This window comes from Lytechinus variegatus, chromosome 8, assembly GCF_018143015.1.
Source record: "Lytechinus variegatus isolate NC3 chromosome 8, Lvar_3.0, whole genome shotgun sequence".
NCBI classification, from domain to species: Eukaryota; Metazoa; Echinodermata; class Echinoidea; order Temnopleuroida; family Toxopneustidae; genus Lytechinus; species Lytechinus variegatus.
The window spans coordinates 40,437,892-40,559,094 of record NC_054747.1 but is presented as its reverse complement, the minus strand read 5'-3'; the positions used below and the strand labels follow the sequence as shown (position 1 = coordinate 40,559,094).

At 36.1% G+C, this 121,203-nt stretch overlaps 7 protein-coding genes, 1 long non-coding RNA gene and 1 pseudogene across 9 annotated transcripts; 6 read left to right on the top strand and 3 right to left on the bottom strand.

Annotated features, from left to right (window-relative positions):
* Positions 1-9,947: 9,947 nt before the first annotated feature.
* On the top strand, positions 9,948-11,018 carry LOC121420831 (integumentary mucin C.1-like; the record flags this gene model as incomplete). The annotated part of the gene is made up of 1 exon (XM_041615460.1): positions 9,948-11,018. A coding segment is annotated over one exon (1,071 nt), but the record flags the coding sequence as incomplete, so codon positions are not given.
* Positions 11,019-12,087: 1,069 nt separating this feature from the next.
* On the top strand, positions 12,088-14,361 carry LOC121419492 (CD209 antigen-like protein D). The gene is made up of 2 exons (XM_041613947.1): positions 12,088-12,708; positions 13,964-14,361. Exons 1-2 carry the CDS (start codon positions 12,459-12,461, stop codon positions 14,332-14,334), a joined length of 621 nt encoding a protein of 206 aa, XP_041469881.1. The 5' UTR covers positions 12,088-12,458; the 3' UTR covers positions 14,335-14,361.
* Positions 14,362-14,814: 453 nt separating this feature from the next.
* LOC121419742 (collectin-12-like) lies at positions 14,815-16,132 on the top strand. Its single transcript, XM_041614199.1, has 2 exons — positions 14,815-15,182; positions 15,765-16,132. Exons 1-2 carry the CDS (start codon positions 14,984-14,986, stop codon positions 16,130-16,132), a joined length of 567 nt encoding a protein of 188 aa, XP_041470133.1. The 5' UTR covers positions 14,815-14,983.
* A 6,943-nt stretch (positions 16,133-23,075) lies between these two features.
* On the top strand, positions 23,076-41,791 carry LOC121419741 (macrophage mannose receptor 1-like). The gene is made up of 9 exons (XM_041614198.1): positions 23,076-23,325; positions 27,901-28,275; positions 29,129-29,494; positions 30,970-31,026; positions 32,256-32,447; positions 36,583-36,954; positions 38,651-39,037; positions 41,232-41,320; positions 41,786-41,791. Exons 1-9 carry the CDS (start codon positions 23,076-23,078, stop codon positions 41,789-41,791), a joined length of 2,094 nt encoding a protein of 697 aa, XP_041470132.1.
* Positions 41,792-52,211: 10,420 nt separating this feature from the next.
* Positions 52,212-66,176, top strand: LOC121419491 (homeobox protein H2.0-like). Its single transcript, XM_041613946.1, has 4 exons — positions 52,212-52,971; positions 63,025-63,340; positions 64,354-64,474; positions 64,963-66,176. Exons 1-4 carry the CDS (start codon positions 52,410-52,412, stop codon positions 65,242-65,244), a joined length of 1,281 nt encoding a protein of 426 aa, XP_041469880.1. The 5' UTR covers positions 52,212-52,409; the 3' UTR covers positions 65,245-66,176.
* A 4,596-nt stretch (positions 66,177-70,772) lies between these two features.
* Positions 70,773-73,980, bottom strand: LOC121419490. The gene is made up of 4 exons (XR_005970607.1): positions 73,891-73,980; positions 72,505-72,713; positions 71,549-71,614; positions 70,773-70,939 (listed from the first exon to the last, which is right to left on the bottom strand). It is a non-coding gene; the product is annotated as an uncharacterized LOC121419490 (long non-coding RNA).
* A 3,315-nt stretch (positions 73,981-77,295) lies between these two features.
* Positions 77,296-88,363, bottom strand: LOC121419489 (protein PXR1-like). 2 transcript variants are annotated; one of them, XM_041613945.1, is made up of 4 exons: positions 88,234-88,363; positions 83,481-83,694; positions 79,494-79,571; positions 77,296-77,864 (listed from the first exon to the last, which is right to left on the bottom strand). In XM_041613945.1, exons 2-4 carry the CDS (start codon positions 83,686-83,688, stop codon positions 77,845-77,847), a joined length of 306 nt encoding a protein of 101 aa, XP_041469879.1. In that variant the 5' UTR covers positions 83,689-83,694; positions 88,234-88,363; the 3' UTR covers positions 77,296-77,844. The 2 variants fall into 2 exon arrangements, with proteins under 2 accessions (XP_041469879.1, XP_041469878.1); XM_041613944.1 differs by lacking the exons at positions 83,481-83,694; positions 88,234-88,363 and adding an exon at positions 82,146-82,317.
* A 3,101-nt stretch (positions 88,364-91,464) lies between these two features.
* On the bottom strand, positions 91,465-104,874 carry LOC121419740. The gene is made up of 5 exons (XM_041614197.1): positions 104,614-104,874; positions 98,177-98,287; positions 96,963-97,024; positions 92,473-92,619; positions 91,465-91,974 (listed from the first exon to the last, which is right to left on the bottom strand). The coding sequence occupies exons 1-5, from the start codon at positions 104,666-104,668 to the stop codon at positions 91,465-91,467; spliced, it is 885 nt and encodes a 294-aa protein (XP_041470131.1). The 5' UTR covers positions 104,669-104,874.
* A 6,696-nt stretch (positions 104,875-111,570) lies between these two features.
* LOC121420497 overlaps positions 111,571-121,203 on the top strand; it is a 34,204-nt pseudogene continuing 24,571 nt past the window's right edge.

Below are 121,203 nucleotides of genomic sequence, written 5' to 3'. Positions count from 1 at the left end.
AAATAGTGAGTGAGTGACGTCATCGACTCTCATTTGGATGTAACTGGCTCGTTCACATAACTATTTTGTTAAAAATAAGCGAAACTTTGAAATGTCATAACTTTCTTATTTTACATCCGATTTTGATGAAATTTTCAGCATTGTGATTGTCTGATTTTTCTCTATTGATTCCAATAAACATTTTTCTGAGATGGACTTGACCTTTAAACTCTGGTTTAAAGTTGTATGGAATAGCCAATAGTGGCATAAATCTCTAACAGTATCACTTCAATATATCAACTCATTTTCTCTGATAGCATTCTTAACTGTTTGGGAAGGACAAATAAGACAGCGCTCTTCACCATTCACAAGTTAGGAAAGAGCATAGTAGACATAAGAAACATGCAATGTAAATAAAATTTTGACATTTTTGGCTTTCCATAATTTTAGCACAGAGCTAGATCATGGTCTAACTTTAACCTGACTTCAGAATACGGGCCCTAATGAACAAATTTTTACAATCGATTATGTAGTTGGTTGTAACTAAGTCTATTACATACTATCAACAAAAAATGATAATCCATTATAAGCGTGAGTCTATTTTACAATGTGAACAAAAATTTACAATCAATAATGATTCATCGTAGCTGTAAGTCTATGTTGTAATGTGAACAAAAAAATTAAGATCCGTTGTAAGTATCAATCGTACCTCTGTTTATTGTGCTCCGAGGATCTTCATGTATTGATTATTGTGAGCAGATCGTTCTGATGATTTTGATATTTTTGTAGCTTAACGATTTGCTGCTTGCTGTACAAATTTCGTCTTCCAGCCTTTTGATCGGATTTTCATTGCCTTGCTCAGTTATCCTTATCGGATATGGCCGATACTCTGTGACAAAGCTCACAGATATCAACTATCAATATCAAAATCTCCTTCCACGTACCCCAATGTTCCATGAGAGGGTATTTCCAGTGCAACCAGCTCGTCATCATTTTCCAGCATTAAGAACAAATAACTGTTCATAAATACATGTACTCTCAATTATAAAACTTCAACAGCTGAAATCAATAAAGCATTATGCACACAAAAAAAAAAATCTGTAGAGCGAGAGAAATAGTTAAATTCTAATTTTCACACTCAGCTGAGCTAACTAGCTCTAAATGGTAGCGTAGATCAGCTGTTGCCTAACCGCTACCAGAAGTGCATGTCCAAACAAATTAACGGGAATGTTGATATTGATGATTGACATCGCTGAGTATAAGCTATATGCGATTAGGAAAATTTAGAAAGAAATCCTCTTAGCTGCTAACCTTAATGTATGTGATGTACGTGGACGAATCCAAACAACCGTACTCATCCTCTCTTCTCTGTACAAACTCAATAATATAGAATATGAGGCATCAAAGAAATATTGTAGAAACAAGGAGCAGTTCTATTGTCGGTCGGAAGAAAAAAATGAAGTGTGCAAATCAAATCATTTAAAAATATTATTGCGAATAAAACTCATAACTTCATCCAAAAAATAATTTAATTAAATCATGCATGGCATCACAAGTTTTTCCTCGACAGTTTGGAGATGAGTTTTGTAAACTTCAGAAAAGTGATTTTTGTTTTCTTAACCCCATGTAGAATATCACTCTGTGTTATTGAACCATATCTAAATGAGACTCTAGGCTCAAATCACTGAGGTGGTTCTGGAACCATGAGTTAAGAAAGAAATGCAGATTTTGTGATTAAGTTACGGTGTGAAGAGCAACTGTGTCGATGAACGTCTTTACTGCATTTTTTCAGAGGGAGCTAAATTAATTCTTGTTTCTCTGGTTTTGGGAGTACCAAAATATGTTTATATTTACTGTTGATAATTTTGTTTAACATGGTGCATGTATTTTATAAGGTCCTGAATAGTTGCTACTACCAGTGTTTAGAGCCATTGCAATATCGCCTTAACTTGCCTTGTATGTAAGGGTTCACATATACAGCGATGTACTTAACTTGTATAGGAAAGGAGAGATAGGTTGAAATTTATTTAAAAGATAAACTAATAACTAATAAAGTTGGTTAAGGATAATTTGCCCTGGAAAAGAAAATTATAAAATTCTAAACAAATCTGCAAATATTGTGTGTATAGAGTCTGATTAATTAGAATAAAATATAATACAAAATGGCACTTTGACAGGAAACTGGTAGAGTCCGTAATATGGTCACTGTCAACAAAATCATGATTTTTTTTATGATGGATTTATAATTAATATCATTGTTCTTGCGATGCATGTGTTTGCACAACTCTACGCACAACTCAACTTTAAAGAACAAGCTGAGATTTGCTTTTAGATCTTTAATAATGTTATGATATGTTTTCTCAAATATGTATACCTGTGACAGACTCAAAGGCTTCAGTAATCATAAGTAACAGTTTATCTATAATATAATACTGAGAATTAAGATAATTTTTATTTATTCCTTGATCAGCGCACAAAACTTAACTGTTCAGATTTACCAAGAGGCTTGATGGTATGGAGTAATAGTAACAAACACTGCAGAACTGAAATTGCGATTTTAATTTTAATTGTACTTACCCTCTGTAATGTCATTTTTGTTACAACTAGCCAGAAAATTACAATATTTTGCCATTCAATTTTCTATATTTTCCTGCTTCCATTGCAAATTTGTGTAATTTCCAAGTTTAGATTTCCTTCATTGTTTCTAATCAACGATGTTGGTTTTTTTTTTGTTAAAATATCACTGACAGTGCTTCGTTGACCATATGATGACCTTAGACTTTTTGAACCAAAGAGTTTTAACCTGTGAAATTACAAATATGGTTGTGTATTTGTATTTTGATATGAATACTTCTGATGTGTGCGGAAATTGTTTTAGTAGTAGTTGTATCGCTGATAACAATCTTGCCATTCATTTCTGCGAGCTGACAGTAAAATGAATGTTATATTTCATGTGCTGAAAATATTTTCTTTGACCCATTGCGTATTGGAACTGGTTGATCCCTGTACACATTCTATATAGAAGTGATAGAATTCAGTAGTTAACAGGTTAAACCATTGCCTACTGGGACCGGGTTATCCCTGCACAAAGCCTTTGGGAATCATAGAATTCAGTTGTCAACAGTTTAACCCATTCACTACCCAATGAAATGGAGTGATCCCTGCACAATGCTAATGGGAATCACTGAACTCAGTAATGATCAGGTTATTAAACCCATTGCTTACTGGAACCAGGTGATCCCTGCATAATGCTAATGGGAATCACTGAACTCAGTAATGATCAGGTTATTAAACCCATTGCTTACTGGAACCAGGTGATCCCTGTACAATGCTAATGGGAATCACTGAACTCAGTAATGATCAGGTTATTAAACCCATTGCTTACTGGAACCAGGTGATCCCTGCACAATGCTAATGGGAATCACTGAACTCAGTAATGATCAGGTTATTACACTTATTGCCTATCCCTGCACAAAGCCTATGGGAATTCAGAAGTTTATGTGTCGAGTAGAGTTGACTCTCCCACTCTTAATTAGAATTTGGGAAATATTTTGATTTTTTTTATAAATCACCTTTTATTCATAAAAAAGGGAATCAATTACAATAAAGGGCCCAGGTTATTAGTTCTAGACGAACGTAATACAGGGCAGCATAAATTGAATACATTATAGGTATACATAAACAAACATATAACAAGAGATAATAATTATCTACATACCAAACGCGTCAATTCAAACAAAATCCAAACTTAAAGTGATTAGAAGGGGGAAGGAGGGGATATGCTATCCCGTGGTTTAACTTAAGTTGTTCTAATTTTAAAATGAGTTCAATGTATGTTTCATACTGTTAAGTTATTGCAATGTTAGTCAATAAAATCAGGTTTTGAATTGGTGCACTTCACTTTTTACTATGCACTTGCTCCGCTCCTTGAGGAGCATGTCTGTAATGCACAACTTCACAGGGGCTCAAAAATATTCCCAGTAAACATTTATAAATTCTCTCCCCTAGGGGAATGGAGATGACGTGTGTAATCATTAAACAATGCCCACATGTTGAGCAGCTTTTGAATTTGTCAGCATTTCTTTCAAACATTCTCATCTGTGTTTAAGACCAATTACTGCTGAACATTCTTTTGTCAAATCTTTTTGTCAGAAAAGTACATTCCAGATATTCATAGGACCATTACTTGTTTTGCATCCATTTTTATTGTCTCACCTGCGAAGCAGAGTGAGACTATAGGCGCCGCTTTTCCGACGGCGGCGGCGACGGCGGCGGCGGCGGCGGCGTCAACATCAAATCTTAACCTGAGGTTAAGTTTTTGAAATGACATCATAACTTAGAAAGTATATGGACCTAGTTCATGAAACTTGGCCATAAGGTTAATCAAGTATTACTGAACATCCTATTAAAGTTTCATGTCACATGACCAAGGTCAAAGGTCATTTAGGGTCAATGAACTTAGACCATGTTGGAGGAATCAACATTGAAATCTTAACCTGAGGTTAAGTTTTTGAAATGTCATCATAACTTAGAAAATATATGGACCTAGTTCATGAAACTTGGACATAAGGTTAATCAAGTATCACTGAACATCCTGCATGAGTTTCACGTCACATGACCAAGGTCAAAGGTCATTTAGGGTCAATGAACTTTGGCCGAATTGGGGATATCTGTTGAATTCCCATCATAACTTTGAAAGTTTATGGATCTGATTCATGAAACTTGGACATAATAGTAATCAAGCATCACTGAATATTTTGTACAAGTTTCAGGTCTCATGATTAAGGTCAAAGGTCATTTAGGGTCAATGAACTTTGGCCAAATCGGGGGTATCTGTTGAATTACCATCATAACTTTGAAAGTTTATTAGTCTAGTTCATTAAACTTGGACATATGAGTAATCAAATATCACTGAACATCCTGTGCGCGTTTCAGGTCACATGACCAAGGTCAAAGGTCAATGAACTTTGGCCGAAGTGGGTGTATCAGTTGAATTACCATCAAAACTTTGAAAGTTTATGGATCTGATTCATGAAACTTGTACATAAGAGTAATCAAGTATCACTGAACATCCTGTGCGAGTTTCAGGTCACATGATCAAGGTCAAAGGTCATGTAAGGTCAATGAACTTTGGCCATGTTGGGGTTTTTTGTTGAATAACCATCATATCTCTGTAAGTTTATTGGTCTAGTTCATAAAAAGTGGACATAAGAGTAACCATGTATCACTGAACATCTTGTGCGAGTTAGAGTAGTATTCAAAGTCAGCACTGCTGCTATATTGAACCGCGTGATGCAGGTGAGACGGCCAGAGGCATTCCACTTGTTATTTTTCATGAGGCAAATTTTTGGAATATGAAGTCAAAATTTTGAACATTTTGTATGTATTAGGTTTGCAGAAAAGATAATCACTTTCATATTTATGAACTAGACAGTGAGCTTATTCTTCTCCTTATGATGTGTCCTGTATGGAACTCCTCTGACTAAGGTCATGTACATTCTTATTCTAATTTGTGCCTACTTAACTATTTGTACCATGTCAAGATTTATTTCCTACTGCATACTCTACCTTGAACAGTGTTCTACATACTATCATGTAGCGCAATATCATGTGAACAATTAGACTCGTCCACCATTGAGGGGGGGGGGCTAAATCGGAAATAAATAGGGGTATCATAGTATTACGCACCCATATCTCTATCTTTTATGGTCGTCTCTCTTCTTTATTCCCTTTTCTTCTGTTATCCCCCTTTTTCCAGAACTTCAAAACACTTCATAAGTCATAGGGGAAGATCAACACCCCCCCCCCCTCCCGTTGCACTACTAATTTGACTCCCCCTTATAACAGTTAGATGGTGAATTGAGCATTGCTTTGTCACTTATTGCATCATCTTCTGTTGGCATTTGTTTATGACTGATACATGCACATTTGCGTCTGGAATCTTAATGAAGTAATATTTGTGTACTTTTGAAAGGGTAATCCATGTTAAACGGGAAGAGTAAAAAAAAATCCCCCCTACTCTTTGATTATATGTACATTTCACGTTTATTTGTGGTCTCAAGATATTTCATTGAAAATTGTTTGCACTAGTATTTTTTGCCGTTATGCAAGGTATACATATTCCAATTGTGTAGCTGATATTTTCTATCCTATTATATGTGTAAAGAAACATTGCAATCATTCCTTTATAAATGATGTGTATTTAAATATTTGACAATAAAATATACAAAGAAAATGCTGTGTCTATGTGAGTATTTTAGAAATTTTCTTCAAGGGTACGTTCTCCTTGACGAAAAGTTTGTTGTAAAAATACTTGAAAAAATATGATAATATCGGTTAAAGGATTGAAGAAAATCCATCAAAGATTAAGATTTCTCTATTTGTTACGTCATATACCGCTGCTGCCTCAACTTTTGTCATGGTGAACTTCACCTTTAATTTGATAATGTGAATTATGCCATTAGAAATGGATGTCGTTATTAAGTATGCTGTGAAAACCCTTAAGTTGAGTTTAATAAGGGTCTGAATGTGCAGCCTACAATGCCTTGTGTACTATAGACAGTCGCGCTGTTTAATATGTTCTAGTCTTTGTGTGGAGACTAGGGGAGCGTTTCATCAATATTTTGATCCAACAAGTTGTGAGATCTGACATCTTTCCACGATTTTGATTGGCTGAGAGGCACTGTTCCTATGGTAACTGTCGGATAAAACGTCCGACAAGTCCTTTCATGAAACGCCCCTGTAGTCCTCGATCATTACCATGCATATATCTCGAAAACTGTGTGGCTGTTTGGACCAATCTCTTCAATTATGTAGAGAGAGGGGGAGAGAGAAAAGAGAAGGAGGTAATATGTGTGTGTGAGAAAGTGGGTTTGAGGATGTGATTTAGGCAATGTGTGTAAGTGCGTCCGTGTGTGTGCGTCTGTGGGAGAGAGAGAGGGGGAATGGAGATGGAGGAGCATAGAGCGACAATTTGTGAATGCGCGTCAGGTGTACATAAAGCGTGCGTGTGTGTGTGTGTGTGTACGGGTGTGTGTGTGGGTACGTGATGGGGGATGAATAGGCGAACGTTGGTGCGTTTCTATCGGTGATGGGGAGACTGCGTGAATGTTTAAGAGAGGGGGGAGATGTGGTAACGTGGGGGGGGGGGGGAGAAACAATTGGATGTTGGGGTGGGGGAGGGGGTGGTACTCATTACGGCACCCCTTAGGTTTGCCCGATTATTGACCAGTGTGCGTAATATAAGGCATACATGTCCTTGTTAAAAATTACCTCGACATCATTGAACAAGATAAAAACCCTAAAATAATTTTCAATTTACTTGTCTTTAAATAGACATTGTTAATTTCAAGGTAAACACGCCTATTTTATGAAGGTGTTTCTAACTTGATAGGGCAAGGTGCTTAACACCTCAGTCACATTTGCCCTACGGCGGCCGTACGGCGAGTCGAAAATGGCCATTTTACCGTTTTTGTAGGCCTAACATATAGGTGGTTGGAACAAAAATGAATAAAACGGCCCCCTTAGGGGAAATGTAACAGCAGCATCAGTGAGACGAATCTTAATTAAACGCATGTTGATCAAAATGAGATTCTCAATTAACATTCATATGCAACGGGTTTTCTGTTTCCTTCGGAGAATGACGTTGATGGGAGGCAATTAAATTCATGACCCATTATTCCCATTTGCTATGTTGACGCCATGGAAGTTTGATACGTAGATGATTTTTAATTGAAGGTTTTATTTTCAAATATCATCGTATGACTATGGCTCTGACAGTTTGCTGACAATGTACTGACAATAAAGTGATTGGTAACGGACGAATGGGGTATGACAACTATTCACAAAGGTATGTTTCTTCATTATTACTTGAACAGTTCGTATTAAACTAAAGATAATCCGAATTTTGACGGCTTATATCATGTGAAAGAATCATTGAAATATTACAATTTACATCAACCAGAAAATAAAATCATCATTTTCCTTATCTTTAAACTCATGCCTTATTCGTTCCACTAACACCATACGCGTGGCTCAATAAATTGATTTGGAAGGGCAAGAATTACATATTTCATTTGTCCAAGTTTCGTTAAAATGTGTGAACTGAATTAAGTTGACCACTCATTGGGCCTTTTAACAAGTGAATCTTGAATCATTGTTGTAATGATGATTGCAATTCGTCTTTAGAATCATCGGACTTTTCACACGCTCACTCGAAAACAATAATTTGAATGCGAATTCCTGAGCGAAGGTAGTATGTGTCCTTGGTGACTTGTCAATCAAAGCGCTGCATCGCAAATAGAACCAAGAATTCGATTTCTTGATATCAAGAAACGAATTTTTTATATCAAAATCTTTCACAAAATTGTATTTTAAGAATTTCATTTTTTCTCGCTCGCTCAGAGCTTCTTATAAAGTTACGTGATGCGATATATCTAGCCCCCTCAAATTTTTTGCCCATTACGCCACTATGGGTAAGTCTTTTTTCCCTTTGTTTTAAGGTGCCTTTTTTCCCTCTGCCCCACCCCCCACCCCAACTTTGAACTTCGCTCCTGGGGGTCCACTTACATTGACGAGTGGATACCATGCGCGACCAAAAAACACGTAAAAAGGATGTATTTTTCACGATTGGGCACGTTACGTACGTAACGTGATAAGGGTGTCAAAAACACAAAAATAATGAAAAAAAGGTATCTATTTCGCTAGGAAAATTACGTGTTTAGGGTCGAATTTGCGGGGTTGATAAAACAAAATTAAAATGTTTTATAAAGGATGTCCTTTTTGCCCCAACACTTCGTATTTAGAGTCCGATTTGCGCGAGGTGTAGAAGATGGGGTCGTACTAAACCAAATAGGGTAAAGCCGACGACCGAAGGACCCGTAACAATAAAACATTCTTGTACTTGTTTAGGGGTCCATTTCAGGGAATATTTGCCAAGAGTATCGTTTTGTTTCCAATACTTGTAAAGGGTAAGGTTTCACACGCCAATACTTGTTAAGGGGTGCATTTTCAGAATATGGAAATTACGTGTTTAGGGTGCTTTTCGAGACCCCATGGTCGCGCATGGTATCCACTCCTGAATGGAAGTGCCCCCCCCCCCCCCGGGACTTCGCTCCGCCGCCCCTGAATTCAACTGGAGTAAAATTTGAATTCGTGACTGTGATTGGCGTTCGTGATTTTAATCTAGTTTGGTTTCACACGTGATAAAATTTGTCTTAGCCTTATTTTTCACTGGAATAATCATTCAAATTAAAATTTCTAAGCTGATGTATCAGAGAAAATGTAAAATATAATGTCAATAATAGCTTAATATTAAATCTCAAAAAATGTATAATTGTTCATTCTTTTCCCCTCTTCCATCTTTGTTGTTCTTGTTGATCATCGTTATTCTCTTGTCATAATTCTGTGCATAATGGATTTCTCGTAATAATAAATTGATAGTAGTAATAATAGTAATAATAATACTAACAAATAATAATAATGAAAAAACTACTGCAGCTGATACTTCAATTACTTTAAGCTATGCATGGCGTGTTTTCATTCAGCAAGAAATTTACCCACATTGTGCTGCATTTAAGCCAGGTGAGGTGAATGGGTACCCGGCAGGATAAATTCGGTTACACTTCGTAATTCCGAAGGTTCGTAATTCCGAAACACGTAAATTGTCTATACCTCGATGTTCGTTAATCCGAAAACGAAAAAGGGTTCGTTAATCATTCGGAATAACGAAGTTTCGGAATTACGAATGCATACGGATTGAATGCACTGAACGCTGAAAGGCAGCTCGAGCTAGCGCCGGGCTGATAATAATAATTATAACAATGCACCCCGGAATAAATTACCTCTAGATAGATGACGCTATACAAATGCCTATTATTATTGTTGTTGTTATTACTGTTTCTACAATGTATCATTACTACTACTACTATAGTAGTAGTAGTATCATCATTATCATCATCATTACTACTACTACTACTACTTCTTCTACTACTACTACTACTACTACTACTACTACTACTACTACTACTACTACTACTTCTTCTACTACTACTACTACTACTTCTACTACTACTACTACTTCTTCTACTACTACTACTACTACTACTACTACTACTACTACTACTACTACTACTTCTACTACTACTACTACTACTACTACTACTACTACTACTACTACTACTACTACTACTACTTCTTCTTCTTCTACTACTACTACTACTACTACTACTACTTCTTCTACTACTACTACTACTACTACTACTTCTTCTACTACTACTACTACTACTACTACTACTACTACTACTACTACTACTACTACTTCTTCTACTACTACTACTACTACTACTACTACTACTACTACTACTACTACTTCTTCTACTACTACTACTACTACTACTACTACTACTACTACTTCTTCTACTACTACTACTACTACTTCTACTACTACTACTACTACTTCTACTACTACTACTACTACTACTACTACTACTACTACTACTACTACTACTACTACTACTACTACTACTACTACTACTACTACTACTACTACTACTACTACTACTACTACTACTACTACTACTACTACTACTACTACTTCTTCTACTACTACTACTACTACTACTACTACTACTACTACTACTTCTTCTACTACTACTACTACTACTACTACTACTTCTTCTTCTTCTACTACTACTACTACTACTACTACTACTACTACTACTACTACTACTACTACTACTACTACTACTACTACTACTACTACTACTACTACTACTACTTCTTCTACTACTACTACTACTACTACTACTACTACTACTACTACTACTTCTTCTACTACTACTACTACTACTACTACTACTTCTTCTACTACTACTACTACTACTACTACTACTACTACTACTACTACTACTACTACTACTTCTTCTACTACTACTACTACTACTACTACTACTACTACTTCTTCTTCCACTACTACTACTACTACTACTACTACTACTTCTTCTACTACTACTACTACTACTACTACTTCTTCTTCTTCTACTACTACTTCTACTACTACTACTACTACTACTGCTACTACTACTACTACTTCTACTAATAGTACATGCGTGGAGCGTTGTGGCCCAGTGGATTAGTCTCCGGACTCTGAAACAGAGGGTCGTGGGTTCGAATCCCAACCATGGCGTAATTTCCTTCAGCAAGAAATTGATCCACAATGTGCTGCACTCAACCCAGGTGAGGTAAATGGGTACCTGGCAGGAATTTATTCCTTGAAACGCAGCGCGCGTAACAGCTGCACTGCTAAAGTCAGGGTAATTATGCTGCATATACTGTAGAGCGCTTAGAGACTTCTGACGAAGTGTTAGGCGCTATATAAGCAAGTATAATTATTATAATTACTACTTCTACTACTACTACTACTACTACTACTACTACTACTACTACTACTAATAATAATAATAATAATAATAATAATAATGATGATGATGATGATGATGATGATAATGATAATAATAGTATAGAGCATATCATTCAATGATTCTATTGAATGTTACTTAATGTAACTACGCTGTTAAATTTGATATTTATATTTACATTGTTTTTTCCCTTGATTTTACAGATGGAACAGCAATTCATAATCATAATCATCGTTACTAGCTGGTATTCTTCGATAACATGTCAACATAATGGTAATACTTTATTTCTCGATCTAGTAATATTATTATTAGAGCATTATGCTTCTGTGTTGCAACGATGATAATGGTGATAATGGTAAAGCACATTTCCGCTTTATTCAATTTTCTGATGATATTAATAATGGCAATTCTCTAATAGGATCATTAATTGTATACTTTTGTACTACTGTATTTGTTCCTTTTTTTCAAATACCATCAAGCGTCAGATTTCAAATGATTTTGTTCATTTTTATTACGATTGCAATCGCTCTTTCCTCTTCATTTATCATTGGCATTCATTATTTTACTCATTACTAGTTATTATCATTATGTAGGCTTATATTAATACAATAAACGTATAATATGATAATAGAGTAATAGGATTAGGAAAAACTGGTTAAAAGTGGTTATATTAACATCTCTAATGGGACAGTAAACATAGTAAATTATGCCTTGGTCAGACATTGACACATTTCACAACAAATCTAGTCCAGACTTTAAACTTTGTTATGTTTTGTACTAGCAATAGGACCCCGTTGGAAATAAACCTTTCAGCTTCCATGGGCTATCCTGTCAAGGTATTCTTCAATTTCATTGTAATCACCCGTGATATTCTTGACGAATAAAATCAATCAATCGATTTGTTTGATTAAATCTTGACTAAACCATTGAACCTTCTTGTCCCGTATTTCTGTTCCCTAAGCATGTGCTCCAGGTCTCATTCGACACCACGAATCATGTTATCACTTCTCTCAGAACGAATCGAATTTCACATCAGCCAACTCAACCTGCGAAAACCTCGGCATGCACCTTGTCTACATCGACACTTATTCTGAACAAGAATTCCTAATGAATACCGTGCAACACAACAGCGGTTCCTGGATAGGGTTGTCGGGATTCTCCTGGATGGACGGGTCAGGTTTGAGCTTCAGTAACTTCGGAAGTAACGCATTCAACGAGAAGGGACTCTGTTTTAGGATACAAGAATCCGATCTCAAGTGGTATGACAGGAGGTGTACAACGTTGTTCTCTCATATCTGTGAACAATCAGGAAGTGAGTATTCATAATAATAATAATAATGATAATGATGGTGATGATGATGATAATGATGATGATAATAATGAAAATAACAACAACAATAATAATGATAATAATAATAATGATAAGCGCTTTACTATAATAATAAGCGCTTTACTGCTTCACATTTATTATTACCCGGTCACTGGATTCATAGCATTCCAAGCAGCCTATTAGGCGCACACTTGCTAAACCAACATCAATGACGTTGTTTCCAACCGGTACCCAATTAGCACCTAGGTGAGAGTGGCAAAGTGTCGGTTGACACCTTGCCAAAACACGCTAGGCCATGGTGGGATTTGAACACACGACCCTCTGATTACAAGGCGTGTGTCAGAACCGCTTCACCACGGTACTTCCACAATATATCAATGATTTTTTTCTTTCATATTTTATCGCATATATTTCATTCGTCATATACTATTACAATGGCACCTTAACGGGAAACCATTCAAATTCAAGACGATATGGAGCATCGTAAAGTACAAATTACAATACAAATTTTTAATAACATTTTAATAATCATTCACCCTCATAAACAAATTACGAATATACATTTTCTGTAATTCTTAGTTATTCTCTCGCGGCTTTCCCCCTGTATGCTATACTGATTAAAACGACACAGAGCATGTTGATTCATTCTGTCTTCTTTCATTTTTTCACTCTATTGCTTCTTCTCACTAGTAGCCGATGCTAATCAGAACGATACGGAACATGCTTGTTCCTGTTACCACATTTTTCAAATCTTCATCAACTTCATCACCTCAAGTATGTCAAGGTTGGCTCTCATATATTGTTTGTCCCATTCACCCTCACTGTCCAAGGTCTTTGACTTCTGTTATTCCTTGTAACTCTTTTCTTTCTCCCATCTATAACCTGTGGTGGTCAGAACGATACGAAGCACGCTTGTTCTTGCTATCACTTCTTCCAAATCTTCACCAACTTCAGCACCGCAAGGTAGACTCTCATCTTTTTACCCATTCTCCCTCGACAAAATCTTTACGATATTCATCTTCTGTCATTTTTATTTCTGTATAATTATCTTGCGTCTTTCACCATACGTAGCTTGTGCAGATTAGAACGACACGGAGTACGGTGGTTCTTGTCATCACTTCCCTCACAGCGCCACCAACTTCATCACCTTAAGATTGACTCTCATCTGTTGACCCGCTCTCCCTCGACAAAATCTTTCTTCTGTCCTTCTTTCACTATCTTGTTTTTCCCCCTGTAGCCTGTGCAGATCAGAACGACACGGAGTACGGTGGTTCTTGTTATCACTTCTCTCACAGCTCCACCAACTTCAGCACCGCATTATCACTATGTGAGGGTCGGGGAATGCATCTGGTTTACGTCGAGTCGGAGCAAGAACACGACTTCTTAGCCCTTAACCTCCTACCTGACGGCCACTACTGGATAGGTCTCTCACACATGACATGGCAGGATGGATCAAGCCCTGTATACAACAACATCCCAGATCAGAACTATGAGTTCGACGATGGGGGAAGCTGTTTCCAAGCGGCCTGGAGTTTTGGCTGGGAAGACATTAGCTGTTCCGACATGCATTATTACATCTGCGAGAATGAAGGTGGTAGGTTGATTTAGTAAACATTTGTCAAGATCTAGTGAAAACTTTGTCAAAAGTAACGAGATATAAATTTCAAGGAGTTTCCAGGTTCTGTGAAACATATGATACAGACTAAACTCTTTCATAGTTACAACTTAGTCATATTACCTTTACATGCTTTATAACCCCCTACCCCATCTAAAACATGGATCGACTCACTTGCGTTATGCTCTTGATTGGCACCGGACATGCTCGAAGACTATTGCAATCACTAAACGAACTCGGAAAGAGTAGAACTTAGCACTATATTTTTTTCCAAATGTAACCGATCATCTCAACGATAATCATTAAAAAAAGAGGATGGAATTCGTTTGTTACGGGAACAAAAGTTTTTATATATCCCTGCATGCAACGCATTTAGGTTGGCACGAGAGAAGTGGGCAGTCAAAGGTTAGGCTTCTATAAGTGCTGTAAAAATACTATGCTGGCAATGATAATTATTGTTATCGAATTTCTGTAGGTTGTGATTTAAATGTCCTCTCATACGGCGGGTCCTGCTACCACTTCGTCCAGACCAAGTCCAACTTTTCCTCTGCAAAATCAACATGCGAATCATTTCACGGTTGGCATCTCGTCTACATCGGCTCGCAGGAAGAACAAGACTTCCTTGAGAGGGAGCTACCGGACATGGTGGAAGGATACTGGATTGGGTTATCCAGTGTGACCTGGCTTGATGGTAGTAGTCTCACCTACAACAATTTCGGAGGACCTTATGTTTCGACGTTTAATGATCAAGGGATTGCTTTCCGAATTTCAAAGGGCTCTCGAGCATGGTACGATGTGAGTTACGATGGGAATTTCCGCTACATTTGTGAAAACGAAGGGGGTGAGTATGATAATAATCAAATTTCTAAGACATTTTTTTTTTGGGGGGGGGGTGTTTACATTAGTACCTGTTTACTCTTAATACCATCTTTTCTCTGTGCTTCATCAGAGATGTGGGTGTCCACTAAATTGCCTTTGTATGGCCCTATGTCACAATGGCAAACATGGACGGTTCTATAGACATTTATATAATTCTATATTCTTCCTTAATCTGTTAATTCAAGTTGTATTTGATTACTTTAGCAATTACAGGAATAATAATACCACGTGGTCAATCGATCTTCTCTATAGATCATAGCAATAAATGTCTTTGTTTTGGTTGGTTAGGCCATGATTCGTTCCTTTATCCATTTTTGTTAAAGCACGAACAACCAAACTGTCATCTTTTGGTATTTTCTTTTTCGAATATGCAAAATGTACGCAAAGTTTGCTCAATAAAGCCAACACGATTCGTATAAGTCAGACTTCCGTGCGACGGTTAGCATCGAAGTACAGAGTATCTTGAATACGACAATTTCCATGCATAGCTCGATTATTCAGTTAGTTCTAAGGACAATGAAACTCTCCCAATATTCTCCCGAAGCTGCCTGTGTTGGTGATGACATCGGACACAACGATTCGTGCTACCACTTTTCAGCGGTGAACTCCAGGTTCCCTGAATCAAGATCTACCTGTGAAGGACTCGGGATGCACCTGGTTTACATTGGATCTCAAGAAGAGCAGGACTTCCTTGTCAGCCACTTGGTGGACACCGAAGAATACTGGATCGGTCTGTCCAGTATGGTTTGGCTTGATGGCTCACATCTCGTTTACAATAATATCCCATACCATGACTATGCCTTTGATGACGAGGGAATATGCTTCAGGATGTACCCATCGGAACTGGTGTGGTACGATCAGAACTGTTCCGATAGCTATCATTACATTTGTGAGAAAGAAATCGGTGAGTAGGAAGAATGACGATTGTGGATCATGGGCAGTTGATCAAGGGGGGGGGGGCTTCTATGACCCCTGTTTTAAAAAGGAAATTCCAATGAAGGACATTTCCTGGGGTGTCTTGACAAGTCAAGGTTTTGTGTTGGAAATGTGGGCCTGCTATTTCTGGTAATTCATTGATCTGTTTTGATAAATCCAATCCTATACGAGACAACTTATGCTTGCCTACCATTTAACTTTTAAAATGGAATCAATGTAATGATAGTCGCTAGATATCACAGATAAGCATAATGAATGATATTCTCGTTACATTCTGATGATTTCATATTAATGAAGTAATGAATATAAGCATGACAATGGCTTCGAGTTTCAGATTACTTTGAACATTTAATGTCGAAACGAAATTCTGCAAATATTTAACATGTGCACATCTACCCCTGATTAGAAAACTGGACCTGCGTCACCTGTTTCATTTAAGTCCGGTTGCATAAAAAAATGCAATCAAACTATATATAAAAAGTCAATCGCAACTTCATTTTCAACCCATCAGAAGGCCACGTGTAGGATTTGTGCTTGATTTGATGAGTTCCATTCAAACAAGTCTTTCAGCATAGGGCACCAGGGGTACCCTGGCAGTTTTGCAATAGTTTGAAAGTCACAAAAATGACATCCGTTATAAAGGTGAGTTATAGATATTAAAAGGCAGTCATAAAAGCAATAAAGCTGTTCTCAATCAAATATCTATTTCAATTAATGATAACAGATAAACAAGAACCAACTTCGACCGTACAGCCTTCATCCCATCAAGGTATGCAATGCATTTCCGACAAATGTTATATTATAACTATATCCCGGTTCTGTGTTGTCACGTGGTTTGCAATTCAATGTGATACACCATCATTAATCATAACATTCCACCTGGGATTCAATGGAATTAATATTAGAGGTAGGGCCTGTTTTTATAGAGTTGTGTTGAACCTCACGATAAGGAGTTTTCGCTTTTACTATGGGATAACTCTCTACAACGCATCGATCCCTTTGAAATGCAATTAAATTCACAATGGAGAGCTGAGAGGCTTTTATCGAAAGTTTGTGAACTGGGCCAGCAAATCATCAGAAGATTTACCGTGGAAGAACAATTGCAAATTACATGTACGTCGTTGTCCAGAGTCAAGAGATTTCTGTCCCGGTCCATCAACTTTCGACAAAAACCTTTCAGCTCTGCTCTCCCTGTTATTTGACTTGTATTTCAAAGGAATTGGTGAATTGTAGTTTCCTTCTAGGAAATGCGAAAAGTACAGAATGGCAGTTCGGAAGAACATATTGTGGAATTGCGTGGTACGTACGTGTTGGGGTCGTTCAAACGAGTACTGCACAGCAAGCAACAACAACGACAAATAATAATATTAAGTCATGGAAAAATAGAACAACGTATTGGTGAATATTTGACGAAAATTAGCAAATTAAAAAGTAATGAAATTAATGAATTTAAAATCTGTCAATGTGACAATTAAAGAGAGACACAAAGTATTTTATAAAACTTACTCGATTGCACCAATCACCGAGATTGCCTCTCATCAGGGTAATTGTTAGTCGGCTTATCTCCAATATCATTGAGTTTGTTTTTACATTTTGTTTTAAAATTTGCATTCAACAGCTCGTAGCAGATCGTCATTCAACAAACTTCTCGCCGTCAACTCATCGCTCACAGGAAGCCACGTGATTGCATCTCATAGCGTTCGTTCCATTACCAGATGCGCCAACTTATGTCTTGATGTGGAAACATGCTCATGTTTTACGTTCATCGAACACGAGATGGCGTGCTTACTTGGAGAAACGTGCGTGGTCGAAGACGACCTGAACTTTAACACAAAACAAGGGGCTATAACATATTCCCAACTACAGCCCTGAGAACATTATATCACGATAAAGCTTGCAAATTTTAAATGTTCATAAATAAACTGAGCCTGGATATTATACCGATGATTAAAGAGATCGAGTCGGTTGTAGATTAAATGACTGTTACACCAGGTGAATAAACCAATACAAGGAGACGGTTGAACAAACTGGTCAGGGATCAAAGTGGCCTTTAGACGAAGTGGCAATCCATGGTACTGCTGACAGGCCTGAGGATACGTAACCTTCTCATGTATTAAATGAGTTTTATGAGCAATTGACATAGTGGGAGGCGAAAGACTATTGACGGTATATAGGATCCTTGAAGAGACCCAAGATATGATATAACTGTCGTGCATTTTATATAATAATAATAATAATAATAATAATATAGGGTATTTCTATTGCGCACATATCCACCTTGTTAGGTACTCAAGGCGCTCCTACATTACCCGGCTAAGCTAGGCGTTCAGAGCGCACACAGCTTTTTAAGGAATTACTTCCTACCGGTACCCATTTACCTCACCTAGGTTGAGTGCAGCACATTGTTGATCAGTTTCTTGCTGAAGGAAATTACGCCATGGCTGGGATATATACCAAAATGTCCACAACAAATTCTCTTCATTTGCATTTTGTCGTGTTTGTATTTAACATTATTCTCATATCGTATCCATGTTATACTTAGTCACATGATGATCTTGTTTTACCCTGGCTTCTATTCAGTCAAGAATTTTGCTTAGGATGTCTGGCCTCTGCATTTTCATCATTTGTACTTGTTTATTCATGAATTTTATCAATGGAATTGTTTCTAGTGTAATCTAAATGCTGCATTGAAATATGTTTGTTTTATTTATTATCGCAGATCTTTATTTAGAACTTAATTCAGAAACTCCTGCAACCAATCAACATGATTTCGTTCATTTTATATTAATATCATGTGACAGACACTACTGTAACACGAATAATATTTAACCTCAATAAATTTAATCATGTTTAGTGATTGTTAATGTCAGTTCTCTGCTTCATTTTATCCACAATTCTGACAATTAAACGCGACACGACTGTTACATGAGCTTTTTAATATATTTTTGATCAATCAAAGAAAACTAGTTTTCAATCACTTCGGTTTATTGTAAAACCTTTTCCGTGTTCTCGTTAAAAGTGTGTGTGCATATGATGATGTGTGTATGTGGGTGTCAATGCATATGATATGAATATCCTATAGAACTCTCAAATTTAGAATAGAGAATTAACTTATTTTAATTAAATGGATGTTTGCCCAGACCACATTCGTTTCATGGCACCACCAAGTACCTGGGGATCAAATAGCCTGCAATTTGAAATCATTTATAAAGCCATGCAGGCATATTCATTCAGGTCACGAATCCCTTTTCAAGTTGGATATTTGATTTTAAACTGGTAGCCAGGCAATATCCTGAGGAACTGCAATGAGGTTGAGCGGGGCTGAGATTTGTTATATTTTATTTAGAATAAAAATACTCAAATGCAAGAATCGTATGGAAAATAATATTTTCAACGAGAGTATCACGAAATAGATTACTATTTGCTCAATACCGATTTCGTGGAAGGATTATCTTGCGTTCGCATGTGTCTTAAGTAGAGATATATCAGCATTCTCATAACACATTTACCAAATGGTGACGAGTTTCTAGAATGCAGAAGGAATATTTTTCATGATAGGAAGAAGAAGCCCATCCAGTTTGATATCATAGTGAGTTTTGCAATTAACCCACTGATTTCTGAGCTTTTTAATTGTTTGTTTTATTCATAATCGCAGATTTTTATTTAGAACGTAATTCAGAAACTCCTGCAAGGAATCAACATGATTTCGTTCTTTTTTTATATATCATGTGACAGATACAACTGTAACATTAATAATATGCATGTCATATTTAACCTTAATAAATTCATCGGCCCGTATTCTGAAGTCAGGTTTAACTTAAACTCAGGTTTGTGGTTTAAGTATGGACAGCCAATTGTTACATAATCACTAACAATAGAGATATCATACTTCAGCTCGTTCGGCTCTCAAATCATTCATAATTGTGTAGGAAGTATAAATAGATAATTGTCTTCACCATCGATCAATCAGGAAAGAGCACAGTAAACGTAAGAAACATACAACTTAATAAAAATTTTGATACTTTTGGCTTCCCATACTTTAAACCTGAGTTTAAGTTAAACCCGACTTCAGAACACGGGCCATCATGTTAAGTGATTGTTGATGTCGCCTCTCTGCTCTGTTTTTCATGAGAGGGAGAAGAAGCCCATCCAGTTTGATCTCATAGTAAGTTTTTCAATTAACCCTTTGATTTCTGAGCTTTATCATTACCATAGACATTGTACAGGGAACATTCGCGTCCGGTAGTCAATTTAGGATTAGATAACTATTGTACTTTTGCTGCAGGGTGTACTTGGTGGTCGTAAGAGCTAGTATAAATGGATTATTGCAGATATCGATATGTAATTCCTGATTTAATCTTTGTTAGATTAGTGAAAAACAGGTAGAGAGATATGAGAACGAAAAAGAAACTGGAATAGGTTTAACGTTGTAAATGGCATATAAGGTAGAATGACAGTGTCCGTCTACAGGTGTATATTCAAATTGAATCGGACTTTGATATACACTCTCTGGTCCATATTCTGAAGTCAGATTTAACTTAGACCATGGTCTAACTCTGTACTTAAATTATAGGAAGGCAAAAGTGTCAAAATTTTTATTAATTTTTATGTTTCTTATGGTCACTGTGCTGTTTCCTGATTCACCGATCAGCCGATAGTGGAGACGATCATCTATTTATACTTCCTACACAATTATGAATGATTTTGGAGCCAAATGGGTCGAAATATATCTCTACTGTTAGTGATTTCTGTGATAATTGGCTATTTATACTTAAACCACAACTTTCAATCTGAGTTTAAGTTAAACCTGACTTCGGAATACAGGCCAATATTTTTATTTTCAGATGGAGCTGACGTCGTTGATTCTTTTCTTGGTGGTTTTCAACCAACACATAACATTCGCTCTTCAGCAAGAAGGTAGGTACTACACCCCATTGTACTTTTTGCTCATTATGACATAGATTAAGATTCATTGATTTCCGTACAGATTCACGAGATCAATGACATAAGTATTGTGCTGCATCAAGGATCATCTATGAGTAACCCTATTCCATTTATCGTATATTTTCATTTTTTAGTTTATCATTTGTAAATCATATCTTCCTAAAGTTATATCAAACGTCATTTTTTTAAATAAATTTGTATACGATTTTATGTGATATATATGAATATAGAAAAAACAAGGATCCACATGATCATTCTATAAAAGAAATAATACAGTTTTTTTTTCATTAATATTAAATGCTTTCTTAAATTGATCTACAGGCAATTGATCTGTCAGTTGTCTGTATATACATAGCACTTAAAATCATAAACAGCATTGTCATTATATCTAATGTCCAGATGTTCTTATTTCCATTTCGTTATTTTGCAACTTGTGCAATAAACATTTGTTTTCATAAACGATTCATCCAATCATATAGACCATGGACCTTCTACAATGTCTACTCAGAGTAGTAGGTCCATGTATAAACTATGTTATGGTTAACCTCGGGGAGGGGGGGGGGGGGCACTCACATACATAGGTCGTGTCGCTTTGATCGTGTTGATGGCCCCCCTTTTCCAGACCTATTAAGGTCACTTTCCTAGATACTCCGAATGACAAAAGTTTCGTTCAGAAGCTGCCCCATCAAGCATGTCAAGGCCCTTGTTACGAAACATCTCCGTTCCCAAGCTGCCCAAAATATCCAGCGCGAGCACCGCAGATCTATATTGCGGCAAACACGGCTTCATATTCCCTTCATTAGAAGTATATATCAGATGAAACGAGAATATCTTGTCTTGAAATTATAAGAAGTGGTGAATCAATGATAATGATAATAAAAATTATCTTAAAAAACTACAATAATAATGATTCGGCATATTTAGCAAAGATAGCCTCTTCATTTCCGAAAACTGCTCCCCCAGTGGACCCCGCTATCATTATTACCCCAGCTAATAGGCGCTAAAGCATGATTCAAGAATTTCTATTCTTACCGGATACCCATTCACCTCACCGGGGTTGAGGGCAGCACGTAGGGGTAAATTTCTTGCTGAAGGAAAAAACGCCATGGCTAGGAATCGAACCCATTTCCTTCAGATTGAAAGACGAAAGTTATAACCACTAGACCATAACACTCCCATGATAATTATGTTGACTAAACTGGGGACGTCTAAGTGAGAGCTAGAGAACTCTGGTCAGACTGTATCAGATGAGAGTAAATGGAAAAGAAGACAAAGCGGATGAAGAACAAGTACCAAGTTACCATACTATCATCACTCAGCCACAGTAACCTGGTTCAGACAACAGGGATCCTGGTCGGAGTAAATTATATCATGCATGGATTGAAAAAAAAAATTATTTTATCATGACCAACACAAATGCTAGTTGCTCGTAGGTAGAGACACTCCCACCTTCCCCCGACCAAGATACTCCTGGAAATCGGTCATGTCGGTAGAAGTACCATGGTCGGGAAAGGTCGGCCTCTGTCCAGACGCGCACTGATCATGCTGATCCGACTTTTCTGCCGACTAGGCCTCCTCTGACATGTTTGACCAAAAGAGCCTTTGTCTTGGTCTAGATAAGAGAAATATCTTTGGAATTTAGATATGAAATCAATCAATCAGTGTTTCATTGTTCGAAAAATATTTATCTGAGAATAGAAATATTCCGAAAATTCATTGTCCCCACTTATTCGTGGGCCCGGCAGCCACTGTGCAGCACCAGTTCGAGGACGCTCCATGTATAATATCATTTGACTCTGAAAAGCATCCCTCGCGTCTGGACGAGGCTATAGATTTACACGAGCTTTCTTTACCTTCTTTACGTTTGTTGCCAGCATGCGAATCACATCTCACTGAATTCGAAGGCTCATGCTATTACTTCGCTCAAGGCAAAACCAATTTCTCAACGTCTAAGACATCCTGTGAGGATCTTGGGATGCACCTTGTCTACATAGACTCCAGATCGGAACAAGAATTCCTGGTGAACACCATGCAACGGGGCAATACATCCTGGATAGGGTTGTCCAGTTTGGTCTGGCTGGACGGGTCAGGTCTAAGCTATAGTGACTTCGGACGTGGGGCATTCGATGATGGTGGACATTGCTTCAGGATAAAAGATTCTGATGGTAGATGGTATGATAGAAGTTGTTCTTTCCCGTATAGATTCATCTGTGAGAAACAGGGAGGTGAGTAATCAATTTTGGTGGTGTAAAGGCGACCTCACACCTTGCGATTGGTCTGCGACTCAATTTTGGAATTAAACGTAGTAAAACTTGATGCTAATATTGAGACTTCGAATAACTTACTGTGTAACCTTCAGAATCATCTTACGAATCCCTATTTTCAAATCTGTGACTATATGCTCACATTCTTCTTAGAATAAAAGCAAATTTTATATCTAGTCATAGCAGTCATACGATTGGCTACGATTTGAAACTAATTTGGCCTTTACTCCAAAATAAAGACTTTAGAATCTTACAAAACTGTATTTTTTCAATTAATTTTAACCTTAAATAAAATTACATGTTCGATTCACATTTTCAGAAAAATAGCAAAATGTGATTTGTTCCAAAATCGGATCGCAAACAGACCCCGGGGGGGGGGGGCACTTCCATTCACGAGTGGATACCATGCGCGACCAAAGGGTCTCGAAAAGCACCCTAAACACGTAATTTCTATATTCTGAAAATGAACCCCTTAACAAGTATTGGCAGGGGCGTAGATAGCGGGGGGGGGGGTGGTGTGTACAACCATCCCCCCAGGTTTCTATGGGGGAAGAAGCAAAACTATACAGTAATAAAGCAATGAATGCTATTTAAAATCAATCAATAATAATAGCAGTAATAATCATAACGTACAGCAATGACAAACATGATAAAAATTGGACTTTTATTCAGAGTCAATCATCTTATATGCATTTACAACTTGCAAGTTTTAAGTAATAACAACTGTCTTGCGTCGTCATATACATTTAAGGATCGTTATTCAGAGTTTTACCAAGTACATTTCCTTATAATCATTAAGTATTTGCAAAGGAGATAAGTTCAAAATATTTCATTACAGATTTAAGAAAGTGTCGCTTAATCACTCCCTTTCAGAGCAATTGCTTTCATAACACATTAACACTGTTCAAACGAATTAATAAGAAATTACCTATACACATACACTGACCCTTTTCCCTGCTGGCCATGTCCTCAACCCCTACTTTGCAAAGGAAAGGTGAAAATTTTCAGTCTCTAAGGAGCGAATTAGTAAATGAATGATTTTGGAATGAAAGTGCAAATTTTGGATGGCCTCAGTGATATCCGAGGTTTTTTTCACTCAATATTCACTCCTTAAAGAGTGAACTATTTCACTAATTTTTTTCAGAGTACTTTGCGCTTTTCAAAGAAGGTAGAATCATCAAATATATAGACATGCCTTAATTCACGAAGGCAGATTGAATCAATCCATGGATAAGATTAATTTATGGTCTAAGTTAGCGTTCATACTTTTGTACTTATACATGTACTGATTATTGAATCGTTCAAGAGAATAGGAACTTAGCAAGTATGTTCCTTTCGAGCGTGTTACCTGATACTGCCATATGAAGCATTAGTATGCCTGTTTTTCCTTCATGTTGGGCATTATAATCCTTTACTGTTAAGGACTGTTTTGCATAACTATATTGGGTGAAAATAAACGTCTTCCAGTTTCAAGAAGAAGTAAGTCGAGGCGCAATGTATTTTGGAATTACTTATACCAGTGATTTCTGTACGTGCGCAGTCTTCTAGGTTTGAAGGTTATAAACTGTTACATTTCCTTACCTATGTTTTTATCATAATCATCATAACAAGGTACATAATAAGAAATGAATCGAAATTATAACAAGTTACTATCTATACAGTTTACTTCCGACAACCCGGTGAGGTTTATTTCATTTCCATACTTAATTCAATTAAGCCTTTGTAATCATGGTAATTTTAAACAGAGTGTGCTTATCATTTTAGTGTCCGCATATCTGCACGTGGATAAGAAATATAATGTTGAGCTTTTTTTATTTTACCCCTATTACTATAATTGTAATTGATATTTTTTTAGTTATTTGGCTGTTTATTTGTTTATTTCTTTAGTTGTTGATTCATTCGTTTGATCATTAACAATATCGCTACTTTTAAAAGAGTATACTACTATACTAGTAAAATAAGGAATACTAGTTATTCTAGATCAAGTTTAGCAGGACTGTCATGACCAAGATGATAACTAGACATCCGACAAATGACATTTCTCTTATGATCATCTTTACTCATTGTCATTAATCAAACAAAAGATTACTGCCATGAAAAATGTGCAAGGAAGTTTGTTTACTACTGGATGCCCTGTTTATTGCTGAAAGCAAAGTGATTAAAAGACACACGAGATAATCCATGAGGCAGATCGTGTTATTTTGCCATCTTTAACTCGTCTGCTTTGGCCCATGATATTTTGTTTTTATCGAGTACGTTATCTCCTTCATTCTTTATATTTATATATTAATTATATATATATATATATATAAAGTATGACCCAGCTAGGGATCATCCCCCCAAGGTCCAAGGACCTGTCTACGCCACTGAGTATTGGCGTGTGAAACCCTACCCTTAACAAGTATTGGAAACAAAAACGATACTCTTGGCAAATATTCCCTGAAATGAACCCCTAAACAAGTACAGGAATGTTTTATTGTTACGGTTCCTTCGGTCGTCGGCTTTACCTTATTTGGTTTAGTACGACCCCACTTCTACACCTCGCGCAAATCGGGCTCTAAAGAAGAAGTGTTGGGGCAAAAATGACATCCTTTATAAAACATTTTAATTTTGTTTTATCATCCCCGCAAATTAGACCCTAAACACGTAATTTTCCTAGCGAAATGGATACCCTTTTTTCATTATTTTTGTGTTTTTGGCACCCTTATCACGTTACGTACGTAACGTGCCCTATCGTGAAAAAGACATCCTTTTTACGTGTTTTTTTGGTCGCGCATGGTATCCACTCGTCAATGTAAGTGGCCCCTCCGGGAAACAGACGTAAGGTGTGCGGTGGCCTTAACATAAAAATAAAGCATAAAGAGAAATAAAGACCTGCGTCATTGCCGGTTTCCCCTTTATTTTCATTTGAATTATTCGAGGCAAATTGGAAGTAAAGAATGAAATATGATTACCTTTAGGCCCACATTAGCGATAAGATAATGAAGAAGAGGGATATATACGCAATTTAAGAGTTTAATATGCAGGAAGTAAAGACTCCAATTCCATCTTGGGTTCACATGGTTGGTAAGGAGTTTGTGTTATCTAGAATTGCCATTTCCATTGTGGATTTTCAACTTAATATCTTTTCCTCGCTTTCTTTTTTTCTTTGTTTCTCTCTATAATTGTGTCTGTCGGCACGTCTGTTTGCCCCCCCCCCCCCCTCCCTTCTCCTTCGCAAAACATACAATAAAAAAATTCAGTATGTGGTCCGGAAGTACCTTTTTATGCTCAAGCGGTATATGCTGGTTCTTGCTATTACTTCTCTCTAAGTGAGTCCAATTTTAGCAGCTCGATGACTCGATGTGAAGATCTGGGGATGCATCTTGTCTTCATTGAGTCGCGAGAGGAACACGATTTCTTGCGATCGAACCTCTACTACAACGACCACTGGATAGGTATCTCACCAATAACCTGGTTGAATGGCTCAACTGCTACCTTTAACAATATCCCTGATGGGTATACTGATTTAATACATAGAGGGCAGTGCTTCCAGGTGAAATGGAATTTCGGATGGGAGGACACCGACTGTTCCAACCTACACTATTTCATTTGCGAGAAACATGAAGGTGGGTGATCTGATGTGATCCGGGGGGGGGGGGGTCTCCGTCACTTTCATCGACGAATGGATACCATGCGCGACCATGGCGTCTCGAAAAGCACCCTAAACACGTAATTTCCATATTCTGAAAATGCACCCCTTAACAAGTATTGGCGTGTGAAACCCTACCCTTAACAATTATTGGAAACAAAACAATACTCTTGACAAGTATATTCCCTTAATTGAACCCCTAAATAAGTATAGCGACATTTCAATTGTTAAGTCACGGACGACGTCGGTCGTCGGTACCTATATATTAAAGGCCGGGGTTTAGTACAGCCCCACCTCCCCACACCTCGCGCAAATCGTACTCTAAATACGTTGACTCTTGGGGAAAAGTACATCCTTTATAAAACATTTAGTCTTAATTTTTTATACCCTTGTAAATTTTACTCTAAACAAGTAGCTTTCCTTGTAAAAATAGATACCTTTTTATTATTGTAGTGTTTTTGACACCCTTATTACGTTACGCACATTTACGTAACGTGACCTGACTTGAAAAAGACATCTTTTTTACGTGTTTTTTTTTACGTGGTATCCACTCTTCAATATAAGTAACACCCTTCACCCCCCACCCCCGGGATGCGATTCGAAAGAAAAATTGAAATGTGACAAAGACAACATTAACACAATATTCATTAAATCTTTTATCTAATTTCATATGGCCGCACTTAAACAGTATTTCTTATGACATTGTTGAAAGGTGCTGTGAAAAGAAAAATGCCTTCTTTGCACAACTTTGCATCTGCATTTATTGAGTGAAAAATTATGAGAAAAAAGTGTTAAAATTACCACTTTCAAACACCCTTTCTGTAATTATTTCATATGTCCTCTACAACATGAAAAGGTTATTAATTAACATCATTTAGTGTCTTCCTTTCTCTCTTCTGTCACAGAGGTCGGACCCGACTGTGGACCAAGTGACCTGAGATTCTCACACTCCTGCTACGTCTTTCACGAAACAAAGTCCACCTTCTCCTCTGCAAAACTGTCGTGCGAAAGTGTTCCTGGACGGCATCTCGTCTTCATAGGTTCTAACGAGGAACAGGAATTCCTGGAGGCGAACCTTCCAAACGACGGGGAAGGGTATTGGATAGGATTATCTAGTGTAACCTGGACGGATGGGTCTGGTCTGACGTACAACAACTTTGGCGGGCCATACATTTCCTGCTTCAATAATGACGGGGATAAATTTCGTCTGGTAGAGGGTTCTCGAGAATGGCATGACTGGTGGAATGACTATTTCCTTTTCATTTGTGAGAGGGACTTACGTGAGTACTATAAAACTAGACTAATACTGGGAAAACAGATTGTCTCACACAGTGTGCTATAAAAGTGTGTTCACAGTGTGGTCACAATGTTGAACATTGTGTTCACAGTTTGTTGTATCCAAAATGTTAACATAATGTGTCCCTAGAGTGTGTTCAGGTTGTGTCACAAGTTTGTTCACCGTGTGTTCACAGCATTTCCCAAGAGTGCGTTCACAGTGTGTTCATGGGGTGTTTACAGCGTGTTCATGGTGTGTCGCAGTATGTCCTCAGTGTGTTGACAATGTGTTCAGTGTATACAGTATGTCCAAAGTGTGTCATTCAGTGTGTGCTCACAGTGTTGATCACTTTGTGAAATCACATTTACACAATTAATTTGAGAAGTTCAAAGGCGCATTATCGTCTGTTATCACGAGGAAACTGACACCATTCGGCTATAATTCACACAGAGAAGAACGACATTTTGACCTGTCCAGTAGTGCAATGCCACTGGATAATGCTTCAACGTATTACAATGGCAATAACAGTGTGAATCACATTTTCTAAAACTCCGCTATCTGAACACTATCACTTCCGCCGTGTCCACAGTCTGGAATAATGTCCACACTAATGAATTTGAGCATTTATACAGTTAGTTCAACACACAGTGTGGACACACTGTCATGACGGTTAACGCACTGTGGGGCAATGTATATAATAACATAATGTATGATAATATAAGGTTTTATCGGTCGGTGGTGCTGAAGCTGCCGACTGACGCTAATCAATATGACGTGTGTTTTGGAGTTCTTTTTTTTCTCATTTGTATTTTATCTATTTTATTTGTTAAAATATGAATCTCTTTATATTTTTGCAGCTTGTAGTGGAACCTTGATGAATGGAGTAGAGCAAAACGGTTCCTGTTACTTCTTCTCTGACGTTAAATGGGACTTCTTCCAGGCTGACAATTTCTGTAAGTACCATGAGATGAATCTGGTGTCGATTGGATCACAGGAAGAGCAAGACTTCCTGGTCACTCATCTTGATGATAACGAAGACTATTGGATCGGTTTGAATGGCATATCCTGGCTCGATGGCACATCTCTTGTCTATAATAAATTTCCATATAACGGTTCTGTTTTTGACGACGAAGGTCGCTGCTTCTTTATGCATCCAACCGATCTGCCGTGGTACGACGAGAGCTGTTCGGCTAGCAGCCATTACGTGTGTGAAAAGGAAATCGGTAAGCCGTATGTATTATAAGGGAAAAGCACCCAGTGTTCTTTCTGGTTCATGTTGGCTTGGTCTACAAGCAGGTGGTCATTTGGTATTATTCTCAGATTGTCGAATACCATGTTGACTGTGAATTTGTTCTAATTGCCGCTTGATCTATACTTGGTTTAACACGTACCACTTAGTATAATTTTCATTAAGCCTATTCTAATGCATAGTAGTGGAGATGTCACCTAATCTAGGTTTTTCATTAGCTGGTATAGTAGGTGAAAAAACAAAGCTTTGTTGCGATGTATTTAGATTATATAGTACTTAAAATGAAGTGAGGTTGAATATACGAATAAAGAATTATGACATTGTCCAACCGTTTTGTAGAAACCTTTTTCACATCTAATGTCAAAGACCAATGGCGTCTCCCTTACGAAGACAAGTTCAACGAACAAGAGAAATGAGAGATAAGGATAGGGAAAAGGGTGAAACATGGTGAAAGGTGGAATATCCTGTATATCAAAATCTCAAAATCACGTCTTCGCCGCTCACGACTCTTTGGTTATTACGCCCATGGTCAGACCGTCAGGGCGATTTCATCTTATGTTCCGAATACAGTGCGTCCCAGAAAAAAACGAAACCGAGATTGAGCGACAATTGATCATAACTTAACCACAAATACAATAGACATATGACCTACCAACGTAAAGCTTAGAATCCCCTTTTTCATCTGATATTACTTGCATTTACGCATGGGTGAGCAAAAAAATCTGAAGAAAGGATGACATAAACTCACTTGGCGGGGGGGGGGTATCTGGGTTTCAAAAAGAAAATCACATGACTAAAAAGTTCAATATCTGATCTTTTTTTATACCTTAATTACAAAATATGGTCAAGAAGTAAACAATGCTTGCATTTCCATAATTTCATTAAATAAACGGTTTCCATAGAAGCTATCGCATGGTTAAAAAAAACTTAATGCATGGCTGATAGTCAACAAAACGGAGTGTCGAGTGAGTAAAACCTCTTCATTTTATGAAATTATTGTAATTCAAGCCTTATGTCAAATAACCAGAACTTTGTTATTTTTTGTCCATTTTCTGTAATTGAGGTATCAAATTAAAGAGCAGATATTGAACTTTTTAGTAATGTTTTCTTTTTGAAAAAAAGATAAAGCCAGCAAAAATGACTTTTTGGTATCCCCTCTTCAAATTGTTTTTGCTCACTTAAGCTTGAATGAGGAATAATTTAAGTAATATGAAAGAGGAAATTCTAAGCTTTACAATGGTAGGTCATTTGTCTATTGTATTTGTGATTAAGTTATGATAAATCATCGATAAATCTCGGTTTCGTTTTTTTGTGGGACGCACTGTATATCGGTGTGCAGATAATGCATTCTTTCAGTGAAGTTATTTGGATTCAATTCAGTGACATCAACTGCATGAATTATTTGAGAAACACTGCCTAATCGAATCTTATTTTCATTCTATTGAGCAGGGGAAACCTCCACTGACGGTGGGCCAGTACAGACTTCTGATTTGCCATCCAGCAAAGGTAATTAGCCAGAGTTCAACATTTTTTGTCAACTATCCTATCCGTGTGCTTACATCCTGAGTAACATTGCGTTGTTGGATGACCCCCCCCCCCCTCCCGAAGATCTGTGATTAATGATCACCTCATAATCAATCAATCAATAAATAAATAAATGATAATGTTCTTGTTTAGCGTATATCACATCATGATTTCACGTTCCTAAGCGCTTCTAAAAAAAAATTGGATATTACTACTCTGGTTTAGCCCCGCATCCTTTGATAGCGCGGAGGCATTTCAACCAATAACTTCCTACCAGGTACCAATTCACCTCACCTGGGTCGAGTGCAGCACAATGTTGATGAATTTCTTGCCGACTCAATTAATTACGCCATGGCTGGGATTCGAACCCATGACCCTCTGCTTTAAAGTCAGAAGACTAATCCACTGGCCCACAACGCTTGATTACATGAAAAAATGTGAGAACATGGCAGCCTGGTGACATCTTTAGAATATTTTAAAGGACAAGTCCACCCCAACAAAAACTTGATTTGAATAAAAAGAAAAAAAAATCAAAAAGCACAACACTGAAAATTTCATCAGAATCGGATGTAAAATAAGAAAGTTATGGCATTTTAAAGTTTCACTTATTTTCAACAAAATAGTTACATGAACGAGCCAGTTACATCCAGATGAGAGAGTTGATGACATCACTCACTATTTCTTTTGTATTTTATGATATGAAATATGAAATATTTTGATTTTCTCGTCATTGTCATGTAAAATGAAGTTTCATTCCTCCCTGAACACGTGGAATTCCATTATTTTAACATTTTGTGCTTCAGGCAAGGAGGTCCTAATTGTCAAATTCGTAAAAATTGAAATATTGTATAATTCAAACAATAAAAAACAAAAGAAATAGTGAGTGACATCATCGACTCTCTCATTTGGATGTAACTGGCTCGTTCATATAACTATTTTGTTGAAAATAAGCGAAACTTTGAAATGTCATAACTTTCTTATTTTACATCGGATTTTGATGAAATCTTCAGCATTGTGCTTGTCTGATTTTTCTCTATTGATTCAAATCAACATTTTTCTGAGGTGGACTTGACCTTTAATAGTCTGAGATGTAAGAATGTCCCTTAGATTCATGTGTGCACTCAACATGCCTTGTGCTATATGCTTCTCCCTATTCCTCACGTATTGTCCTAACATCATTAACGCCTTCATATGCATCTGTCTTTATACAGGCATCGGTAGATCAATGTCCATCAAACTTGTTGCTGATGACTCTATTCTCAAGGAACGTCATGTGCTTGCTTCACACCGTGTATCATCAGTCAGTCGATGCGCTAGACAATGCCTTGCTGAAGAGTGTTGTTCCTGCTTCACCTTCATCGAACAAGAGAGGGCGTGCTTACTTGCTGTTGCTTGCGAGACTGGTGACGAAGTGAACTATGAGCCGATGCAAGGGGCTCGAACATATTCGAAAGTGTAGATTGAAAGGGACTAATGGTACAAGCATGATTCAATTTTAAGAAGTACAAGTCGAACAAGATCAAGTTTTAGGTCAAATAATTTCTGAAGTGGGCAACGAATAAGAACGCATACAGCAGCATTGGTAGAACACACTAAATAATCTATGATGTACATTTATGAGACGTATCGAATTGTCAGCTTTAGTCGGTGTAAAGGTCCTTAGTCTAGCGAAATGCCTCAATTATCACTATGCCCGTCTTGTATTCCAGCAATGACACTCCATTTCATTTTTTGATAACTCAAAACCGTAAGAAGTCCTAACATGAACCAATATCATTTCCCCTTCGGTGTATTTGGCTTCTTTTCCAAACTAACGTTTGAGAGAAATAAAATCAAGCAATGAATGAATTCAAAGCTAAAATTCATCATTTGTATTGTTCCAGTTGTCATGCTTGACACTAATTTAGCCAAATACAGTTCATTCGCTGGCATTTACTACTCTGTTCAAGTTATGTATTTGAATGTTTGAATACCGTTGAAATAATCGCTCTAATTTTGCAATGTTTATTATTGCTGTCTTCGCAGTTCGCATTGTTGACACATGTCATTTTGAATGTTTTTTTCTTCATGTAGATAGACGGTCCATGCATTGGCGGCGGAAGCCAAAAAAAAAAAGGGGGGGGGACCACCACACAAAAAAGGTTTTCAACCACAAATTATAGGGGGGACGCAGGAGAAGAATTGATAAGCAAAAAAAGTTTAGGGGGACACGTCCCCCCCCCCCCCCCCCCCGCTTCCACCGCCTATGGCTCCAAGTGAGATCAAACGTTGTTGAATGGGCTACCCTTTAGATAAACAATGATAATAACAAACAATGAATATTAATAAGAAAAAATCAGTATCCAGTATATTTAATCAAGAATCTTGTGTCAAAGCTGCTATATTTTTTTTACATTTCTTCAGTTCGTAATCCATGTTGATAACGTAACCACAAAAACGAACCCTCCCGGTTTGGACAGCTCATAAATGATCGTTTAAAAGAAAGAAAAAGAAAGGAGCGCCAAGACAACAGTGAGTTTGTGAGATCTTCGGAATTGTGAAAATAAGAAAAAAAATATTTTTTTGCTGGATTAGGCTCTAAATGATACAATATGACGGTTAAACTTCGTCATTCCGAAGGTTCGTAATTCCGAAGATTCTTTATTACGAAGGTTCGTAATTCCGAAACACGTAAAGTGCCTATACCTCCATGTTCGTTAATCCGAAAACGTAAAAGGGTTCGTTAATCCGAATATTTGTGGCGTTATTCCGAAGGTTCGATAATCTGAAAACGAAATAAGGATCGATGTTCCAAAGGTTCGTTAATCCGAAAACGAAATAAGGTTCGTTGTTCAGAAGGCTCGTTAGTCCGAAAACGAAATAAGGTTAGTTAATCATTACAATTTCGGACTAACGAACCTTCGGAATTACGAACCTCATTTCGTTTTCGGATTAACGAACCATCGGAATTAGGAACCTCACTTTGTTTTCGGACTAACGAACCTTCGGAATTACGAACCTCATTTCGTTTTTTGACTTACGATCTTACGGAATTACGAACCTTTGGAAATACGAACCTTCGGAATAGCGAAAATTCGGAATAACGAGCTTCGGAATTACGAATGTATGCGGAATATGACAGTGATATTGCCAATAACTTTATGCGATTAGCAATCATGGCAAAGGCAATAATGTGGTGCATTTTATGAAAGTAATGACACAATTCCGTTTTCCAATGGCAATCAAAGATACAGTCACGTCAAATTCAAGAGCTGACAACATCTAAAAAATTCATTTATTTCATGTCATTTGACAGAACATCAATATATTGAGAAAATCTGCCCAACTTTGGCAAAAGGAAGCAAATGACAGATCTGTCGAATTTGAGTTATTGTTGTTTCTGACACCCCTTTGCATGTTGCACGTTCAGGCAAAATTTGGGCAAGAAATGATCGTTCTATGGAAAGATATTGACGAAAATATGTTGTTAAATTGCAATGACGCCTATGTAAGTGACAAACACATATTGCTAATTTACAACAAATTATATTTTGGAACTTGCTCCCTTTTGTCAAAGTACGGCAGAAATGCATTTTCAATGAATGTGGCGTTATCCTTATCACCAATATTAATTGTTAATAAATCATATTCCATGCAACATTTCTCTCCTACAGATTTGTCAGTAAGTAATAACGGGATATGAGATTGAGTGAGTAATTAATAAAACGTTTATGCCTGTCAGTGTAGCTATTGTGCTCAACTCTCAAAATGTCTTTTTTACAATGTTTATAATGAATGACTTTAGCAAAAAAATAATCTCTTGTCACACGAACGAGAACACGAAGTAGATTGACTTTAGTAAGAACCTCTGAATATCGCATATTATTATCGAGGTAAAGCGTCTCATATCTCTGTCGGATCGACAAGTTGAAGACATTTCAGCCAGGCCAGTCAAGTGTGAAAGGTAAGTAAATAGTGAGGAAAAATGGTTTTTAAAGATATTTATGTTAACATTCGTTATTTGATATATTTTGTATATAGTCTTGGATGTTCAGCAACGTTATGAAAATATTAGTAGGTTGTCTGAAATATATGCTTTCAAGGGATAGTTAATATCTGAGAAAATATTCGAAAGGGTGTAATTCTCTATTTGTTTCTCTTTTAGAAGGGAAAAAATAGTTCACATACAACTTACACTGAAGATAAATAGTAGCTGTAACAAATCGCTTTGCGTTTTCGCTGATAGATTGTTAAAGCGACAACGAGCATTCCTACGCGACGTTTTCAATTTTTTAGAATGTTTCTAGTACGAAAAGGTAATAAATCTGTGTTTTTTAATAATCTGCTTATTAGTGTTAGTGTTTTTAGTGTTAGTTTGATCATTCTGAAATGAATGTTGAGATGAATATAGTACGGTGTACAGGCTTTTCTTGAGCGTGTAAGATTTCACAAATTTGTGGTAACACATTTTGAGAACTGTCACGCCATTTACCAATTACTATATATTTGGACAAGGTTATATAGAAGAACAGCAATATATAGAGTCAGTGACCGAGAATGGACATGATGGAAGAACAAAAATAATAAAAATCTGTTTTACGTGGATGGGTTCTAGGATGCCGACATTGTAGGTTAATAAAACAAATTATTAGGATCACAATTCATTTATAATAATTGATGTACATGATTGCGAACATCGAGACATAAAAAACAGCAGAGAAAAGCCCATTGAATTGTTCTAGTGAAGATAAGATCACGGTGCAATCTAATGACAAATTAATTTAACAACACTGTATTGTATCTGTATGATTCATTTTCAGATGGATGTTATATTTTGTATTTTCACGGTTCTTATCACCCAACATTTCTCATTTTTTTATCAGCAAGTAAATGCACAAGGTAATTCCACTACTAGTTGTAGGAGTAGTAGTAGTAGTTGTTGTTGTTGTAGTTCCACTTCTGCTTGTACACTTCTAATGATCTTCATTATACCACAAACACTAAAAATGCTACTGCTATTACTGATATGCTGGTACTGCTCTTATTGATATGCTGTTATTTCGTCGGTGTTATTATAAACAATAAGATTGCCTTATATTCTATTACTATAAGAAAAGAAAAAGGAAACAGTAATAAAGCAGTATACTGTAGTCACTGTTATGATAATAATAATATAGAGTATTTCTAAAGCGCCAAATCCACATTGATTATGTGCTCAAGGCGCTGAAATATACTTGGCATATTATTATTACCCCGGCTGTAGCTGAGCGGCCATATAGGCGCTAAAGCATTCAAGGAATAAATCCTACCGGGTACCCATTCACCTCACTTGGGTCGAGTGCAGCCCAATGTGGATAAATTTCTTGCCGAAGGAAATTACGCCATGGCTGGGATTCGAACCCACGACCCTCTGTTTGAAAGTCCGAAGACTAATCCACTGGGTCACAACGCTCCACGTTATTCGGAAATCCATGTACATGAGACATTATAGATATCCTGCTCAGTGTTTCGGCTCCCCATACCATACAAATCTTTATGTGTGATTTTATTTTTGATCAGATGCCGAATGTAGTGGAAATGGGTACATCGTGCACAACGGGTCTTGCTACTTCTTCTCAAACATCCAATCAAATTTTAAGACATCGAATCTATTTTGTAAAGATCATGGAATGCACTTGGTTTCCATCCAATCTTCTGACGAGCAGGCGTTTCTTGTCAAAGAGATCACGAAGAGAAGTACCGAAGATTACTGGATAGGTCTATCAGGGTTCTCATGGTTAAATGGTTCTCGTCTGTCGTATATTAACTTTCCAGCAATCAACAAGGCTCTTGATGACGGCGGAAGGTGCTTCAGGCTAAGAGCCAACAAGAATAATTGGCATGATGATACTTGTTCCGATCAATTCAAATTTATCTGTGAAGTGGAATGTGGTAAGCAATGCAAATGTCGTTTACACTGTTTCCGTTGTCTTTTTTAAGCAATAGCTAAACTGCTAAAGTATATGTTGAAAGAGAGATGTTTTGATACTAGTATCCAGAAAAACATACTCTCGTCTATCGTAATGGTACAATCTGGGTTCGGTTTTAGCTCCACGTGCCACATTAGATTGGTAGGAAGAACACCCTGTTATTTTTCCTTTCTTTCTTTCTTTCTTTAGCATGTTTAAAGAGGGATACCCCTTCGAAATGCTTTCGCTTGCTTGATTCTTGAGGTAGATAACATGTCTTTTGTATGAAGAAAAGAATCCTTCCTTGGAAAAAAAATATATACGGGGTTCCATATGATAATAATAATAATAATATTAACATTTGTAATGCGCCGGTATCGATCATAAAAAAATGCTCATGGCGCAATAAATAAAAGAAAAGGAAAGGAAAAAGAAAGGAAGGAAGGAAGGAAGAAAACCTACTAAAAAGAGGAGAATAACAATTACCTAAAAGCTTGCGTGAATAACCAGGTTTTAAGAGAACTTTTGAAAGTGGTGAGACGAAATATTGCGGATTTCTATTGGCAGTTTATTCCATTAGAAAGGCCCAGCATGTTGAAATGATCGACCCCCCCCCCCATGAATTATGAGATTGTGGTACAGCGAGTAAGAATGAACTAGAAGACCTAAGGTTGCAAGAGGGATTGTATGGAGTAATCAAGGAAAGTTGCATTGAGGTGCAGTTGATCTCCTTTTCAACATGTTCAAAATGCCATGAATAATCAATGCTGCTCATTAATTGCTCTTACAAATCTCGATATAAATATCACCAATTTAACAAGTTCGATCTTGGATACAAAAATCAGTAGAAAAAAGAATACCAATAATGCTACTGTGACCACTGGCGGATCCAGGGGGGGAGGTGCACAACAGGCCCGTACCCTACCCCCCCCCCCCGTGTGAGGCGCAATAAAAATTCGTTATGTAAAAATGCCATTAAAACAGCAGTTTGCCACACACCCCCCCCCCCCCTCCTCCCCCCCCCCCCCCCTTCGAAAGTGAAGACCTTTTTTTTGCTTGTCAATTTTTTTTTTTCGTGGACGAAATCCAATTGTTTGTTGAAACCTTTTTTTTTTGCTTGTAAAATTTTTCCTTCGGAAAATAGCCCCCCTTCGCAATATCCTGGATCCACCCGCCCCTGACTGTCAATAGAAAGTATCTGTGAGTCACAAATACTTACTATGGTCACAGTGGCAAAAGTCATTCATTCGATGTTACGGCCGGAATAAGGTGTGGGTTCAAAATTCGATGTTGTAATGAATTTAATTTGCATTATTAACTTTTTATTGTTGATGATTGGTGATTTGTGATTTTTTTTACCTGATTGCTAAAAAAGCATGAATGCTTGTAAACAAGCAACCAGAACACCGACGGCTTAAGGTCCCCTCCGAGGGACCTGGTACTGATGATTAATGCCTTACCAAAGGGCACTAGCGCACCAAGTGGGAATCGAACCCGGGTCAACGGAATACGAATCCCCGCTCTACCGACTGAGCTATCGCGCCTCCTCATTGTTTGAAATTGAGGCGACACTCCGAAAAGCCCAACATTTGTAACGGATTGGTTCAAGCGAAATGAATCCGTTACAGGGATTGGGTCAACGGCATTCTGATTTTTTATGCTTTTTCTTCCAACTTCAGATTGCCCACATCTCATGGGGGAGTTGCCAGATTACATGTACATGCATGACCAGTCCTGTTATTACTTCTCTCCGCTCGCTGATGACTTCAACGCTTCAAAATCAAGATGTGAAGGCCTTGGAATGCATCTCGTGTACATCGAATCCGAGGATGAGGAGCAGTTCTTGGTCTCGAATCGTGAAAACGGCGCTGACTATTGGATAGGATTGGCCAGGGTGGGCTGGCTAGACAGGTCACAGATCACCTACAACAAGTTCCAGGAACTTCAGAGCACGTTCGACAGTGGTGGTTCGTGCTTCCGGTTACGACATCCAGAGTTTGACTGGCACGAAAGTACCTGTGGTTCAACGCATCCCTACATTTGTGAAAAGGCGTTCGATGGGCAAGGTATTTGGGAGTGTTCGCACCGTGAGGCAAAACGCTTTCAAGAACATATAAAATGTATTGTCTAATGCCCTTTAAGACAATGACCAACCAAGAAGTCTTTGTCGGAAATTTGTGAATCAAAACGACAGTTCCGTCATGGACAGTTAGACTCGGAACAACCGACATGAAATAATAAAATATTTGCAATTTCTCGTTAGCCTTCAAACTTATATCGGACGAACTTCGTTTCCGGTTCAACTTTTCGACAATGACCTCCAGGTGTTCTTGATCATTTGAAGGACATTTTCCATTTCATTTGCTGAGCTCTTGAACACGCTTTGCTTTTTATTTCAATCTTTATTGATCAAAATATAAATCACAATATATAAATCAAACAAATTAACAAGCTATTTACATGATTAAACAAAGCAGCATTCGTGTATAATACCAGTTTATAAAGACAGATACAAAAGACAAATTAAATATCACCCAGAAGGAAAAACCAGTTCCACTGGACCAGTTAGACCAGTATAATTTTAACTGGTAACTCTGGAAATTGGAACATCGGTTTACTGGTCTAACTGGTCATACTGGTCCAGTTAAAATTTTATACTGGTCTTGTTTATGGTGGTTGTTGCTGGTCTCAATGGTCTTAATGGTCTTAATACTGGTTTCACTGGTCTTCATACTGCATTCTAACTGGTCCTCAAACTGGTCGAACTGGAATTCGTACTGGTCTTACTGGATCAGTTTATTACATGCATTTGGTTTGTTATATACCATGGCCAGTGAAATGTGATAGAAAAGATAGTTAGTAAATTAATCTTTCTGCTGTTATTTTGAATGTGATGTATGAAATTATACATTTTCATTGTGAATTAGTTCAAACACTTATTTTGAAGGTTTTCAAACAACAATGAGTGCTATTGCAAGGATATTCCATTATAAATCCTGATTTTTCTTTAAAAAACAGGAAATATGCAAATGAGGTAAACCATGTGATTAGCACCATCCTAATTACTGGTATTACTGGTCTTGACCAGTTTAATTTCAAACATTGAATTACTTTAGACCAGTTGACTATATATCAGAGGAATACATCTTGCTTTGATCTTAATCATAATTAGAGGAAATAATTATTTTAATGTTAATATCAATACTTGATAATTATGATAATATTAATAATAATAATTACAATATAAATAACAATAATAACAGTAATAAGAATGATTACAACAATGATCATAATAATCATAATAATAATAATTGTGATAATCATAAGAGCAATGATGATAACAATGATAACGATAATAAGTTTCTCTGAATTGCAAGATTCATTTTTCATAATTTGTTAAATGATCTGACTTGAAAGTCATTATTTATTGGACCAGTAACCGGAATGCAATTGTTTGAACTGGTCTCCAGTTCATTTTTACTGGTCCAGTTAAAAATCAATTGGTCCAGTAAACATATACTGGAAACCAGTAAAAATCTACTGGAAACCATTTATTGGACCAGTAACACCAGTTTAATGAAAAACGATTTAACTGGTATTACTAATTGCTTCAACTGGAATGCAATTGTTGGAACTGGTCTCCAGTTGATTTTTACTGGTCCAGTTAAAAATCAACTGGCCCAGTAAAAATATACTGGAAACCAGTAAAATTATACTGGAAACCAGTAAAAAAAAATTACTGGTCTAACTGGTTTTTCCTTCTGGGCAAATATCGTTTTTTTATGTACAAGTAACATACAAATATTGTTAATGTTATTCAATTCAATTCAATTCAATTCTTTTATTTCATTTCCATTCAAAACATAATACAAAGTAATATAAAACAATACAAATCAAATACAATTTTACAGAAGGGCATTCTTCGTAAAAAAAAAACAGTATAATATAGAGCATAAATGGATATGGAAATGAGGGGGATCCACTAATGAGCAAAGCTTGTAAAATTGTGGATCCCCTTGGAAAAGAAGAAATTATAGTCGACTTACTATATGCGTACATGCATGTATTACAGGAAAGAAAAAGAGAAAAAGAAATCATATTGGCGGAAACATAAAAACTGAACAAATGCAAAGCTTTTCACACAAAGATTGTTAATGTTATACTAAGCTTCGACTGATAAAATATTCCATGAATGTAGCACTACTTCAATATTTAACTCTTTATGAATAATAATTCATCCTAAATTGTTTCCTTACACAGCCCATATGCTATCCACCTCCTTCAAACTTGTAGCTGACGACGCAACGCTCGACGATGAAGCCATTATATCATCCTACTCGGTGCGCTCAGTAAGTAGGTGCGCGAAGTTGTGTGTGGGTGAAAAAGATTGTGCGTACTTTACGTTCATTGCACACGAGAGGGCGTGCTCTATTGGCCGGCCATTACTCTCTGCGGACGTTTCTCACTTTGAACCAAGACACGGAGCTAGGACGTACTCCATAATTTAGAATTTAAATGAACAATTGATTTGATGATTTCTAGTTCAAGACAGTTATTGTAGGAACAATTTGTAAGCTGTCTTGCATAATAGATTGTATATACATATAGCGTTTGATTTGACTTTGAACGCTCCTTATATTAAACAAATTTAATAGGCTTATAATTATCATCATCTATGTATCATTTGCTCTTTTGTTAAGAATTTAGACACCATTACCTGTAAATTGAATGCTTAGAATTATGTCCTACATTAACCAAGCATTTCGCTTGTACAGCATCAACACGTAATTCCTGCTTTTACATTTTATAAATAGGTTTAGCAAAAAAAAAAGAACTTTGTTCATGTCCATCGTAACTCTTTCTCCTGTCTTGTCTTGTTTCCTGACAATATTTTAATACTTTCGACTCGTAGAACGTGTAAAATATGATGATCATGCTTTCCCCAACGTACTACTTTAAGAAGAACACAAAGAATAATACCTGTGATATATTTTGATGTTTTTATTTTTTTTAATGATACGAACGATGTACCTGTAAAATATGGGGCGACCAGCATTATAATGCATACACTGTAAACAAGTCCCTGATTTTATAGAAAATAAAAGAGAAGATTTTCCAGAAAGCAATAACAGAATCATTCACAAAACAGGTCTGCTTAAAAAGGGGAAAAGGGTGTTTTATTTAAGGAAATTTGTAAGATTCCATGCACCAAATACCAATTTTCTGTAAGATTACGCAATCTGGTAAGATTACAGGTGTTCTCGAGACTCTGCTGCAGGAACTTCTTTTATTTTAAGGATAAATTTTCCTACTGTGTATGACAGTGTATGAATATATACAAGTTGACTGTTCGTATACAATCATTCAATTTGTGATATCCCTTTGTGACTTGATATATTTATCATGTTGTATTTATTGTTATGGTTATACAGTTTTTGGCAAATTAAATGTTCCATCACAATTTCAAAGAACCATTGATCTGGAAAGATTAAAATGACTGCTTTCGAATAATGGTATTTAAAAGAAGAAAACTTGAGAAGGGAAAACAAAGAGAGAGAGAGAGAAAGAGAGAAGGGGGAGAGGCAGGGAGGAAGACAGGGGAGGTGAGCTGTGAAAACAGAGATAGGCGACGGTTAAGCCTATCCACTTTTTTTCATTCTGTATACATTGTTCACTCTAAAGAAATATTGGGTAAAAAGCTCCATAAGGGTAATTATGTGTCCAACCAACATTTGGAATTTCTTTGGGGCATTTTCATTTATCGAGTGTGATGAAACTTTTGCCCATTTTAGAGTAATTGTTGCTTATTGTAACCTATACTGGACAATATGCTTCTCGCATTGGGTAAAATACTGCCCAACATTGGTTGGACAAGCGCATGATTAACCTCGTGGTGGTAAATATTTTACCCAATATTTGTTTACAGTGTACATGTATAATTATTATTAAATATCATCAATATGAAATATAAGTATACTGCCTGCACGGTACTCTGGTAACATCCTACATGATTGTAATGAAAATTGATCCATATTTTCTAGAGAAATTCAGTTTTCAAAAGTTTTAAATTAAAACACACACACAAAAAAAAACAAGAGCTGTATATTCCTGCGGTCGACGACGTTGTTTCCGTAATGCGGTCTGAGTAGGCCGAAAACGAGGCGGGCGCGTGCTCATTTCATAATTGATTGCAGAAAAATTAATAAAATCAATTACCACAAGGGTCAACGCTTTGATTGTGGAGACACGATACAGGGGTGTACATGATTATAGTCCGTCTTGACATCCTAAAAGAGTGCTATAGGTCTAAAGTTCAAAGAAAGTAGCTCTTGGATACGTTAAAATACAGTGGTGTATATGATTAAAGATTATAGTTCGTCTTGACATTCTAAAGAGTGCTTAGAGGTCTAAAGTTAAAAGAAAGTGGCTCTTGGATACGTCAAAATGATGCACACGTAGGGTACATTTTATAATTCATTAGAAAGTTTTATATGAATGCTCTTTCTACTCGGACAAAAAGGTATAATTTAGATAAAAATGCTATGATGATGATAATGATCATAATAAAAATAATCCGCATTTATTTAGCGTTTAACACATCGGAACGACGTCCCTAACATGCCTAAGCGCTTTACAGATATATGTTATGCATACTGCATTCATAGCATACACGTATTCGGTAATTTCATCATCGTAATTTCATTATCATTTTCATATTACGTGACCATCATTAATATCGTTATGGTTGTCAACATAATTGTCAACATATTCATCACCATTATGTTCATCACCACCATCGTCATCATCATAAAAATAACAATGGCAATTATAATGACCATAATCATCATCATTACCATCATCATCACTAGCATCATCATCATTATCACCAGCATCATCATCATCACCACTACCACCACCATCATCATCATTATAATAATAATAATACATAAGATTTATATAGCGCACTTTCCATCTTGATTAGATGCTCAAGGCGCTTCAGAGCAGAACAACAAAAACTATTTACATCTAATACATGTCTGAACAATAAGTCAATGTCTATAAAAAAAAAAAACACTTTTATACAGGTAAGTTTTCACCACCATCTCCGCCTGTATCCCAACTTTCTAACTTCGAAGGGTATCAAAATAATGCAACAAAAGTCAACCACCCGTCAAAAAGTTGAAATGATCTCATTTGTCGGTAACCAAATCAACCTGATTGACAAGGAAGGATGATTCGTACATGATATCTGCGATTATTGCCCATTTGAAGGCGGGGTTTAAGCGGCGGCATGTTTCATCAGGTGGCCATTGGAGTTGATTCACACTCCGGGAGTGGCCGTGAATATAGGCATGATTTTTTTCCCTTCCAATTAACAGTTCGAATCGAGACTTTTTCTAGAACTTTTCCTAAGTTCAAAGACAGATTGTCTAACTTTGCTGCTTCAAGAGCCGTGAATGCTTGCATTTCAAAAACTATATTCTTTCCCATGTCAGGAATTTAAACGGTTACTTTAATTATACACATGAAGAAAAGGGTAGAAATTTCAAAAAAGAGATCGAGAGACATAAAGGGAGAGAGAAAAAAGGTGAGTTGAAAATAGCTAAGAGTGAGACAGAGAGAGAGAGAGAATGGGGGCAAGTAATAATAATAATAGCTGGATTTATAAAGCGCTTTTTACCAGAGCATACACACAGCTGCTATTACCCCGGCTTTAGCTCGAGCTACTATCACCGGCGCTCAGAGCCTGCAAGGAATTACTCCTGCCGAGTACCCATTCACCTCGCCTGGGTCGAGTGCAGCACAGTGTGGATAAATTTCTTGCTGAATGAAAACGCGCCATAGCTAGGATTCGAACCCACGACCCTCTGTTTGAAAGGCGAGTGTCAGAACCACTAGACCACGATGCACCCACATAAGGAGTTACGTAAAGGAGGATGTGTGTTAAGGAAGGGGTGAACAAGTAGTAGAAAATGTGAGAAAGAGGGGGGGGTGAGACAGGGTAGGGGAGAGAGTGTGCGGGTGATACGAAGAGAGACACAGAAACATTCAAGTGTGCGAATGTACTCAGTAAGGCCACTTATATCTATCAATCAACCAATGACCATGATCAGATCATGGACCAAGGTACATGATCAAACAAGACTCTTATTACACACAGCATGTTAAAGCTTGGTTTACCACTTATTGTGATATACGTCTGGTCCTTTGAAGTCAACCGCGCCAGGTAGACGCACCTGAAATACCTCATTAGTAGTAGAATGGTAGACCACTGACAGTAGGACAAGGATACGTTACCATGGTTACTAGAATATCCTTGGAGCTAGTGAGAAACAGTCCTACTAGATTTTAATTGATAGGTACGCATGTTGATTAGGAGAGTTTTTTTATATAATTAAGTGTTCAGTTGTAAACTGTGATTGACTACGATTAGGGCCCTACATGTTATCATTTTCGCTCGACACATTAAGATTTGCTGCGCTCCACTTTGATGAAAATGCAAATAACACAAAAAAGGATAATGCGAAATAATATACTCATTTGTCATAAGTCATATTTGCACAATTTGTTTTATTATTTTTTTATGATATTGAAGGTGGTCTAAGGCAACTGGCTATACATAGAAAGTCCGGGGTTCGATTCCCGGCAGCGGCACCTATGCCCGTGAGCAAGACATTCAATCTACAATGCTCTTTTAACCTGCCTTCAAATAAATAGAAATGCTATATGCATTATTGCACTGTTAGAAAATTTATCCTTAGAATAAAAGACGTTCCTGCAGCAGAGTCTCGAGAACACCTGTAATCTTACAAGATTGCGTAATCTTACGGGAAATTGGTGTTTGGTGTATGGAACCGTACAAATTTCCTATAATAAAACACCCTTCCTCCCTTTTTACCCAGACCTGTTCTGTTAAATTGCAGAAAAATTCCTGCTTTATGAATTTACAGAATAATTCTGTTATTTGCTTTTTGCATAATCTTCTGTTTTTTATTCTGTAAAATCAGGGTATTTTTAACAGTGTGGTAACTACGTGTGCACTTTTTTTAAAGTGTGTGTGTGCGTGTGTAGGTTTTATATCATACGTGATGGTGTGCGTGCGTATAAGGGAGCGAGGTATATATACTATTTTGGTGTTGCAAGGAACTTGCAATCAATTGCTAGTCCTGATTAGGTCCTAAAACCATTCATAAGTCTGGTAATCAAATTGATATCAAGTCTACCTCTTACAACAACAGGTGAAAATATATATTATGTTCTAGCTACAATTGATCTATAAATTGTCAATGATCCATCAATTGTCATTAGAATTATTGATTGTAAATAGTTTCTTGCAAAACCCCTTAAGGGTTACCGAATGAAAGAGGGGATGAGGAGCTAGGAGGAGGAGGGGGCAGATTTTGGGAAGTCTACATCGATCCAATAATAACACAGCTCTCAAATCATGTCATGTAATTAGTGTCATATCAACGTCATAATTCAATCGGAGAGTGAGATAATCCGATCTCTATTAGCACAGCACTCCTTTGAGATTGTATTTTGACACTCGACAGGAAACAGCTATATTTCAAACGCTAGTTTGGGGAAGGTCAGTTGGCGTAACCTTAATTTTGAAGTTTTGACAGGGTGCAACGCCTTGCTATCTTATGACATTGGTGGTGATGTTTGTCTAAAACGCAGGTGTGATGCGCAGACGAGTTGCTAATGAGAAATACCCAGACATAATCCCGAAATTCTCTCAGATGTATTCTACCTTTTACTTATAATAACCTGTTTCTGTTCAATAATTTAACTTTTCCGTAGCCATCATTACATGGATTTTACTTCTACATTTGCAGTAGTGATAAGTTACACTTTACTAAATCCTAGAACCTTCATCTTTTGACGTATACGCAGATGCATTTCGACATGGGGAAATGATAGAGAGTGAATCAGAAAATTAACGATTAATGACAAAGTAATGAATGGAAGATTTTCTTATTTTCGCAGGACAGACTAATTATATCTTTCCAATCCTTGCGAAAAATAAACTGGCTCGTCTGTACCCATGCGTTTTTGTTGTGTTCTACTTTGTTCATTGGAGGATCCGGGGGATTCACGTCCGACCCGTGGTGCCCCCCCCCCTCCCCTCGGCTTCCGAGAGCCTTTAAGATATTTATAGTCTGAAATGTCGGACATACGCAAGTGAAGATTGTTTCTCCTTGTCAGTATTTTTTTCTTTTACAAAATGCCCCCACCTTTTTAAAAATCCTTAATCGACCGCTTTTCCTGGAATACTTTAATTTGATTTCTTCATAATAGTCCTAAATTCAAATGGCTCTGGGCCTTGCATAGAGGTATAGAGACACATGCTAATCACATACATGCATCAATGACTACTGAAGTCAGGGAACGTCCTGAAACGTCACCATCCGCAAGACATAACTATGACTCGAACCTCGAACCCTGGTTTTAGTGGTTACTTCCCCAAGAAGATTTGATTATCATGATTACAGGTGCATGCAGACAAGCCTAGTTATGGTTCCTTTTATTACAATGATCCATCTGAGGATTGAATCTAAGTAGATGCAACTTCCAGTTTATATGTTTTGGGGCTATCGTATTGCATTTTCTTCATCTGCAAAAAATAATTGTATGTAATAATGCGAGACCTCTCACTGATGACTATCTAGTTGGCTCTGGTTAATTACTAGCTAAACTTCTAGAGCTTGACTTAATTATGGGCTATTTGATCATGTGACCTGCTTCGAAAGTGAATCATATGTCTTAGTTGAAAATAAAAGATGTAATATGAAGTCATCAATATTCTTGTTTTTACTTTTCTTATGTCGAAATAGAATTCAACAAATCAGGACCAAAGGCGATTGCAAGTAGGTTAATCAGCGTCTTGAGTTTGACTTTTAAACCGACACGTGATCTGCTAGAAAACGGAACGTCAATCGGAATCAATAATAAACATGGAATTATCTATCATTGTTTTTGTTTGTTTTATCTAGTCTTTGTTTTGTCTAGGCACTGAGCACCGGTGATGGTAGCTCGAGCTAAAGCCGGGTAATAATAGCAGCGCTTTGTATCCTCTGGCAAAAAGCGCTTTATAAATACAACTATCATTATTATTATTTGCGAATCACATAAACCTGATAAACCACAGAAGACCATATAGGCTTGCTGAACTCCGAGTGCGTGTGTGTGTGGGCTAATCGCATTCGTGAGCTTGACTTAGCATGCTTAGCCATTCATTCATAACGGCTCGGCACACCGCATCTTCTCCCATCACAGGGGTTATAAAAATATTGATATAAATTTGATATGAAAACTTCGGGTTTTCTTTGGGCCAACTGTGTGTTCCCGGCGAATTGGTCATGAAAAAAATCAGAGTTTGAGAGGAATTATGAGAAGGATATAATGGCTGGGTATGAAACGGAAGAGACCGTTTTACACTGTAGGGAGGTAAGTGGTAGTGTGTGGCGAAGGTTAACAAAGGTGGCATAAACAAGTTCTCTGTCACGACCTCGAAAACTATCCGAAGCACATACCCATGAACATGATGAATTCAGCTATCCAAACTATAAATTTCATCTGCACGTGCTTCTAAAACCAGAAAATAATTATACAATATAAATATTTTGTCATCAAAAACTTTTCAGTCAATGTAATTTCATCATGAATCGTTAAGCCTACTTATTTGTTTTATTTTCGGTGGGATGTTTGTTTTTAAAAGTTTTATCTGAAGAAAACGGAATGATTTTTCGCTCGATCGTTACACACTCGCCTTAGGATTTCCCATACAATATAAAACCCTTTCCTTACTAAAATATTTAATTCTTACATCAGCGAATTCTTTCAAATTTTGTTTCATACTTGGACAGTCCTGACCTATCTGACAAGCTCTGATTTTCATATTTTACATAAAATCATTTTACTAGATAGTGGAATTTATCTTGCGATAGGGTGTTGATACTAAAACAAAGGAAAACACTGTTTTATAATTATAATTAAAATCCTCCAATAATGTGCATCGACATAATTCCCGACAATCAGCGACCATTGCTGAAAGGGCGTGAAAAAAAATCATTTTGAAATTCCTTTTTACTGCACTTTAATTAAGTAAATAAAATCCCTTCTATATAATTTTTACTTAGGTTTTCTTTTAGGACATTCATTGGTTACTGACTTTGTAGAGATAAACTTCGGCGCAGTGAGAACGGAGCATCTTTCGAGCGATTATCTCAGCATAAAAACACGATATAAATTATTAATGGCGAATAGACATCATGTCACTTTCAATAAGCATCATACTGGAGCCCTGCCCCGTTAAAAATGAGGAGGAAAAATATGAAAAATTGGAACAAACATGAGGAAGCCACCCAGGTAGACGGGTCAAGAGGACCGGTGGTAGGCTGGTCTCCGTGCTGTGATTCGAACCACAGTAACCTGCGGGCGAGGACTGGGAGGTATTAAGGAGGGTACGAGGAGTGGAAGGGAGGGGTGACGAGGGGGAGGGGTGTCGGTAGTGGTGGTGGTGGTATCGATGATGATGGCGGTGATCGTAAAGACACGCTGCAAATACTCTGGTGTTGATTTAACATCGGTCCGGAATCTATACATGTTCACACCAGAGAACATGGAGAAGTGTTAAACAACACCAGTTTCGTTTTGGTCTAACACTAGGTGTTTATACAACATCAATTAGTATTAAAACAGCATCGGTTTGATTCCAAACTGGTGTTGTTTAATACTTTTCTGGTGTGGACATATATAGATTCCGGGCTGGTGTTAAATCAACACCGGAGATTTTAAAGTGCACTTATGGAGATATGACGATGGTAGATATAGTGGTGAAGATGATTATGATGATCCCGACGATGATGGGATACAGACAAGATAGTGGGGTAAGTGTACTTGTGATGTCGACACCGATGACGACGATGATGATTATTAGAATCGATGACGATTGATAATGTTGATTATCATGGTAATTGTAATATTTTTTTAACAAACACGTTGGTATCAATAATGTACAAAGCATTTTTATTTAGTTGATGCAAAATAAAAGAGCAGTGTATAGAAATACGGGAATCGAACCCCGGACTTTCAGTGTTTAGTCGGGCGCCTTAGACCACTCGGCCACGATACAGATTGTCATGATAATCATGATGATGGTGCGATTTTATGATGGTATCCTTGGTATTACAGAATGATATTGATCATAATGATGATAAGTGCATAGCCGATGGTGGTGATGGTTGTGATAATGACGATGATACCGTGGGCCGTGGATTTCTATAATGAAGCTGTGTCGGCAGAGTCGCGGTAATATAATTGTGTTACTTGGAATGCGAGGTTTAGTTGAACTTAGTTTTACCTACTTTTTTCTTCTTTATTTTTAATTCTCTTTGCATTTATTTGATATCGAAAAAGGGCTGTGTTAACGCTGAGTGTGGGATGCGGAAAATCAGTGTGTATCTCAGGAGGCCAGCTTTATGCCGGAAAGTTAAATGAATATGGACTCTGTTATTCGAGAAATTGCAACGATTCTTTAAAATAGTTCGCCCTTTACTAAGAATTATGGTTCCTATGATCATCAGTATCTTCTTTTATTCCCTTTTTATATTGGAATGACCTTCGCTCCGTTCAAACTCCATCTACCCAAGTTCCGCGTTGTATACATGGTATAGCAATGAAAGACTTCCCATTCGATTCAGATAAACCCTCCCTCTAAAACAAACACAAACAATCTCTGGTCATATCTACCTGGCTACTCAAAACAGACAGTCCTCTGCCTTATTAGTGAGCAATAAAGTTTCAATCTGTAATTCGTCCCGCTTTGCTATTTGGCGGAAACCCCGCGGTTTTCTAGCCAACCCGCTGTGCTAACAGGCCTCACTCTCAGTCGAGCGAGGTATCATGTATTATCCGTGCTATTACCTTCTTCTCACCGGTGTACTTTTTCTTCTTCATCAAATAGCCAAAGTACATTCATCCAATCTTCTTACCTTGTCATAATACTTTGGGGCTTCTTTCCCTGGTCACAGATAAACCATGATTTCATTTCTTTCTTTAAGTAATATGATGTCTGGTTTTTTTTTCCTAAGACATTAATGACGCCAAATCCTGACTGATTTTTTAAATGTCACAAGCGGTCATACGTTATATATATATATATATATATATATATATATATATATATATATATATATATATATATATATATATATATATATATATATATACATATATATATATATATGGTTTTCCACTTATTGGCATTAATAAGACAACTGAAATGCGAAACAAATTTATGAGTAATGCAGTTTTTGCAATGCCAACAGTTAAGTTGAATAAAAGAACATAAAAATTTAAACTTAAAACGTAAAGAACTTCAACTTTAAGTTCTTTGATAAAAGAACTTAATTGTTGGCATTGCAAAATCTGCATTACTCGTGAATTTGTTTCGCATTTCTGATATAATATATATATATATATATATATATTACTTTTATACACTTTCAATCTTTTCAATATCTGATGAGTATTTCATATCCAATGATGTAAACTTTAGATCTAAAAATTTCCCTTTTCCGTAGAATAATTTAGTGGCATCAATATTTAAGGCTTCTATCTGTGTATATCAAGCAAAAACTGTATTATTTTATTTTAGCGTTTCTAGATCGCAGTGCACCCATATCTTATTTTCTTACTATAATCGAGCATTCAATATGTTGATCTCTCCAAAGGGTGTAGCATTATTCTTTTATCGAAACTGCCTATTCATTATGTTCATCTGAATGTGTTAATACGTATCTATCTCAAATTCTTCATACAAATGAACGGTAAAAACTGAAAGGGAGCGATGACCTAAATATGGAGTATTAATGAGTGGAATGGAGAAACTACTAAAGGGGGTGGGTCACAAGATGCAAAGAGAACGGAGAGAACTTGGAGATACGAAGAGAGGATGAAGTTCTAAGACATCTGCATCTATAGCCTTTTTAAAAATCAGATCAAAAATAGACCGCCGAGTGCGTACCCCCATCATAAAGTGGGCGGGGCCAATTACACTTTTGGTCTTAACTCGGAAATGGGGTGCGGAAATAGCTGTTGACTTTCTTTAGGAGACCTCTAGGTAGGATTCCGACACTTTTGTCTTCCTCCGTGACTTGATTGATCTGAATATTTTGACTCCGTTTATCCAACAGCTATTGCCAATTTCTCATCAGTGCTTTTTTTTTAACTTTTGAAGAAGCGAAACGAGTTTGGTATTTTGCCTAACAAATCATCATAAACTGCAAGTAAAACCAAATGTTTTCTGCTATTTCAAGGCGGGCATGAATCCTTAAGACGGTTATCTCATTGGAAGAATTATATTTTCGTATCAAAATCGATTTTCGATTTGAAGTCAACAATATTTATCTGACTGCAAACTGTTTTACAGCCATGCAATTTAGTGGTTCAAACGTTCAACCAGGTGCGCCTGCTCTCGCCATCGGCACCTCACTCCTTCGCTACCCGAGCCTAGCGGGCGGGGACGTGCCGCGTCCGGGCTTAGACGCAATTCGTCACTCACCTGCCGCAGGAAACGTTGCCGAGTTGCCTCTTGCGGACATCCAACGGATAAACAACCTAGCTATTTTGTTGCCAAACTCGACTTTAAAAACACCGAAAAGTGCAAAATTCACGAACTCATTTATTTCGCAGGCAAAGCCAAGTGCCGAAGCAACAACCATGAAGAAGTGCGGATTTTCAATTGATGATATTTTGCATTCGTCATCTCGGCAATCCATGAAATCTTCATCACCACCGCAACAGAGATGTTCCCCTTCGCCGGAGCTTCGGCGGGAAAGTCTTGCCGGTGATGCGATAACGCCAAGAGGTCATGATGCAAGCATTAAATTTATCTCAAGACTTAAAAATAAGTTTTATCAAGATTTCAAATTGAATGGACTTCAATTGTCATCTTTGAGGTCATCTTCAAATGTCAATCTCTTTTCTTTATCTGGTAAGTATATACTTAATTTCTTGTAGCGCAGTAGAAAATATGTTGTTGGATATTATTGTTTATGTATTATTTATCATAATAATCAACTGATGTGAACTAAAACTAGCATAAAGATTAGCGAATACAGCCTATACTGCTATCATCGTCGTAATCGTCATCGTCGTCATCATGATTCACAAAAGCCCAGTGACATTGAAACTACGAACACCGTGTTCGTCATTACAATCACAACCAACTTCCTGATCTTACTTATAAACATCATTACCAACGTTTGCTCGTCATCGCCATCGAATTCGTTGTCGGCCGCGTCAATAGTTGGTAGTTTTAATGTAGAAGTAGTACTTTCGTCGTCGTCGTCGTATGGGATTCATGCTTACCATTCAGGGGAAGTAGATCTAATTGATGGTTAATTATGATTAAGCATAATGGTTTATAATTGCTTTTATCCAGTGCATTATTTGAATATTTGAGTTGTGTTTTTGTTCGTCTCTTCCTTTATATCCGATTAGACAATGTATCAATTCACTGGGTTTTTTTCCTTTGTTTGTTGTTAGTTTAGTTTTGAATACCGTCTATAAAATTCATGACATTAATGTTTGTTGACATGTTTAATAAAGATTTGAAAATCATATCATCATTAAATTGTTTAAACAATAAAGGAATGATGAAATATGCAGTTAAGCATTCATGTCTAAATCAATAATCAAAACATTAATAAATTAGTATAACACTTCTATTGCTTTAAATCAATCGATTTCGTTTCCAAGCGATATAACTTTACATATGTGATTAGAAAAACATGTTTAAACGATATTAAAAAAAACACACATTTCAATCTAAATTACATTATTTAACAAGTATGTTGCAGCCAAGGATCTTGCAACACAATTGCAATGAAATCTCCCACATACTAACAAAAAATGCGAAGCCTTTTAAAACATTGTAAAATTAAGTGATATCACCTCAATTATCAATCGACATCCATATTCAAAATCATTCCACTTATGAAAAATATACAACATGAAATACATGAAGTAGGCATTTAGTAGGTAATGAATACATACATAAGCATGATATAAAAACGATATAAGCTACACATAAATGCAACATAGATTTCATGATAGCATAACACATATACCCTAGTCACATCAAAGATAAAGACTTCAGTCCGGTCAATTCTACAAAGTTATTTTGAATGCCATATCGTATCATCGGTAAGTTTGGAGTTTCGTTAGTGTGACTAACCGCCCTTTCACACGAAACTTCAACATGTAATTGGGTTTAAAAAGCAAGAATCCACTCGAACTATAGTTCATAATTTCAGTAAAAACAAAGGAAGGCCTCACCCGCTTTCAACGAAATGCGAAAGGGGGTGATTTTTTTAAAGAAATATCTATCAACTTAATCATGTTAGTATATTTTCTATTTTGAATATTCTGTTATATGATTTGGTCGTCGTAGAAAAAATAAAGTAATTTACACCGTAAAAATGAAGTGCTAATTCAGCACTTACAGTACTTGCATAGTTACTGCACTACGAGTGCTGATTTTCTAGTTCAAATTTAAACTAGAAAATCAGCACTCGTAGTGCAGTCACTATACAAGCACTGTAAGTGCTAAATTAGCACTTCATTTTTTACAGTGTAACGGTCCCAATAGCCAAAGCAGTAACATTTAAATATAACAATGTTGTATCCCCAATATTTCTACTTGATCGACATGATCGAAGAAAATATGATTTCACACAACTTCATCCAAATACATCCAAACATTTGGAACATGTATCTAATTGCTGTCGCAATAGGCCTCCTATTTGTATTTCAAATAATTGATGTCGACAATGTTGAATTGTTGTTTATAACACCCACTAAATCCGCAACTTAAAAGTGTAAGAAGATATGTTGAGTTAAATATTAGGTTAAAAGATAGACAGGTATAATAATATAATAATATGGGGTATTTATTTTGCGCACATATCCACCTTGTTAGGTGCTCAAGGCGCTCCTATAGGTAGACAATATAAAGCCTATTTCACTGAGTGATTGTAATTTTATTGGTAATGGGTTATTTTATTATTTCATTACTACTATGTGAATGATGTAAGATAGAAGAGAGGGAAACGAGAAATAAATGAAACTTACAAGATAAAAAATGAAATAAAAAGAAACAAAAATCTTTAAAAAAAACGGATGTAAGTGAGAACGCTTCAGACAAGGCCACGTGATAAGAGGGAAACAAGAATACTTTGCATTTCTCCCCTTAGAAAATATAAAATCTTTGATTATACCTTATGAAAACGATAACAATTCAGCAGATGTTCGATGAAACAATTTAAAAATAGGTTGCTTAAACAGTGGAAACGTTCCTCACTATTTTTGGGAAAATGGTTAGCCCCAAATATGATAAAATAAAAGATAAATATTAAAAAAGGATAAAAAAATCAAGTAAATGAGATTAAAAGTACAAGTGAATAAGCAGTAAGGTTTTTCAGGGGTTCATTTCTATCAAATGCAATTGAAAAATAACAACACCCACGTTGGAACAGACATCGGAGAGAGAGTCTTTGTGACTTTTGCCTTCTTTCTCGGACCCTACGTCAGAAGACAGAGACGTTGGCTAAATGAGGTTTATTCTGGCAAAGTTTTGAGAATAAGTAAATTAGTTAAGTTATGCATAGATAAATAAATTGATAGCAAAATGAAAAAAAAAATTAATTGAACAAAAAATGATTTTCTTTGATCGTAGGAGTGCGGGTGTATGTGTGTTGTGTACGAATATGCGTATTTATACAGTACCAAGATTACATCACACTGCATATGCTGCAGTAGAGTATATACATTTTTAGTACTTGTATCTTTTAATCATTATCATCGAATGGACAAAACCAGTTAATGCATATTGTTTTCACCTTTCCGACACAAAATAAAAAAAAATACTTTTTAAGCTTGATAATTTGTGACAGTTCTTCAAATTTTGAAACGTTTTCGTCACTTGGTACCTTCAACAGCGCTCTAGGATAGGTGATGAAGTTTGCTGTTAAGACTGTCATGACTCTTAACATCGCTTGGAGTGTCTGACAAGACATCTTACCCCCTTCTAAAATAATACCACCCATTTTCAGTTATTACTGATATAATCATCCTTCCTCATTATCAAACCATTAGCAATGTAATTGGATAATTGACTGGGTTAGGAAATTGGCCGGACCTACTTAATCGAAGGATAGTAATAATATAGCCCTCTCCCTCCCAGCCATATTGTGTTGTCAGAATAGCAGAGGTAATGAACTCTGACGGGATGGGCGGGCAATAGCATCTTATATCGACCGAGTTATGACGGCGGAACAAACCGATGCATCGCTGGAAGATGGAACGATCAACAATTTTAGCCCATTACTATAATTCGATTGTTTTTTTATCCGTTCCGGCAATTCATGTAGATGATTTATATTACTAGAAAACAGGACTGTAATTGTTTGTTTCTAAAACAAGAACTTATTAGGCCTAACGGTAATGCATTTTCATTTTTGTTTCTTGTCGATATTGCATTCGTTTTTTTTTTGAATGACATTTTTCTATCTTATCAAAACAAATATTTAGAGTCACGTATATCATGTATATGATGATAATTGATTAAACCTAGAAAATGCAAAGATAATTTTCTTGCGCTTTTTCTTGGGCGGGAACATCGGAAATGACATTCGCTTTAAGTTAAGTGATCTAAATTTTGTATCGCTTTAAATGCAACCGAGATCTTATATAAAAAAAATATGAGTTTGTATAGCCGAAGGTGGAAGGGAATTGACGTTATAGAAGATAGGAAAAGTCTACATTAGCAAGATTGTCTATGATAGGGAGAAGGAATTATTATTTTTTAATACAGGGGAGATGAAGGAGAAGAAGAAGAGGGAGAGAACAAAAAGAGACAAAAAAAGAGTAGAAGAAAGGGAATGAAGGAGACAAGTGGATAAAATATAATATGGGCTGGATTTACCTGTTGGAAGAGGACAAACAAAGGATAAAGAAATGAAAAATAGACGAAATGCGGAGTAATATGAGGCTCGTAGACAATCAGCTGAAGAGCAAGATAAAGAATGCAAAGTAGACGCAGAACATGATCTAAAATTTGTATTCAGGAGGAGTGTAAACAAAATTATATAATTCTCTCTAATATTTGTCTATTAGCTAAATTGCTCTTTTTTATTAAAAAAAATGAATACATGCATACAATTACATATGTATAAATTGCATTCCTTTTCCCTCATCCCATTTCACGCATTATACGTCACGAAATCACTGACCAATGGTCATTCAGCAAAATACATGACGTTCACCGATCAAAATCCGAGGAATGATAATAGACACAAATTAGAGAGATTCACGCGCGCACTTATAGATGCATTATTCCAATCAGCGATCTTACGCTGGGTGAATTTTCATATTTCAAAATATGGCACCTGTCCGGTCTATTATTCCAAACTTGCCCGAGGCATTGGCCTAAAGATAGCTAAGTAATTGGAAACAATTCCTGGCTTCGGAAGTATAAACACAGGTGCTCCGGCCAGACCTAAATAAAGTAAGATTGGTCGAATAAAAGGGCTTAAAAATCCTTTGATCATCAACTTTCGAGAGGCAAATGATCCTGACAAACATGACAAATAGACCAACAGTTACTGACCGAATGGAGAAAGACTTCTCATCTGAATAAATTGCCCGAGATACACTGATGTATAGATAGTGTTTGGGGGAGGGGGGATCTTGGGCTTTGCATCCAAACCATCCCCACCCCCGACCTCCAAGAAACGGTACCATGAACAAGAAAGGAGGTAAAGAAACAAAATAAACGGGGGGAGGGAGAATTATATTTTTCTGAATATTCTGTTAAAATCTATCAGAAAATTAGCTTTCAATTCGTAAAAGATTAAGTTTTCTTGCTCGCTTTGCTCCCTCATTACTTTTTAAAAGCAATTTGGCCCAAACGCCAGGTTTTACTAATCAAGATTTGTGGATCCTTACGCTGCCGAGACGCTGCTACACAGGTCAGAAATTCTTTAATAGGCTCTTTCGCAGTAGAATATGATAAGTCTACTTTGTGATTAATTAATAAAAACATATATTTGGAAAATGAACGCTAAATTTGAAAGAAAACGTTGCTGTTTTTTCCTTCAACAACGTTGATTATTACCTCAACTTTACATGATTAAAATTGTGCATGGTTGTTTAAAATTGTAAACAAGAATTGTTAATCAGTTGAATATTTAATAATAAGAAACTTTAGTGTGTAAGATTTTACACACGTGTTTAAACACCTCCTGTAAAGCTCATGAACATCGTTGCCTGTATTGAAAATAAAAAACCCCAGCGTATTACTGTCTGGAACATCGCTAATGCCACCCCTATGGCCCACACCCACCTTCCGAGTTATATTCACGCACATGACGCACACACTCAATAAATATTTCGTCACTAGGCCGTTTAACGTAACTGATTAACACCAACAATGAGAGCGGGAGAAAAGAAAGATAGAAAGAGACAAACAATTCTTTGAAAAGCGGTTGAACTGAAACAACAATTTTTTGTGCATATGGTGAGCAGGTTTAGGAAGTAATGGCACACTTTAAATTTACTTATTTGTCCCTCAACGAACACGTCGAACCCTCAGCGGGCTGACGAGTAAAACGCGCCGAGCTCATGGGGTGAGAGCCGCACGCTTGTCGCCCGGTGCTAGAAATAAAAGACGCGCGCCGCTAAGAATTTTGTAAGCATTTACGAATATCGTTTCTAATGTTGGTCGGTTATTCAAAGAACTAAGAAAAAAGTTGAAGTCAATTAGTTTGCCAATCATAAGGTAATTAGTTTGCCAATCAACGTGCCCTGAAAAAGGGTCTTGAAATAATTTGTAGTTGGAGTATATTTTGTAGTGAATTGGGGTGGGTTTTTAAAAAACGATTACCACATTATTTAGTTAATGATTTGCTGGAATAGGGGTATATAAACAAATATTCCTTTTTCCTAGTATGCTAATCGTGGCGTGTGATACGTCGAAACTAAACAAACACAAGAATCAGACCGAGTCTATAGTGTTGATGTGTTGACATTATTCAATCTGCAATTTAATAACAGAATAAACAATACTTGTATAAGCTGAAATGACAACATGTCATGACACATATAAATAATGTCTACAGATTTCGAAACAGGCAAATAACGTCGACTTGCATTCCAACTTAAATTATTCAACAACCAAGAATGACCTTGGCATGTTTCAAGGTCACATCAAGTATAAGCATACTGTGAATATCATGTATTGATGAATGAACCCTAAAATTCACCTTTTATGTAAAACATTTTTCATAATAAAAGAAATCAACTACTACTTTAAATGCGTTTTTGTTTACTTCTTTATGTTTACATGGCTTATGACAACGCCAATGCATCCATGACGTACACAAAGGCGCCAAATTCAAGTTGTTCGCCTTCCATACACAACTACCGCCACGTTCGCTTTCTATTACGTAATGCATGCACGTACACGTATACGGCGTTTTCATTTGGACACATTCACTCGGCCTACATAACTTGCACACATTAATTTCATCACTTAAAACCATATTTCAGCATGCCACTTGGCTTATCTGATATTATAACTAATAAACTTCAAAATAAACAAATAATACTTACGTCATTGGGCTCGGATCACAAAATTAAAGAAATTTAACAATAACGGACAAGCGAAACGCTTCCCATGACTGTAAAAAAACAATACGCCCTCAGTCGGTGAATTAAAATCTGAATAAAATCGATTTACAAAAATGAAATAAAGAGCGTCATCATAAATTAGAAAATTACTAAAAACTTCATCCTGTACACGACACTAATACTAATATTTAACAAATGAATTTGCATATTTTTCTTTAAAACGACATCGTATATCATATTTTCACTCTGATCCGTTTGTCTTGCAATTATTACTTGATATTATATATATGTTTACTATTTTTTCATATCCACAGTGACTATCAATCGCTATAGCTTTGACGTTATCAAATTTCTGGTTTAAGTACTGTAAGACCTCAGCTTGATCTCTCTCCCTCTCTACCTGCCTACATGCCTATCTTTTCATTTTTCTCTCTCTCTCCCTTTCTCTTTCTCTTTATAGGTGTTTGGATGGTATTTATTTTACTGTATCTTTTACCACCCCCCCCCCTCTCTCTCTCTCTCTCTGTTTGGTGTATCTTATTTCATGTTTCTTTTACATCCCTCCAACTCCCTCTCTGTCTGTCGGGATCGTTATTATTATTATCTTTATTTATTTGTTTATTTGTTTCATTTATTTTTTATCATTATTATTTTTTAGGGGGTGGTCTCTTACTTTCTCTCTCTCTCTCTCTCTCATTCTTTGTTTGTTATAATCGAGATCAACCCTTCACTCTGACCCGTTTTGTGCCGGTATCTTACCCCGGATGTGATTTACTTCTCCAAGTGCATGACGGTAATTAACGGTGACACGTTAATTGAAAAATACCAGTAGGTAGCGCCTAAGAGTCTCCTTCGACATTTATAACGTATGGCGTGTGTGTTTTTTTTTTCTTAGTTTGTAGTAAGATTTTCTTGGAAAATGGCAAGCTATTCCAAAGAGTAGACTTAATGGGCATGCTAGCTCAGTTGGAAAAAGAGCTTTCAACTGATGAACGAGAGCCCAACTTATTTTTTCCTTCAGATTTTTTTTTTATTCGAACCAACTACCCCTCCATGCACCTAGCTTGCTAAAAAGGGGAAAAGTTTTTTTAAAAAAGAAACAAGAGGGAGGAGAAGGCAGAACAGAAAAGTTAAAATGAAAAGATCCGATGTTATTTTCTGAATATTTTGTCACAGGCTAAAACAAAATTACTTTCATTTTTTTTTCAAAAAGGTCAAAATTTGGGCACGCTCGCTTCACTCGTTCGGGAATTTTAAAACGCAATGTTGCAAGACACGCCATGTTGCGCTCACACTCAAATCTATCAACCCATTATAGCTCACTTGCTTGTCGAAAGGCAAACTTGTTTCATATTGCGCCAATTACTAACAGTTTTTAGAGGAACATGGCAAAAAAAAAAAAAAATGGGGTCGAGTCGGAAGAGAATATACTCTACTTCCATTTTTACAAAGAGGAAAGAAGAGTGTTATTTTCAAGGGAACTTGAATTTGGTGTTTTGAAGTCAGAGAGAGAGAGAGAGAGATGGAGTGTAAGGGAGTGGGTGAGTATGTGAGAGTGAGTGAGTGAGGGAGAGGGAAAGAGATATATAAGTACAGACGAGGATACTTAAAGAATGTTTGGACCCCACAAAGGGGTAAATAGTTTTGTTAGTGTTGGAAATGATTTTTCTATAAGCGTACCTCCCTCCAGCCCAACGTCATTTTTGAATTGCATCGCGCGGCTGGTACTGGAGAGTCGAGCGGTGTCCCGCTGAGACCAAGCCGAGAGGAACCCGCCTTTTATCTTGTCACTGTTGGCATGTCTCCGATTCAGTTATGGAGATGCCCCGGACAAGCTATACCAATAATAATCTTGCCATTTATCATGTTTCCTTTCAAGTAATCACATCTTAGGATGTTCAACATTGTTACTTTAACCCCCTGATATTATATTCAGGCATCGCGCCGCGTTTCGCCATAGCTCATGATTTTATTGATATAATTCTCTCCCCTAAGCATGCTAAGAGTATACAACTTTTAAACGTTCTTTATAAGATCGACAATTATTCAGTTCTATTAATATCGTTTTTTTTTTAGTTACATGAAATGTATATATAAATCAATCGTTTTCTGTAGCTATGTTGCGTTTAGGCACGAGCTTTCTACTTCCAGTTGTACAATCAAAAATTTATATAAAAAATGGAGAAAAAATGCTCACTCTTCCGTTTTATATGTATGATTCTAACAAAAATTTGCAACAGTTTAGGGTTTACAAGAAAAAGTTCTCATTGCAAATAAAAGCGTTTACAAAAATAAAATATAAGCTAAGCTAAACAGGCCCTCATAGGCATGCTATACGAACGCACAATGACGTCAGAAAGGCAGTGCTCGTACGTCTGCGCATGCGTAGTTGTGCCCACGCACAAGGCAGCCACCCGTGCGCCCTGAATAGCATCATTATCACAAATAATGCATTTAATTGCAAGGTATCATTTATCGCAATTACGACCCCGCTGGCCCACCACCAGCGCACCTGTCTCGTCCCCTCGCTTTTAATTTACTTTGCCTAATTCATCCCGATCGCATTAAATGTCACCACAAATTTGAAGCAATTAAACAATTATACTGTCTATATCTGTTGAAGATATGTTTGGGCTGATATTAACCCCCATGTTGGAAGTCTTAACAATTGATCTATGTACAGAAGTCTACTCTAGGTTAGAACAAAGTAAAGGGATATGAAAAATAAAGACAGTATCTAGCTGACGATATAATCATAATCAGTAACTAAGCTACGGGGTGGGGAGACGGGGGGCGGTGCCCCATCCCTCTTCTGACGTGATGTTCTCGATACGCTATCAAGAATGTAGGAAACAGAAATATACTAGGAAACAAAATACAAAAATATACCAATATAATTGCCAAATAAAGAGAGGGAGACATGGAAAGGAAATACAAACGAATCAGAGCAGACTCTGGAACCTGGAACAGTTTGATTATCAATCACCTTTGTAAAATGCACTATCGACACCATTCGTCTCTTCAAATTTGTAATAGTAGAAGGTAAAGGTCACTCAGTAGATCATAGTAATCAAGGAAGTATTTTATCTGCAAATTCATAGCAAATGTCATTGCAAAATGAAAATGAACGAAAACTACAGCATCTCAGACTCTTGAAAAGTTACACAGAACCGCGATGTTCCTAAGGAAACGTAAAATTGATAGAAACTTCAAACAGCCTTAATGATTTGTGTTTTTGTTTCAATAATTGAGCTTAAAAATCAATTTGAAATTCAGATTTCATGAATCAGAAGCTAAATTTCCGAATGAGTTCTAATGAGTTTAGACATTTTTTTTTTTTATTTCTCATATTCAGATGGATTAGCTCAACTCTACACCACGACCCATCCAGCAGCCACGCCCTACTACCCCACCCTCCATCCACACCACCGTCACCATCCATCCTCCTTATCACCTAGCAACCAGCATCATCCGCACTACAGCCCCCATCCAGCTCATCTCTACCCCCACCCAGGGACACACCCCTCCCTCAGTGTACCCATACCGGTGCCTGTCTATCTGAGGGGTAAGACCCCGGCGGTATCGCCTGCAGAAGCAGCCAGGGCGGCCAAGAAGTGCCGGCGGAGCAGGACGGTTTTCACGGAGCTTCAACTGTTAGGACTTGAAAAGAGGTATGATTTGTGAACTTGAATTTGAAAATATTTTAGAAAATGCCCCAAATCATATGCTGAATAATCCTAATGTGTTTAACGGACCTTCAACTGTTGGCCTTAATAAAAGTTATGATGTGCGCACTATAATTTTGAACATATTTTTTTTTCAATGCCACGAATGTAATATTTTACTCATGTGTGAACCCAACGTCACGATTAAGACAAAGGAAATGCATACATCTGTATTCAAGATTGTAAAGGTATAGTATTTCCGGGTGTAAAATAAATGCTGAGATAACTTTTGTTACTTAAACAATCTGGATACAGCATACAAGGATAACATAAATGATATTAGTCATATTAGTCATCCGGTACATGTATGTTGTGCTTCCATTTATTGTAATTGTTATATTTAAAATTTTGTTTTGCTTTATTTTCCCTTGCCTCTTTAGAATATTTTTAAATATTGTTTTATCATGTTAAATATGATTTTATTTTGGATACAAATAAAAGGCCATATCGGCCAATCAATCAATATGCGGTTAGCAATGTCATTATCATCATTATTTTGAAATGGATATGAAATGATTTCGAAATGAAAACTAACAATTATAATGCTGATCATAAAGTTAAAAATGAATGATTTTTTTTTTATAATGACAAAAGTTATAAGAATCGCAAATTTCATCAATGTGTGCAGTGATGATGAGGGTGACGATGATTAAAATCGTTGCTTTGTTGCGATGTTAACGATCATCATTATTTTGGAGGTGCCGTGGTCGGGTGGTCTAATGCGCCTGAGAAGCCAAGTCCATGCAGGGTTCAATCCCCAACAAAAGGCACCTTTGTCCTCGGGCAAAACATTAACCCAACAGTGTTCTTTCATCCTAAATTAAACCCTTTGAAATAAATTACAATGGTATATGCATTATTGATACTGATATGTCAATCATATGAAGTATTGATAGATTCTAGCTAGAAAAAAAACTAGTGATAGTTAAACTCTCTTTACTTTGTCTTTCTTGTAATAGATTTGATAAACAGAAGTATCTTTCTACTCCTGATCGATTGGAGCTGGCTGAGACATTAGGATTGAGTCAACTACAAGTCAAGACCTGGTATCAGAATAGAAGGATGAAATGGAAGAAACAGGTCAGTTTAAACATTGAATCATTCAATTTTATGTTGGGACGAATTCTTTTTCACGATCGTGACTTTGCATTGTGACGTCAAGGCGAATCCCTCATTCTCAGTCTTGATACTGTACGGCTCGAGGTTTGAACCAACTAGAAGCCAAAACCTGGTACGAGAATAGAATAATGAAATCGAAGACACAGATTTAAAGTAACATGTTGTATTTGATTGGTAGGTCAAATTCCATGTTGCCATTATTCATGTTCGATTAGCTTTAATGTATACGTACACACTGTATTATTGTTCATCCATAGCATAGGCCTACATGGCATGTTGTACGAAAGTGAGAATAAAATAGAAGAAAAGGGTTTTTTCGAAAATTGTATCTTGGTCTTGTACACTGGAGCGAAATCTAATTTCCCCTTCAAAAGAAGATCTTGAGGAATTAATTAGAGAGACTTTTTACTCAGTATTTTTTTCTTTCTCCATATTTTTTCCCTCTATAGGTAATGCAAAGCGGTCGACAAGAGCCCCCAACAAAACCCAAAGGCCGACCAAAGAAAACCGACCTAATAGAGGAGAATGGTACCATTTCTCCAGTATGCTCACCAGGCATTGACCACGATGGGTTATCAGATATATCGGATGAAGAAGAGATGACAGTCTCCAGTGTGACTATGAACTCATGTGTACGTCAGCAGAACTTGACCCCAACGCATCAACCTGTGACCTCATTTGCATATGCTACGTCGTCATCGTCCTTTCATTCTTCGTCTATGAGTTCATAAGTTTTAATAAAGAACAATTACTTTATTTATGACCATATTGACTTTCTGAATAGAGCCTCTGTATAATGCAAATAGGTACTTCGCAATTATTTCGATATATAAGCATTTTTTATTGTTATTCATAAGAACAGGACAGCAAACCCCCTTTCTCCCATAGGCCCGAATTCTCAAAGGTTACCTAACTTGATCCCCTTTCACACGACTGCTCACAACCGTTGCGATTGTGTGCAACACATATTTTGACCAAATGATCGCAAACGATCGCAAGAGCGATTGTGAAAGCCCTTTAAGTCCAACTTCAAGAAAGGCAAAATTTAGCCTCCGTCAAATGACGCGCTTTCGCCCATGGGCCAAGTTAGCCCATCTTCGAGAATTCGGGCCATTATGCCTAGCGACCTCAACGTCAGGACTAACCATATTTTGTAGTGGATTTGACCCGGAAGCGGTTGGTGAAGGTCATCCATGTATCATTGAGCTCAATCGTAAATTCGAGAAAATTACAGGCCTAACTTCTGATCTATAACCTTATTTATTCACAACGAAAAATCTATCAATGCTTCATGATATCATTATGTGTGTGCTTTATACCATTGATGTATCTTTGAATATCTAAAATTGATTTGTTGCACATCCATGTTACTGGAGGCAAATTAGTGTTTCTTCCATGCTCAAGCGAGAAAGCGAAGATGGGCTTTGCCCACGAGAATATTCTATGCGTCTTTGAATATAAATGTAAAGACTTACTTCAACTTTCGAGAATTTTTGTTATTTTATAACAAAGTAAAATGAAGGTTTTGACAATTATGAGGTTGCGACGCCCCCATCTGTGTCCCCTCTTCCTTACTGCGTATATGGCCATGTGTGCATTTATGTAAGTTATATTAACACGGAGCTATAGCTGCTATAGCTCTATGGTACAAAGGTGTATGTGTGTTTTCTTTGTATATATTTGTAATAAATGACTTTTGACAAAAAATGAGATTAGAATAGTTATCATTGTGTAGTCTAGGAGCTGTAGTATTGGTTTATTTATTTATGTATTTATTTATTTATTAAAATATCTTAATACAGGATAGCAGGCTCAGATTAACTGTTTTTCAGCCTGGTCCTGTTAACATAAAAATAACAATATATACATAATAGATAAAAAAGTAACGTAGGGTTCTGTATTGATTGAGTTCAATAACATTTAAAATTAGTTATGACTGCGAATGTGGCAGTTTACTGCAGCATTCGATATTGTATGTTAATCGCTAAGAACTCTTGAAGAGGGGGGGGGGGTAGTCCCGGGTTCGCGCCCCTTCCCTAGATATACAAGCGAAGAGAAATATAATGATAGAAAGGAAGAGAGAGAGGGGGTAGGGGGTAAGAAGGGTATGAGGGAGAGGATAATCTGAAGTTAAAGTATAGGTTGAAAATATAGGATCTGGAAACCAACTTACTTTTTATCAATATTAATTTAATAAGATAATTGAAATCAACTACTAGCAAAAACAAATTGACTTGTTTATTTTGATAATGTAATTAATGGATTTCTTTCTTTTGCCCTGTTTATATTAACAAAATTAATTTTGAATGATCAATGCAATATGCCCTAAAATATATAGCTCAATTTTTTTTTTTTTTTTGCTATTCCGTCATGAGCGAAGATTGACTGATCTTAAATAACGTTTATAAAAAGACACATACTAACAAAAATAAAAAAATAACGCTATGAGTAATATCAATATTTGTCCCCTGACCCAACCTTTGACCCTGACATTCGAACCTTAGCCAATCTAGCTTCGTAGGAAATTTTCATAATCATGATAATTTTTTTCCCAAATGCTCCAGGTCTGCAGCACCGCAAGACATCCTACCATTATCACGCTACAGTCTGTGCGATCGGCATGCGACAGGGGCGGACCCAATATTTTAGATTTGTGGGGTGGATGTCATGAGTACAGAATATTAATCAATTATTTAAAAAAAAAGTGTTTTGAAATATCATCGAGAAAACTCTTCGCTGCTACAAAAGACCCATTTTCTTGACAAAAAATTCAAGCTAAAATAATAATGATTATAATAATGTAAGTGATTTTTATTTGTTTTATGTAGTCGCTACTAAATCATGTAAATAGCAGGAAATGATCATCCTCGACACATTTCTTATAGAAAAAAAATACAAGTGGCATAGGTCCTTTCTCACCTCATAAAGGGAATTAAAAGAAGGGAATGCTCAATGCAGAATGCGATTTAACAGATAAACAGAAAGGGGGGCATTAATTGCCCCCATGTGCCCCCTCCAGGTTCGCGCCGGCATAGTGAGGATAACCATTGGAGTCCCGCTAACAACACTTTCTTCCTAAAAAAAAAAACAAGACGAAGGAGGAAGAACAAATTTGAATCACAAATTGAACAAAGTTAAACAACGCGAGGCTACATCATCCCTTCTCGGCAGCAAGGCGGGCAAGTGGTGGACCCCCTGGGCGGGTGAAAATTTGAAGACTTCCATTCGCCGTCAGGAGACCCCCTAAGTAAACGGTTTAAAAGAAAGACGATATAGAGATTCGAAAGGGTGTATTTCCAAAATTGATATTTTCGGTGTTTTGGTGAGTTTATTTGAGATTGGTATTGTTTAAGGTAGGCCTAATGATCACACTGGCGGTTCCACATTCCTCTTGGGCCAAGATGTTTTTAATATCATTCATCCGTGATTCCGTAGATAAACTAATCAATAAAGTGTAAGGCAAAAAATTCACGAAAAATTGTAGTTCGAATGATTTTCAATCATAATTGTATAACATTTGGGGGGAAATGGAGACGAATAAAGACGAAATGTATTCAATAAAAATGGATACGAAAGAAATAAATGAATTGTAAAAAAAAATTAAAAATATCATTTAATGATAAATGCAATGGGCCTACATCGATTAACTATTCGATCAAACTTATCAAATCCAAAAATCTGAAAGAACCAGAAGTTACTTCTTAACATCCTTCCCAAAATGTAACGGAGTAAAAAATAACACCTTTTGCAACTAACCCATGCCCCTGAATAAATCTACTTTTTGATAAGAAGTCTCGCTTACACAAAAGAAATGTTAAAATGTCAAAACAGTTTGTTTGGACAATAAAAGTGGGGGATAATATGACAAGAAAATTGGAATTTAATTCAGAGCCGGCGGCAACAGGTGCACACATCATAACTCATAGAGCACGAGGAGACGCAGCAATCATCAATTTATAACTCACCCGGCCACCGCGGGATAGAACAACCATTATTTGTCGCTTATCACATTTATTCGTAACATGCACCCCAAACAAACCGGATATATGGGGCTGTTAGGAAAAAAGGGACCCTTCTTACCCTCAAATCTTCATCTGAGCGGGTGGTGCTACAACTCTGATAACATACATGTTCATGTTTAGTGTTAAATGAGACTCAAAACCGACCGATGGTCTCTCATGCTAATGGATTTTGTCGGCCTGGAGTCGGCTTTACTGGCGTTACCCGGGGCGTTACTGTAGCATTACTAAAACTAACATGACTGTGTAAATGTTCTTTTATTTCATTCCCTTTACAATTTACAAAATAATTGTCATATCATGAAATATAACGCAGTAACCTCTTTGTTCTGGTTGAACCGTACAGAAAAAAGATAAAACAGATAAAGATTTTTCACAGATCCCAACTCTCTCTGTCTCTATCTCGCTCTCTCACTTTTTTTTTAAACAAGTGCACACCTAGTTACCAATAATGCACATAGCATTTCCATTTATTTGAAAGCAGGGTAAAAGAGCAATATAAGTATAGATTAAATGCCTTGCTCGCGGGCATAGGTGCCGCGGCCGGGGATCGAACCTCGGACTTTACATGTATAGCCAGGCGCCTTAGACCACTCGGCCACGGAACCTCCATCGAAAACCAAATCACAACACGCGCGGGCACTAAAAATGCAGACGAATAATGACGAAGACTGACGTGTGCAACAGAAAATATGGAGGCAAATAATTTTTTACCGATTTTATTTTGCATTTGGATCAAAAGTTTGATTAGTGGACCATTTTAGAAATGTCACCTTTTGGACCAGTTTGAATCTTACATTAATGATTAACAGATAGAAATCATTCACAGATCCCATATTTTCTCTTGCTTACTCTGCGTGTGTGTATGTCACTTTGTCGCTCACATAGACGCTCACACATCTCCACACACTCTCACACACGCGCACTCATTTAATCACACAAACATGCACGCACACACACACCGACTCTAGTAGTGCACACGCACAACTAGAACCAAAGCACAATGAGCGCGCACACACTCAAAATACACACACAACCAAGGATGAAAATACCACATCTTAACACCACGTACCAGCGGTAATTGGGGATTCTTGTTATCATGAAGCTATATCAATCTATCTATCTATCAATCAATTAAGCAATTAATCAATCTATCTATCTTTATATATATCTATCTATCAATCAAGCAATCAATCAAGCAATCAATCAAGCAATCAAGCAATCAATCAATCAATCAAATCAATCAATCAATGAAACAATCACTCACTCACTCAATCAATCACTCAATCAATCAATCTATCTATCTATCTATCAATCAAGCAATCAATCAATTTATCAATCAACCAATCCATCTATCGATCAATTAATCATTCTATCAATCCACCGATTAATCTATCTATCAATCAAGCAATTAACAAATCCAGCAATCTATCTATCTCTCTCTCTTAAACCCTAATATAGTTTTTGAAAAAGCAACCCCAAAATATTAGGGCTTATCATGACAATCAAGATGATATTCCACAACATACATTATGCATATACATTTAACATTGGCAAAGTAAAACAACGCATTAACAAAATAAGGGATTTATTAAATTTTAATTCGGATTCAACTTAAAGAAATAAACATCTTAACTAATACCCCATATTAGGTGACTAATAAACACATTATCTAAATTGCATGATTGAACTCGCAATGTAAACATCAATAAAACCATTTCTTCAGTCATGTAACCATGGTTACAGATAACTTTTACCTCTTTATTTCCTTTTCTCTCGACATGTTTAAGGCAAAATCTGAAAGCCAAGAGAATGGTATTGTCTGTAACAATAATACCAATCGTTACATAAAATACACAGCAAAAACTGTGGTGTTAACCGGTGTACATAGAGGACCACACCAGTTATTTTACACCGGTGTTAAATTGGTGGTGATAGTTGTACACCTATAGGTGTTATTACAACACCTTTGGTTGTAACATTTACACTCTTTGGTGTTATGTTTAATCTCTAGGCTGTAGTTTCAACACCTCAGGGTGTGGTCCTCTATTAACACCAATTGGTGTCAGTTTTAACACCGCAGTTTTTACAGTGTATCATTTGTCCAGATTCCAAGATGAGACTGCTGTCTCTGATACACCGATTGTCGACAATGACTGCTCTGTCATGAAGGGGCTTTTGACAATATATTTTATATGTTGTAGAATCAGTCCCCGTCGCGATTGCGAAAACTCGGTATTGATACAGTACACTGAAATGTGTATGTTGCCTTTCATTGGAATAAATGTGAACATGACAAGATGAAAATAAAATGAAGGTTGGTGAATGGCGTCCAAAGCAAAGTGTTTGCTCAACGGCATCGGGAAATTAATAAATCACCAGTCCACTCATAATGTGCTGATACGATCTATAAAGGAGAAATAGAGAAATAGTTAATCCGATTAATAATGGGCAGTTACTCCTGCATCATATGTATAGAAATAGTTACATTTCTATCGTGTCTATAGCGCTTCATACTGTGGTTTATAAGAGCTTTACATTGTAATTATTTCTTTTTATCCCGGTCATAGGATCCATTACTGTTCCACACATAAAGTGAACCATCTCCACTCCCTGGGGAGTATCCTGGCCAAGCAACCGCTTATCGGTGCACACGTGTCAATCTAATCACATTGACGTGTGCCGCCTACCGGGTGGAGAGTGACAAACGTGGATGAGTGCCTTGCGAAAGGACATTTTCGTCGGATGGGATTCGAGCCCTCCACCCTTGGTCTAAGAGTAAAGTGAATAAACCACTACATCACATCTCCACTAAAATATGGACAATTTCTCTCCCCCCCCCCTCACACCACTCCCTAAAGTTCTGATTAAAATTATATATTAGAAAACAACAATTTTGCTAATGATTTTGAAGAAAAAAGCGTTTCGAAAAACATAGGTGACAATATGTAATTACGTATTGTCACCTAAATTCAATATGACTATGTACATGGTATAAGATGAAAGTATAACTCACCATATGCAGTTGCGTGTTTTATGATATTACTTCTTTCCACTGTATCTCCATCCGTAAGGAAAAACGCTGAGATATAAAACAAAATATTCAGATATCTTATCTAAAAAATCATAATAAAAAATTTCATAATACGCAGTGCAAATTTATTTCTTAGGCTTCGCAAAGTACTATCAAACCATTTACCCTGGCAGTAAAATATTAAATTTGACACGCATAGCGCCCGGAAACTTTTGGAAATTTTTGTCACTTTTGCCCCCCCCCCCCCCCCCCCCCCCGCCATCCGAAAAAAAATCATCGACGTGCATAATTGGATATTCAATTTAATCACACTTGGTTGCATCATTGTGAGTTGAAAGAAAACACTATTTACCTTGAAAAAAAACACAATTTTAATCAAAATTTTATGAAAGTATAAACTAATTTCTATCGCATTTTATTTTTTTCCACCATGAATAATTATAGAATCACTCTCTTATTCTTCTTCCACATATATGTTTTAAAAAACATACATTGAATATTTCCAATGGCATTCAAATTTTTAAAATATTATTTCTCTGCATACCAACATGATACAAGAACTATTGAAGAGTTTATAAAATGACCTAAATCAGTGCTCGCATTATTCATTCGGCGAGATATCATCTGAATTAGTCACTGCAAACATGGCAAACGGTCCTAGACAGGTTTTTTTCAAGGTCCGTGGATTCAAAATTTTAGCTCGTACTTTGCGTTTGAATTTGCAAGACAGGCAATTATCTATTACGGAACACAATAGACATGAAAGATGGAATGGAATTATACGCTATATAATGGAATAAATGAAAAAAAAATAGACGTTAGATTTTGCGAGAAGGCAATTATCTATCAATGAACACCATAAATGAAATGAAATGAAATTATAGGCCCTATCGAATTAAATAATGAAATACAGTAGTCGAAAAAATCTTTTGACTTACAATGGGCGTCCTCCCTTACTCTTTCCTCTCTTTGACATATCCTCCATTCCGATGATGAGGTCGGGATCTCGCTTATACCCGTCATCATTCACCACCTCGACGTCGAACTCATCAGCAGCTGATGCCACCAGAATGAGAGCGATGGAAGCGAAGGCGAGGACGAGTAAGAGCTTGGATGCCATGATTCCGAGAATTATAAGGACTTTAAACTGAAAAAAATATGTAATAAAAATGATAAATGACAACAATGAAGTTCACTTGAAAAATATCATTTCATGAAATGATACCCTTCAAATGGAATTTTGAGATAATAAGTAATGTGTTTTTCGACATATTTGTCCGTTCGAATACTTATGACTAAAATTAAATTTTTGGTATATTTTTAAATAAATAATATGGCTATCTTTATTTTATTATATTTGGGGGAAGGAGGGGTGGAACTATAGCTGACAAAACACCTTAAAACACCTGTTATCAAACACACTCTAAAAACTGAAATGTTGGAGGAGTCTCGATGACAACCTTTTCCAAATCTTATATTCAAGGCAAAAATTACACTGTAAAAATGAAGTGCTAATTTAGCACTTACAGTGCTTGTATAGTGACTGATTTTCTAGATCAAATTTAAACTATACAAGCACTGTAAGTGCTAAATTAGCACTTCATTTTTTACAGTGTAGGATATGATATGTACGAAAGTAGCTCGCATATGACGTCACAGATCAAATTATTAAAATTCTAATATTTTTTGTATTCTGTGATTGATTTTCCTCAAACCTTCGCCCATATATATTTTTTTTTCTACTTTTACAATAATTTTGTGTAAAATTCTCCTTTAACAACCTTGTAAACAAAAATGATGCCCAATCATTCCAGTTTGGCCACCAGTTTGTATACATGTACAAGACCTTGGCGAACAATAATTCATATAAGAAGAAATAAATTGATGTCAACTCTTCTTTCCACTTGTAAATCCGGTTACGATCGTAAGGAAACAAGAACCAAAAAATGTAACAAGGCATTAAAAGCCCCATCTCTTTTTGTAGTTTCAAAGTTACATAAGTCAATTTAAATAATTCATCGTAAGAGCTTTGGACTTGATGGGAAAGCGCAGTATAAGTTATAATAATACTATTATTGCATGTATATATTTATATTTTCCTAACAAATTGATTTATGTATGAACTTATGTTTACAAGAAAAATATGTGATGAAATGGAAGAAAATAAATTTGAATTTAAATTTAAATAATTTGAATTGAATTGAATTATTAGTAACAAAATAATAACAGAATTCTTTCTTAAAATATTCAAACACATGCAAAATCGATATATCCACCTAATGACGATGCATTAGATGTAAAAAAAAACACAAATAAGTACTTACTCTGACTTGAAGATGACGATGTATTATCCAAGGTAGCGCAGGAGTCTGTCTGTGTGATGCCACCGTGTCTCCTAACACTTTTATAGCCTTCAAAACTGTATCAACTGTCAGTTAAACCGCTATGCTTCGCCATGCCTGACGTAGCATCCTACCTCTGGGAGGATTCGATTACAACATTAACCCAGTACCAATCAAAACAAAAGGATTTTTGGAAGACACCTCTTCAAGGCTTTTAATGACAGAGAATGTCAATCTCATTTTGATCGATTACGTAATACCCTATACCATTACCGATTCGGGTCAGTCACGGTGGATTTATAACGGTGAAATTCAAAGGTGGGAAGAATCTAATAATATCACTTCATATTGTCAAGGGGGTTATAAACATCGCACGCCACTTCGCAATTGACCCCCTAGCTGTCCGATATGTCTAAAATATGGCCAGAATCAGGTGTGATGTTTTGATTAAAAGTCACTCGTTGAATTAATGCCATTGACCTTTTGAAGAAAAAAAGTATATATCAATAGCCTATGTGTTGAACAATGTCAACGTCTTACTGTTTTATTATATAGTGAACTTTAGAATAATAATAAGGGCAATGCAATGTACATAAGCTAAAACATCTAGAAAATCAGTAACATGATATTTGGTAAATCACTGCTTCTTTGACCACGCCCATCTTTTCGCAGCTGGATGCAGCCATGCGCACTCCTCCCCTCATACCATGGACGCAATTGCACCTGATGGAGAAATTAAGATGGCAAAGAGGAAAATAATTCCAAGCAATTTAATACGGAATATCTTGATTTTTTTTTATGCAGTCACAGAAATATTTGCAATTAATAAACGAAAGCAAAACAGCTGACCTGGGGAGCGTTTCATCAATATTTTCATCCAAAATGTTGTCAGATCTGACATATTTCCTTGATTCTGATTGGCTGAGAGGCACTGTTCCTATGGTATCTGTCGGATAAACTGGTACTTGTCGGATAAAATGTCCGACACGTCCTTTCATGAAACGCCCCTTGGACCCTACCCCCAACTTTTTGAAGAGGTGGAATCGTACACAATGATAAACATTGTTCACAAATACTAACTCTATGATTTATCTCTCTTTCTGTCTCTTTCCTTTTCTACACTGTAAAAAATATTGGGTGATTTTTTTTACCACCACGAGGGTGATTATATGTCCAACCAATTTGGGGCAGTATTTTACCCAGTGTGGGAAGCATATTTCCCAGTAAGATAAACAAAAATAAGCAGCAATTACTTTAGAATGGGCAAAATTTTCATCACACTGGATAAATCAAAATGCCCAAAGGAAATGCCCAATGTTGGTTTGACACATAATTACATTCGACCATCATGGAGCACTTTTACACAATATTTTTAGAGTGTATCCCTGTCTGTCTGAAACTTTCTGGGTTTTTTTCTCTCTCTCTCTCTCGCACACGCCTAGAATCTTCCTTACTTTTTTTTTTTTTCAAAAAACAAGTACACACCTAGTTACAAATAATGCGTGAAGCATTTCCATTTATTTGAATGCAGGATAAAAGAGCACAGGTGTCGTAGCCGGGGATCGAACCCCGGACTTTCCATGTATAGCCAGGCGCCTTAGACCACTCGGCCACGGCACCCTCTTACACATGCACCCACACACACACCCTCACACACACAATTTCACTCTCCTTATGTAGACGCACACAACCATCACGAAATCATCACAAACATGCACCTCAACACACAGACACACATGTAGGTTGATCCTAGTCTGCTAGGCAAACCCTTCACTCGAGTTAAGGGTCTGAATGTGCAGCCTACTCATGCCTTGTGTACTGAAGGCTCTCTCGCTCAAGTTTTGTATGTGCTAGTCTTTGCGTGTAGGCACACTTGTTGATCAAATTCCAATCGGGGTCTGTGCCTGCAGACTAGGTTCATCCACCCTGGCCACACACTCCACATGTATTTCTCTCCTCGCTTTTATGGTTTTATTTTACTGGTGTTTTTTCTTTCTTTCTTTTTTAGGTTTGATATTTTCTTTTAAAATCTTTCTCTGAATTTCATGCAACAACACATAAATGCCCATATGTCTTTTTTTCATTTCTTTCACTAGGCTTTCATAGGGATTGTGAATAAATCAGGGGGGGGGGGGTCACTAACATTATTTGAAGAGTGGACAGTATCCCTAGGAATCGAATTGAAAATAGCATCCTGAAGGAGAATTCAAGGGCAGGACACTATTACACTCTTGATGACGATTTTTTTCTTACTAGATAATTTGAAAATTCCGTACTCCATTTGAGTGAGACCATCTAGATTTATCTAGTTTATTTTCATTTTTTTATTGGGGGGCATTTTGTACACTCTACTTGCGTTCCGCGCCTACAAGCATGTGTGGGTTTCTCTCTTTCTCTCGGATGCTATCCACTATCTAATGTCAGCCCCCCCCCCCCGGGGAATTCATTATTCCAATTGCCCTCTATTTTTAATCGAATTTGTTGAACACATGATATGATAAGTACAGGCAATTAGTTTTAAGGCAGGAACCTGTCGCGGACGAGACGATGATGGCGGTCTTCTGGTGCCGAAGGGAATTCATAGAATTCCGCTCGACAGTCCCAATGTGATATTAGAATCAATCACAATCATCATCATCATCATCACCACCATCATCATCGTCATTCCCACCATCATCATCATCATTAACATCATCGTCGTCATCTTCACCATCATCATCACCATCATCATCAACATCATCACCACCACCATCATCGTCATCATCGTCATTCTCACCATCATCATCATCACCACCACCACCATCATCGTCATCATCGTCATTCTCACCATCATCATCATCATCATCAACAACATCATCGTCGTCATCTTCACCAACATCATCATCATCAACATCATCGTCGTCATCTTCACCATCATCATCAACATCATCATCATCATCATTATATCTTTTTCATCTTCAAGACATCTTCATTACCAAAATTATGATATTATTATTGAATGTATAACTTCTTTTGATTAATAAAGATGAAACATATGTTGTTTTTAATTTAAGAAAAATCCCAGCCCTGTTTCTTGATTAATTCTGTCTGGAGATGCCATTTCATTCAGGTGTAGTCTGCGAATGATGAAAATCCTTCTCCTGCTAATTGCAAAATTATGTAATCATCATTTTACAATAGTCAGTTTTGTTTGGAATAAAAAAGAAATCACTGTGTAATCTTAATGTGATTGAAAAAAAATGTAATGAATCCTATAAATAGAGGATAAAATATTAAATAAAGAAAATCAAAGTTTGGTGCATCCATCTAAATAAATAGACTCAACTGCCCAATGTGGTGTAAAACAAAAATCGTTACAATCATCAGACGACACCAGACGATATGCAATGTTGCTCTGCAGGTGATGTATTTATTCGAATTGATCAGTTGATTTACATTTTCTACATTAAATTTATAATGAAATGTCCATTATGACATCTAATCCATTATCTATTTATACTTCCAAAAATAAGCACATCCCACTTATTACCTTTTTAAAGATAGTGAATCAAACGGCATTGTACACTAAACCTGTGGCATTATTATAACACTGCCCTTCATTAACCTTCAGGTAATACAGCCCCCTCTACGATGAAAAGTTTAAAGAAAGTTTACAGAAAGCCTCGATGATAAAATCCAAAAGCATGGCGCTATGCATGCGAGTTCATACTAATATTTCCAATCATGGGCTAACTTACGAATACAGATATATCCATCATAAGAAATACAATTTTACTGAGGTACGGTTTGAAGAGGGTGACTCTATTGCTCTTCGGCATATACCAGAAGAGCAGAACATCTTATAATAGAAGTGACTGCTTTAGGGAAATAAGTATCGATAAGTGAATTCCAGCAGTGTATGTCGTGGATACCTTCCTTCATGATGTCACAGGGTGATTATTTTCCATTGGATCTCCCTACATTGAATAAAAAAGAAGTAACTATTACTATTGTGAATGATATCAAACGGTAAACGGTAAATTTATTCTCACTTGCCATAAATATATATTGTCCCATTTTACACACGAATCGTTCATATGGGTGAATGAACTTTTGTTGTTGTTACAGCTTTTTGTTCGAAATCATGATGACCATTATATGAACGAAATCATAAAGTACTTGATGAAAAAGATTTTAGATTATATGACATCAATAAAACTCATATATTCACATGTTTACATATGTGCCAATGTCATGGCAACTAATGCTAGTTACCGCAAAAAGTGATGAAAAGCCTTTGATATCATGGTTAATTGTTACAATGACATCGTGGAGTTAGATCTTCATTTACACAAGCAAACTGTGGTCATTAAAAATCAATTATTAGAATTGCTTCCGTTCCCATGACGCACGACGTATTCAAAAATACAGTAAATGTTCTGAAAATGATTGGCAAATGACAACGAACAGCTGGGAGGTCTTTGTCGAAAACTGATGAACCGGAACAATAGTTTCGTCCTAAGTTTCGGAGCTGACGAGAAATTGCAATTATGTCGCTGGTCCCGAGTTTGTTTGTTTTATTTCCGTATATAAAATAACAAATACAGAGTACATATATACATAACATGAGATGATGAGGTCAATGTTAAGATACAAGAATAAAAGGTAAGGCAATAAAGTTAATTATACGGCTGGTAATCCATATTCAGCTGCAATAATGCATTGCTGCTGGTCTTCCATGGAGCCAGTTTATTTGCAATAAGGATATGATTACCATAATGAAAAGGAAGTTGACCTTCAGACATTAAAGTGAACTCATTAGAAAAGAAAAAAAACATATAGCCTACACTTACTCCCCCCCCCCCTCCCTCCCCCGGTACAAATCAGTGATTTAATTTCATTTAGCACAGATATATTTCAAAAATGTATTTTTAAAAGAATTAAAAGTGGTGACATTACGCACGTACAAAGGGATTCTGTTGGATTCAGAGGCAGCTTGGTAAGAGAAAGATCTTTTACAACTATTGGTTCAAAGACGAAAATGCTCTTTTGATTCACAAAGTTTCGACAAAGACTTCTTGGCTGTGCTTTGTCACGAAGGGAATTTGTCAATATATTTCCTATGTTCTTGAATCCGTCGTGAGTCCAGGGGAGCGTTTCATCAATATTTTTATCCGACAAGTTGTCAGATCTGACATCTTTCCATGATTTTGATTGGCTGAGAGGCACTGTTCCTATGGTAACTGTCGGATAAAATGGAACTTGTCGGATAAAACGTCCAACAAGTCCTTTCGTGAAACGCCCCCCTGGAAGTGAAACACCCTAATAACATGACATGGGGTGTTTCACAAAGATTTAAGTATGACTTAGGTCGCACTTAAATGTCGACGCGTACATTATTATGCAACGCGCAATCTTATTGATCAATACGCAGTAGTGCGCGTCCTCTTGGCAAGATCTGACCAATGCTGTCATGCCTTTTATACTGCGCGCAACTAGACATTTAAGTGCGACTCTAAGTCATACTTAAATCTTTGTGAAACACCCCCAGGTTTTTACTAAACCCTAAAAGCATATAATTGAATACTCAAACTCGTGTATCTCACCGAAGCAATGGAATATTCTCTGTGGCGGTTTCTTGTGGCACCAACACTCTTGGGAAGATCCCGTAATCGGAGGACACACTGGAATATGATAAAGAGAATTTATTATTATCATTATAACTACTAGTAGTAGTAGTAATAGTAGAAGTAGTAGTAGTGGAAGTAGTAGTAGTAGTAGTAGTAGTAGTAGTAGTAGTAGTAGTGGTAGTAATAGTAGTAGTAGTAGTAGTAGTAGTAGTAGTAGTAGTAGTGGTAGTAGTAATAGTAGTAGTAGTAGAAGTGGTAGTAGTAGGAGGAAGAGGAGTAGTAGTAGTGGTAGTAGTAATAGTAGAAGTAGTAGTAGTGGAAGTAGTAGTAGTAGTAGTAGTAGTAGTAGTAGTAGTGGTAGTAATAGTAGTAGTAGTAGTAGTAGTAGTAGTAGTAGTAGTAGTAGTAGTAGTAGTAGTAGTAGTAGTAGTAGTAGTAGTGGTAGTAGTAGTAGTAGTAGTAGTAGAAGTGGTAGTAGTAGGAGGAAGAGGAGTAGTAGTAGTGGTAGTAGTAATAGTAGAAGTAGTAGTAGTGGAAGTAGTAGTAGTAGTAGTAGTAGTAGTAGTAGTAGTAGTAGTGGTAGTAGTAGTAGTAGTAGTAGTAGTAGTAGTAGTAGTAGTAGTAGTAGTAGTAGTAGTAGTAGTAGTAGTAGTAGTAGTAGTACTGGTAGTAGTAATAGTAGTAGTAGTAGTAGTAGTAGTAGTAGTAGTAGTAGTAGTAGTAGTAGTAGTAGTAGTAGTAGTAGTAGTAGTGGTAGTAGTAATAGTAGTAGTGGTAGTGGTAGTAGTAGGAGGAGGAGTAGTAGTAGTAGTAGTAGTAGTAGTAGTGGTAGTGGTAGTAGTAATAGTAGTAGTAGTAGTAGTAGTAGTAGTAGTAGTAGTAGTAGTAGTAGTAGTAGTAGTAGTAGTAGTAGTAGTAGTAGTAGTAGTAGTAGTAGTAGTAGTAGTAGTAGTAGCAGTAGTACTATTATCATTTTCATCATCATCTTATTTGTGCCTTAAAGCTCAAGTCCATCCAAGAAGAATGTTGATTTGAATCAATAGAGAAATATTAAACTAGCATAGCGCTGAAAATTTCATCAAAATCAGATGTAAAATAAGAAGTTCGGGCATGTCAAAGTTTACCAAAATTTTAACCGAATAAACAGTTCTATGGATTACTCGGTTACATACAAAGCATAAGGAATCAATGATGTAATAAAGTTTGAGTATCTGAATACAGTCCAAACTTCATCGGCTTTGCCTAGAACTTTTCAAAGGTACCTCACGTATTCCATCTGTGATCGGCATCATTTATACAATATACACATCGGCGGCTGAAGCGGGGTGGGGGACCTGTCCCCCCTAAATTTGAGGTGGGGACGGCCCCCCCAAAAAAAAAAATTTATAACCTTTTTTGCTTGACTATTTTGTTTCCTGCGCCCCCCCCCCCTAAAATTTACGTTGATAACTTTTTTTTCTTTTTTTTTTGCTTGTCAAAATATTTTGGTGGCCCCCTAATTTTTTTGGCTTCCGCCGCCAATGAATATACATGGTATAACATGATAAGATGACTAATCATGCTAATGAAATGGTTTTATGGAATGATCAGCAAAATCGGATGTAAAGAGTGAACATAATAATTATGTTGATGTTAATACGCGTGTATGAACTTAAAATAATTTATGCCCAGTGTTCGTTCAAAATTCAACCAGTATGATACTGAAGTCACTGAAGGTCAATTTCACTCCAACCAAACGTTGATTTAAATGATTAGACATACCTTAAACAGGCATGATACTCCAATTTTCATTCAAATTAGAAGTAACCTTATCTGTATTATTGCACTCGAATTATCTCCTTATAGTGGCGTAAGATAATCATACGATTTTCCTACGGATTAACGATAATTGTAAAGCCGATAAGGTTTAATTTATATTTTTTTTAATCGTAAGATCGTTTCCTTTAAATATATTGTAGGGACCATTAACTCAGAGTCATCATAAACCGTTGCAGGGGCATCGTATAGTACACATGCATCGTACGAAAAACATCCGGTCATCATACGATCACCGCATGGACATCGTACGATATCTGTAGCTCTCGGAACGGCCTCTGTATGACTTTTTCTCGGGTCCTTTACGACTCCCAGCACATGAAATCGTACGGTTGCCGTAAGTAGTGTTAAAATAAAAATCGAGGCCATGACGAAAAAATACGATGCCCCTACAAAACTCTCAGACGAATCGCTGCTAACGTAAAATCGGCATGAATGATGGCATAGCGTGCAAGGGGGGTAGGTGCGAATACGGTGAATTTAGGGACTTTGCACATAATCCCTTGACGACCTACAATCCCCTAAAAGTCGTAGACGAATTCATCGTACGATTATCGCTGCTAACATGCTAATGTACAATCGGCATGAATGATAACATAGCGTGCAATGGGGAGAGGTATGAATAGACATAGGTCCATGGAATATGATACGTGAACGCCGAAATTAAGGACTTTGCACAACGATGAGCACAATTAACATGAAAAAAGATGGTGGGAATACGAAAGCCGACTCTCTTGGATGAAATATCACAAAATGGTAATGAGAACATGATGAATGATGTGTAATATATATTATGAATCATGAACTACTTACTGATGTACTTGGCGTTGGCTAACATTCGGTTATCTTGCCGGTTGTTTGATTGTTTCGATTTCTGTTTCTGTTTCTTTTTCTTTTTCTCCTTCTGTTTCTTTTTCTTTTTTTCCTTCTCTTTCTTTTTCTTTTTATCCTTCTTTTTCCTTTTCTCCATTTCGTCTATCGATTGCGTTTGGTATAAAACGATAAGCAATAAAGTCAGAAAATTCATTTCTTAAAGATAATCATGCCTAGATGGGCTGTACGGAGTCCCTATAGGTAACATACTGACATAACACATTGTTCTGGATAACTCGTTCCAATTAAATACCGCCTCGTTCTCTCGACATGTTCCCTAGACCTATAACTCGCTCCAACAACTCGGCTAAATCATGCGGCATTTTCAAATTTTACGGGGTATGCATGCACCCTCCCCCTCCTGCATCCCTGCATGAGTATTATACATGTATGTCACGAAAGAGGAGACCTTCAAGAAGCTGAACTTGTCAAAGCAAGGTCCCCCAAAAGAGAATACATGGCATGAAATTTAAACTAGTTTAATAGAGATTAGAGGTAAAAGTTACCCCGAGGTTACCTTATGAGAACGAGTTATATGTCGAGAGAATTCATGGCAATTGGTTTGGAAAAAACAAACAAATTACGTCTCCTCGGGGGCTCCTGATAGATCTGCTTTTCAGTGGACCTTTTTGCACCTAATTTTCCATTGAAGACAGGGCATACAGATTAAATTTTAATTACATTCTATTTCTCCATTCAGAATGGTCGGCATATAACCGTTTCCATGTTGACATTATATACATATAAGCCAGTCGTGGATTCAGGAGGCACAGGAGGCACGTGCCCCCCCCCCCCCCGCCTCTGAGAAGCAAAATAAAAACATTGTAATGTAAAATGCCATTAGAACAGCGGAGTGCCCCCTCTTTAGAAATTGAATTAATTTGTGTGTGAAAACTTTTTTGGGGGGGTGGGGCTTGTCAAAATTTTCCTCCGAAAAATATGCCATCCCTTTTTGGGAAATCCTGGATCCGCCCTGATACAAGTTAAAACAAAAGTTGTGAATGACATCAAATGATTCTTATTGAAAAGCAATTATAGAGGACAAATAATTATGAAAGTAATCATAGTAAATACAAAAAAATATTACCGGTACCCTTTTTACAGTTGCTTTAAACTTGAAATCATAGTGTTCTTATCATTGCATTGTTAATCAGCAAAACAACATATTAACGAAATTAATGAATAAAACTTCTGTAGTAAGCTTCTGAAGAAAAAAAAACGAAACGAAACGAAGGAAATATTTTGGAAAAAAAATGATAAAGCCATTTTACTTACTGAAGTATCGTCTGTTAGCCTTGGCTCTGTTAGTATCTCTCTTGACTGCGAGCGAGGGTTGGAGACTGTCAATGAACTCATCTAAAGAATACCCATCGTCCGCATAACCATTGGCCATGCCGCCATCATCCTCGTCGAGGTCGAAGAAAGCGCATACAGACCCAACGAGGAGAACAACGAGGGCGACTGCGAGTAGCTTTGAAGCCATGGTTGACTGAAATAATAGAGCATGTGACGATTAATAATGAAACAAGATTTCAAACATCACCTTAAATAGATGTTTTATTTATTTATTCATGAACTAATTTAATTATTCATTTATTAATTTATTCATTTATTCAATCAACTTTGGGATGTCAGTTCGCTTTGTCAAGGTTTGATTCTTGTCCACTAGAAGTATCCACGCTAGAAAACTCTTTCCGTGGTACATATGATTTCCCGCACCTAATTATTTTCAAATTATGTAAAAAGAAATGTATTGCTTTATTCTTTTATTAAAATATCTTTATACAGGATAACAAGATCAGATTGATTGTTTTTTTTAGCATGGTCCTGTCAACATGAAATAGCAATGTTTACATAAAAGATAAAAGGGTAACTTATGTTCCATACAAGTAAACATATTGTTAATAAAGAATGAAATAGAACTTCCGTGGTCTGTTACCAGATAACGCTCCAAATATGCGTATGAAACATGCCACCATATACATAATTGAATTAATAATTTCATAAACGTATAAGCAGAAATAAAATAAATAAATACAAATAAATAACTATTTGAAGGAAACTAATATATCAAGGGCGTAGGCTGGGGTGCACGGGGTGCACGTGCCCCCTCCCGCCGAGGCAGAGGAGTTCCGACACTGGCAAGGAAACTGGACTTTGTATCCCTTCTGCTTTCAACAGCTGATTTTCTAAACGTTAATTCCACCTCCCCAAAATGTGCACCCCATACCACTTTAGTTCCACCTCCCCGTGCTCAAGCCAGCTTACATCCTTGTATAATATAAAAACAACATAAAGAAAAACGTCTTTCATAACTGGAAACTCCAAAACTTAACGAGGCAAGAAAGACGCCCTTCAGTCTGATATGTAACCAAGCGTGAACGCAGAAGACTTCATTTACATTGCGATACGTCAGGCAAACAATTTTATCTACAATAATTACTCTCAGAAACACAAGATTCCTTTTTAAAAGATGACATTTGAAGTAATATTGGCTCTGTAAATTGGTTGGATTCGGATAAATGAAGCGATTCAGAGCCGTCGAGCAAGATAACGTTAACTCAAGTCATGACCAACGTTTATTGGGCGATTAGAGGGAACATTATCAGTGATATGCTGACAAGAAACGTCAAATACAATTTTATCTGTAAATATTCCAATAAAGAACTCATTTAAAACGAATATGAAGTGAAGGTTTAGAAGAGCAAGATTGATGAAAAAATAATATTTTAATTGTTGTCCTATCTGAAAACCATTTTCAACCATTAAAAGTATAACAATAATGAAATATTAGATGATTTCTAACAATTCATGTGAGATTTGATAAAGATTTGCTGATTTCTTCTTTCATCAATCATCCATACAATATCATTACTGAAAAGAAAGACAATATTATTTTCATGGAGGATAATAAAAACTTACAAACTTTTCTCCTTTTTTGTTGTTGTTGATTTTTCGTTTTATTTGGAATTGTTTTTCCCAGAACGTTACCGACACAAAAATATTTCGCAGATTGCGTAAGAAGATATGTTTTAAAAAAATGGCCTTACGCAGCAGGGGAGTGGTAGGGGACAGGGCAGTTAGCCCCCCCCCCCCCCCACCCCCACCCAAACAATTTTAAACTTGCCTTTTTCTGACAATTTCACGACATTCACCAAAAGTATGAACGAAATCCTTCAATTTCACTCTCAAAAGCGGATCAATGACAAGCTCGGTTGCTTTTATCCTTCGCTTACAGTTTCTTTGAGTTTTATTGATTTTGCATTTTTGAGGGGGACGGGGCAGCCTTCCTTTCTAATTATTATTACCTGGGACGGATCCAGGATATTCTAATGGGGGGCATTTTGACTGATTTATGTCCGGAAAAAAAAATGATGAGCAAAAAAAGGCCTTCTGGGTAGGCATGACATATTCCCCTAAAAAATATTTGTTATACGTCTAAAAGGAGGGGGCACGGGCCGGGTATGCCCCCCATCTGGATCCACATCTGACCATTTTTTAACCTAGTAGGTTGAATTACAGACGATCTGTAAATATGACCAATTGATGAGAGACATATAGGATGGGTGTTTAACATGGGAAGGTGACCACCATTGACAATGATAATTGGAATAGCATGTGGTGCACGGAATTAAACTAGATTTAGTCTACTACGCTTGTCAATCTTCGCCATCTCACTAAGATAGCACCTCATCCGTGACGTCACAATACAGACGGGCGGCAGCAAACGTGTTTCTCCAGCTCAATCATAAACACACACAACAAGCTAAAGAGGCATATAACATGGACACATAACTTATATTAATACTCACGGAAATTCGAGAAAAAATAGGAATGATAAAAGTTTGACTGAAAGAGAGATACCATTTTCAGATTCTTTCTAACATTACTATGACATTCCCATTGTACAGTTCCTTTCTTTAAACTCCTTACTTGCAAATTTGCAAATAATTGCCATTACATAAGGTCGACTATTGGGGAGTGAAATTCAATAGTTGATATTTTTATCATTTTGAAAAAGTGCCGTTTTTAGCAATCATTATCATTATTATCTATCCCTAAGCTTAGACTTGCAATTTGATTGATTGCTTTCATTTCTGCATTCATTGCATCAGATTTAAGTACAGGCTCAACAGTTTCAGCTTTGTGGAGTTTATAAAGTTGATATGAACGACTTAATAAATATCAGTTTGTTAAGATCAAACAGAATTATTCTTGTGATTTGAAAGTACGATAAACATTCACTTTCGAAATGAATGTTCCCACACTCAAAGTATAATATTTCATAATCTGGGGAAAAAAGCATAATGGCGGATGAATGACTTTTTACTACTACACTGTAAAAACTACGGTGTTAAAACTGACACCAATTGGTGTTAATAGAGGACCACACCCTGAGGTGTTAAAATTGCACCCTAGAGATTAAACATAACACCAAAGAGTGTAAATGTAACAACAAAAGGTGTTGTAATAACACCTATAGGTGTAAAACTAACACCACCAATTTAACACCGGTGTAAAATAACTGGTGTGGTCCTCTATGTACACCGGTTAACACCACAGTTTTTGCTGTGTAGTCTTTTTCAGATTTCTAATGTTAAAACCTTCGAATGTAGAAAAAAATAATTTAAAAAAAGATAAATTCTGCTATCGCCACGTTCTAACGTTTGAAATCACACTTAAACGATGTCTTCTGCTCTCCAAATCAAATTTATGTTCAATCTTTCTGTACGTAAGAAATATATTTTATGAAATTGGAACTATTGAAGGTTAAACTGTAAACAATAGTGAATCTAGTAATAGCAAAATGGGCCTACAGACATATCACCCGTCATTACTCGATTCCATCAGTTAACAACAGTTTCCGAAATCATAAGAGATTCTTAATTTTATATAGGTCTATAGACCTATATAACATTAAGAATCTCTTACACAGTAAAAACGCTGTTTAAGATTTTATGCAACGTTGTTTACTACATGAACCGTACAGTATTTGTATAATCGTTTAAACAATCATGATTAATTTATTGAAGATTAGGTATTGAAAATTAAACTTTGTTGCATATGATTTAAAAACTTGTTTAAACAATTACTGTAAGGTTCATATAGTAAACAGCATTGTATAATTTTGTTTTTACTGTGTATTAAAGTCCTAAACCAATACCACTGCCCGTATTCTGGTCTTTCCTCATAATTTTACATAAATAAATTTGCCCCTTGGTCATGAATGATAGTAGAAAGTTGGATCATTAATTCTTTTTAAAATATCTCGTGGTATTTTCTAATATATACATGATCAAATTAAAAAAAAAGAAGAAAAATCGTCAAATAAAATATGGAGGATTGCCCATTTCAGCGGTATTAACATAATACCGCTGTTCTTCCATGGGGTCCTTTGCAATGTAAATACATATTATGAAAAATAAGAAACACTGTAAATACATAATACTTAATCGACTACGGTTACACTTCGCAATTCCGAAGGTTTGTAATTCCGAAACACGTAAATTGCCTATACCTCGATGTTCGTTAATCCGAAAACGTAAAAGGGTTCGTTAATCCGAACATTTGTGGCGTTATTCCGAAGGTTCGTTATTCAGAGGGTACGATAATCCAAAAACGAAATAAGGTTCGATGTTCCAAAATTTCGTTAATCTGAAAACGAAATAAGGTTCGTTAATCCGAAAGCGAAATAAGGTTCGTTAGTCATTTCGTTTTCGGACTAACGAACCTTCGGAATTACGAACCTCATTTCGTTTGCGGATTAACGAACCTTCGGAATTAAGAACCTCATTTCGTTTACGGATTAACGAACCTTCGGAATTACGAACCTTCGGAATTACGAACCTTCAGAAATACGAACCTTCGGAATAACCTAACCTTCGGAATAACGAAGCTTCGGAATTACGAAAGTATGCGATCGAGTACATAGGTAATCGTTACATCCATAATAGAGAAAGAGAAGGGAAACAAAAAAATAAAAAATCAGACAGATACAAATGATATTTTTGAAAAAGGTAATACTTACACTTGTTCGAAATTAGGATATCTTGACAGAGTCGAAAGCGTGGTTCCTTCTCAGATGACTTCAAACTATCCTTTTGCTGATCCCTGATGATGGACGGTTTATATAGCATCCAAATAGAAGGATCATCCACCAAGAGCAATGCGAAATCAAACTTGACCGAGTTACATATTCATTAATTAGTTGAACAGGAAAGTGATGCGCGATATGGTTTTAGGGCGTTTTTTTTTTTTTTTTAACGCGATCGAAGAAGGAACGTTGATAAGATATGCACTATCGATTAGAATCTCATATCGCGATGACAAATTCGATTTTTTTTTAAAGGAGGTGGCATGGAAGTGCCGTGACCGTGTGGTGTAAGGCACCCGACTACACGTGTAATGAAAGTTCGGGGCTCGATTCCTGTCACGGTACCTCTGCCCTTGAGCAAGGCAATTTCTTTTTCTATTACTACTATGGATTTATGTTTTCTGTTATAATTGTTTTTACAATTGTATGTTTTTATTTATTAATATATGTACTAGACACCTCAGCAAAACAGCCTGTGGCTGAAAAGTACTATCGAGTCTACGAGTGGAGAATAAATGAATGAATAAATAAATAAATAATGAATAAATAAATAAATCAATGAAAAATATCTTGCTGAATTCTCTTACATTAAACGAATTCAAAAGCTACGCATATCATTGTATGGTTTTAAATTATATATATATGTTAAGAGGAAATAAGAGGATAAATTGTTAAAGTGTAAATAAAAATTTGAAAAATATATTTTAGTTCAGCGCTTCATACTCAATTATCTCATGACGTCATTTAACTTAATGAGGAAACTCACGAAACAGCACCCAGGGGTCAACTTTAATATCTTATGAGGAGATTTTTATGTTGCTAACCGATATTCTCATTCTATGTTTGTTAAAGTTTCTAGATAAGCTTTTCTTTGTTAACAAGCATCTAAAGGTACAGGTAAAATGTTTTTATAGTAAACAAAAATGATAGGTTTATAGAATATTTCCTTCATGCTCCATCAGGAAAAATCTAGGGTTTCTCCTTTATGGGGGCGCCAGCATACTTTGATTTAGGGGATGGGGAGGTTGGAGACAATCTAAAGTTGTCTCCTTTCTCCCAATTCACAAATTGGGCTATTGCAGAATTAAACGATTAGGAAGTCTGGCACTCTTTTTACTCATTTTCTTCTGTTTTTATACTTAAAAAAAATCAAATGGCATTCTGCCCCCCCCCCCCCATTCGCTCTGGCGTCGGCAGATCACCAGTCGTGCGTAAAATATACGCACATTTTAACAGTTTAACCTAATTCAAAAGACGATCCATTTAATGTTTACCATACCCAATATCCTCATTTCTCCCCAAAGTAGAGGAAAGGTAATCTAAAATCAATGATCAATGTTCAGAAGTTCTAGTGCCATGACCAACAAACAACAACTTCTTCAATTCAATGAAATCCAGTCATGTTGTGATATCAAACTCCTACAAATATAAACGGCAAAATGTTTATTGTGCTGCAATATAGCTCTTCACATCGTGAGCCAGAAATCAATATTCAATGCGGGAAAATCTCATTTGACCTTCAGAAGTCAACGTGTTTGATATTCTTATTTCAGAGAAGGCGTCAAATCCGTGCAATAGTAATTACTATCGCACTTAAGGGTGAAATAGATTATTGATAATCTATAACACATGTCAGGTGACTATACCTAGATGATTTCATCAATTATTATTCCCCTCTTCATTTAGCAGATTCATTTTATTCATTTGTTTTCCTAACTACAAGGTTTCACTTATGTTTTTGATTTAGTTTCTCTTTGATTGTTTTACTTTATAATAGACAAGATGATTTTCCACGAAGACATAAAAAACAAGTCTCCTCTTCTTTCGTAATCTGTCTCTCTCTTTGTCTATCTATCTCGAATTCCCCCCTCCCCCTCTCTCTCTCTCTCTCTCTCTCGTCATGCGGATGAGAACCCTCTGTTATCTGTACACAGAGATATAATGTACACTACAAAATTTACATATAAAAACACATGAAACTTTTCTTGTTATCGTTTCTTCTGTAAGGCTTTATCAGTGTATTGTACAATCTTTACATACAATGTGAAATAAGAAATTATTATGGGCACTTAGGTTATTAACTCGTTGCCAACTGGAACCGGGTTTATACCTGTACAAAGTCGATGAGAATGACAGAATTCAGTATTCAACGGAGTATGTTAATACACTTTGCAAATCGATGGAGAATGTTCTGTGAATTAGCATGTGATACGAAAGTGATAGACCGATTGCTTGAAAATGTTGAATAGTAATTAGGGAATTTCGGTCATATATTTTACATGTTTATGGAGAGATATATGATAGGAGCTCAGATATAATTGGCATAATATAATTTGATTCCACATCTACTCTACGATGGACTTAACTCTTTCTGTTACGGAACAAAAATATCAAAAGTTTCGATTTCAAGATTAACCTTGGAATATAAAGTGTATTATTTTTACTATTTTTTACAATGCATTATAATATCCACGTTGAAAACACTAATTTGATTGCAATTTGCATGGGGGGTACCATATTATTTAGGCCGCTATATTATGAAATTCTGATTCGGAGGGGGTGCAAGCACACCACACCATACCCCCCCCCCCCCCGTCCCCCGTGGTCGCCGCCAATGGTAGGAACCAAATGTTAGAAGCATTATTTCCTTGAATAACACGTGGCTATAATTAAAAAAATCATAATTCCGTTTAGAGTTGAACAAATTCTGAAAAGGGGTTGTATAACTCAAATTGAGGGAAATGTCATGTTAGATGGTTAATATAATAAAAAAATCTAATAAGAACTTCATGAAGAAAGCGGGGGTAAAAATAAACGCTTTAGTGATTATGATACGAATAATATAACTATTTTCTTTTATTTACACTGAGGATAAACCGAGTCGTTCTTCGAACTAAAATACGTTTTGGATTGGCGTTTGAGTACAATTAGCCTTTTGTACTTTTTGTAGCAATACTCAACAGCATAACAACAATATTTGGATCTATACGTATTTATATCTTACTCTTATTCATTTTCCTTCTAATAATTTTATACAGTAGACCTGTTCGGTATTATTTTGTACAGAGTCCTAAATACTTCCGGCTCAAAAATTAATCATATTTACGAGTGCAATACATAACGACAATTATCTTTTGCTACATAATGCAGTCCTTGATTAATTTGTCAATTTTCATATAAAGCATTCAAGCCCAACACACTGTCCATGTAGGTGTACTCGGGGACATTCCCCATTGGCATATACTCGTGTGCAAGATCGAGGTAATTCGCATTCGCTTTCTTGCCATTCTTCTGCGCTATCTTGTCATTTTTCTGCGCGTCTCCTGATTGGTCCGCTGGCGATGTCACGTGCAATCTTGGCAGCGTGCGACTCCGCTGCATGGACCTGTCACCGGCCGCACCGGCGCTGCCACTGCGGGCATCGTCTGGGGTCATATACTCATTTTCACGCATCGGCAGGCGGTCGGAGTGAGAACGGTTCACGTTCGCTTCTCTTGGTTGGGCCGGCGTCTGGTAATATTTGACATCCGATGATTTCAGGGTGAGACAGATCTTGACATCTCCCATATTCCCGCTAGGTTCTATCTCCGCCGTGGTCTCACATACCATTGGGGACATCGTATTCGGGTTCGTTGATCCTTGGTAGTCGATACTTCTACATACAACAGCAGGCTCCTGCTTCAAGAAAAGAAATTAGATGATTTTCAATGTTATGTTGATAAAATTGAAAAAAAAAACTTTTCTCTCTTTTTTCTTTTTTTTAATGTTGATAAAATTGAAAAAAAAAAAATGGAAAAAATATTAACATACGTTCAGAAAGGACAGGGGAAATTAGAAGAAATGGTAAAAATCAGACGGTAAAGGATACAACGATAATCTCTTTAAAACAAAGATGGAAATTTGTGACGTCATTCTATTTTGAAGTTTAAGTGGAAAAAATCAGCTTCGCCCCCCCCCCCCCCCACACCTGAACAAAGTGTGTTGCAGGTCCACTCACCACATAAGAGGCCTACCTAATAAATTAATGTCGCGTGTTCAAAACATTTCATTGTATAAATTAACACCTCTAGGTCTTAACAAAGAACTGTTCTTGATAAGTTACTGAGCTCTCTTGAGAATGGAGCTTAATCAATGTAACAACTTTGTTTTTCCGTTTTTATCTAACAGGTTTACCTCCGGTATATTTTGAAGCCGTGACGTAGTTGTGTATCCGCTTGATGACATTGGTGGTTGATCATCGAACTCTACATAATTGGAAATGTCGCCCTCTGTTGGTCTGGTTGCGTTGCTGTTGGAACCTTGCTGCTGTTTTCTGCTTGACTTATGAGTGAAAAGGTGAACAAGAATTACACTACTACTACACAGCAAAAACTGTGGTGTTAACCGGTGTACACAGAGGACCACACCTGTTATTTTAGACCAGTGTTAAATTGGTGGTGTTAGTTTTACACCTATAGGTGTCATTACAACACCTATGGTTGTTACATTTACACTCTTTGGTGTTATGTTCAATCTCTAGGGTGTTATTTTAACACCTCAGAGTGTGGTCCTCTATTAACACCAATTGGTGTCAGTTTTAATACCACAGTTTTTACAGAGTATAAACTTCATAAAGGGAAGATGAAGAAGGGGGAATAGAGCAATATTAAATGGTTGTGCCACTGCCGGATCCACGGGGGGCACCCCTCCCCCCTTTGAGAGGCGCAATAAAAATTTGTAATGTAAAAATGCCACGTGTGATGCCCCCATTTTTCTGCTTGTCAATTTTTGTGTGGACGAAATGTACTCAATTTTTGGTTGAAAACTTTTTTCTCTCTTTTTGGCTTGTCAAACATTTCACAACCCCCCCCCCCTTTTGGAAAATCCTGGATCCCCCCTGGGTTATGCCACAGTCTTCGAACGAAATCGACCCGGAACCGACTAATGGTCACGCCCAATTTACCCGACCATTCAATACGCTATCATTTTCAAAGAACATCGGGGAAATTAGATCCGAGGTTTCGGGAATTTAGGATGCCTTTTTTCTCGAATGGTCTGGTAATTTGGACCCCAAGTTTCTTTGGGGGTGCCCTTTTGTAGAATGGTGGGGGATACACGATTGCCTTGACCCGACGCGACAATCCGCCAGTGTGATGACCATAATGACATAAGCAGATTCGGCGTTGTGACCACAGTCGCACATAATGAACGCGACAAAAGTTAAATACGGTAATTTTGACATATAATGGTAACTTCGCAAGTCCCAAACGCGCGCTGTTGATTAGTTGAAAAATCAAGTTGCGCATGATTGTTAGAGTTGCGATCGATTGCAACTCTTTCTGCAATGGGCCCCTGACCGATCAAAACAATTACGTTATTTTTCAATTGAAAAACATTGATCGGTTTGAAATCAGTTTTTCATGCGTGTGGCAGAAACAGATTGGCCTGGGGTCCGTTGCAGAAAGAGTTGCGTTTAAACGTAAGTCAAAAAATCAATCGCAAGTCCAAAATGCGCGCTGTTGATTGGTTGAAAATCAAGTTGCGCGTGATTTTTAAAATTGCGTTTGATTGCAACTCTTTCTGCAAAGGGCCCCAGTACAGTATTGTCATAAATGTCGAAACGGGAGTGGTTATTACCAATTTCCTCACCACCCTCAATTTATACAAATAAATCGATAAGTTTAGAGTATCGATGGCCTATATACATGAAGTTTTAATTAGCAGGCGAGATTGCCTGAATGAATAGGCCTATAGTTGAATTACGGAATCCTTTGGCTACGTTTTTGTTTTTTAACACTATGGCCTTTGTATCAGGCATGGTGATAATTCTATAAAGAAAAAACAGAAGCCCGTTAAAAAAAGACTTGTTACAATAACAAATTTGCAAATAACAGTTTAAAGCTGCGGAACTCATTCTGAGGATGATAAAGGTAAATTAGCAATAATAATAATAATAATAGCCAATTTTTATAAAGCGCTTTTCCCAGAATGGCCCAAAGCGGGTTACATCATATTATTACCTCGGTCATTGGATTCATTTCAATTAATCACGAAAAGTGCACAATTTCCACTCCCTGCATGGGGAGCATTCCTTGCATTCGTCAATAAACAATAGCGTAAACTTGAGAAGAAAAGGAAAAGAAATATATACCAAGAGCAAATAGGGATTGAATTAAATTTTGTTCAATGAATATACTCATTTGCCGAGTGGCTAAAGGTGAGATGAGAATGAAAAACGAATGGGATCATGATCATCGAGAATAAAAGTGCTATATAAAATGATCATAGGCCATTATATTCAATAAATATTGACAGTTAAAACAAAAATGATCATAGCTCCATCACAGGCCACAATATAGACTTGCAAAACGTGGAAACAGATCAAACATGCATAATTATTGAAGTTCAAGATTTCAAATAATCTTTTAGATCATATCGGGAGATGATACAACATTCCAAATTTTGAGCAATTTCTTTTATTCATATCAAAATTCATAGTTTTTATATTGTGGTATTTATTAATGTGATTTACAGTCCCAAGTTGATAAAATTGTAAAGATGATTGATTCATCAATGGCATTGATTTGATCAATGTCATCAGTAACTTATCCTACACTACTACACTTTACTTGAAGAATACGATGGGCAACATATTTTTTTGTACAAATTTTACCCCGCTTCTACAAAAAATAGACATGATTCTGTAAGAATAGACTGAGCGCGGGTCTGGAGCGGATCGAGCGCGCGAGAAATTTCGCGTCGAATGCAAAATTTTGCCAAATAAAGCACGTTGACTGAATTTAAGGATGAATCCACGCATAAACAGTAGCATTCGATGATTTTAGAAAATAATTTCCCCTGGTTTGAAAGGTGGGGGAATCATGATTGTGCGTGTCCCTCGATCTCTGAGAAGTGTGGGGATATACCCCCCCCCCCCCCCGCCCCATCCACCCGTGATTTAGGCCAGTGAATTGGATACTAAAGGAATAATGACGCTTATAAACAGAATTGTTTCAGGTCAGTTGATTCTTAAAATTGGTGCCTTATATAGAATATGAAGATTCCACACATTTGAAGAGCTCACTTGCAAAAGGGGATAGGTCCATTTTGCATCCAATCTGATTTTTATGTCTTAATGTACAGATTTTTAGGCTCGGTGTAAAAATGGCAGGGGTAAAAATGGCAGAGGTAAAAATGGCAAAGGTAAAAATGGCAGAGGTAAAAATGGCAGAAGTAAAAACGACTGAGGTAAAGATCATGACATGCTACATCAACAAGGAAAAGTACAGAGCCTTTCCAGTTAATATCAGTCATAATTATTGGCCTTGAATGGAATCATACCGACGGAATGAGCATTATGAACTGAAAAGATATCATTTATATTTTTTAATCATTTTAGGTCAGCTCTATACTTTATCGTTGATATTAAACTCAAACATTTTCATGCAAAAATGATTTCAATTAGTGAGTGATGACAGGATTTATCTTGGCCATTTCATAGAGTAGAACAGCACTTCGTCACATACATACCACTCGAATTTTAATGTTAACACCAAAATGTGCGCTAACCATAAACACACTGAAATAGACAAGTACGGTATTTCTTCGAACCACTTGGAATACTTGGATAACCTTGGATTTACCTCTGCCATTATTACATCTGCCATTTTTACCTCAGTCATTTGTAACTCTGCCATTTTTCCTCTGCCATTTTTACATCTGCAATTTTTACCTCTGACATATACCTCTGCCATTTTTACCTCTGCCATTTTTACCTCTGCCATTATTACCTCTGCCATTTTTACCTCTGCCATTTTTACCTCTGCCATTTTTACCTCTGCCATTTTTACCTCTGCCATTATTACCTCTGCCATTTTTACCTTTGCCATTTTTCCTTTACCATTATTACCTTTGCCATTTTTACCTTTGCCATTTTTACCTCTGCCATTATTACCTCTGCCATTATTACCTCTGCCATTTTTACCTCTGCCATTTTTACCTCTGCCATTATTACCTCTGCCATTATTACCTCTGCCATTTTTACCTCTGCCATTATTACCTCTGCCATTTTTACCTCTGCTATTTTTACCTCTGCCATTATTACCTCTGCCATTTTTACCTCTGCCATTATTACCTCTGCCATTATTACCTCTGCCATTTTTACCTCTGCCATTATTACCTTTGCCATTTTTACCTCTGCCATTTTTACCTCTGCCATTTTTACCTCTACCATTTTTACCTTTGCCATTATTAACTCTGCCGTTATTACCTCTACCATTATTACCTTTGCCATGTTTACCTGGCACCGATTTTTAGTAGCTCTATACGATGATCATGATGATACCAAAGAAAAGATGAAATTCCTATTAAAAAGTTAACTAAAATGGCAAAGAAAAATCACTTTTTTTCAAAAGGGGTTACATAGGTCCATTTCAGTTTAGTTGCAAAACGGGTTAGGCCCACACAGATTTTTTTTTAAGAATATCTTAAAAATATGAAGGCAGGTAGATTTCTTTCATACCCAATTTTATGTTCACATGGTAGGGTAGTACATTACGGCAACTTAGTTTCTCATGATATTGCAATAAGTGAGAATAAAAAACATGTTTTTTTTCTCGGAATGGTCCAAAAGTGGACCAAACCCCCTTTTGCAACTGAACTCTTCATTTGTTTACGATACTTACTCCTCTCTGTAAGCGCTCAATCTTCCTGATGCCCGAAGATACCCTTGGGATATGAAATGAATCTGAAAAAAAAATGAAAATGAAATTTTAAAAGGGGGTTTTGTGACATTACATAGATAAGCCGTTTAGATTATTTACCGTATCATTAGTGTACTAGACCTCATTGACAATGGTTTTATTTTGACGTTCATTATTCAGACATGGATGATGCAGTTGAAGGCCAACATTTTCATTGTGTCAAAAAGTAATAATAATAATTCAATCATCATCTTCATCGTCATCACCATCATCATCACCATCACCACCATCGTCATCATCACCATTATCAATATCAATACTATCATCATCACCATCATCACCATCATCATCATCATCACTGCTGTCATCACCATCACCATCATTATCATCATCATCATCACTGTTATCATCACCATATCCATCATTATCATCATCATCATCATCATCACTATTATCATCATCATCAGCATCATCACCATCAACCTTCATTATCATCATCATCATCAACATCACCATCATCATCATCACCATCATCATCATCATCATCACCTTCGTCATCATCATCATTATTATCATCACCATCATCATCATCATCATCATCATCACCATCATCATCATCACCATCGTCATCATCATCACCATCACCTTCGTCATCATCATTATCATCATCACCGTCGTCATCACCATCATCATCACCATCATCAATATCAATACTGTCATCACCATCATCATCATCATCATTATCATCATCACCATCGTCATCATCATCATCACTGTTATCATCACCATCAGCATCATTATCATCATCATCATCATCATCACTATTATCATCACCATCAGCATCATCATCATCACCATCTTCACCATCATCATCATCACCATCAACATCATCATCACCACCATCGTCATCACCAAAATGGCCGTACACAGCTATTTTTAATTCGGGGTAGGACGCGTAAAAAGTAATAGAAGAAACTCAAAAGCAAGGGAGCGAAGCTCCCGAGCTTGTCATTGGGACTTGTTCTTGATTCTGTAGAAATTAAAGATTCCACGCATATTTTTGAAAATTTTCAGTGAAAGATGGAGGCTTTCTAAACTTCATGGGGAGGCAACTGCCCCCTCCCCCCGCTGCGTACGGCCATGATCACTACTACTACCACCGCCATCATCATCATCATGTCTTTGACTTGACTTACCTGGAGCTTTGGGTCTTAATGTCCACACGACGAAGGCTACAAAGATGACTACACTCAAAAAGATAAAAACAGCCATTAGTATGGCAAATTCCTTGGACTGCAAGACATGTTCTGCAAGTAAAGAGAAAACATTTTTATAATTCATTATCGTGAAAGCGACTCAAGGACGACGAAAACTATTACGTCCATACAAATTGGACATGACACTAGTCATGCTAGTCGGTTTCATTCACTCGAAAAACAGAAAGTAAAAATATACCCAATACTGCGAAGAAAGGAAACGTGCATGTTTGCGGGTAATTTTCCCTCCAATATTGGGCAAAATGTATGTTTGAAGGATACATTTCAACGCAACATTGCGTAAAATTTACAAAATATTTGTTATCTTTTTACCCAACAAATATATATGTTCCCATTTTACCCAATATTGGGTAAAGATGTATCGTTGAGACTTATTTATTTATTTCTATTTTTTTTACATGTCATAAGTTACTTTTTTATTTTCATTTCTTCGATCCGTATAATATTCGAATGCATGGTCACTCTAATGACATGAATGATGCAATGATCTGTTGAAAAGAAAAACTGATTTCCTTGACTAAGAAGCAAACGCAAGCTTGTAATTAATTACGTCACGAGCTTTTTGATCTCTTAAAGAAGTTCCTGAATGCAAAATCTAAAACAAAATAAAAAAAAATAATTTCAAAAGTTTCTGCGTTTAGGTTCTGCATGTGACGTAGCTTTCACGCACATTAATTCAAGGAAAAATTTGTCCGGTACCAATTTACGTAACCCGGGTTGAGTCCACCTTGCACCTTAAGTCATGGATGAGATTCGAACCAACAACCGTTTGTTTCGAAGCTCGGAGACTAATCCACTGGAACAAATCGCTCCGTGTTGTTATATCAATGCTAGGTTAGATACATTCAAATCGGTCAGTAGTGAATGTAAATTTGATGACAATGTATTGATGTCAAAAATATAATACAATGATTCAACCCCAGATTCAACCCAAAATGTAACATTTTTTAATGATTTAGAGAAGCACCCCTCCCCACAATCTAAAAATATTGGGTACAAATGCTCCGTGTAGTTAATAATTGTCCAACCGACATTTGGCATTTCTTTGGGACATTTTTATCTATCCAGCTAGTGTGATGAAAATTTTGCCCATTCTAATGTAATTGTTATTTATTTTTAAGCTTAATGCACAATATGCTTCCCGCATTGGGTAAAATACTGCCCAAAATTGGTTGGACACATAATTTCCCTCGTGTTGGTAAAATATTGTACCTAATATTTTTTACAGTGCATCCACCATTAAAGGAGAATGAAACCATTGGAACAAGATAGCTTGTGTGAAAATAGAAAAATCAAAGAAACAGATCAACAAAAGTTTCAGAAAAATCGGACTAATAATGAGAAAGTTATGAGCATTTGAATATTTCGATCACTAATGCTATGGAGATAGCAAATTGGCAATGCGACAAAGATGTGTGATGTCACTTGTGAACAACTCTCCCCATTACTTTAGTATATATTTCACTTGAATTGCTTCTTTTATCACATCTATCCATAGATCATGTGTTCTTTCTACATGGGGGCATGTAATACATATTTCTTAAGAATAAATCTTGGATAAAGAGTTTGTATCATCATACGAAAAAGTAAAAAGAGACATTTTGAGGGTATTTTATAGTCCACCAAAATAACTTTCTCATTATTTGTCCGATTTTTCTCAAACTTTCTTTATTCTTATTCTTTGATTTTTCTGTTTCTACACAAGCCTCTTTGTTCCAAAGGTTTCATTCCCCTTTAACATGATTAACCAGTACGCCAACGCGCTGGTGGTACATTCTCATGAAAAGATTACTCTTCTCACAAAAATTGTCCTTCCTTTATAATCATTAAGATCATATTACAACTCTCTGTGAAAGTGAAAATAACGAATATCTTTCGGATGAATCATACGTGCCTTTTATAATGAAATTATGAAAAAATAACTCTCAATTTGACGATCTATCTTTTGCCAAGATGGCAGCAGTAGACTTTGACTTTCTAGTTCAAAACTTCGTAACCTTTTAGTATAGTATAGTATAGTATTGTATAGTATAGTTTAGTATAGTATAGTATAGTATTGTATAGTATAGTATAGTGTTGTATAGTATAGTATAGTATTGTATAGTATAGTATTGTATAGCATAGTATAGTATAGTGTTGTATAGTATAGTATAGTATTGTATAGTATAGTATTGTATAGCATAGTATAGTATAGTATAGTATAGCATAGTATAGTATAGTATAGTATAGTAATGGTTTATTGTCAATACACACGCTTGGCAGCCAGTGGCTGAAATATACATGTTTACAAAATATGAGAACATACAAAGATATTTTACAAAAAGTACATAATAAAAAAAAACAATCATTCAATATATAATAGATTAAATTACACAAATATTTTCATTAAGATGGATCTAATTACATAAATGAGTTCTAAGTGTAAGTTAAATTATAAATCGCATAGAACCACATATTGGATAGATAGACAGAAGAAAGCGAAACAAAAAAAATGGTAAAACAGAAGGAAATCATATTCAGGAGGTCAGCAAAAATATAATAGACCAAGCATTGAAAGATTCATTACTGATTAATGAGTAAACAACATAAATGTGTAATCATCTTGTTAAAGTTGTATTAATGTTGCAGATAAATAAAAAGAAATTAATGGAATTATTGATTAAAAGGAAATGAGATGCATACATGACCATTTCCTTATTACAAACGTACAAACGTACAAATGATTTCCAGATTTTGATCAATAATGTTTGCAACATTTTACGATTTTCCGTGTAATGTATGTTGACTTTGAATGTACCTCGAGCGGAGCAAATACGATGAATAACTCAAATCAATCTATGAAATAATATATATATTTTTTATATTACTATTAATTAAAGCAATGTCGTCTCTCATAAGGGCCCATATACATGTATTTTGAGTTACAACTTTGAAAAGCTCTTTAGAAATTAACACTATTTACTCCATGTACCTTACAGTACACTCTTAAAATAGTTGGGCAAAGAAATGCCCACCTTTTAACCAACCCTGGGCAACGTACTCTCCACACAACTATCGGTTAAAATCTGCCTAAATTGGGTTATAAAAATGAATATTTGGGTAATAAAATTGCTCAATTTAATAATAATTTGCTTAGAATGAATGTGAACTACCACCCCAAAACCATGCACCAATAGGTAAGGTTCTCCATAAATAGCCAAAATAGTAATTTAGTCTCCAAACACCAAAAAAGAGAGATGGTTATCTGAGAGAGCAATTATTCTTCTTCATACTGTGAAATTTTGAAGTCGTGAAGTTGGATAAAAGTAAAGATACAAGAGTTTCTTGGACGCTACTTTTTCAGACTGCTTGGAAGTTTCACCGAGATTACCCAGTATGCACATCTCATGCTTGAATGAACCCTGAAAGTTAAGCCTTGTTTTCTCCTTATTTTTAATTTTTTAAGCTCCTGCTGAATTTCCTCTGCATTCAATCAAGTATACTTGTAATGGTTATTGTTGGTCAATAGTATACTTATCATTTTAAAGATTAGGAAATGAAGTTTCAAGCTCAATAAAAATCTCAATATTCATTTTGGTCGACTTATTCTTGGTTTTCGGGTGGCAGGTCACCCCCACACCCCCCCCCACACACACACACACATATATATATATATATATATATATATATATATATATATATATATATATATATATATATATATATATATATATATATATATCTTACTAACATTACCCAAAACAGTGGACAGTATGTTGCCCAAAATTTTAAGTGTGTAGTTTAAGCAAGTGTATCAAGTCTTAAATCAAATAACAATTCAATTTTCAATATTTGAATTAAGCATGGACGTTAAAACATACCAAAAAAATACAATAAACGGCGCTGTATGAATTTTCAAACTTCCTTTTTACTGTGAAAGTACACTTTATAAAATATTGTGCAAAAATGCTCCATGAGGGTAATTATGTGTCCAACCAATATTGGGCATTTCTTTTAGGCATTTTCATACATCCAGTGTGATGAAAATTCTGCCCATTCTAAAGTAATTGCTGCTTATTTTAAACTTTACTGGACAATATGCTTCCCGCATTGGGTAAAACTGCCCGAATTTGGCTGGACATATATAATTACCCTCGTGCTAAAATTTTACCCAATATTTTCTACAGTGTATTTTCCTTCAATAGTTTTAATCTTCAGATCTTCAATCTGCAAGAACATGATTCCTTCTATTACTATAGTAACAATAATAAAACTTAAATGTAGTGTTTTTTCTTAGCAGAAAATACTCACAAGACCGATATGATACAGGTCAGTTGAGGGGAAATTCTATGGCACGTATTCTGAAGTCAGGTTTAAAGTTGTGGTATATGTATGGATAGCCAATTGTTAACAGTAGAGATATCTACTTTCAGCTCATTCGACTCTCAAATCATTCGTAATTGTGTAGGAAGAATAAATAGATGATTGTCTTCACCATCGATGAATCAGGAAAGAGCACAGTAAACATAAGAATCATACAACTTAATAAAATGTTTGATACTTTTGGCTTCCCATACTTAAACCACGACTTTAAACCTGAATTTAAGTTAAACCCGACTCCATATGATTATGCTGTTAATATGAATGTTCATTTCATCTTAGTGCATGACATTTTCTTATATACTTTCATCTGCGTACAGAAGATAGAAAATTTAATTTTTATCAAGATAGTCCTGAATCGGTATCGGTTGTATTGTTTGCTTATGTCCTCAATAAACAGAATAAAATCCCGGTATCATATATGTGTGCGATATAAAGAAAATCAATCGAATTCAATGTCAAAGACAAAATGCCATACTTTTGTGAGATTGTCGGTTTTTATTTTACTTTTTAGGCCTACACGAAGTCTTTACTCTAAAAGAGAGGGGAAAAATCGGGTCAGATTTGACCCTGAAATCAGTCAGTTTGGGGTCATATCATATCCAATTTCAATTTTCATTTCCAGTTCAATTCAGTTCAATTTTTAATTCATGTCCTTTCGAACAAGTACTATTAAACGGATGCAATTTTACAGATAAACATTCCTATCTCATAAAAAGGAAAGAAGTATAAAATTGAGCATCAACTGAAATGAGGGGGTCCACTTAAAGCAATGCTTGTAATATGTGTGGATCCCCATTGGAAATGAAAAAATCGTAAATTATCGACTTTATCAAAATATGCGTATACAGGAAACGAAAGAGAGAAGACTCTAAAAACTTTTGGATAAAATGCTCTATGAGGGAAATTATGTGTCAAATGAATCCAGTGTGATGAAATTTCGCCCATTCTAAAGTAATATTGCTGCTGGAAAGAACACAGTGTCCCACAGTGTGTTCACATAGTCGACTCTGTGAAGATGTGATTCACAATGTTAAAACGCTCCAATTTAACAGTGTGATGATTTCACATTGTGGACACCTCCACAGTGTGGTTTACCACAGAGTGTTCACATAGCGATGTTTGATTTCACAGTGCGAATTTACTCGTTCACAATGTAAAGATGTGATTCACAATGTTAAAACGCTCCAATTTAACAGTGTGAAGATGATTTCACATTGTGGACACCTCCACAGTTTGGTTTACCACAGAGTGTTCACTTAGTGATGTTTGATTTCACAGTGCGAATTTACTCGTTCACAATTATTTGAAGATGTGATGCACAATGTTAAATCGCTCTAATTTAACAGTGTGAAGATGATTGCTGCGTATTTTTAACCCTTACTGGACAATATGCTTCCCACATTGGATAAAATTCTGCCCCAAATTGGTCGGACACATAATTATTCTCTTGCTGGTTAAATTTCACCCAATATTTTTTTTACAGTTAATTAACTAAAAGACGGAAATCACATTGATGTAAACATGTTGAAATTACTGACCAGATGCAGGCATGGCAGGGCTAGTCAGTAATTACACAAAGAGGGTCCATTTGGGTCTACACTCTAAATTACAGGGATTTAAAATTAGTCCACATAGACTGTAATTAGTGACCAATCAAGTTCCGGACTTAATTCGGGATTAAGTTTGAATCCTTAAGATTCATTTTTAAATCTCGAAAGATTTAAATTTAAATCATTTGAGATTTAGATTTAAGTCTTTAGGATTAAAACTAAATCCAGAAATCGATTGCTCCCTATCTACAGTCCATCTGGACTTATTTTAAATCCCTGTAATTTATAGTGTATATTATGTGTCCCAAAGGACTTGATCGGTAGCTCCTTACTGTCTTGTTTGAATAGTGTGGCGACGAAAAAACATAAACAAAGTATCAATAATTTTTATCATCACAGAATCAATGAAAAAATCAGCTGCAAATCAATAATGAATTGACTTACCAAAGAACAGGAACGCCAGCCATAACGCAAATCTTGGCATGTCATGAATAGCCATGATTTTTATTTTTCTTGGAACATAATATGATGAAATTTCCAATGTTCTTTAGAATTAGACAAGATTAGCGAAACCTATTCGCTTTTTCCAGAGCGAAGCACATGCAACACAATCAAGATTTCATTTAGCATGTTCAGTAACAAGCCGTTCGATATTGCAAAAAAGAGAGATGAGTTTCCTGCCTGTCTGACACTCACTCTATCATTTATCATTTTCATATCACTTTCGGAATTACATCGAAGAGGCAGTTATCAAAAGTTGATATGCTTTCGATCATAAAATGAGGAAATTCATTTTCAAGTGAATTTTATAAGTGCACATATCACGCACCGCTTGTGGTATGTCAAACTCCAAACAATATTAATCAGTTATAATCTATCAATGTTTTTTTTGTGCATAACATAGCATACGCTGTCACAAAAATTACAGATGATGTAACACTAGGTTGTGAACATATTCCCAACCATCACATTAAAGGGATGGTCCGGGCTGAAAGTATTTATAGCTCAATAAATGAGGTAGACTTCACTGAGCAAAAGGCCCCAAAAAAATTCATCAAAATTTGATAACAAACAACAAGTTATTGACTTTTAAATTTAGTAATATTTTATAAAAACAGTCGTCATGAATATTCATTAGTTGGGCTGATGATGTCACATCTCCATTTGTGTGCGTGTGTGTGTGTGTGCGCGTGTGTGTGAGTGGTGGATGCCAGGGTGCGTACTTACAGTACCTACGACGTTGAGAGGGAGTGGCGAAGGGAATGGGAAGGGCAGATGATTTTTAGCCATGGGTCAATTCATAGCAAAGGCGTTCTTATTCTTTTTAAACCAGGAATAAATTTTAAAATTGATCAGGTAGTCAAAGATGATGATGGACGTTTCGTCCTTTTGAAAGGGGATTTATTAGGGTACAAATTGGTGTTAGGAAATGTTTATCTTCCAACTAGAGATAAAATACATCAACAAATTGATTTTTTGGAGAATTTGGACAAGTGTCTCTCAAACTTATACTCTCAAAATTATTCGCTTATTTTAGGGGGAGATTTTAACGTAATATTTAATAAAGACCTAGATTACATGGGGACTAGTGTGAATGTTAAAACATACTTCGTGAAACAGCTAGAGATTTTTATAAGTAAACTTGAATTAATTGATATATGGAGGAAACAGAATCCAACAACAAAGAAATTTACCTTTAGACAGAATACTCCTCTTGTGCAAAGTCGTCTTGACTACTGGTTTATTTCAAAAACTTTAGAGGGTAAGATAAGTGCATGTGACATTATTACTTCAATAGCTCCTGATCATTCAGCAATTCTTTTAGAACTGAAACCTTTTCGATTTAATGAAAGGTATGGTAAATCTTATTGGAAATTTAACAATAGTTTATGTTTAGATAAAGCTTTTGTACAAGGTATGTGTGAGGAAATCAGAGTGATAAAAACGGATTGGTTGAAGGAATTTAATACCAAATCTTCCTTTTTGGGACTTTCTTAAAATGAAAATGAGAAATTATGCATCGAATTTTTCTAAAAAGAAATCGAAAGAGAGGAGACTCAATATACAAAAACTTGAAAAAGAAATTACATCACTCGAGGAAGATCTAGGGCAATCTCCTAATAGTCCTTCAGTTATCAAAAATATAGAAACTAAAAAAGGTCAGTTAAAGAAATTATATGATGAGTCAGTAGATGGGCTCAAGGTAAGGTCTAGAGCGGTTTGGTATGAAGAGGGTGAACATAATAAAGAATACTTTGAACAGTTACTTCGCTCCAATAAAAAGAAAACTGTAATAAGGGAATTGATCAATGACACTGGGGAAGTAGTGAAAGAAATGAAAGAAATACAGTCAATTCTTAGAGAGTTTTACGGAAAGTTGTATTCAGGAAATTTAAATATAGAGGCTGACTTAAAAGCTAACAATGTATTTTGTAAAGACTTACCGCACCTAAGTGTTGAAAGTATAAATACTTGTGACGGAAAAATTACCAAAGAAGAATGTTATAAAGCGCTACAAAGTATGAAACTTAACAAATCTCCTGGAAACGACGGGTTTACTGTAGAATTTTATCTTACATTTTGGCCGCTTTTAGGAGGGTTACTGGTAGATGAAGCATTTGAAAAGGGTTGTTTATCAGCCTCTCAAAAACAAGGTGTTATAACATTAATTGAAAAAGATGGCAAAAATCCTTTATATGCTACAAACTATAGACCAATTACATTGTTAAACACTGACTATAAGATAATCGCAAAAATAATGGCAAAACGAATAAAGGACGTTTTGAATGACATTATTTCTCCTGATCAAGTTGGCTATATAAATGACAGACACATTGGTGAAGCTATACGTTTGATAGATGATGTAATTTTTCACTGTAACAATTACTGTGAGGAAGAGATTTTCCTTCTTGTAGCAGTCGATTTCCAAAAGGCTTTTGACTCTGTCTCACATAACTTTCTTCTTAAAGTATTAGAAATATTTGGGTTTGGACAGTATTTTTGTTCTTGGGTTAAAACCATGTATAACGGAATTAGTGATTGATTGATTGATTGATTTTATTCGTCAAGAATATCACAAGAGATTACAATGAAATTGAAGAATACCTTGACAGGATAGCCCATGAAAGCCGAAAGGCTTATTTCCAATGGGGTCCTATAGTTAGTATAAAACATTAACATATTGTAACAAAACTAGAATATGTAAAAAAGATAATAAAATACATACATGTTACATCAGTCAAATAATATGAAAACATCTGAAGCAAACAACAATCCTCGTAATATGTGAAACAAGATTATATTTTAACATGCCCTAATGTATACATTATCTAAAATAGTAGAAACCAACAGTACAAAATGTGTGATTTTTAATGGTAATATTGCTCCCGAGTAGCTTCCAGTTTTAGGTGCTTCTTTAATGCACTCTTAAACTGAGAAAATATTTTAACTACTTTTACGTTATTGGGAAGAGCATTCCAAGATTGGATGCCATTAAAATAAAAAGTGTTCCCTATATGTCCTTCACGTTTTGGCAATATAAAATTGAAATTACTATTTCGAGTACCGTACCTATGGATGTTTGATACACGGGTGAAATTATTTGCTATATAATGATCTAATGTATCCGAATAGAATATTTTATGCACATGGTGTAATACTAATTGTTGTGATCTGTGATCTACATGAAGTAATCCTGCCCTTTCAAGTTCATTACATCCGACATGTGCTCTTGGTCCTAAAACATTTATGTATCTCACAATTTTATTTTGGATTATTCTAAGCTTTTTCTTATCCGTAATACCCAGGCTACCGTACCAAGCCGCATTAGCATAGTCAAATAGACATTGTATCAAAGCAAAGCATAAAATACGTCTAGACTTCATATTCAAACAGGTTTGATATCTATACAAAAATTTCAAGCGCGAATTTGCCTTTTTGACGATTGAGTCTACCAAACCCGTCCATGATAGGTTACTTGTTAAATTAATTCCGAGATATTTCACTGAATCTTTTCTGTCAATTACCTGATTATTATATGAAACCTTGAATTCGTGTGTATAACTTAACTTTCGTTTCGAACAAAATAAAATGCTTTCTGTTTTCCCAACGTGTAAACTAAGCTTGTTGTCAGACATCCATTCAATGCAATTTGCCAAATCTGCACTAAGTTTTTTATCAATTATCTTGGGATTTGTATCCGAATATAGCAAAACACTATCATCAGCATATAAAATTAATTTAGATTCGTTAATACAAGTACACATATCATTGATGTAAGACATAAAAAGAATGGGGCCTAAAATGCTTCCTTGAGGGACTCCGCATTTAATAGGCAATGAATCAGAAAGAACCGTCTGCATGGTAACTACTTGATGACGGTTAGATAGATATGACCATGTCACACATGCAGTAGTTGTATTATGAATGGAGGTCTCTCCACTGGTTATTTTGATATTAAGAAAGGGTTAAGGTAGGGTGACCCACTTTCACCGTATCTGTTTTTGGTAGTTATAGAAACCATGGCTCACGCGCTTAGGAATGACAGTGTTATTAAAGGAGTGGAATTTGGTGATTCTGAAGTTCGACAAATTTTATATGCCGATGACATGACTTTGTTTGTTAGGGATGAAACATCAATTAAAAGAATACAGGACATATTCCAAGCTTTCCATGACTTAAGCGGTTTAAAGGTTAACATAGAAAAAACTAATATAATGAGGATAGGAAAAAACAGGAATGACCTGGGAACACTACCATTTGGCAATATTGTAACGGAAATGAAAATTTTAGGCGTATATTTTTCCTTGGATGTAAAGAGGATGGAAAACCTGAATTATAAGGAGATTTTGAGTAAAATAAAAAGGATTATGGGATGGTGGAAACGGAGAGACGTGACAATAATGGGGAAAGTACATTTGCTTAAGACATATGCCTTGTCAAAACTGAATTATGTTTCGTCATTATTAGTTGTTCCAAAGCGGGTAGTAACAGAGATCAAGAAAATGTGTTTTGAATTTATATGGAACGGAAAAGACAGAATTAAAAGAGACATTTGTTACCAGGACAACGGAAATGGCGGCTTAAGGATGATAGATTTTGATTTATTTGTGAAATCTCAAAGAGTAATGTGGTTAAAACGGTTGCTTTATGGGGAAAGAAATATGGGCTGGAAGCGTTATTTTGACTATAGCTTTAGAAAAGTGGGAGGTAGGTTTATTTCACTCTGTAATTACGATGTTAAATTATTAAATTTAAAAGCACCAGTGTTTTATTTTGAGATGTTAAGGGCTTGGCAAGATATGGAGGAAAATCGGAATTTTCGTGCAGGAAAAGCTAATCCAATTTTTTTCAATAATAAAGATTATATTTTGAGAGGTAAAATGATTTTTGATGAAGACTTGTTTAAGAAAAATATTTATCTAGTAGGTCACATTTTCGAGGAAGAGCAGGTGAGAACAATCGATTATTTTCATAATTTAGGTTTGAGTGCTGAAAATATCATGGAAATTTGGAAGTTAACTGATGTAATTTTGAAAAGCGGAAAATATAATGGGAATTTCCACCATTTATGCTCGAATGACGGACACAAGTACAATATCTCTTTGAAGATGTTTGGAAAGATAATTTTACTGAAAGATGTACCTTCTAGACAGGTTTATGAAAATTTTGTAATAAATTTACAACATCTCTATACTTTACAAATAAGAGATGGCCACAATAATTTTGATGTCTCAAAAAAAGAAATCTCAGGAATATTTATAAGACCTAGAATCCCAGTAATCTTACCAAAAGTAAGAGAATTTCAATATAAATTACTTCATGGTGCAATATACACCAACGAACATTTGTTCAAATTTGGTTTTATAGATACTAATATCTGTTCATTCTGTAAACATAACCCGGAATCTTATGAACATTTATTCTGGCTTTGTAATGATGTTAAAACTTTATGGCAGAGGGTCATTGAAAAACTTAGTTTGATAAAGCTTCAAAATGCAGAGTGGAAAGATATACATGTGGGAATTAATGGATCCGATCTTGAAGTGAAATTTTGTAACACGGTAATCTTTTTAATGAAATATATCATTTTTAGATCAAGGTCAGAAGGTAGAGTTCCTACTCAAGACGAGAGTATTCAGAGAGTCGTAGAATATCGAAATGAAGAAAAAGCAATAGCTATTAAAAGGAACAAGTTAGACAAGCATTTATTAAAATGGGAGAGAATGTACCGAAATGGCAGGACTGAGGGCGATATCCAGGTGTGATTTGGGAGAAAGTGACTGTGTAGGTGTGTGTGAGGGTGTATGTGAGGGTGGGTGTATGTGTGATTTGGGGGGAGGGAAAATGAAGTTTTCCTTTGGGATGGGTGATTCTTTGGGATGTTTTTTTTTTTTTTACTCGTCTATTTTTTTTTTGATTTGCTTTGTTTTTGATGAGTGCAAGCCAAGTAATTTCATATAGTTTTAAATCATTGTTGAATATTTGATACATGAAAGGAAAAGTGTTAGGCATATTATATGTATTTTTTAAGGGGATCCTAGTGTCAGTATATCTATTTGTTTATTGGTTTGTTTTGGATTTGGGTCTCCTTTGTTTGTTCTTTCTTTGTATTCCATGTATAAATCGCCCTCCACAAATGAGCAAGGGAAGACTTTTTGTTTGGGGCGGGGGGAGGAGTGGCGTTTCAACCATTTTTATAACTGATTTCATTGTTTCTCCTTTAAGTTATATATGATTTACGCTTGTATTAAGTTAGTGAAAAAAAGTCAAAATATGAAATGTAAAATATTATTTTATGTGTTTTGAAATGTTAAATTGAAATGTTATATTTTTGTTCATGGAATCAGAATAAAACAGTATGAAAAAAAAAGTGTGTGTGTGTGTGGGTGGGTGTGTATATTCAAAACAAAAAAAAAGTATGTGAGTCCGATTGTGTTTTGTTTGTGCTGGTGCTTTAACGGGGGGGTGTTTTGAAGACAGATTAAATTACTTCTCACAGACCTTCAGTGAAATTATGTTGCATGTTCATGATGTTTAGACAATTATCAATGATGTACTTCTTTTTATATGAAAAATTAAAATGTTTTGTTGTACACTGTACTTAAATATATAAGTTCTTTTTGAGAGGGGAAATGAACATTAATCAACACTTTTTGTTTCGATCCGTTCGATCTTTTTGGGTAAAAAGAATCCCAAAACAACCCAAATAATCCGTTTTAAATCGTAGACTTTCTTATGTTTACACCTATAGTTGGGTCACGAGCAAAGGGTCGCACCCATTGCAGGCACACGTCCCACAGGAGCAGACATATCGCCAAAGATAGTAGTATCTTTGATACCACGCATGCTCATTCCAAGGAGGGAGATCCCCGAAAAAAATAAACTTCTCGCGTCGTCGACGTTCGTTCTCTCTGTATCCGTGTTCGGCTGTAGACGGACCGGTGTGGAAAGATCCCAAGATCTTCTGGCTTTTCTCTTCTATTTTGTGTCTAATTTGCTTTTTAGGCTCATCAGGAAAGGTAGGTTCTGTAGTAATTAATTTTGGCTTCATTTTGTTAATTGTCGTTTGTTTGCATGTCGCAGCGCTTCTTAATGTTTGAAGCTTTCGGTAGCTGTAAATTGCTACTGCTCGTCAGTATGTGCAGGCCCGAGCTCCGGCCCCCGATCCGTCCGGTACCTGGTGCTTGTTGTTTTTATTACCGTAATGCTACTCACCAGATCTACATTGTATATATTGAATACCATGGCATGCTCTATTTGTTGTCGTCCTTGGCTGGTTCAGAGACTGTACCTACACAGTTAAGCCTAAGACAGGAATAACCTCGTTTCTGGGGATTTATTCAACAAAGTGAGCCAACACAGTTCAGCGGAACAACCAAATTTAAAAATACAGAGAGAGACTGAAGCTTTGAAGTTTTGGTCTTAGTACTATGGTGGTCCCGAAGTCTGCGCACCTAACGAGTTCAGATTTAACCAGAGATGCGAAGTTCAAAGACCAGCTATGCGTGAGATATTCTGTGAATCTGAGCACTTGTTCACTGCTACCACCCTGCCTGTGGGCAATCAACATGTAGGATTAGGTGTAGGATTATGGTATGCCAATGTACAGAGCACACACATTAAAAAATCACTAAAATATCACTTTTGTGACCAAAATTACTAATTTTCATAGAGTTGCAATTTATTTTACATTAGTAACTTGGGAATAATTTTTGTATTCACCAGAGCACTAAAAAACTTGAATTTTGGGCATATTTTTTTGTCCGCCCTCTATTGGTGGAAAGTAATATGGCAAGAAAATTTTCATTTTTTGATCTCTATTTTTAATTAAGAAAAATATAATTCAAAGAATCAAATTTAAATAAGAGTCAAGTTGTATGAAAAATAGGTGTAATGGAAACTGTCAGTGTAAAAAAATCAAGCATTTGCCCCAAAGAAAAAGAAAATAAGCCAAACATTGCCACCCTTATTTTGCCACACATGGAGATATTTAAGTGAGAACAAGGTTATATCATAACCTTGTTCATTGAATGAGTGAAACAGACATTGTGTACAATGTATATGGGAATAGGCTGTGATAGTTGCGTGAGACAGAGATTTGAGGGATGAACAAGAGTCCAAAATGCTTGAGTCTCACGCATATTAATGCGTGATGCTTGGTAGCTCTGATTTAACATGAATTTCATTTTATTTCCAAAAATCTTTCAGTTGATAATGTTCCTTATATTATTATGAGTTAGTGTACCAAATATCTCAGAAAAATTTTAAAGAAATAGGCCTATATATAATAGGCTTATGTGATTAATATTTCTAGATAGATGGCGCTATATAAATGCCTATTATTATTATTTGTAATCTTACTAGTTTATACACATATTGGAGCGTTGTGGCCCAGTGGATTAGTCTTCGGACTTTGAAACAGAGAATCGTGGGTTCGAATCCCAGCCATGGCGTAAGTTCCTTCAGCAAGAAACTGATCCACAAATGGGTACCGGTAGGAAGTAATTCCTTAAAAAGCTGTGTGCGCTATGAACGCCTACACTGTAGCCTAGCCTGGTAATATAGGAGCGCCTTGAGCACCTAACAAGGTGGATATGTACGCAATATAAATACCCTATATTATTATTATTATTGAATTTATTTTGATATACAGTGTTTGAAATGCTTGAAATTTGAATGTAGATCTACACTGTACACAGTAAAATAAAAATTACATTATTTCATCATAACTTGTTTTACAGCACTACTGAACTTTTGGTTGTTATTTGAAAGTTTAATCAGAGTTCAAATAAAAAATGCCCAACTGTTCACATTGCAATTTTAACAATTTGTTAAAACTTTAAACAATACCTAGACCTAGTCAATCAGTTCATGGTAGTAAAGCACTTGACTTTGGTATATAAATTTGATCAATAGGCATTGGAACCAATAGTCTTTTATAGTTCAACTAGTAAAGCTGTAGGATGGGGGGTCGGTTGTCCGGACACTTTATCTTTTTGAAGCCTTCTTTTTGGTCTGTGGATAACACTGAAAATATGAATTTATTACTTGTAATCATTATCGATTTTGTTCTTTATAATATTTCCTAACATTTTGTACTAAAAAATGATGAAACTTCGCTTGTAACTTTTTCCAAATGACATTCTAAAATTGATCGTCCGGACACACAACCCGTCCGGATACACAACAACTGGGTATACTTGTAGTACCGTAACTTAAGATCTCTTTGTTGACTTTGTTTACATTCTTATTTTTCCAAAGGAACCGTTGCTGTGCTAGCACCCTGAGTGTCTCTGCACTCTGCCTGCACTCAGTAATTTAATTTAATTAAAATTAATTTAATCATTGGAAACAAATTTGTAATTTTCCACTTTTGCATTAGATATTTAGATTTGATTTAGAAGCATATCCTTCTGTAATGTGCTCTTGTGTTCTTAATTGTTGAAATACTTGTATGTGCAATAGACCAGTTCGTAGTTACTTCATGGACAATTTTGGTTAAATGACCTTTCATTTCTTTCATTATGATAGGCAGATTTCAAAGCAAGATATTATGTAAGCTTGCCTTACATAGCAGGATGAAGAAATTGAATGGACCAGGTGACTAGAATAGCACACTAATCAACGCTTGTATTTGTTGCATCCCTACTTTGAATGCATATCATAGCATGTTGCACAATGTACATGTACTTGGCAAACTGTGAAATACCAGTCGTTCGTGGACGCATTGTTGTTTTTTGTGGATGTAAAAGAAAACCACAATTCAAAAGAATATATGAATAATCAAGACATCAAAGTTGGTGCTTATCTCATTAGATTTTAAACCACCATGTCACTTCAGTACAAATGACCTTCCTCTGATCATGCGTAGAATCTTTTGATCATGCGCAGAAAGGAACTACGAACTGGCTTATTGTAGTGGGGTAAAATTGCATTTTATAAATAATGAAATTAATGGGGTGGAATCAGAAAATTTGATAATGATGATTGGAATGATAGTGATGAAGGTGATGATGATAATTTGGAAATATGGAGAAGAATGAGGTGGAGAAAAAGGAGACAGATGGGGAAGAAGAAAGGGAAAAATAAGAAATTTATTTTCATAAAATTCAGCATTGAATACTCCCCGTTCATTTAAGCCAGTCAATAACTGGCTTTTACTAGATTTCACACATATCTAAAGGCCAAGTCCACCCCAGAAAACTGTTGATTTGAATCTAAAGAGAAAAACCAAACAAGTGTAACGCTGAAAATTTTATCAAAAATCGGATGTACATGTAAAATAAACAATTTGATGACATTTAAGAATTTGTGTTTGGTTTCACAGTATGCACAACTCAGTGATATGCAAATGAGAGATTCAATGATGTCCTTAGACTTATTTCAATTTTTACAGATACCTTTAGGACCACCATGACTAAATCATAAAATGTTAAAAAGAACTTCATTTCATGTTCAGGGAAGAATAAAACACTGTTTCATATTAATGACAATCAGGAGAAAATTAGAATATTTCATACAATGAAATACAAAAGAAATAGTGAGTGTGTGACGTCATCAGTCCCCTCGTTTTCTTATCAACCAGGATGTGCATTTTGAACTATAGTGAAATTAAGGGGAAATTAAAAATGTCATAACTTTCTTATTTTGCATCCAATTTTAAAGAAATTTTCAGTGCTATGCTTGTTGGATTTTTCTCTTTTTATTAAATGAACATTTAGTTGGTGTGAAATTGTTCTTCAACCATAAATCCTGAATACTTTCAATAAAAGTGCCCTCCCTTTCTGCTGCCCCTGCAATTCATGCAAAAAAAGCCACACATACATGTATTAGGCTGTATGTTGTTTTTTTCTTTTTGCATACCATAGTGCTAAACAAATAAAGTCTGTTAGTTACAAATGAGTTCTTACTGATAGCGTTGAATTGATAATACATACCAGTTACCTGGCAACTTATTTATGTATTAATAATACCAGGTTACCTACAGTATACAGAGAAAGACACTGTTGAATTGTCTCTTTGGACAGTTTTACCCATTTGTTTTCATCACACATGGCAGTGTTTTCCACAGCTCAAAAATAAATTTCCTGAAACTGAAACCCAAATATCCTGAAATTCATAGATATTTCCTGGAATTTTCAAGATTGATTTTACACGAAAATCGGGCAATAATACAGCGAGCCAAAATTCGGCCTAGGTGGCCCAAATCAAGGATTTTTGAAGTTTTTTGTTCACGCCCTCTTTAAAAAAGAACAAAATTACAAATGCGAGCGCGAGCGGAAATTTTGAGCTACGTATGGCTGTAAAACATTATTAGAATATAACCTGAATATCATGAATATTGATAATTTCTATGTTTAATTGTTGTTTAATTGCAATTTTCGAATTTCCCGGAATTTCCTGGAATTTTTTAATTTCCCGGAAATTACCTGGAAAACGTCTGGATTTCCCAGAATTCAGGTAATTTCCTTCAAAGTGGAAACACTGACACATGGTGTACTCCTAGCTCATCTTCAATCTTTCCCTTCCCTATACCATGTGAGTAAGAAAAATTTGACGTGTCACAGACCCCTAATTCAAAGGTCAAGACAGTCCACCCCATGTTGATTTGAATATAAAATAGAGAAAAATCAATCTATACATTTAACACTGAAAATTTCATAAAATCAGATGTAAAATAAGTCATTTTAAAGTTTCGCTTATTTTTCAAAAGACAGTGATACATGTATGCAAAATTCAGTGTCATGCAAATGAGACAGTCGATGATGTCCTTCACTCACTATTTTTTTTTTTTTTTTTTTATTGTTTGAAATAAACAATATTTCATTTTCTACATGTATATTTGACAATAAGGACCAACTTGACTGAACCAATGTAGTATACATAAACATGTTCAGGGAGGTATTAATCATTGATTCACTTGACAATGGGGAGAAAATAAGAGTATTTCATATGTAAAAAATAAATAGTGGATGATGTCATCAGTCTTCTTATTTGCATACTGACCAAGATGTGCATATAACTCTCAAGTGTGAAATTTAAAGCGAAACTAAGTTGAAATGTCGTAACTTACTTATTTTACATCTGATTTTGATGAAATATCATCAGTGTTATGCCTGCTGGATTTTTCTCTTTTAATACAAATCAACTTTTGGTGGTGGGGGGGGGGCTTGTCATTTACAAAGAAGTTGTCATGAATGTATAATATTTACATATGGCTGGAAAGAGTATCTTCTCCCAAATAATTTGATACCATATTTATGTGGTATGTCTTCACGCTTGAATGACCGGGAGGCATTCATTCTTTCTTCCTTTCTTTTTCTTTTTTTTCTTTGTGTCTTTCTGTCCCTGTTCCTTTCTTGTTGGTTTCCATATTTCTTTCCATCTGTCTTTTGTCTGTTTCTAATGTTTTTCACCCTCACTTGTTCTAACCCTCTCTGTCCCTCCATCTATTTGTTTTTCTCTTTCCCATAATTCTTTCCTTGGATATGCACCCCCTCCCCCCTCTCTCTCTCTCTCTGTCTTTTCTCTGATTGCTAATGCTTTTATATTTTCTCATTCTAGCACTTATCTGTTTATTTTATGTTGGGTGCCTGATTTTAAGACTTATTTTGTCTTCTTTGGCTCCCCCACAGTAATGTACATTTCTTTGTATATCTTTTGATCAACTCGGTTCACTTTCCTTTTTCAATTATATTTGTTTCCTATTCTGTTCATATTTGTAATGTTTTTTATATTATTGTGGAAATAAATGATTTGATTTGATTTGAAACTAATTCATTTATTCTCAGATATTGAATTGAGACATAAATATAATCAGTACAAATGATGAATTTACTTAAAGGACAAGCCCACTCTAATATCAGGTTGATTTGTGCCAAGGAAATAAAACCAATATTTCTTCAATTTTTCAAACACCATTCCTAGCATAAACCAGCAGCTGAATGAGGTCATCTTTAAACAATTTTCAAGAGATGGAATTTAAATAGTCTTTGAAGTAAATAAATTGATTTGCTTGATGCTTACTATGTTTCTCAAATGAAATCATTAATAAAATTTTATTTATATTTTTCTCTAAATTAATACACTGCCAATTACTGAAAGCTATATTGTATTTTATTATTTTCACTTATTTTTCTTGTATTTTTGTTGTTTTCCAACAATATACATATTATTATGTAAATTCAGATTATCAGGTAATGACATATCAACGTCAATGTATTTCTTATTTATTCATTTATTAGGTCTTTTATACAGGGTAGCCCTTTCAATCTCAAGTATTCTGCCAAGGAGCCCTGTCTATACAAATAAAAACATTAAAAATATACACAAGAAATTACAAAGTAAAACCTTACATAATAATGCATGATAATAATAAACAAAACAAAATAGTAATATACTTCAGATATTAATCTGTACAGCCCTGTATATATACCAATTTCTGTCGTACAGTTGTCTATATGTGGGAATCAAACGTTTCTCTCTTGTACACTTACTAACTACATGTACCTCCCCACCTGGTGCTCTCAACCAGATGCTTCAAGTACGGCAAACAACCGCCGTGATTTATCGGATCAATGTTTGCTGTAAAATGAACTCGAGTCCTCTCTCCCCTCTGAGAGCTAATTACATACATCGGACCAATACTGTATTAACACGTTAATCCTGCCACATCATATTCCTATCCAAGCTAAGATCCACATCATCACCATAAATCGTCGCTTGATCCTTCTCAAGTTATCGCCACGTGGGATGTACATGTATACTCTATGAATTTTTCAGTGGGTTTTTGACACCGCGTGAGATTTATTGAGGAACCTTTTGTTTGCTTCATTTTCAGGCTTTATATATAGGACAGGGTTTGACATTCAGTGGTGTTCCAAACAATAGAAACAGTTTTATGTGAGGTGTAGAGCAGTTCACATCTGCACAACTATTGGCGTGTGTGAAATCAATAGAAGAAAGAGTTTCCTGCTATTCAGGTAAGTGTTACAGACTACATGTAGGGCCTACTTGGTTTTTACACACATAATTGATAATGTGGGGGTTACAAAAAGAGTGCTTGCTTCACAAAGCGAAATGCTGAAAATTTCATCAAAATCTGATAACAAATAAAGTTATTGTATTTTAAAGTTTATCAATATTTTGTGAAAACAGTTATGCACATTGACATGAATATTCATTAGTTGGGCTTGATGATGTCACATCCCCACTTTCCTCTTTTTTTCAATGCTATTTCATTAAAATCAGAAAGGTTTTCTTTTTTCATACATGTGCAAATGATGTGTCTCCATTATGATGAAATAAGTTGCTGCAATAAATAACTGATGCACTAATAATCAGTTGTCAATCCAATTGTTTTAGTTCTTGGTGGAAAAATATTGAATAAACCTGATTTCATATAATAAAATAAAAAAAGAACAAGTGGGGATATGACATCATCATCCCACCTAATGAACATGCCTAGAACTGTTTCACCGGAATGATGCAAATCTTTAAAATTCAAAACTTTGTTATTTGTTATCTGATTTTGATCAAATTTTCAGCAATTTGCTCTGTGAATTATACTATATTTATTGAGATAAAAATACTTCCAGCCTGGACCACCTCACCACAATAAATAGAGCATGATGGAGCAGTCCACATACACAACTTTTGCTGTTTATAAAAAAGGGTTTTGTGCTAATAACCAGAGGTAATTTGTACTGTAGTAATCTTTGCATAAATTATGTTTCAAGCAAATGACCTCCTAGAGTATGACCCTGTAGTTGTTCACATTTAGGCTTTCATGAATTATGTTTTTATTGTTTTTGTCTCACCTGCATAGCAGAGTGAGACTATAGGCGCCGCTTTTCCGACGGCGGCGTCAACATCAAATCTTAACCTGAGGTTAAGTTTTTGAAATGACATCATAACTTAGAAAGTATATGGACCTAGTTCATGAAACTTGGCCATAAGGTTAATCAAGTATTACTGAACATCTTATTAGAGTTTCATGTCACATGACCAAGGTCAAAGGTCATTTAGGGTCAATGAACTTAGACCATGTTGGAGGAATCAACATCAAAATCTTAACCTGAGGTTAAGTTTTTGAAATGACATCATAACTTAGAAAACATATGGACCTAGTTCATGAAACTTGGACATAAGGTTAATCAAGTATCACTGAACATCCTGCATGAGTTTCACGTCACATGACCAAGGTCAAAGGTCATTTAGGGTCAATGAACTTTGGCCGAATTGGGGGTATATGTTGAATTCCCATCATAACTTTGAAAGTTTATGGATCTGATTCATGAAACTTGGACATGATAGTAATCAAGCATCACTGAACATTTTGTGCAAGTTTCAGGTCTCATGATTAAGGTCAAAGGTCATTTAGGGTCAATGAACTTTGGCCGAATCGGGGGTATCTGTTGAATTACCTTCATAACTTTGAAAGTTTATTGGTCTAGTTCGTTAAACTTGGACATTAGAGTAATCAAGTATCACTGAACATCCTGTGCGCATTTCAGGTCACATGACCAAGGTCAAAGGTCAATGAACTTTGGCCGAATTGGGTGTATCTGTTGAATTACCATCATAACTTTGAAGGTTTATGGATCTGATTCATGAAACTTGTACATAAGAGTAATCAAGTATCACTGAACATCCTGTGTGAGTTTCAGGTCACATGATCAAGGTCAAAGGTCATGTAAGATCAATGAACTTTGGCCGTGATGGGGTTTTCTGTTGAATAACCATCATATCTCTGTAAGTTTATTGGTCTAGTTCATAAAAAGTGGACATAAGAGTAACCATGTATCACTGAACATCTTGTGCGAGTTAGAGTAGTTTTCAAAGTCAGCACTGCTGCTATATTGAACCGCGTGATGCAGGTGAGACGGCCAGAGGCATTCCACTTGTTACAATTTAATAGCAAATAATCGCTAATCTTTGTGTTACCGAGCCCTGATGTGCATGCACATTATTAACCATTAGTATGCATGCTGCTTTTATCAGTTATTCTCCCACTATACATTTTGCTTTGTCAACCATATGGTCCTCATTCTTAAAAGATCACTCTAACAATATTTTCTAACACTCCATTGTCTTCATGCAGCTACAGATTGCATGCAAAGCAGTCTATTGGAAAGGTATACGATACCTTGTAACCATGAAGCTATTGGGAAATGAGTTTTGAAAGCACTTGAGTGTGACATCATTTTAGTCTTTTGGTACAGCACCTGATTGAAACTTTGATATACAGGTGTCTCTTCATACATGACTACCACAAGTCTCTATAGGCTGCGCATTCGGTTTGCACAGCAGATTTTAAAAGTACTCTCTCATAGACTGTCCATAAATACACAAATTTAAAATGCCATTAGCTTCACATACATCCAACTTTTGTGAAGTATTCAGCATTATGTATTTTTTTTTTTAAATCAATTTTCCCTAAGGACTGTAGTTCTGATTAGACCCTCCAAATAAAACTTCAATTTGCTAAACCAATGCTAGCAATGAGATAATAGATATTGAGGCCTGCTATTA

What these genes read in the sequence shown, in the direction of transcription:
- LOC121419492 (XM_041613947.1), top strand. Translation starts at nt 12,459, where the DNA reads ATGCACCTTGTCTACATCGACACTTATTCTGAACAAGAATTCCTAATG. An exon ending in TATCTGTGAACAATCAGGAA is followed by an intron (nt 12,709 to 13,963) that starts GTGAGTATTCAT and finishes TTCCCCCTGTAG; the next exon opens with CCTGTGCAGATCAGAACGAC.
- LOC121419742 (XM_041614199.1), top strand. Translation starts at nt 14,984, where the DNA reads ATGGTGGAAGGATACTGGATTGGGTTATCCAGTGTGACCTGGCTTGAT. An exon ending in CATTTGTGAAAACGAAGGGG is followed by an intron (nt 15,183 to 15,764) that starts GTGAGTATGATA and finishes ATTCTCCCGAAG; the next exon opens with CTGCCTGTGTTGGTGATGAC.
- LOC121419741 (XM_041614198.1), top strand. Translation starts at nt 23,076, where the DNA reads ATGCACCTTGTCTACATAGACTCCAGATCGGAACAAGAATTCCTGGTG. An exon ending in TGCTGTTGCTTGCGAGACTG is followed by an intron (nt 32,448 to 36,582) that starts GTGACGAAGTGA and finishes ATTTTTGATCAG; the next exon opens with ATGCCGAATGTAGTGGAAAT. An exon ending in TATCTGTGAAGTGGAATGTG is followed by an intron (nt 36,955 to 38,650) that starts GTAAGCAATGCA and finishes TTCCAACTTCAG; the next exon opens with ATTGCCCACATCTCATGGGG.
- LOC121419491 (XM_041613946.1), top strand. Translation starts at nt 52,410, where the DNA reads ATGCAATTTAGTGGTTCAAACGTTCAACCAGGTGCGCCTGCTCTCGCC. An exon ending in CAATCTCTTTTCTTTATCTG is followed by an intron (nt 52,972 to 63,024) that starts GTAAGTATATAC and finishes TCTCATATTCAG; the next exon opens with ATGGATTAGCTCAACTCTAC. An exon ending in CTGTTAGGACTTGAAAAGAG is followed by an intron (nt 63,341 to 64,353) that starts GTATGATTTGTG and finishes TTCTTGTAATAG; the next exon opens with ATTTGATAAACAGAAGTATC.
- LOC121419489 (XM_041613945.1), bottom strand. Translation starts at nt 83,688, where the DNA reads ATGGCTTCAAAGCTACTCGCAGTCGCCCTCGTTGTTCTCCTCGTTGGG. An exon ending in GGCTAACAGACGATACTTCA is followed by an intron (nt 79,572 to 83,480) that starts GTAAGTAAAATG and finishes ATCATATTCCAG; the next exon opens with TGTGTCCTCCGATTACGGGA. An exon ending in GAGAATATTCCATTGCTTCG is followed by an intron (nt 77,865 to 79,493) that starts GTGAGATACACG and finishes TATTCAATGTAG; the next exon opens with GGAGATCCAATGGAAAATAA.
- LOC121419740 (XM_041614197.1), bottom strand. Translation starts at nt 104,668, where the DNA reads ATGGCTATTCATGACATGCCAAGATTTGCGTTATGGCTGGCGTTCCTG. An exon ending in GCTGGCGTTCCTGTTCTTTG is followed by an intron (nt 98,288 to 104,613) that starts GTAAGTCAATTC and finishes CTTTACTTGCAG; the next exon opens with AACATGTCTTGCAGTCCAAG. An exon ending in TTGAGCGCTTACAGAGAGGA is followed by an intron (nt 92,620 to 96,962) that starts GTAAGTATCGTA and finishes TTCACTCATAAG; the next exon opens with TCAAGCAGAAAACAGCAGCA.